The sequence below is a fragment of the Ursus maritimus genome, unplaced genomic scaffold (assembly GCF_017311325.1).
Source record: "Ursus maritimus isolate PB19 unplaced genomic scaffold, ASM1731132v1 scaffold_7, whole genome shotgun sequence".
Lineage (NCBI taxonomy): Eukaryota > Metazoa > Chordata > Mammalia > Carnivora > Ursidae > Ursus > Ursus maritimus.
The window spans coordinates 61,596,819-61,740,997 of NW_024426885.1; the positions used below are offsets into that span (position 1 = coordinate 61,596,819).

Consider the following 144,179-nt stretch of genomic DNA (forward strand, 5'->3'; position numbering starts at 1 on the left):
TGGGGGCTTAGGAATTCAGATTTTCACAGTAATTACAGTAAATGAATGTGAATGGGTCCTTGAAGCCTCAAAGTAAGGCCAAGAGAACTTTAGCTTTAAAAAGAAATAAGTATTGTCAAAACAAAACTACTCAGGAAAGCACCAAATGAACTTTTAATTTTAAAAAACAGCTTTTTTTTTTTTTTTTTTTTTTTTGGTGAACTCCCAGAGAAAAAACAGTTAAATGTATCCCTAGAAAATGGGTTGTTAACTATAAGGCAGTTAATTTTAGGGGAACATTTTCCAAACATGATGACTCTGTTATCTGTTATTCAATATTAAACTGAAGTCTTTTGGGGAATAATTAGAAAACTGGGCCAATTGTCGATTTCATAATGGGTCAAAATTAAAAACTTTGTTTTTAGGCCTTTTTCACATCCTTTTTCACATCCATTGGAGATATTTGTAACAAGATAGAAAAATCAGATTCTACATCTGTAAAGAATCTTGGAAAAGTCCTACCGGGTCCACTCTTTCCTATATCCCAACCCACTTCCTGTTTATTTACGATGAGAAAACAGAGAGGCCAGAAAGCTTGTGGCAGGCCGCCAGTGGAGCTGAAGTAGCTTAGGTTTAAGCACATGCACCAAGAGTTCACCCGCTTCTGATTCTGGCTCAGGAAGTTCTCACCACCTAACTTTCTAAAATGCAGTCATCATCTTACCAACTCTTGGAAAGTTTTATAGAAACTTTCACCCTACCCCATCCTCTGCCATTCCTTTGCAAAACCATGATACACGATGCACATGGCATCTGTCTGCTGTGTCGTAATGGCTGATTTCCCTCTATCTCCTTCATTAGACTGGGAGGGCAGGTATTATGTGTCTGACTTTCTGTATCCTCAGCACCTACATAATACCCAGAATATATTAGGAGCTTAATGATCTATGTATTTAAAAGTTTTAATCAATAGAATTATAGTCTCCTTATTTCTTATTTCTTTTTTTAAATAGTCTCCTTATTTCTAAGACTACATTTTTCTCTATGCGTTCTATACTTAGGCAATGCAAATATTTATTATTTTTTTTAAGATTTTATTTTTTAAGTACTCTTTATACCCAACATGGGGCTTGAACTTATAACCCTGAGGTCAAAGTCACATGCTCCACTGACTGAGCTGGCCAGGTGTCCCATGTAAACATTTATTTTTATTATTACACCGAACATTTGGATTTTTTGTTGCATATTTATTTTGTCTCATAGCATCCATTTCCATTTTCAGTTCACAATACTGAGAAATAGCTCTACTCTACGTGTGGTTGGGTAGGGTGGAACCCACCTTCAGCTCCAGGGGTCTCAGGAGACCTGATCGCTATATTTCATGTCTTTGGCTGGAGAAACTGTTCCATGGAAGAGTACAGAACTCAAGCCAGATGAATCTCACTAAATCCTAGGACACTTTGGGAACTCTTTTGGAGGAAATTCTCCTTAGGCTAAAACTGGTATCAGTAAATTTGATGTTAGTTTATACCTGCCTGGGGCCACTACTTGGAGCCTGATAGTAGTGAAGCCAACAATGAGGGAAAAAGAATTGTGAGAAAAACAGATAAACGTTTGATAATATCCCTCGAGCTTCTGAACCTAACCATGCATGAAATGAGTAATATCAATTACAATGCCCTTGGGTACACATAACAAAACATTGCAGTAGAAGTGATCATTGCATTTCATCTAACAAAGAGTTCAGGGGTAGATTGTTCCGGATTTGCCCCACATCTCTTGTGTAACCACTGCAGCATCACATCCTCACACAATCATGACTAAAGAAAGGAAGGAAAATTCTTTTCCAAGGGTTCCAAGTTGACTTCTCCTTGTGTCTCATTGGCCAGGATTAGGTCACATGCCCACACCCTAGCTGCAAGGGAAGCTGGGAATCTGGGTAGGTGCAGATTTGTTGCTTTCCACCTGCACAGTGAGAGATAGGCTTTTCTGGCAAGGGAAAGAACAGTATGGGGTGGGAGGTGGCAAGTGGGGGTGTGTGTGGGTGGGGGGGAACCACTAGTAGGGTTTACCACACTGATTTTCCATGGATTTTTCAAATACCTGAGGGAAAACAGTTCATTTATTTAAGCTATTTTGAAGCAGCTTCTGTCCTTTGCAACTAATTGTGTATCATAAAATATTTCATTTTAAAAATTTATCTTTTTATTATAAATTTTAAAATATTTAAGAGAAATTGCTTATAAATTAGTGTACTATTACCAAAGAAATAGAAAATTATAAAGGTTATTCAGTTTTAGAAGATGGGTTTGCTGTCCATATTTTCATACAGGTGACCCAAACATAAATTCCTGGGTATTAAGTAGACCACTCATGCACTTACTGAAAAGATAACTGAGCTGTTATCTCACAAATAGGGCACTGGAACAATTTCAACATAAAATCAGTTAATATTTCATAGGGTTCTTCATCTTTATCTTGTTTTCAATCTTTGAGGTAAAAATATTTTCAGAATTTAAGATTACTGTGCTCTTTTATCCACCACACATTCTGTAAATGCATGTCATTCCATTGCTCACTGCTTAAATTTTTTTTTTTTACAGAAAAAGACCAAAGAGCATAAAGACATAAAAGCTGAACTCAGATGACTGGCAGAATTGGGACTCAGAAATTTTCTTCTCTTCACACACACAAAAAAACTAGGCTACTTTCAGTGAAAATTTTATTTCTTTAGTGCGTTTTTTGGTGACTAACTTTTAAAGACTTGAATCATTTGTAAATTAGATATTCTTTCCAATTTTTTCTAAATGATGTTGCTTAATTTTTTTTTCAAAAGCCAGGACAGATGGCTTGTTTATTTTCAAATTTAATTATAGCTGTACATATGAGAAACAAAATTGTTACTGTTTTTTGTATTAATTTTCTCAAAAATTTTCAGACAATTTAGTAAATACTAAATTTCCTCAGCTTTCATAATGGTTCAGAAAATAGATATCAGAAGGGCAGGTGGACTAATTAGGAATGAGTATTGCAAAAAAAATGAGCTTTGTATGTCAACCATAATTGTAGTGAGATATCAAATTCTTCTGAGTGTAACTACAGATTAGTGAATAAAACTATAATTTGATCAGGGAACCAAGATAAAGGCTAATCCTAATGGTAGTTCAGAAGTCTCTCTAAAGTCATTCCAATATTCTTTTAATCTATGGTATATTTCAAATTATATGTTAGAAATAATAACTATTTAATGCAAACAATTAGTATCTAAGATATGAAGATGATAAAAATGAACAAATTGGGAAAAGTTGGGGATGAAATAAAAGTTGAATGTGACCATGCCTCTGGAGTTTCTCAATCTTGGTGCTATTGACAATTTAGCTAGATAATTCTTTGTTGGGGAAAGGGATTATCCCAGGTACTGTAGAATGTTTAGCGTGTCCCTGGCCTCTTCCCACTAGATACCAGTAACACTCCCCTTCATTGTGACAACCAAAACTGTTTCCAGTCATTGACACATGTCCTTTGGGGTCATAATTGCCTGAATTGAGAACTACCACTCTAGATCCTGCTCCAATTTAAAAGAAATTCAAAGGACAGAGGAACAGGACATGCAATCAACAAAACCTACACTGTGGGAATTTATACATATCAAATGACCTGGTTTTTTCCCTAAAACCAAATCATAAGAAAGAGCAAAAAAAGGGATTAAGAGAGACTTAAGAAGCATATCAACCAATTTCAAAGTATGGATCGTATTTTGACCCTGATTCATACAAACGAAGTATAAAAATGTTATGCGATGATAAGAGAACTATGAACACACTGGCTGGTTATTTTATGACAGTAAGGAATTACTTAAATTATGGGACTATGGTCATGTTCCTAAAAAGAGATCTTGTCTTTTAGAGAGCCTACTGAAATACTTGCAGAAGAAGTAATATGCTGTTTGGTATTGCTTCCAATTAATCAGGGCTGGAGCTGGGAGGAAGGGGCAACTTTGATAAAGCAAGACTGATTATGATTTGATAGTGCTGAACCCAGGTGACGGATTTATGAGAACTCATTAAATTATTCTTCTTACTTAGAATAATGTTTAATATATGCCATCATGAAGAATTTAAACATATTTAAACATCTTTTTTAACAGTTTTAGCTTCATATACCATCTTTACACCAGCAGCTTTTAAATTTTTTTACTGCACTCAGTAAAAATCTTTATTAGTTACTAAGTTAATTGCCAAGAGAAAAACACAATGCATTTGCTTTAATCTAAATTTGGCAGCTCTATTGATTAATTTAAGTATTGCTAAGTCACTATCTTATATTAAATAGAGGAAAATCTGACACAATGCCCAGTACATTAGTTTTCAGGTAGTATCCCTCACCAATCCTGGGGTTGCACAGAAGTACTTTCAGAAATAGCTGATTCAAATTTCATGGTTTAGACACTTCCAATTATTTTTTAAAACTGCCATTTAAAAGACTCAATATGGAGATCTACCTATCTGTTACCATGTGTGCATGTTAATTTGATTTGCCTAAAACTAAGAGTGAAGTTACTTCTGCCATCATTGTTTTATTGAGTAAAGAGCACCCTAAGAGTGTAAGGTGACTGGTTGAAAAGTAGTATAATTTCCATTACTAGTTTGTGTGAATCCAAATTTTTTTCAGTGTTTTCTAACCTGTTCCCAAAGTATGTAAGTCTGAAGTACTTTATGACTGCAACTTGCAATCATAATATCCAATATTAATATTTTGTTTATTGTTATTTTTTTAAAAGATTTTATTTATTTATATTGAGAGTGGGGGGAAGGAAGGGGAGGGGCAGAGGGAGAGAGAGTAGCAGACTGCCCACTGAGATCATAACCTGAGCCAAAGGCAGAGACACTTAACCAAGACTGAGCCTCCCAGGTGCCTCTGTTTATTGTTATTTTGAATCAATGTAATACTATAGAAATGTTTGTAAATGTAATAAAATAATTTTATGCTAATCAAGTCCTGAGTTGTATATACATTTGATGGTATTGCTACAGCAAGAAGTTTGAATATCAATGTCCATGTGGGAAAAAAAGCCTGGGCCTCACCTTTGAACAAACAGACCAGGTACAATGGAGGCAGGACCACATCTTGAGAAATGAGGCCTTCTACATTAGAAATTTCATTCCACCTAAAAGACCTATCAGGTCAAGAATTCTATCTGGTTTAGTCACAACCATATGACCAGACTATTACTAAGGTGCGGCTCATGGAAGCTTTAGTTCCCACCTGAATCTCTATTGACTAAGTTCAAGACTTTCTAAATTCAAAATTTTAAAAATACCAGTCAGGAAACCTGGAGGGAAGGGATGTCAACTCAGGAAGATTGAAGAGATTCTAAGGAAGGCCCTCCTCCCTGACACGTGAGCTGAGAGTGGGGAAACGACGAGGCATGGTGAGGTACCTAGGGTCCAGCAACAGGGGAAGCCATTGGTGTCCCTATGCCTAGAAGAGTAAAGAGAGGGAGTGCTACTACTGAAACCCAAAGGCAGTTGGATCCTTGAAGTAGGGGTACAGCCAGGAAGGCACACAGCCACTACTCAAAACAAGAGAGAGTGAGGAAGAAACACGGACCCCTGTCTTCCCCTATCCTTCAACTACGGCCAGTGCCTCCCTCTGGCTGAACCAACCGGAAGCAGCAGCAAAGGAGCCTGGGAGATGCGGGTCCCAGGGGCGGCCTCCACAGCACAGCCCAGGAAACAGATGGATGACGGGCGCGGATGAACAGAGAATAATCAGCAACCTTCTTCCTCTCCACCTCAGAAATATGGCAAAGTGAATACTTAAAATCCTCAGGCTGACGATGTCACGGATTAAATAACAAAAGAATGAAATCAAGTAAATCCTTCAATCAAGGGTGACGCTTGGGTAACTAGTGGGAATTACAAGCAATCCTTGTTTCGGTTTCTATTTAAAGATTCCGTTTATTTGAACAGGGTCTCCATATATCTAATAAGTTTACAATTTTCATTTTGTGGCGATCAGTCAATTCAGCTTTGTTCTGTCCTTGGGGTGGCAGTCTTGGGTAGTGTGACTTGTATAGGGTGTCCCCAGCAACTTCTACTTCCAGTGACATCTGCGGAGATGGCTACTAACTTGCCTGCTTCTTAATTACAGGTCCCCACCAGTTGCCGAGAGTGTCCCTTCACTGCAAGTTCCCTTCTCTGGGGTCCAGTTCTCTCTGCAACGTCAGGCCATTCTCAATGCATGCAGGAATCTGCATGCTTCTCCCGAGCTGCTACACTGGCTCTGGGAGGGCTGTCAAGGACCTTCCCCCTGGGCTCGGAAGGCGGTGTGGAAATCCTTCTCTGCTCCTACAAAGAGGCAAGGGAAACTGCGGAGCCCTTTCCCAGCACATCTACATACCTAGTCAAGTATCCCTTCTCTGGGGCCTCACTGCTTCTCCAATCTCTATCCAGGAGTAAGGCCCACGTCCTCTTGTTCTTGGATCTCCAGCCTGTTTGGGGTTTCCCTTTTCCAGGGACACACAGTCTCTAAGCTCTCTTAGCTTCTCCTCGTACTTTTCACCTCCCCTAACCAGTTGAATTGTATCAAGTTTGAGAGTGGTGTCTGTGGTAGAAACCAGTTTTGGCATTTTTTCTTTATAGCAAAAACCCTTCTGGCTCTAATCCTATCAGAAACAGGCTCTCCTGTTGTAATTCTATTCTATTCTATTCTATTCTATTCTATTCTATTCTATTCTATTCTATTCTACCACTAGTGGAAAGGTAGTGTAGAAGGCTCTAGAGTCAAACAGATCTGGTTTAGGTCCCAGCCAGTGTGACCACTTATTAGTTGTGTGAATGAAGCAAGTTCCTTAATTTGCGAGTCTTCCCCCCTTCCTGTCCTATATTCACCTGCCTCAGATCAGCGAGGATTAAATAAGATAGAATATGTAAAGCGCTAAGTATCATCGCTGTGAAACAAAAATACCAAGTAAATATTAGCTGCTCCTGCTGTTATTACTATATGTAAAGTCTCTACTTCATACTTTATATCCTGGGGCTACTGAAAAGATTCAGTTAGTATCTAAGCAGAGACTTCAATTCCATTTGTAAATGGGGAGAATGTTTAGAAGGCATAGAAAACAGAAAAATGGGGTGCTTTCCTAAGCACATCATTTAGTGAATGTACTAAGGTCCATAGAAATAATTTAAGAGTAGGTATGTAAGCTATGAAATCAAAGCCATTAGGAAAATATATACCACTTTTCCGTAATGCAGGTAAGAAAGGAATTGACCCCAATTAAGTTAAATAATAAACTTAACATTCAGAATAATTGGTTAGTAGAATTTTCATGAATTGTGTTTTCAGAATAATGATTCTGCTTATCTTTATTCTGCAGTTATTTCACATTTTTTCCATTTTAATATTCATCTGTAACTTAGCAATTGCTAAATGAAGTGGTAAATTCTGTAAATGCATAAAGGGAATGACATTTCTCAAATATAGTAACCATAGAAGAGCTTAGCCCTTTGTCAGAAACCCAGCATCTCTTCAACATGCCTACGATTCAAAGATTTAATTCTTACTCAACATTTCAGATCCTAATTCCTCACTATAGCTTGCAGGTAATATGTTTCTTGCTAATATTATATCTTCTGCTAAAAGATAAATCAAAGATTTTGATTCTTAATATCTTGGGTTCTAGCTTAAATTAATAAGAGATTTGTGTAGCAAACATAGAGTCACAAAAATCCAAACCAGGGTACAAAATAATTAAAAAATGAAAGATGTTAATGTACCCTTTTGTACTTTTAGCTAAACATCTTGAAAATAATTTTCCCCTAATCAATAGTGTAATAATGAGAGGAATGTTTATACTATGAAGTCAAATATAATTAATGGTAGAATAAATCTAGTTTTACAAAATGTATTAGAAGTAGAACTAATAAAATTACTGCAGTATTATCACATTAGTATAGAATAATTAAAGAGAAAATAAGCACATCAAATTTAAAGGATAAAAACATGATTTATAATATCCATAAGGATTAACAACTTACAAGAGAATCACTTATTTCTTTAAACAGTTTTGGTTTATTAAAAAATAGAAGTGTGAAATGACTAAGACTTATTGCTAACTGACCTATTTTAGAAAAAAGCAAGTTGATTATTAGGAAAGCAATTGAGAGCCAAGAGAAATAATCTATCCTAATTGATCATTAATTAATTTTGACTGGTTATTCTTGCTAGACATTTGTATGAAATTATTAATATTGAAAGTAATTCAATAATTTAGCCAAGTATTTGACGTAAGTTATTTTAATGATACATGAAAGATATCTTGTTAACATTCTGGAATGAAGAACTTTATTCATACCATCATAAATATGATGATCATAATAACAGATTCACATTTGTAGTCTCATTTTTTAAATTAATTACTATGGCATCAGACTGACATTTTACCTAGTGTTGTATAACCTTTTGATATTAATCTTGTTAATTTGAGGTTTGAAGTGTAGCCACAGAAATAAATAATGATGAGCCTGAGAAATTATTTAATGTTACAAAGTATATGAGAGCATTGAAGCTGAGGGTGGAGGTGGCAAGGCTTTTTGTTGTATTTTTCAACTGAAAAATTAGAGGCTTAATATTCAACAGAAGAAATCCCATGTTTGGTTATACCTCGAACTTTTCTCCAATAAAAACTGCAAACAAATTCCACAGCATTGAGGATGGGTCTTGGCTTTAGACAGAGAAATGTGACTATTGTTTAAGAGCTCTATCTTAGAAGCTAATTTTGCTTTATATAGGAAGAGAAAAATTGCTGCTACTACAGGGAAGAAATAAAATGACTTTCTCAGTGGACGAATGACTATATGTATTCTGCGGCAGAGACAGCTGTAGCACGAGCAATCAAGGAAGCATTTTATTTAAAAGGCATCGCAACTGTCACGACCACTGAGCTCCTGGTTGATTAATGTCTTGTCTTATCTAAACTATGATGATTGGATCTGGGAGGCAGGAAAACAAGAAGCACGGCAGGATCTTCAGGGCTGGGCATCTTTTCTTTCTCATAATCTTTTTTCTCCATTGAACTGTCTACACGTCCAACAGCATTTGTAAATTTAGTCTCACAGCTGGAAAGACAAACCGGAGGAAGAACCTTTCAAAACTGTCCTAGCAAGATGAACATATGGAGATGGCCCTCGGGGAGATCATGCACTGCTACCTGGGGAAACCCTGGCCAAGACTGTAAGCAGTCGTTTTAAAATGATGGAAAAAATATTGTGGTAGCTCACTGTTAACAACCAATTCAGGTCCTTCAATAAATGTTGTCATGGGAAAGGCCACATCAGAAAACCACTTTGTGAATTTTTTTTTTATCATATATTGGAATTTTACCTCATGGCGTATACTATATATCAGCGTTTATATAAATACATAATAAATAACCGCTGGTAATGTATCATATTACTAAAGATCTTTCAGAAGAGATTGCCAATATGCCCCAGTAGTATATTAAAGGTACTTAATAAGTAGTAAATTCTTTAGTTATTTTTATAATGCTTTATAATGATTACATTGTTTCTACCCTCTTCTACAAAACCATAGAATAGAACTGGATAGATACTCTCTAAGGCTTCCTTTAATTTCTAAAATCTTATGATTGAATCTTCTTGGCTCTGAAAGTCCTGTAATACATTTTGCCAATAGCCATAAAAATTCTGACCTGATTAAGCCATAAAGAGTTGACATCAACCCAGATCCTTTTTGCTAACATTGTTACACAATAGATTTTATTCTGTACCTTAGAAAAACATAGCATAGCATCTGCCTTGAATACGTGGTGATAATTACTAAATCACTCTCATATTCAAAATACATACAGTAAAATCTATTATTTAACAAATCTAACCTGTCATTCATTAAAATGAATTTTCTGGGACAATAAAAATTTTTCCAGGAGGAAATACTTTGTTTGAGTAATAAAAGGTGGTTAAATGCTTAATCAATAATTTGATTCCTCTAATAATGAATTAAGATAAAGAAAAAATCAATAAGATACACAAAGGACTTTTCAGTATTTTTTTATTCATTTCTACAGACGTTTTCAACTTATAAAATTCATTTTTGTTAACACTGCATTATGTTAAAAAGTAATTTATGATAATCCAGATTTCCATAGCCATTCTTTTTATTTTATTAATTTTATGAATTTGAAACACAGCTAATAGAGGCAAATTCCGTTTCAGGAAATAAGTAATGTCCCAAAGTGGAAACTAATTACACCTTAGATAATAAAATACATATAATTTTGTATGTAATTTCTATGATTAGCCTGAACATAAGAAACTATCAAGCAAAGAAGCAAAGTAGAATTCAATTAAATAAAAACTATGCAGAAAAACAATATATTAGGGGCACCTGGGTGTCTCAGTCAGTTAAACATCTGCCTTTGGCTCAGGTCATGATTCTGGGGTCCTGGGATTAAGCCTTGAGTTGGTCTCCCTGTTCAGTGGGGAGCCTGCTTCTCCTTCTCCTTCTGCCCCTCCCCACTGCTCCTGTGCTCTCTCTTTCTCTGCTCTTTCTCTCTTACATAAATAAATAAATAAATAAATAAATAAATAAATAAAATCTTAAAAAAAAAAGTGAAACAAGATTTTGGGCACTGGGAAGAAAATTTTTTCAGCCGGAAGATCACCTGTTTTTTTCTATTTATATGAGTATCTTTTTCTGGACACAACATTTTAAAGGAATATTTTGATTTGACACTTTTCAAGTACGAATCTAGTGTATGATTAGTACATAGAATTCTTCAAAGTATTTAGTGTTACACATTAAGGAAGACACATTAAACCCGCAGGTAAAAATCTCAGATTTTACTTATACTATGCTAGGGAGAAAGAGTGACATTGTTATAAAAACATCCACCAAACAAAGAAATGAAACTCCAAATGATGAAGATATTGTTAGGACATAAAAAAATAAAGATGTATAGCTGATAACTATATTCTCAAGCCTACACAAATGTCCCTTCGAGAAGTCAGAGCCACATTTTTGAGTCACAAGTGACAAAAAGTTTTTATTGATATTATATACTATCTTCCACTCTATTTATTTCAAGTAAAGAATTTAGTGCATGCTTTATAAATGAATGATTTCTGTAAGTAATAAAGAAGTGGTTTGAAGAAATGAAATTATATTCATGGCAGAGTTAACAAATGGAAAAAATTAGAGCAGTGGCCATCAAAAAGTGAGCGTTCATTTAGCATTAGCTCTTATTTAACACTTAATTTGAGCATAACTAATCAGTAAAGCTTACACAGCTCAAAACGAATGCTAAATTTTTTAGATTTCCCATTGAAAACTAGAAAGGACAGAGATAAGTAACCCATCCCAGGTGTCTTATATATGAGAAGGAACTCAGATTTTCGTATATAATTATTCATCACACATCATCATCATTATTGTGATAGCACCAGTCAACACAGCACTTTACAGAATTAACACGGAGCCTGCCCTACCTGCCTGGCCATTCATAAGACAGCAAATGGCGAGCCAAAAACAACAATTCTGCAAGACCCAGAGTTCCTTGTCATGGATACCTTAGGTGTTCAGTTTATGGTCTTTGTGAATCAGTGCAGAGCTGCTAAACAGGCTCACACATTCTGGAAAATGGTCACAGGATGTTTTCCTGTCTTTAGTTTTCAGAAAATAATAGGAAGGGCATTTTTATAAGACTTCATGATTTATTCTTTCTAATGTGGTGCTCTCAATGGAAGATAAGTGTCAATTGGCAAGAACTCAGAATTTTGTGGTGAAGAAATTGCTGAAGAAGTTTGAAAACAAGGCAGTTTAATAAGCTTGGCTCTGGAATTCATGATAAGCAAGCCAACTCAATTCCTACCTTGATATCACATTAACAAAAAATATAGTTTTCAAGGCCAAAATAAACTTTTTTTTCTTCCAAAATTATCTTCTGTTTTATTTTTCTTAGGTATAACCCCTTAAATTACAATGAAATTTCAAAAACATTAAAGACTCTTTAAAGACGTTTATGTTTACAAAAGAAAGTGTGCGTAGTTATTTAGATATTTTAGACAGACATGTCACTACTTCGTGCTGAAATCATCAAGTCATTCTTTACACCATTATCTGATTTAAGTCTCGAGTTTTCATAACTTCCTTAATGTTTTCTTCTTAGGATTGACATTATATAGATGGAAATAAACCAATTCAACGTTGTTAATGATACTACTGGAATATATTTGCAGCTCCTTTACATTTTTCAGACACCTTCACAAAAGCTGGATACCAAAACCAAGCCAGTGCAGCAGACTGGGGAAGAATTATTAGTCCTACTTGACAGGTGAAGGAACTTGGGTTTAGAGGCACCAAGTGACTTGGCACATGGATACTAGGTGGCAGGGCTAAGACCATACTTTAAATCCTGTCCCTCAGCTTTGTACTTGCATCAGTCAGTACGGCCCACGTGAGGCGGTAGCAACAATCCCCAGATGCAGAGGTTCACAACAGCAAAGAATGATTTCTAGCTCTTAATACACGTTCATCACAAGACATCTGGGGCTCTCTTTAGTTCTCTCCCTCTGCAACCCAGGATATTGTACCATCCACTATCTGGAAAGTTGCCTGTCACTGGCACAGAGGGAGAGAAAATTGTAGCAAATCACACACTTGCTCTTAAAGTTGCTGCTCAGATACTTCTGTTCATGGTTCATCAGCCAAAGCTTCCTTACAGCCTTGTCTAGGTGCAAATGGGCAACCTATGAGGGAGTGAACCAAACCAGACATATTTTGTGAATGTCACTGATTACAATAGTCCTTCAAGGCACCGAATATTCGATGTATTCTCCTTCCCATAGGCAATATATACTCTCCCCTCCCTGAAGGAGAAAACCCAAAAATTGCCATTTAGTGAGGACCATAAGCACAAAGAGCAGATCTATGGATGAGACTATAGTGTAGTCCCTACATCAGGGAGAAATGTCTGGGTGTGGCCCCTCTTGAACCAAAACACCTATGAACTAAAAAGGCAAGTCATCTGCTTGCCAAACATCCAGTATACACTGGTGAAACATGTTCAGGGTAACTTCAATAACGATTTCTATGAAGAAAAGAGAAGAATGGGAGACACAGCATTTTTGTTTATAGCAGGTGTGAAATCCCAGGGGGCAGATATTTAAGGATCCTCTAACGCAAAGGGAGAGAAAAGGTTTTTTTTTGTTTGTTTGTTTTGTTTTTGTTTTTCTTTTCCAGACCTACAAGGAGCTCTCCAATGCATTTATTCTCCATGACTCTCTGATCCATCCTCTGAAAAATTCCATCTTTGTCCAAAGATGAACAATGGAGACCTTACTGGGACACTGAAAAATTTTTTCAGGTGGCAGGAGAAAAACAAAGATAACATGGCAAGTTTCCCTTAAAACCAAAAGTGTGCAGTGTAAGACTGCTCTTTATTCTGCAGTGCAGAATATTATATACTTGTCACATTTTTGGTGTTAAAAGTACCCTTTCCTGTGGGTTATATCAGCAGTACGGTGGACTTCATGAACAGTGGTTCCTCTCATTATTGAACAAGTTTGCATGAATGATAAATTTTGCAACAAGTATAACTTTTGTAGCATAGCTGAAATCTCAGGAAAGAAGAAATAACTTTTAAGGGACTAAAACTCGAATAACAACCCCACAAAAACCCAAACAAACAAAACAACCGTGAGTGGAAACCTGAGCTGTAAGCTATGCCTGCCCTCATGCTATGCACGTACACAAATGGTCTTGCTCTGCCAGTGCCACATAGAAGGATCTGCACCTGAGATCCTGATATTAAACCTAGGAATCTGGGGGCGCCTGGGTGGCACAGCGGTTAAGCGTCTGCCTTCGGCTCAGGGCGTGATCCCGGCGTTATGGGATCAAGCCCCACATCAGGCTCCTCCGCTATGAGCCTGCTTCTTCCTCTCCCACTCCCCCTGCTTGTGTTCCCTCTCTCGCTGGCTATCTCTATCTCTGTCAAATAAATAAATAAAATCTTAAAAAAAAATAAACCTAGGAATCTGGGCTAACTGGTCTCACGTGTCTAGAGCCACATGGCTCCCAGCAGAAGCATGTGCAAATCCTCCCTGGAAGAAAGTTGAGATTAGCTACATATGAACACTCAATTAAAAGCTACAACACACAAGGAAACAAGTCACCATGAGCAAATGTCAGTGGAAACATGAAATTAATATCCTCAAAAACTACAAATATTAGAATGGCTAGATAGAGAATTTAAGTATGAAAAAGATTGAAAGAAATTAAAAATAGAATCACCTGAACGCACGGGCAACAAACGATTACCCCAAATGACAAGGAAGATACAAAAAAGTAACTAAAGTGGAACTCCTACAAATGAAAAATGTAATCATAGAAATAAAGAAACTCAGTGGTTGGATTTAAGAGAAAATTAGACATAGATAAAGAGACAGCAAGATGGAAAAACACTCAGAATTCAGCCACAAAGATTCAAGAAAATGGAGAATATAAGGTAAAGGTTAGGAGATAAAGACAGAGTAAGAATTCACCTAGGTCTAATTGTAGTCCTTAAATGACAGAACAGAGAGAACAGAGGAGAGGCAATTTTTAAAGGGTTAATGCCTAAAAATGAAGGGCATAAATCCAAAGTAACAAGATATATAATGCAGGGAGGTAAAGAAATGATTAAACATTAGAAACATTTCCTTTCAAATCAGGAAGAAGACATGCGTGCCCACTTTCCCAGCTTCTGTTTAACACTGTATTAGCTGCCTGTCCTCGCCACAGCAGTAGGTCAAGGAAGAAGAATGATAAGAATTAGAAAAGAAAGAAACAAAACTGTTATAATTCACACTTAGTTGTCTACATAGAATACTGCGCCCTGCCCTCTGCAAACCTACCATTTATTAGAGGTAATAAGAGAATTTAAGTTATCAAGGATAAATTGGTATTTGGATGTAATACCAACAAATGGAAATCAGGGGTATTTTTATACACTAGCCACAGACAGGAGACATATTTTTAAAGCCATTATTTATGGCAGCAAGAAGAGATATAAGGAATCCAAAAACACATGGAACAAAAGATATGTAAAGCCTCTATGGAAAAAAGTACAAACCTTTTATTGAAAGACATTAAGGAAGATCTAAATTTGCATCACATGTGATGCACATGGACAGGAACGTACCCTAAATATGTAAATTTCTTCTAAAGTCAATACAATTCCAATAAAAATTCCAACAGGCTTCTTTGTTATTGCTACAGAGCTTGAGAAGAGGATTCAGATTTTTACGTGAGAGAGCAAAGGCCCTGTAATAGCCAAGATGGAGAAAGGGGAAAACAATGGTGAATATCTATAGAGAGAACATCTCCAGAACGTGAGCAAGAGGAGAAGAACATGTCCTTAGCCTAACTGACAGTATTAATGCATCTGAAGAAAAAAAAAAAATTCCTGGAGAAGGAGCTGAGTCTGTCTGGGAAACCAGAAGTGGCCGCAGGGACAGTGAGGGGTGGTGGGAAGTGGAGGAGCAGAATCAGAGAAAAATTGGGGGAAGTGAGTCTGCAAGCATTCCTCTCTGTCAGTCAGACACATCCAGGTCTTGCAGTGTGATATTATTAGATATCTAAATCAGCACTTTTCCAAAATATTTGTGCAAAACTCCTAAAAGAATTTTTAAAAACTTTTTATCCTTTAATTTATTTTTAAGGTGGCATCTGTTATGTCTTACCATATATTTAAATAGTTACAAAGGACATAATTGCTGGTGTATTGAAAATAATTACAATTATACAATTTAAATCATTATATTTACTAAGTGTATCTAATGGAAATCCCAAATGTTAAAGATTTAATACTCAGCCACCATCATCCCTTTAGAAAAGACCTGAACCACTTTATCTCTAAATTGGAAATTTTACGTTGTTCCTTTTTCTACTTGAACTTCTATTTTTATTCCACTTTCTTCACAGACTTTTCTGCTTACATAAAATATTTTTATGCTTGAGGTCTTCATCGCTCATCCTATCATGTTTCTCTTCAGCAAGCATATAAATGTAAATTGGAATTTTATACATTTTTGCATTTCATGTGACTATAAGATTTAATGGTCAAGAGTTTTCTTTTGGATTGCATTATTAAAATTGTTAGCGGTATACAATTGATAACAAAATAAGCATATGACGATTACAACAGATCAGTATTAAACACTGAAAGTAAAACTTTCCTAGAAATGAATCTCCGAAGGAGATAGATGAGCCCTTTTTTCCTCCAATTAGTTTATGTATCCATGAGCAGATATTAATGCTAGGATGAAACAGTTCTCAACATCAAGTCTACGTCTGCTATGTAAGCAATGAGCCCCTGGTTCATTGATTGTAGCAGCATCAACACCAATGAATTTAATTGTCCCTTTGGCCCCCAGATGGTTTTTATACCGAGGAGCAATGCTGTAGTGGGAATGGCTAACAGTGATGCCTTTCTTTGTCCAGTGGGAAAACGTGACTGTGAAAGGGGGATCAATGGGAGGCCTAGACAACAGGCTCTTTAGCTAGATCAATTTTAGGATGGAGAATGTCAACTGAAGATCTTAACAATGATTCCTTTTAACACTGCCCAAACCTATGACACTTTGGTAAGTTGTGGGATGCCACTGTTTGAGGACCACTGATTCAAGACATGTAACGAATTCCTCTGGCTGATTCGCTTGCTCAGTAAGGAGCCCTCTGATTCTAATGTCATTTGAATGTCCTTAGGCCTATGTGTAATATACAGGTCACATTAACAGGAACTACTCAAATTGCACTTCACTTTGTCCCCACCTGCTGACAAACCTCTCATCCTTTGCAAAATCTACCTACCTCAGCTGCCATCCAAGCTTCCAAGCAATGGCTCTTAAGTGTTCATAGATAAACCCACACGGCCAGTTTTCATCTCTCACTGGGCGTAGGCACCAATGTATTACAGCTGTACTTTCACACTTTCACATACTAAAATGCACTGGAAACGAATCAAATGTAAGTCAAATTTTGGAAGCCAAAAAATGTATTGTTATTTTGCCAAGAAAGGATCTTTTAAAAGACCATCCATTATCACCACTGTTTAACTTGTACAAGAATATCTCAAATGTCTTAGAATGATTTCTATTATGATATGTGGGAAGCACACAAAAGAACATATGCAATATATATGTATGTTACTAGATAAACAGTAAAATAAATACCTGGGAACCCATTACCCAGCTTCAGAACTAAAACATTACTAGTAGCTTTGTACTAATGCTCTGTCTCCCTCCCATCCCCCGGCCTTTTTCCCAGAGAGAGTCACTATTCTGAGTTTTGTTCTTAGCACTCTCTTCCTTTTAAAATGTAAGCTTTTTATTGCATGTATGTGTTCCTAAACAAAATATTGTTTAGATTCTCTTATTCAGCTTTGTAAAATTTACATTTTCTAAGTACTTCTCTGCAACTTGATTCCTTCATTCAATAGTTTCAAGATTCAGCCATGATGTTACATATATCTATGATTTACTCATTTTTACCAACATATGTCATTGGGTACACCACCACAATTTTTTTATCCATTGTCTTGAAATGAACATTTGGATTGTTTTGTATTTTTGCTATTACAAACATGCTGCTGGTATACATTTGTAAGAAGTTCCCTAAGGGTGTATGTACCTAAGAGTGGAATGGCTTGGTATATACATTTTTTTTTTTAAAGATTTTATTTATTTATTCGACAGAGATAGAGATAGCCAGCGAGAGAGAACACAAGCAGGGGGAGTGGGAGAGGAAGAAGCAGGCTCATAGCGGAGGAGCCTGATGTGGGGCTCGATCCCAGAACTCCAGGATCACGCCCTGAGCCGAAGGCAGACGCTTAACCACTGTGCCACTCAGGCGCCCCTGGTATATACATTTTTTAACTTTACAAGATAGTTCTGAATTTTTTCCAAAGTAATTGCACGAATTTACATTTCCTCTATCAGTGTATAATATCCTTTTGACCTGTAAAGTTGCCAGTCCTTAGTATTATCAAACTTCTTAATATTTACCAATCTAGTAGCTATAAAATATTATCTCATTGGGGTCTTAATCTGTAAATTGCAAATTTGCAAATCTACAGATTAACACTGATAATAAAGTTGAGCAACTTTTCACATTTTATTTGCTACTTGGGTTTAATCTCCTACAAGATGCCTACCATAACATTTGACCATTTTCCTGTTGGATTTTTATTGATTTGTAGTTCTTTATAATATAATCATGGTATTAATTATTTTTCAGTGGTAGGTGGTATTCACATAAGCTATTCTCATTCAGTTCTCAGTGCTCTGTGGGTCCTGTACCTCGGCCCATAGGTGCTGATGCTTCCTTCCTACAGTAGCAGTGTCTCATGTTCGTGTGGATAACCAGTTAACAAAGCACTCTCGCAAATCTTATCTCTGTTGAGTCTCCCAGTGACTTTTAAAAAACTAGCCGGGTATTATTATACTTGTTTTATAGATAAGGACACTGAGTGGCTTGCCTAAGGTCATAGAGCTAATAAGTCTTCAGATTCTGTATTCCATATCCTCCTTATGATTATATGATGCTTCTGCTGTTTGTAGATTATGGCCTATTCATTTAAGCAAATGCTGAACCTCTGCTTAGCATCTTTGCTTCAGTTTCTTCTTCTTTTTTTCTTTATTTTACTTTTTTTGGTATATAATTCAAAATACAGCTCTAGTCTATGAAGTTCGTTTTAAATGTATTACCTACAAGATAACAGATGAATAGAGGAAGCACTGAGAGAATTTTTTAATAGGAGTTTTCTAAGAAAGTCTAGGAGGATATTAAAAACCACAACAGTTATCCGTTCCAGGGAAGATCACATTTTTAAACATAATGGGTCTATTATGTAAGAGAGCTGATTTCCAGTTCAGTATTTTCCTTTCTTCTGGCCTTTTAGAGATTTAAAAATAGGGATGCAGGGATTAAGAGAAGAAAAATGTGCTTTAACATTTATTAGTATTATCTAAATTGGCTATTCTATGTCAAATACTGATTTTATATTTATTAATTATTAAATATGATCAATTTTTATATTAGAGATAACAAATAATTAGTCTTACATGTTGAACTTATCATGGGAAGTAATATCGGTAGAACAGTAATCCCATCATTCACCTTTCATCTGAAGTTTTTATACTTGGGCAATTGGGTGGGCATCCATTGACTGTGGGAGCCCAAGGAGGGTGGGATGTTAGCTCTCAAATGAGAGATGCCCAAATACTATTTTTCAAACAGTTGAGCTGGTAAAAGATCATACTTCTTATTTTCTGGGAATTGTTAAATTCATTCATTCATTCATCCATTCATTCATTCATTCTCAAGCTAACCAAAGTACTCATGTGAAATCTTTAACCTTTTGGTAGTTTCCTTCTCTTTTTAGGTACATCATATACATCAGAGAAACCTATGTTTGATGAAACTACCAGAAGGACCCGGGGATAAATAAGGAAACAGCATTCCTGCTCGGAGGTATTTTAATCTCCATTTAATAGTTATATCTTAAGCCCTTCCTGGACACGTCCCTTGATGAATAATAAAGAGATAGGACTACATCATATCTTCTCCAAAGAGAATGGTCTTTAATAGCAACTGTCAATTCCACAGATAATTACTAAATATGGCTTTTCCTAGATCTCATTCTTCAAGTATTATAAATAAATGCATCTCCATTAGTATTTACTCATCAAATATTCCTACACCCATGCCCAATTTAAAATTGGTTGGCTTGCCTCTGTTTTCATAAAGTGATGGCTTCTATAAGTATTTTGGTTTGAATCTGAGAGCTGTGTGTGTTATATGAGAAATAATGTATGTCTGATGATGAGCTCCCTTTGTGTATTTCCTTTATGAGTCAGGCACTCTACTAGGCTCATGCAGCTCACTTTGGGTAGGGGCTAATTATACCACAAAGTGGTAAGCATAAGAGAGGGGTGTGCATTGGGGGAAGGGTACCTAATGACTTTGGAATTCAGATCTGTGTTTGGAGAGAACGAGGTAAACTCATTGTGTTGGTAATTTTGAGCTGTACACATTTTATAGTTGTGTGTAAGGATATGGGTCATTACTAATGACCCATACATTCCTAATGTAAGGGAAGGGTCATTCCTAGCTGGGAAGCTTCTAGTATCATCTATTCCACAGGGCCTCAAAGAGGCAAAGTACCTATTTGAGAGGACGGGCACTCTTCGTATTTTCAGAAGTAAATCTTCAAACCAACTGCTTAAAAAAGAGCCTTGTGGATAATGTGACCATACAATTTAATATTCACTTTGTCTGGACAAATGAAAGATTGGTGGGACATTGGGACAACAAACCCAAACAGGGAATGTCTCAGGCAAATAAAAAATATTTTCGTCCGATTTATGGAAGGAAAAGTGCCCAAGGCCTTCTATGAGGTGATGGTGGGAGAGTTCATTTGGTTGATTTTGCACTGAGGAGAAAAAATATCAGAAATCAAAGAGGAGTCCTGTTGCCTTTTCAAGGGTAAGTCTGGATAGGCCAGGACAATGGATTATAAGGATCTTAAAAGGGCCAGAAATCTTTAGCACTTCAATTTTTATTTTTAAAGATTCCATACTTTCCCATTATGATTAATAATAAAACTCTTTAAAGAGTCTTTGTATTGGGGGTACCTGGGTGGCCCAGTCCGTAAAGCCTCTGCCTCCAGCTCAGGCCATGATCCCAGAGTCCCCAGATAGAGCCCCATGTAGGGCTCCCTGCTCAGTGGGGAGTCTGCTTCCCTCTCACCCTCTGCTCGGGCTCTCTCTCTGGCTCTCCCTCTCTAATAAATAAATAAATAAATAAATAAATAAATAAATAAATAAATAAAATCTTTTAGAAAAAAGAGTTTTTGTATTGGTCTTTAGGGACAGCAAAAAATGGGGCTCTGGGAAAATAATATGTCATTCGGCTATCACCTTGGGTATCACCCCCCACCTTGGATGATGGTGGGGGAAGGAGCAATGGAAGAAGTATTTTCCAAGAAGAGAATAAAACTGCTTTCAAGAAAGAAGTCTTTGCGAGAACAGACTACTTGGGTGTGTGTGTGGGGGGGGGGTATCTGGAACTATAAAGAAACACTGGGGACAGAAGAGACGTTGTGAAATACCATGGTACCTCTGCAGCCGGGTTAATAGGACCGTGGTCCCCGAGCGACCCTGTGCTGTGTGAGACCGCTGGGAGCAGTGTCCCTCGGGTCTCTGGGAATGAGACCATAGGCTCCTAGTGACACCGTGTGTCCCTGAGTCGTCCGTGAGAACGCAAGGGCTGCAGCCAGCCTCATGGCTGTGGAGGGAGAACCTGCACTGGGATGCAGGCAAAACGCTCTCAGCGCCAAGGGCGTGCCTCGAACACCACTGGCAGAAACCCTGCGCCGGGCCAGGTGCGCTCCGTGGCCAACGCTCTCCCCACCGCCCTGCCCACTCCCGTCCCAGGCCCGCCCACACCCCAGTCACTGCCTTAAGTCGGCCCTCCGCTCCACTTCTCCGCGGGCACTGAGAGCTAGGGTCTCCGCCCGCTTCCCGCTCCCGAGGCCCGGGCGCGGGGCGCTCCCACTGCGCGTGCGCCCTCCGGCTGGAAGCCCCCCGCGCCCCTCCCCCTGCGGCCGGACTTGGTACGGCCGGGACGGCGGTTGGCGTCCTCCGCGGCTCCAGCGAGCGGCGGGCTTTTCAAATCTTACCTTTGAAGGAGTGGCGGAGGCTCTGGCTGTGGCGCTGGAGATGGAGGGGCACACCGTGAGGGGTCCCGAGCTCCGCCTGGCGGGCCTTCCCGCCCAGCAGGTGAGTGAGGAAGGGCCCCGCTTCAAGTCCTCAAGCCACCGTTGTGCCTGGTCGTCGAGAAACCCCCACCCCGCGTCTCCTATTCAGTGGAGGCCGGAAACAAAGGGAAGGACTAGGAGGCCGCACTTTTGAGGCTCCAGGGGAGCTTAGAAATCTCCTCATCCCCCACGGCCCCCGATTTCTTATGGAGGAGACAAACGCGAATGGGGAAGCGATGCCAGAGTTCCGCCGTGCGCTTCCGGGCGCACCTGCCCGCTGCTTCCCGCCACCCTCCAGGGTTTGGACGCCCCCAGTGTAGGTGTTGCAGGGGGAATGGAAGCTGCGGGATTTCCAAGAAGCCCATCCGAGGCCAAGGGAGGACAGTTCGCTTAATACTCGATTTGACGGCAACACAAGTACTGGAGCGCTGTCTACGCAGGACAGAAACTTGAGGAGGCAGGGTGCAGGAGCAAACTTCAGCCTTGGACCTTTAGAAGAAGTTGGTTTGATAGTGGATTCTTTTTGAATTGGATAAGAAAGAAGTTTGATAGCTTACTATTTCGCCATGTAAAATGTGTGTTAGAAACCTTTTTACTTAATAGAGACCAACATTTTTTCTTGGGAAATCAGTTATTAAAATGTTATATTTTCCTCTTAACCGTAATTTGAGTCTTAAAAGAAAACGGATGTCTTTAAGCTGGATCTTCACTATTTTAATATCCACCTTCTTTTACCTACTTCTGAGATAGATTAAACCATCTGAAAATACCAGTTTCGTAGGTCAAAATTGGTAGTCTATTAGCAATTTTACATGGTCCAACCGATAATCTTTGTTTAGAAACCTGGCAGAGCTTTTCCTTAGAAACTTATTGTTAGAAACCTTAGTAGATACAACGTTGTTAGTAAATCTTCAATAATACTGAGAAAAATAAAGCAAGACATTAAGAATCATTATGCAAAGTCCAACTCTTTTATTAGTAATGCTGTTTTATGCCAGCATTTCAAAAATTTCAAACATTTTAATGTAAAATACTTCTTTTTGTCCTATCCCTTATGCACTTTAGGCGTCCCGATTGCTAACAAAATCTTGATTTCTAGTGAATTGGCAATCTGTTGAGGTTTTTGTATTACATAGGTGTTTGTATAGTGTTCGAGTATATTTGTTAAGCTGTGTGCAGCAGTAATATTTAGGAATTATACAGAAGAGAGAGGAGGATAAGGTCATGAAAGAAGTTTAGCTACATGGAATGAAAATAAATATTTAAATATACACAAGGGCTGGGTTATTTTCATGTGAGAAGGTACAGTATTTAATGATTTCTTAGACAGCAAGAAAAGCAAATACTTGAGTTGTGGAATTCCTTCTGTTTGGATCTTGGATAAAAATTGCAAAATAGTAATAGGTTTCAACCTAATATTGAAGGTAAGAGAATTTTGTACTTGACTAAGTGAATTTTTATTTTCTGTTTTTCCTTTGATACTAATGAAACTGCCATCTAATAGGGATAGGACCAAAAATTCTGGGGTGGTCATAGCACTAGGGAAACACTTTTACTCAAACCTTGGAGTCATCTGTGAGCACACACAACGTAGAGTATTGGCTTTGGAGTCAGATTAAGCTCAAATCCAACTCTGCTTGTTGTATAGTCTTGAATAAATTATCTGTCTTTTCTAAGTCCTTAGTTTCCACAGTTGTAAAATGGGCAAGATGCTTATCCCAGAAAGTTGCTGGGAGTTGAGAACCTCTTTAAAATATTTAGCATAGTGCCTAACACTCAGAATGTGCTTGAGAGAAAACTGTTTCTCTTACCATCTTTTGTCCCATTCATCTGAGATGTTGGGGAAGCCACTTACCTTTTCTTACAAATATTTAAGTTTTTGAAATCTTAATAAAGATGAAATTCAAGAAGTAATGCTATTGATGCCAGTGGGCCGGTTTGGAGGACCCAGAGGGGGTCCCACAGGACCAGCCAAGAGGGTCCTTAGCTTCCTGCACATGCAAATCTCACGTGAGCCCGCAGGAGGTGAAAGAGTTTATTGAAGATAGAGAGAGAGCAGATACAAATGAATGCCCAGGAGACTCAGAAAGAAAAGGAACACGAGTCTTGTCTTAGTTTGGGGTCTGAGGGTTTTTATTAAGGATGATGGTCTGGTGTATGTGTCCTCTCAGGCGTCCAGGAACCGGTTAGAACAAAGATGAGGACCCAGGTGTTATTGCTTGGAGCGTGGGTTGGGGGGTGCCTTGGTGTCTAGGTGTTTAGCACTGGTGGTCTGGAATACACATATGGTAGATCCCTCCAGTCATTCTCATCTGGTTCTTCCTTAGAGGTTATCTGTTCGAAAGAAATTATGAACTCCTTGTCCCTTACAAGGAAGACATACTCTATTTGCATTACAAGGCATGTGTAAAGTGGGGTGTGGGTGCAAGCCCTAGCAAGAATAGAAGCAGGAAAAGGAGCAAAAAGCAGATTTTTATGGAGTTCTTCAGTTTCCCTGTCTCATTATCTCATTTCAGTAAAGTAAATGTATACAGAAACACGAATTGAAGAACTCTTTCTCTAATGACATTCCCCAAAATGACCACTGTTAATGATTTCCAGACTTTTTCTGTACATAAACAATTCTTAAAATAACATGCAATTTCTTTTAGAAGAAGGATGTATGCTGTATATACTCTTTTGCAATCTTTTTCATCACGGGCTCTTAGCTAACATGGTTTAACTATATCCATTAAGTGAGTGATAGTTTCTATCTGGATTACTACAGTTGTCTTACTAGCAGCCCAGCTTCGTTTTTTTTTTTAAGTCTGTGCTTAGTTTCAAAACTAAGGCCATTTTCTTTGCACTTCCTTTGTCCCATTCTAGCTCTTCACACCTAGTATCTTTATGTTTTCTACATAATCTAGATTTTCACTTTTAAGTCCTTTTCCTATTTCATTTTTAGCCTTGCCTTGTCCATTTATTTATATCAGCCTGACTTTAGATACCTACATGATCAGGACAGTGCCATAAGCTTCATTTGACTTGATTACAAGGTAGCTCTCATTTAGAAAACCGAAGAAAAAATGGCAAGAGGAAGGTTTCCCCCCCATTCTTTGCTCTTTCTGGAGACTTGTTTTCAGACACTTCTAAGAGGGATGTATATAAGCTTTTGTCTTGGGTCCTACTCAGTCTTGACTCTGCCATTACGGTTGAGGCAGCAGCAGTAGGGATTTTAGCTCCCTCCTATTCCACTTTGAGGTGAGTTAGCATCATCCTTGAGTGCTCAGTCTATGCCCTCGTTACAGGGTCATTGTTCTCACTGTGGATAGCACATCAGCTCTGACTCCAGGAGAACTTTGCACCCCTTACCAACTAAAACTAAGTTCTTTGACTCCATAAAGACTTTTCTGGCTGTAGTAATATCACTTGACCGGAGAGATTTTCTCTGTGAGTGAAGTATAGATGTGTACTAAAGTTGCATGGAGAACACAAAAGTAGCATTCATTCGAAAGCATATATACACTTAACAATTCATCCTACTCATGTCAGCCCTTCCAGATCCACATCCGCTCACTGTAGAACAGGGGAGGTAAGCTAGTTTACTATGAATGTAAATTTGGCTCGGTTAGGGATCAGCGGACTCTTTCTATAAAAGAACAGATAGGTAAATATTTTCAGGTTTGTGGGCCTCATGGTCTTAGTTGAAATTACTCAACTCTGCCACGTAGTTTGAAAGTAGCCTTAGATAATACAAATGGGCATGACTGTGCCCCAGTACAAGTTTATTTACAAAAAGGCAAGCATTGACTAGGCTATATTTTGCTGATCCCTGCTCTAAAGGATAGAACTCTAATGTTAATATGTTGGATATATCTCATTTCCTTAATGAATATTTAACCTTACAAATAAGGTAATTTAAAAAAGAAGCCCTAACTTTGCATTTCATTTCTGCACTATTTCCCAAGCCTCTATAATTTTATAGTCTTTATTAATAAGTGATGAAGAGCAGACCATCTTCATTTATAAGATGGGAACCTTAGAATCCCAAACCGATTCTTTAATGTGTTTGTGGCCACCTACTGGTTCCTTAAGGTTGTTGCAACTTTCCCTATTGCTACGGAATTTCAAGTCCTACAGCAGTGGATCTCTACCCTGGTGTACATGAATCACCAGAGGAACTTTAAAAAAACAGCAACAACAAAAACTCAGACTCCACCTCCAGAGAGTCTAATTGTTTTGGGGTGAGTCTTAACTTAGGTACTTTTATAAGGCCCTTCCTCTCCCAGAGATGATTCTAATATGCAGCTAGCTTTAAGAACTGCTGCACTGGTTCAACAGGCTGCTTCACAGTAATATTTAAAAAGCAAAATTGAATTTAATGGAAGCAGATGGTATTTGTTTATATTTGAGTTGTGCGGTAAAGCTATTCATCCTGGCTTGACATTGTTCCCTGTGTGCACTCTCCAAAGCTAACCGGCCTGCCAGAGCTTATTTCTATAGACATATGGGTCACATAGATAATTATTATAATTAATTATTAATTACATTAAAGAAGAATTTACTTTGGGACTGACAAAGTCATAAAAAGATGAAATGGAATTGTTGAAATTGAGCTATGTGTAAAGAAGGAAAACCAGTAAATGACTACATTTATATAGTATATCAGTTTTGAGTTCTACTACTAAAGAAGGTTTTTATGTGGTAATTACATGATGTAAGTACAGAAAGTAATTAAACAGATCTGTTTTTCTGCATGTGAACAGTGCATTTGATTGATTTGGATAGTCAAGTTAAATCATCTATTGCAACTTCTCTTTTAGGGTAATTTTCATAGACTTGCTCTCCTAACTTTTAGGTTTTCCTTAGAAAAGATTGTCTTTTTAATATCTGGAACTTCTGTAATTAGATTCCATTTACATTTTTTTGTACAGATTTTGATCCAGTTAAAAGGTAAATTATAAGGATGGTCACCTTACTTTTAGAAATAGATATACTGGAGCATTATTATGTTTGTAATATAGTAAAGAGTATGCAATGATTTATAATTTTTTAAAAAGCCACTGTGAATTAAATCAGAATAGTACGTTGCAGTTTATAGAATTTTAATGTTACATGTGTAACTTGTATATAGAACCAGGCCATTACAAAATCATTGTGTGGAATAAAAGACTTTCAGAACTAAAGTGATTTAGTAGTTTCATGATGACTCTTAAAACTAAAGTAAACATATCTAAAAATGTATTGTAAATCTCTGTTCCATCCAATAGCTAAAGCTTCTGACATTTTCTGGGCACAGTGCTTTCACTCTTGCTTCTGAGATTTTATTTACATTGGCTTATCATGGTCGCTAAATCTTAGTCCCTTTTCCAGCATCTTCTCCTTTAGAAATTTTTTCCTTGGTTAATTCAGTGTAATTAACCACATTTTGCCATTCCACAAAACAACTTATATAATATGTGCATGTGCTATATTGCTTACATTAGTTACTATGTTATTGTATTAGATTCCTGAGGTTGTCCTACAACAAATTACCAAAACTGGGTGGCATTATATATATATATATGGCAGGCCCATATTCCTGCTAAGGGCTGTGGGAAGAATTCTTCCCTTGCCTTTTCCAGCTTCCGGTGGTTGCTTGGTGGTCCTTGGCTTGTAGACTCATTACTCCTATCTCTACTTTAGTCTTTGCATGTAGTTTTCTCTGTGTGTGTCTCTTTCTTCATTTGGCTTTCCTATAAGGACACCAGTCATTGGGTTTGGGCCCATACTACTCCAGTATGACCTCATCTTAACTAATTACATCTGCAAAACCCTATATCTGAATAAGGTCACATTCTGCAGTTCTGGGAGGACAGGAATATTTGGGGGACATTATTCAACCTTGTGAAATTATGCTAAGGATATGTAATGTTTCTCACCCTTGTTTCTGTTCTTTTTCTCCACTAGGTTGTAAAGACTTCCTAAAATAAGAAATTAAGGTTTTGCAAAGAGCATTTTCACACAGCTATATCTTTTGTGCTATTATACATTAAAACTTTGTTACTTTACCAATATGTTATAACATTAAAATGATGTCTAGTACATTTTCCATCTATTGGGGTAAAAAGAAATGTTATAATTTTGAATTTTTGCTATCTTTTAAGAATTCTTTTCTCTCTTTTTTTTTTTAGGATTGCAGCATTCAAGAAAAAATAGATTTAGAAATTCGAATGCGAGAAGGAATATGGAAAATCCTTTCTCTGAGCACTCAGAAAGACCAGATCTTGCACGCAGTTAAGAATCTCATGGTATGCAATGCTCGAATAATGGCTTACACATCGGAGCTACAGAAATTAGAAGAACAGGTTGCAAATCAAACTGGAAGATGGTTAGTAACATAGTTTTCCTATGGCTTTTAATGTACTCAAATATTTGAATAAGAAAGCAATATAATTTAATTTTAATGTCAAATATCAAATCACCAAACTTTAAAAAAAAAATACACCAAAGTAGTCTCTGATATTATAAACATTTTGGCAGTAGAATTCAGAGTAAACATAATATTATAGTAGCAGTTTTCACTAGGAAGTTTTGTTGTGTTCCAGATTATAAAATGAAGTGGTTAAGAAGCAAGAACTGAGGGAATATTTTAAAAAGGACCAAGACTGGGGCCCCTGGGTGGTTTAGTCAGTTAAGCCTCTGACTCTTGATTTTTAGTTCAGGTCAGGATCTCAAGTTTGTGAGAATGAGCATCGCCTAGGGCTCCACACTCAGTGGGAGCCTGCTTGAAATTCTCTCCCTCTCCATCTGCCCCTTTCCCCCCATGCTCTCTCTCTCTCTCAAATGATAAATAAATAAATCTTAAAAAAAAAAAAAACGACCGAGACTGATAGTTGAGTATATAGAATTGTGAATTAAAAAAAAAAAAATTGCTTTAAAAAATGCTAATAAAGAGGTACTAGTTGAGAGTAATGGAAACTTAGGTGTAGACATTGAAATGCACACTCCTTTCATATGGTGAACATAAGTCCTAGAGAGACAAGCAACCTACTCAAGGACATGTCACTGGCTAGCGACAGAAGCTAATGAGGGGTTGCTTACGATTTGCTAAGTATCTTCTGGTCCTTGTTCTCTCTGTTACTCTGTGCCGCCATTTTATATCAGGTCTAGGATTTGTATATGAAATTTACATCCTATCCCATTTACAATGCCAAGTGTTCTTGAACCTAAAAATTGACTCAACTTTATTGGTTTCTTTTCTCATATAAATGGTCCTACATCAGCCATTGTTGATCGGTGCTAAAGCTCTAGCCCTAGTGAAGAATTTCTTGTTATACCTTAGTGGCCATTGTATTGTTCACAGTGCACTTCTATTAAATTCTTGAAACATAAAAACACAGGTTACAGAAGGAGATTTTTGTAAAAATAAAATGTTGATGAGATTGTGATATAATAAAGACTTGTGTACAAAGTAACTATCTTTATTTGCTGTTCTGCTTTCGGATAGCTACTTAATCTTTTTGTGCCTCAGTTCCTTCATTACGGTTGGCAAGATAATATTTACATTTTGAAAATTAAGATTACATTAAAAACCTAATCTAATACTTTTTACATAATTATTATTCAGCAACTATCAAATAATTTTCATTATTATTTATCCCTGACATTATAAAATGAAATTATTCTTGTGTCATAATTTAGGAAAATATTTTTTTAGATGGGCACACCTTGGTTTAAGTCAGTGCCTCTCAAACTGGGTCACATATATCACTGAGAGTACCTGATTATGTGTCAGGAGGTATACAAAGCCATAGGGTAAATATGGCATATCTTCTTTATAACCATGAGATTTTAAGATAAAACATGAGAAATTTGAAACTGTGGTATAATTTGGGTTATTCTACGCACAGAGATATATGTTCTCCCCCCCAGCCTTTTAAGGACATTTTGTCAGAAGGGGGTTGTTTCAGTGGAAGAGTTGGAGAAGCACTGGTTTAAGTACAGGGTGGGACTAAACACTTGCTATTACATCATCTCTCACAGTTACATGAAATACTCCTCTGGGAATCATATCTGTCCTCCACATTTATGTTCTTTACGTATTTTTAGTGAATTGTGAATTAATCATTTTCTTAATTTGGTAGTATGACTTTTCTAAAATTACTGATTTAGAAAAATGTTAAATAAACTTAATCCTCATTGGATTGATAGAAAAAAGATAGGAAAAAATATTTGGGACTCTCAACTGGAAATGTGTGTGATTTTCAGTTTCTTTTTCTTTCTTTTTTTTTTTTTTAAAGATTTTATTTATTTATTTGACAGAGAGAGAGAGACAGCCAGCGAGAGAGGGCACACAAGCAGGGGGAGTGGGAGAGGAAGAAGCAGGCTCCCAGCGAAGGAGCCCGATGGCGGGGCTTAATCCCAGGACTCTGGGATCATGCCCGGAGCCGAAGGCAGATGCTTAACAACTGAGACACCCAGGCTCCCCTGATTTTCAGTTTCTTTAGGGATTATCTTCATTAGATGAAAATAGCTTTGCTGCTATACATACATTTATATTTGTTTATAATTCCTATACAAAATTTTCTCCCTTAATTATAAAATTATTTCTTTAAAGAAATCTGAATATTCTCTATGAATTCTTTTGTTTACAATTCCATTTTATCATGTGTAGATATAACCTGATGTCACTGGTCAAATATAACTAGAAATTATAATACTTCTTATTACATAAAAATGATCTAAATATTAAGGAGAGTCTTATGATAGTTTTTCAGTTTCTGGAAGAAAGTTATGTAAATTATGCCATTTGATTAGTCAGTCAAATATTTACTGAATACTACCTGTAGAACAATTATTAAGTACTGTGTTGGTATATACAAACTCAACAGAATTTGTCAAAATATGAGAATATTTGTATGTTGAGCAGTCAAATATTTTACCTTTAGAGACTCAGTGTTCTATTCCTTAGCTTGGTTTTGATAGTCTTTAAGGTAGAAAAATGCTTTGTTTTTACACTGCTACCAGAGTTAAAATGGCATTTTAATGAGTCTACTGCCTACCTCTAGTCTATCTTCTCTAGAATTTTAATATAAAATATCAAGAAATGAATATATCTAGGCTTTGTCAAAGAAGAACCAAGTCAGTATGAAATGGTAGGCTTGAGGAAGATCTGATGAAAGAATTGTATCCGAATCTTCTAGATTGTGAAGGATGGATAGAGTTTGGTTGGGCGAGTAGGAGGAAAGCAGCATTCCAAGGAAGAAAAATGGCAAAATAAAAGGTCTGGGTGAAAGATGACCATGAATTATTTAAGAGCAGTGATGAGATGTGTATGAGTTGAGGCTCAAGATGAAGCCAAAGTTGAAAAGCAAGGGGGAAGCAAGATTCAGGAACGTTTAGAAGGCTGGTTAACAGTTGTTAACTGACAGATTTCCAGGTGCCGGATATTATCTTAAGGTGTGCACAGATATCATGTTACAAACTGAGAGAGGTATAAACCTCTATTAAAGACTTGGCAACTGGGACTTTGCAGTATTAGATAACTGTTTCAAAGGACATACAGTGACTATGTGGCTAGGACGTGAACCCAGATGACCCAAAAGCCTAAGGATTGCTCACCCCTACAGGAAGTTAATGGGTGTTAACAGACAGCCTTCTAGGTGTCAAATAATTGTGCTAAGGTGTTCACAAATGTCACATTATAATCTGAGAGTTTAAACCTCTTCTGAAACTTTCCAGCATTCTTTTTGTCACCTTCATGCCTATTCTTAAGTTCTGACTTTTGTTGGCTTCTATGCTTTCAAGTATTGTCAAGTAGTATTCCTTACTTTGTTCAGTTTTTTTAGCCAACTTTTTATTAGGAAATTTCATATGTAAAAAAAAGAGTAAGAATAGTATGATAAAAATTGTAAGAATAATATATTCTCTACCTTGATGGACCAGTTAGTAGTTACCATAGAGGTTCATCTATTCTCCCTTCTGTCTTTGTATTATATGTAGACACATACACATGCACACACATTTTTTTTTGTATTGATCCATTTGAAAATAATTTGCAGACAACATGGCATGTACATCTCAATGGTTCTAAAAACAAACATTCTGCTACATAGCCAAAATATGATTATCATATGTAAAATATTAACAGTAATTCCGTAGTAATCATCTAATATTCAGTCTGAATTCATTTTCAGCTAGTTCTTAAAAGAAAATCCTTTAGAGTTGTTTTCCCAAACCAGAACTCAGTCAACGTTCATGTAGTACATTTGGTTATGACTCTTTATTTTCTTTTAATCATTTAACTTTTTTATAAAGACTTCTTGCCATTAATGCTTTGTAGAGTCTACACTTTAAAAAGATATCTTTTAAAAATATCCTGCATTTTCTATTTATTTAATTATCTCTTTATAGTATCATTGACCCTTTTCTCCTAATTTCTGTTTTTGCTGTATCTGGAATTTCGGTCTAAAGGCTTATTCATAAGACTCAGGTTAAATATTTTTTTGGCAAGAATCTTTTGAGGGGAGGTTGGGTAAGATCTGTGCTGCCAATGTGAGTGTGGTGGTACGATAGCTGGTGTTACCACTCTGTGTGCTACAGTTCTATCCCTTGGTTTGGATGGTAGTTGCCTGATTTTTCCTTTGTAATATAATGGTTTTTCCTTTGCAATTCATAAGTAATCTTTGGGACATTATATTGGGACTAGGAGAATATCCTGTTATCTAACTAGCTTTCACTTAGGGGTTATATCCATTTATAATCCTTGCCTACCTTATTATAATGGGGTTTTTAGTGATTATCTAACCCTATTATTTTTTCTACACTTTGTAGCTAATCTTCTGTAAGGAATGGCATTGCTCTCCTTTCTGTCTCCATAGATTCATGGATTGTTATTTATTCAGTGTGTTATCATTTATAGTCATTTATCTTTTGATAGATAGATAGTCTCAAATTTGTTTGATGGAAGTTCCTTCAGACTCACATCTTTATTCTTTTGACTTGCCTCTATTAGTCCTTACGAACTTCTTTACTTTCTAGCACAAAAAGATTACCCAGGCTTATCTTGTATCTTCTGTGCCTCACACCTAGAATCACCCATTTGTCTAATGTGTCTGGTTCCCTTTGATGGTGAATGGTATTTTGAAATGAAGATCTGGGCACTGGGTGTGCCTATTGTTACTGGGGATCACTACTTTTAGACCTTTTTAGAAGACATAGCTATGGGAGTGACTTTTTAAAAAATTACGAGTTTATATTGATATTTGTAGGTTTTTGTTTTCTTGAATTATTTTATATTTATCTTTTTTCTTATTCTGAAAATCTTAATTCCTAATAACAGTAATCTATCCCCTTATTTGTTTAATAATATGGTAATGTAAAGTAGTTTCATAATTTTAGTATCAAAATTATTACTGACAGTAAACCCAGCTAGGCAAGTTCAGGATTTCTTTGCAGTTCTTTTCCAACATACAGAAGTTACGAAATTTTCCAACATACAAAAAAGGTTGAAAGAATTGTACAATGAAGACTCATATACCCACCACCTAGATTCTACAAATAATATTTTAACTACATTTGCTTTATTCTAAATTCATCCTTCTGTTCATCCACTAATTCATCTTTTTTGTGATGTAATTCAAAGAAAGTTCTTGTGCGTGTGTGTCTATGTACATGCAAACATGTATACATTCCTGTGGATAGACAGGAGACCATGATTAAAAGTTATTGAAAATGATCTTTTTCTTTCTGAACGGTTATGTTATCAGTTTCATAAACAGAGTCATCAATTTTTTCAATTTGAATTTGCATTTTTTTTTTAACCCTTGGAATAAATTCTACTTCTTGGATACGTCCTGTTTCTTTTTCTCCAACTCTCAATTAGTAGTAACTACCTCAGCCTCCCACTCTAAGGGGCAAGGATTGTTAACTGATTTTTTTTCCACCATAGGTTTTGCCTGTTCTAGAACTTAATATAAATGGAGTTGTCTAGTATGTACTCCGTTTTCTCCTTCAGCATAATACTTTCAGGAGTCATTATGTAACCAGTGATTTGTTCCTCTTTATTGATAAGTAGTATTCCATTGTATGAATATACTATGGTGCCACTCCCTTATAGTGTTGACTCTTCTCTAATTTCATTTTACTTTTGGTTGCTTGCCAGTCCTTTCATGTAGTTGTTTAAGTAGTTTTTCCGGTTTTTATATTGTTTTCTGTGGGAAATGGAAGAGGAAGAGGTAGAGTTTTTCTAATATGAGGTACTAGGACATTACCAAAAGAGGAATTCGTTTTGTATATTGATCAAACAGATTTTTATTTTTTCTACTTTAAGGAATATTTTGTAATTTTCTTTCTGGCTTAATATAGCCAATTTTCATAACTTTCATGGGCTTTTAAAGTTATGTTTCTTTTTACCATGATGCAAAGTTTAATATACATGTTCAAAAGATCTATGTTGTTGATTGTTCTTGAAGTTTTCTATAGGGCTACCTCGGTGGCTCAGTTGGTTAAGTGTCTGCCTTTGGCCCAGGTGATGATCCCAAGGGTCCTGGGATGGAGTCCTGGATCAGGCTCCCTGCTCTCAGGGAGCCTGCTTCTCTCTCTCCCACTGCCTCTCCCCAGCTGTGTGCATTCTCTCTCTCACTCTCTTTTTTCAAATAAATAAATATAATCTTAAAAAAGAATAAAGTCTTCTATAACCTTGCTTATTTTTTGACCACTTGAACTGTCTTGGACTGAAAGATAGGTTGAGATTTTTTAATTAAGGTTTTTCTGTCTTATCCCTTGTATAGCTGGTACTTTCTGTTTTATGAAACATTTGGTATCTTTGCACTTGTTACATACATATGGTCAACTTTAGTATTGTTTAGTGTTCTTTTGTTGCTGTTGTCTCAGTGCTTTTTTAGACTTGAATTCTGCTGTTGGCTGTTAACAACAAGATCATAAACCCACGCATTCTTAGTGTTTGCATTTGTTTGGTTTATCTTTGCCCATCTCTTTATTTTAGCTTTTATGAATCACTTTGTTGGAGGTGTGTTTCTTGTGTTCATCTCAGAGCTGGGTTTTACATTATGAGCACATCTGAAAATCCTTTCTATTTACATTTATATTACTGATATATTTGATTTTAGCTTTGTCATGTTCTTTTAAGAATATAACATATAATATATATGTTATATATGTTATATATATATTACATATATAATATAACATATAATATAACATAACATAAGTTATGTTAACTTATGTGTATTGTAATTGTTGTTTGTCTTTTAGTATTTGGTCTTATCTTCTCTTTTTTTTTTTTTTCTTATTTAAGAAGTGTTTTATTGGTTATAGTAGTTACTGGAACTTTATATTTAAAAAAAACTTTATACTGGTAACTTTAGAATGACTTTAGCTTTTTTTCCCCCCTGACTTAGGCTTTTACTATTTTGTTTTTCTACTTTAAATGATATCATTTTGTTTTCACTTATCATCTGTGGGGAGATCAACGAACGTATTTTCCCATTTTTCTTCTCTATTTTTCTATTTTATTTTGTTTTATTATTATTTTCTAGGCTGTATTCTCTTTCCGCTGAGTAGATGATATTCACATGCTAATCTTGTACTTGTGTCTCACCTTTGTTTTAGTCTTCGCCCTATTGAATATGTATAATGTTCACTACTTGTCCTTTTGTTTTACTTTCCAAAATCATCTCTTGTTTGGAGAAAGGTTATGACCTAGTAGATTTCTCAGTGTGAGTATAGCTTTCTTCATATTCTCTTATGTTTAAAGTGCTTTTCTTTAGTGTATGAACTTAAAAAACACAGCTTGGCTGTGTACAAAATCCTTGGCCAATGCTTTCTTTCTTGGAGTTTCTTAAAAACCTCACTCCCCTGTTATCAAAAAATCTAATGTCTCATTTTCTTTCCTTTGTAAATGACTTGGTCTTTCTGTCTAGAGGCTGAAAATACTTTTCACTATCTTAAAGTCTGATAATTTTATTGGAGTATGTTTAAGGCTGAGCATTTTGGCTCGATTAGTACTCTTTCAATGTGTAGATTCATTTCTTTCATTTTCAGACAGTTTTCCTGGAGTTACAGCCTCTAGAATAAAGCATTAAGTGTCTCATTATTTTGTTTTTCTTTTTTAAAGGACTCCAATTACACATAAGTTGGATCTTCTTTGGCTGTCTTCTATGTCTATCTCTTTCTCTTTGATGTTTTAAAAAAATCTTCATCTCATTTTTGTCTTTTGGCTCTTTTCAGTCTCATCTACTATGTCCCTTAATGATTATCAGTTTTATGTCTTCATCCTTGGGGCACTTTGTATTTTGCTCTTCATTTCAGAAATGATTTTATTTTCCTTTTCCCAATTTCTTTCTTCTTCTTACCTCTCTCTCTCTCACTCTCTCTCTCTTTTTTTTTTGGCATATTTACCTATTGTTTGTCCTTTACTAGTCTGAGATCTAAAAATTTCAGATTCCTCACATCTTTCTTATTTATAATAGCTTATTTAACTGCACTTAATTCATTTTGGAATATCGTGTTTTTGTTACTTTATGTTTTTTGGAGAGTGGGTGATGGAGTATTTTTATCAGCTGAAGCATTTTGACTCCTCCTACTTTCATTTTATAGTAGCTTTCTATGGATGTTTGGGTCCTTTTTTTTGGTCCCTAGTTAAATATGCAGGATGTAGAGTTTTCCTGAGCCAAGTGATGATGGGTGGGTAGAGAGGCTTACTTGTTTTTTGTTTGTTTATCCAAGAGTGTTTTCAATTATTGGAACAATGAAAAGCAGTTTCTTTAATAAATGATGCCTTTGGGATGTTGGTTAGTTGGAGTCCTCATTTTTTTTTTTTTAAGATTTCCTGAATTTTTGATACTGTTTTGTTTTTAAGGCTTTTAACTTCAATTGCCCTCCCTACCTTCTTCTTCTTCTTCTTCTTCTTCTTCTTCTTCTTCTTCTAGTTCTTCTTCTAGTTCTTCTTCTCCTTCTCCTTCTTCTTCCACAGCCAAACGTTTAAAGCATACCTCTTTCATTGTGTGTCTTTCTTCTCCATAAGATTAATAACTTCTGAACCAGAATTCTTTTGGAATCCCTTTCAACTCTCTAGGAACCAGTGCTATGGTATCCATCAGGTCTTATATCCATTGTCTTTTCTTCTAGGAGAGATCACAAATTGCTATTGTGTTTTGCAGTGGGTACTTGACCTCCAGGAGCTGGCTTTGATGGATTCAGTTGTCAATTTCCCCACTTATATGTAAATTGAAGTTTGTTGTAGTCTTCGTTTTCTAGTTATGCTGTAAAGTATGGGCTATAAGTATTTTTATTTGGTTTCCTTGTTGATCTGAAAGCTTTTGTAAGATACTTGAAGAAATTCAGATTTTGCTACTATTATCTTACAAAAACTGGAAAGTCATACTCTGACCACTTTAACAAATGTTTTAGTGCCTCTTCCACATAAGCTCCAAGTTAAATACTGAGGCCAAAAATATAAATACAAAGTAATCCTTGTACTTCTTTAACATTTCTAAGAATGACATAGAATACATTTAAAATACTATTTCATTCAGTACCTATGAGGTATGTAGATATTTCTCCTATTTTACAGATGATGATGCTGAGGCTAAGAGGTTAACAGCAACTCTTTAGCATAAGTAGTTATTGATAGTAAGAATCAGACCTAAGATTCAGACTGAATCTACTAAATACTCCCTGCTCCATCAAAATGGCCACATATATTTCACTTCATTCAGTATTCACTAAACATTTATTGAGTGTCTTAGAAGGTACTGAGCTGTATACCAGGTGCTGGTGATTCAGCAGTGAACAAAATAGATGACAAAAGTCCCTGTGCTTACAGAGTTTACATTCTAGCAATAATTTTCTCTCCTATCCCAACCTGTGAATGTATCTCTTGTCTTCACTTCTGAAATGCTTTATTTGGTTTTGTAAAAATACTATTAGTCAAAGTCATTTGTAGCACCTAATTATGTATATCATTCAACATAATTGTGATTTTAATAATGCCACATTAACCAGTTTCTTATAATCCAGTTGCTTAATATTTTGCTTAAATACTAATAAACTAAAAAAAGGAAAAGTATAGAGGGCGAGTGAAAATTGTGTACTCCTGGTATTTCTACAATAAAACATGGTGTATTAAAGAGATTGCTGATTTTATTTTTTAACTGTATATTATTTGGTGTCTGTTGAGTTTGTTATGTCAAGGTTTGAAGTAGAGATCTCATCTTCCCAATTTAAGATACTTAGGAAGTTATTAATTTTATACCACATAATTTAAGATGTTTTAAATTCCACATTAAGCACTTCTTAATGTCTTAGTTTTCACGTATTTGCATAAGAGGTGAAGGATTTTATAACCTGCTTCCAAATAATAGAATCCCAATTAGAATTCTCTTAGTACTTCATTAAGAAAATATACAGTACTTTTGTAATTGTTCAATTTCTCATTATACCTTGTTAATTTTGGCAAATAAATGCTATTTTAAATTCCCATATTGAATAATATAAAATAGGATAATCTGTACTTAGTCAATTTTAATACAGATTTTTGAGCAACAAAGTGGTTGATTGGCACCCTCTGTTGGTCATTTTATTTACCTACAGGCAGAAATTAAGTAATAAAGCAAAATTAAAAGTTTGTCTTTAATATTTTTATCTCTGTCTTTTAAATTAGCATTTACAAGTCTCACCAAAATAAGACTCTAAACTGGGTTCATAAGAATAAGGTACACTATTATTTAGCTGTGCCTCTGTTTGGATAATTTTGTGGTTATTTGCTTTTTCCTCAGGCTGGCTCTCTAATTGTAGCATTTAGAATTGGCATTAACATTGCAGATTTTCAAACAAGTATTTATTTAACTGTAGCAAACTATTAGCTACAGTAGCACATTATTAAACAGAGAATGTTTAACAATTTTATTGTCAATTTGGATTAATTAGAAAAACATCACATTTTAGCACCCTAAATAACAGTTCGAAGAGTTATTTGAATTGAAAATAATTCAGGCTTCAGCAAAATGAGGCTGAATTAGTTCAGTGTGTCTCTCATTTTTTAAACAGACTTAATTATTCTGTAAGATTATATGATTAAATGGATTTATATTATAGTTTGATAATATTTGTGTATAATAACTTCATTGGCCGGCCCTGGAAGTGCCTATGCAAGTAAATTATAATTACAGGGAAGAAAGCTGTACTCTGCCATGTGGTTGAATCGTTTGGGGGAATTTTTTTTTTTTTTGTACTAAATTTTCAGCAAGTTTGCTTTTGGTTGTTCTTATATTTCAGAATTTCACTTACCTGCCAAAGCCTCTCGTTTAATCCAATTTAGTAATACCTAATGGATCTCAAATTTAGCATAATCTATGACCTATTCCATAATACTCGAGTTACTCACCATATTAGAGTTTTCTTGTATTTCTTCACTGAAATAAGTGTTTTAGGAATTTATATTATGCATTGATCATATAGGAGGTGTTTTTAGAAATATTACTTACAAATGCCAGCCAACTATATATATATATATATATATACTGTATTTCTTATACCAAATCGAGGAAATTGAGATTTGTGTTTGATTTCTAGTGTGCCTTATAGTAGGCTATTCAATTGAAGTTTTCACTCTGTGATGAACTAATAAGCAAGCTAATATTCTCCAACATGACAAACTAGAGTAAAAAATATTGAACTTGACTCTTTTAAAATTTATGATTCATTGAAACATTAAATAATCAATGAGTACTTTTATTTTTTACTTAGTGAATTCCCTGTTTTAACTTAAATACTAATGTGACCACAAAGTAATTAGATAGGTCCTGAGAAATTTATGGCTTTAAGTCTACTACATTACTTTAGTTATACATCACATGTAGTTCTATAAATACTATATACATGTCTTATGTAAGTTTATCAACTTAAGTACATCAGTATATTATTTCAGCTCATATGGAATATATTTTACATAAAATGTTTATGTGCTTAATCCAGTAAGAGAGTAAGAGAAGTAGACTGATATATTGTCTTCAAATTCTAATATATATTAAAGAATATCTATGCAATCTTTTTAACATGCCTATTGAAATGCAATGAGATGGTGTCATACTCTTCTGAAAATTAGTTACACTTCAGAATCCCACCCAATCTTTCTCCAAAAGCTCTCTTAGAATCAAAGGGTATTCAGATGAAAAGTTTTTATCTTATCACATTATTTGAAGTACCTAATTAAATTAACCAGTAGTTAATTAGCTAACGAAATTAAGTGGAGACCCCCCTCCCCCAAAAAGTACAAAGCAGAATACTCTGGGAAATAGTGTTCCAGAAACGCAATGTTAATTTCTAAATGTGGGATATTAAGAAATAAGATATTGGAAAAATATTCAAGGGTGGTATTGATTTGATTTACCAGGAGCTAACTATTTTGAATTTCTTTTTATGGTAATAGTATATTCCAAAGTCAGATCTGGGAGTGTCTTATATACCAAGAATTTTATTAATCTATCATCATGACAGTTTTACTCCATATTTTATTCTCTCTGCAGAGCCACTCCCTTTCTTTAGTGCCTGAGTTCATTTATTGTTTTAGTATATAGTTTTTTTGAGTTTCAAAGAATGATATATGATATTACTGCATATAAATATATAGCAGAGAATACATTTTTTGATATTTGTCAGGCTTTTCTAAGGATGAAATACTCCTGAGCCGCAAGTTCATGGTTGAGAAGCTCTTTAGCTTTTTCAGGTAACTATAATCTGGTAAGCTAGAAATGTAGTTTATGAAGTGGTGATCCAAGGTATTCCTGGGACCTGGACAAATATGGCACATCTTGCTTATAAATAAGTGTTAATAGAAGGTTTTCATTGTAGGGTAAGCCAGTATATAATCATCAGGGAATGTAAAGCTTATATGAAAAATGGAAGAGAGTACCTCTATATATTTCTCTTAAAGGCAGCTAGCTGTTGACTAAACATTGTGAAGTTTGAATGAAGTAGTTTATGTTAACTGGAGGTCATTATTATGCATGGATATGTGTCTGTTTTTAATATTTAGGCATTTGTGAAAGGTTGTTAAAACATTGCTTATTAGAAGAGATCTTTTTTTCATTAGGTTTTTTTCCTTTTGACAGTGATGTCAATTTTGAAAGTAAAGAACGAGCAGCCTGTAAAGGAAAGATCGCCATGTCAGGTACGCTATAGATGGATTATTTTTTATATTGCTGAATAAATTCTATTAAGTACCTTCTTAGAATTGGTGGCGCTTTAATTCCCTGTGTCCATTCTTTCCCTTCATTTTATTTTGCATATCTCTATATTTGTTCTAAAACACTGTTTTCATCATTATGCTGTACATTAATGTGAGATTTTACAGTTTGAGAAAGCTGTTTCGTATGTATTATATATATTATGTAGCTTTCTCTTCAGTGCAGTTTTGTGAAAAGGTAAGATAGTTCTCTTTTTCTAGACTCAGAGGTTAAATGACTTCTTGTAAGTGGTTGAGCTGGGCTACAAACGCAAATCTTTGACTTTCCATTCGTTTTCTGCTCAGAAGTTTCAATAACATTTCTAATGTTTGTCCAGGCTAGCAGTTCCATGAGGGTTGGAAATATGTTTGTTTTGTTCATCATTGTATACCCTGAAGCCAACACAGTGCTGACACATAGTAATTGCTCATTGGATATTGATTGAATAGATGACTGCTTCTTGTTTTCCATAGGATAAAAACCAAACTTTCCCCCCCAAGAGTTTTCCATTCTGACCTAACTATTTTTCTAGCCATATCTTCTACTCCTGTTCATAAACTGTCTGCTTAGCCAGACATTTCTTTCCCTGTTTTGTCAATACACTGCCTGCTTCTGACACCCAATTAGCTCTTGAAATAACTATATTATCTTCAGGATCTGTTTGCTCATCTATAAAGCCTTCCCTGTTATCATTCCAGCTGGAAAGGATGTTTTCTTTCTTTGAATTCCTAATGCAGATAGGAGACCCTTTACCACTAGATGGCACTTATGCTGTGCTGTCTCAGTTTCTCCAAAGTGTTAAGGAAACTAGACAGTGGCTTGGAGATGCCACAGATTGAAGTGAACACAGGCTGACTCGTGTACACTAGTTAGATAATGTACCTTTTACAAATATTATCTCATCAGTACATTTGGGGAACAACAGCCCTTAAGTCATAACTAGCTTGTTTCATTGGCCTTGTTCTCTCAGCTCCGGGGAACATGCTGCTGCATTTCAGGCTCTCTTGCCCAAGGAACTGTTTTTAGAAATGTCTTTATGGATAAACAAAATCTCATGCAGGAAGGATAGATCTGAATTTTACAGGATATAATTGTCCTAAATCATAGGAATTGCCCTCAGCAAAAAATTCTTCAGAAAAGTAACTGAACTATACAAAATCTGTTGCTTGTTTTATAGTTATTTATATTCATGTTTTCATCTTTCCAATTATAAGACTGGGATAAAACATGTCTTATTCGTCCTTATATGCTTTTGATGCCAAACACAGTACTTTTACGTAGTAGTTGTACACTATGTTCAATACATTTCAATGTGAATAAATAAAATATTTGAAATCTTTAAGGGAGATTTTCTAAAAATACTTAAACATAATCCTCCATTTGTTTCTGATTTAGTGCCACTAAGTACACAAGTGAGATGTGTTAAATTGTTGTTGAAGACTAAAATGACATGATAGAATTAACATCTATTGACATAATAGTTTATTTGCTACAGCAATTCATGATATTAACATTTACTGCACATTTAGAAGAGTACTAAAGTAAAAGCAATTAAAAAAAGAGAAAAAAACTCTTTTCCTGACCACAAATACTCAAGTGTAGAAATTAAACTTGTTTCTGCATGTTTTCCTTCTTTCCAAAAGATAATTTTAAATTAACTTAAGGCGAACCTCAGAAAATGGGATGTATATGTAATTTCTCTTCATCTTTCTTCTACTTAATTATATCTTGTCTGTGTATTTGTAAAAAATAAAAACAAAGAAGATTAAAAACTAATTCACCATTATAAATCCATTTTCTTTTGAAATTGGGAAGGCTTTTGTTTTGATCAAATGAGTATTTGCAACAAATCTTCCTAATGTTCTGAGATTACATTGATTACCAGGTGATACCTGGGTTTTCCATTTCCAGCTTCACCACTCATGGCCAGATCCTTATAAAAATAAAAAGATAATTCAGGTATATCCTGATCATTCTTACTAAATATCAAATAATTGCATTGTGGCAATTGTCTCAGCTTATTCATTGATTACTAATTCAATATCTAAAGCCAAATCAGTTCATAAAGTGCCTCAGTTTTTACTTTTGAAAATGATAGACTTTCAGGAGTTGACAGCATCAAGTTAGCCATTGTATTATGTATGTCCCTTTCTGTTTATCATAAAAGTGTCAGTAAAGACATAAAAAGAGACAAAGGTAAGAGCACTGTCAGCTAAAACTGAGTCAACCATTTGCAAGAATCTGGAAGGAATTTCTACTATTTGATGCTGAATTAAAAATCATAGTTGGTGGGTTACACATCCTTTGTCATCTGAACAGTACCTGACCACCTGGGAAATAGATAAGAAATGTGTGCTTTCTCTTGAGGATTTGACGTAGCTAGGCATGGGAAAAGGCAAGACTGACCCATAGGGTATTGGTGTTTAGCAGAGGAAGTTAGGGTTCATGTGCCTCCCAAGATAGTATAAATAGTTAATACCACCCTAATAGGACAAGAACAGCTGTGAACAAGAACAGTTGTGAAATGAAATGAGTCAGCAACTGTGGTCATGCAAGAAGCAGGCTCTTTGACAGTGTATCAGCCAAGTCATAATTATAAAACAATAAAGGCAATCCCATTAAAATCAAGGACAAAGTAAAAATGTCTCTTATATCGATATAATTTTGACACAATTTAAGCAATTGTAAGTAAAATAGCAAGAATGAAAGATGAAACTACTGAAAAGAAATAGAGAAACTGAATACTATTTTAAAATAATAGATTGCAGACCTAGAAATTCTAAGAAAATTTACCGAAACACTATTTGAACTAATAAAAGAAGTCAGTAGAAGTGGCTAGATTCAAGGTAAATATACAAAAAGTCGTAAGCTGCTCTCAAAACCAACAATATCTAGGTAGAAAATATGGCAAAAAGATCTCTTTTAGAAAACAAAAAACAAAAAACAAAAATATTAAATAGCCCAAGAATAACCTTAATAACAATGTGAGGGTAACTGTATTGTGCTACTGTATATATTGACAGAATATTATAAGGTTATCAGTTCTCAAATTAATTTGGATAATAGAATTCTAATAAAAACATTTTAGAGGGGGACTTTGGACAATATATTTCTAAAATTCACATAAATTAGCAATTGAGAATTAGACATTTTGGAAGGATATATTTCTAGCAAATGGTAACATATACTGTAAAGATTCAGTAGTTATAATAGTATGGTATTGCTATTAGGATAGACAGTAACTGTTAAATGATTCAATTAGTTCTGTAAAGCATATAGCCAAAGGACAAATACTTGCTCAGAATGGCATATATAATAAAGATCCGTTGAATCATTAAATCAGTGAGGAAGGGAAGGCCTATTAGATAAATAAATGGAACTGAAACAGTTATTTTTATAAGAAGAAGATTTATGTTTTTACCTCATATACATAGATTAAATAATTCTCACATAGATTAAATAATTAACTTTCAAAAGTACAAAGCATAAACAGTATGTTAAAAAAAAGAAAAGTGGGTCATGAACCGGCTGATAAATGTATTAACATTTTTCTTGTTAATTAAGAAAATGCAAATCTAAACAAATCTTGTCAATTGGCTATTAAATTAGTAAATATTTTTTTAAATTATGGTTAGATGAGATGTATATAAAGTGTTTAGCTGGGCACATGGAGAGAGCCCAATAAGTAATTTTTTTTTTTATCAAAACTGCTAAGGCAGCTGTGGCAAGAGCACTCATACAGACATACCTGGTTGGATAGGGTAAGGATGAAGGAGTATTATAAAGCTTTTCTAGAAAGGAAATTGGAAATAGGCATTAAGAACCTTAAAAAGGATTCTAAACAAATGAAACTGTAGACAAAGGATCATAGGACTTAAAGTGAAACACAACATATATGTAGCCAAGCAGTTTATGTTTATAAAGATTTGTAAAACATACATCTTTTTTTTTAAAGATTTTATTTATTTATTTGACAGAGAGAGAGACAGCCAGCGAGAGAGGGAACACAAGCAGGGGGAGTGGGAGAGGAAGAAGCAGGCTCCCAGCAGAGGAACCTGATGTGGGGCCCGATCCCAGAACGCTGGGATCACGCCCTGAGCCGAAGGCAGACGCTTAACGACTGAGCCACCCAGGCGCCCCTAATTCATACATCTTAATCTACTTGGTAGAACTTTGATTCTCTTTGAAAATATATAGATACCATTAGAATGTCAGAGGAAAATTGTTAATCTAGTATTAAAAGTAAAGGGAAGAATGGAGGAAACTAGGCAGGAAATATTTTGACTGTGTCAAAGGTCTAGATTAACATCTGGAATAAGGATCATTAACACAAATTTAAGGTTTGAAGAATGTGTGAATGAGAGAAAATACATTTTGATCACTTTTAGAACATATGTCCTTTTCTTGGTCTTGAAGAAGGAATGCATAACTCTTTTTAGTTTTATTTAAGGAACATGCCATAGTTTGTAACATGAATATACAAAGATCTGCAAATTCTTTCATAGACAAGTTAAATCTCCTTAATGGAAAGAGTTTGGATCTGTTTGTCACGAACGATGATCTTTCGCTTAATTTTTTTCATCTTTAAAGTTTGCATAGTGGAAGTCCTGACATCCTTTCTACCTACTATTTTATGATTTTGAAATGTATTTAACTACGTTTGTTGCTACTGCTTACCCAAAATAGAAATTCAACTATTTCATCTATTTCAAAAACATAAATCACAAAATGAAAATGTTATGGCATAAGCTTATTACAGACCTTACTTAATAATTTCTTGAGTAATAGTTGGTAGGCTTTTTAGTAAATTATTTAAATAACTATAACAGATTTTATATTCCTAGTCTAAGCTATTTTTGAGAAAATATTGCCTGTGTTAAAATATTTAAATAATAAATTTTATGTTGGCTTTAATGGTCAGACTCCATTATGGAATTCAGAGGTTCATTTCACTCTAAGAAATTAAATTTATTAAGATTATTACTTGTCATGTCTTTTTCCCCTCCTTCATAGATATTCGAATACCACTTATGTGGAAAGACTCCGATCACTTCAGCAATAAGGAACGTATGTACAATTTTCATTTATATTTGAAATGTTTTCTTTAGGGTATAGTAATTTGTGATTATTGGGAGAAAAAGCTGCTTCCACACTGAAATAAATTGATGTCATTTGGCAGAATAAGTAGTATCTTGCTGAACTGTGTTTTTCCTATTTTTAGTACAAATATGTTGTAATTGATTGATACTAATTAAGATAATGCCTATCTAATGTACTTTTAGTTGTTGATTGGAAACTATGAAAAGACTGTAACAGGTTGTGGGGAAGGGAAGTGTACAACAAAAGAAAATGTTTAAGGAATAAAGGTAAAGGCAGGATTTTTTTTTTTTTTTAAGATTTTATTTATTTATTGGACAGAGAGAGACACAGCGAAAGAGGGAACACCAGCAGGGGGAGTGGAAGAGGGAGAAGCAGGCTTCCCGCTGAGCAGGGAGCCCAATGCGATGCGGGGCTCGATCCCAGCACCCTGGGATCATGACCTGAGCCAAAGGTAGATGCTTAACAACTGAGCCACCCAGGCGCCCAAGGCAGGATTTCTTTTTGACCAGAATCTGGGAGATCTTTTCTCTCTTGTTTTGTTACTTCAGATTATTTAACAGGATGTAAGAGGGAAAATTTTTTTAGCTTGATCTGATTTTTTTTCCCCTTCAGCATTTTATGGCTTTATATAGTGTTCACAAATCCATGTATTGCTAGGTCATAGAAATTAACCTCAAATGATTTCTAGCTGTTAGAGGCAAAGCGGAAAAGATATGATAATCCTTTATCTTTCTTGTCTATTGTGATAGCTTTGTTCCTCTTAGTTTAAAAACTGAATCATATTGAGCATAATTAGTTTTATATGAAGAATCCAAAATCAAGTTAGTATATTTGTTATTCAATTAGGAAATATAATTTACTTTACAAAGGAATGCATGTGAGGATTAAGCATATCTTTCTGATTACTATAGAGAATAAGTTTTTCTGAAGAGGTACATTTTCTCAATAATGAGGTTTTAGCCCTTTAATCACCCAATACTTTTAAAAGACATCACCAAATTAAAAGGCTCAGCAGCTATGTTTTTTGTGTTTGCATGTCTACTGTTTATTGTTTTTGTGATTTCCTTGCTTGCTGTCAGTTTGGTGGAAAATGTTTTTCTGTTGTTAACATGCCTGTCCCTAACCTCTTACAATAGAAAACTTCTTATATAGACTTCGAAACCAAAATGACAGAGGTAATAGTATATATACAGTAATAAATTGGCTATTAATGAAAGACTAAAGAGTTTTCTAGGAATAAAATTTATGAATGTGGTGCTTACTTTAGGGTGCTGAGAGGCCTGTATTTTCAGCTTTATTTTTTGATAATCCTTGGTTTAATTACTTTGTTCTGGTTGGGAAAGGTGTTAACATATGCTGACAGAGCAGTCCCTATAAAAAGCTAACAATTACAGTGTAACATATATGAAAGTAAGAATCTGTTAACAAATATTTGAACTAATTTGTCATTTTCAAGTAGATTTTAACATGATACAGGCATGATTCATCTCATGGAGCACTTTTTTCCCCTAGGATCACAACAGTATGCCATTTTCTGTTTATTCAAAATGGGAGCTGAAGTTTTTGATACTGACATGGTGATTGTGGATAAAACAATCACAGATCTATGTTTTGAAAATGTAACTATATTGTAAGTATGTTTAAATCTTCAAAGACTGAGAACAATTTAAAATTCTACCTTTAAAGGAAGGCAAAATTATTGGGTTTTGGATTATTTTTGAAGCATTAAGATTTTTAAATGTTTAAATTGATTTTCAAAATTACTTTATTCAGAAGAAGCCCATTTTTGCATTTGAAATTTTTCTATGTAAAATAAAGTGGAGATCATGTAATGTTAGTAGTAAATATTTGATTCATTTGATATGATAAATTTTTATTAATTTTTATAAACATGTATAATTTCATTATTAACCAAACTATGAATACAATGGAATCTCATTATAACATTATTTTATATAGAGTGAGTTTGGGCATAAAACAGGTTGTTACATCTCATATAGGATATTTAGTTACAGAAATGCTATAATAGTTACAACAACTTTATTTATAAGATAGTCCTGAAATATGTACCATAGGGAAAGCTCTTTGGTAAAATTTCGAGATATTCTTTTTCTTATAGTGTACTTCTTTCATGTACTCCAAAACAATAAAAAATTGGGTGATCCTTAGGGCTGTTTTTATTGCCCCTGCTCTTTTATAGGCTCATTTTATTGTAGTCATAATACAGAACCAGAAGGAACTCCTCAGGTAGCCATAGAAATCATTTTTAACTAACATAAGTTTTTCCTGGCCTCTTTCAGAGGTTCTATTGGCCTATATCAGTGTGTGATTTGTATTTCTTTCAGGGTTTCAAAAACACTGTCTTTGTATCTAAATATTAATAGCTACTTAACTATTAAAATAAAATTGAGTGTACATGGTTTTTGCCATCTTCAGCTATGGAACTAAAGAGTTGAGATTGGAGAGTAGTTTTGCCACTCACATAACATTAGAAAAACTATTGCAAACCATGTTTTGTGGCTTCTGTCCAGTATCCCATAAATAATTGTGTAGCACGGAAAAATAAAATGCATTGTTCTGAGTTATTAGCTGTTGTGCAGGCCTTCTTACAAACTACTGAACCAAAGGAATTTATTTAGGGTCCTCAAAATATCACCAAATGCTTACAAAATTAAGACTACAAGAATAATTTTCCTGGGTTATCTAACTACCTTTATTTCAGTAATCAACTTTTGCTAGTGCATTTTTTTCTACCAAAACTGTCCTGTTAATGGGCTCTTTTCTTCCATCACTTTGCTATTGTTTGTTTTTACCACAAAGACAAAATAGTAATTTTTTTCATTGAGAGAACAATGCAAGCTACTTGGGAAGACACCACATGATTTATAATTTTTTAAAAATTCTGTAAATATTTTAAATTGTTCCCCAAGTAACTGCTGACAAATGTTCTAAATGTTGTTTAAAAATGTGCTTTTGTTATGATTGTTTTTAATAAGTATCCAATATTTATGAATCTCTGGTTTTTCTCTAAATATTGACATTTGTTAGTCATTACCAAGAATACTGTATGTTTAAAGGTTGCCAAGTAAACTATAAAAATATCTGGGAGTTATTCGTTGGATGTATCCAAAGTATAGATTGCCCATTTAAAATCTCTGAGACTGATGGATCTTCCATCTAAGGCAACATCTGCTGATGGACCTATCTTGTGGTTTTAAGTAAATTTTATTGTTAGTAACACCACCACAATCTTTTACGGTGAAGGTAGTTTGTTGTGTCCGAAAAGGGGCAAAGCCAAACTTAGCATTTGCTAAAAGTGCAGAACTTTTGCATATGGGTGGTATCGAGTACCTTTTAGAAGATCGAAGATTGGTAGGATATGGAAGGGAAGAATGAAGGGGGGGGTAAACAGAAGGGGGAATGAACCATGAGAGACTGTGGACTCTGGGAAACAAACTGAGGGCTTCAGAGGGGAGAAGGGTGGGGGATTGGGATAGGCTGGTGATGGGTATTAAGGAGGGCACATATGGCATGGTGCACTGGGTGTTACATGCAAATAATGAATCATGGAACATTGCATCAAAAACTGGGATGTACTGTATGGTGACTAATATAACAAAATAAAAATTATTAAAAAAAAAAAAAAGAATATAGAGGTTACCAAGCCATCACTCTCCCTCAAGGAGTTCCTGCCTTGCAGTATATAGCTCTTTTGTATTGTTTCTTGCTTGTGGGTTTGTTTTCCCCTAGATAACCAAACAGTGCAATGTTATTTTAGAGCTATTAGGTACAAAGATGGGGTGGGGAGGATATAGTGGTGATTGGACTGTGACTCTTTATGAAAAAGAAATGAACACTAAAGTTTTCAGCAGAAGAAAACTGCTGTTTTCTTTCCTTCTTTGGTTTTTAAGTCTTTTCCTTTTGGAGGAATAGTTATTTCAGGAAATCACACATATTATGTAAATACCTTACAAATAAGTATAACTGAAGACGTGACAACAGGAAAATGGCATTGGCAACAAGATGACCAGGGCATATTATCCGAGTTCTTTAGGACTGTGCCTACGTGTATTGATCGCATTGTGTTCACACGGCTCTACTTTAGAAGCTGGTAGCCCTGGAAGTTGCAGTGACTGTCTCAGGTCATTTAGATACTAAAACACAGGGAGATTCTGTCTCATTAACATATATTAACATAACATATATTAACATAAACCTGTTTCAAATTGAAACATCAAAGGATGTTCCAGTTTTATTTTCTACTGAGTTAAGTTTCTAACATTATGAATGCTCTCGATTTTAGTAATGAAGCCGGGCCAGACTTTCAGATAAAGGTGGAGGTATATAGCTGCTGTACAGAAGAATCTTCTATAACCAACACACCAAAAAAACTAGCTAAGAAACTGAAGACATCTATAAGTAAAGCTACAGGGAAGAAAATAAATTTGGTGCTCCAAGAAGATCATGAAACATGCTCGTCCTACAGTTCTGCTATTTTGTAAGTTTTTTAATACAACATTTATAGTGACATAGTATTACTATATATTTGTGACATTTTAAAGTATTGTATTTGGAGTATAAGTTTACATTTTAAATGGGAAAAACATCCTGAAGCAGAAACAAAACTGACATTTACCCAGTCGAGGTATCCTTAATACCTTCCTTTGAAAGTAGGAAGTTGGAGGACAGTGCGTTTTAGTGATTTGGAATTCCAGGACCTACCACAAAGCTGCAATATTTTTCTTGAAAAGGGGCTATCTGTCAAAGTGTTTGCTGCCTGTCAGTGTACTAACTGGATTTCTATATATGTCATGCACTATTCTTACAGATTTTAAAAAATATTTTATCTCTATAACCAAACCTCACTATTGTTATCATGTCTAACAAAATAAAAAATAAGTCCCTAATATCATCTGATATCCAGTCGGTATTCAAATTGCCCCAATTATGAAAATGTCCTCTTGTAATTTGTGCAAATCAGGATCCAAATAAGGTCTACAATGTTGCATTTAAGTGAGTCTTTTAAGTTTCTTTTAATCTTTAATGATTTCCTGTCTACCTTTTTCTTGCCATTGTTGAAGAAATCAGATCTTGTAGAATTTCCCATATTTTAAATTCAGCTAATTGCATCTTTGTCTTTTCAAACATCTTTTTCTATTCCTTGTGTTTCCTACGGTAGTTAGATCTAGAAGACTGATTTGATTCAGGTTCTTTTTTAGGCAGTAATACTTCACATTGATTATGGGTACTTCCTACTGTCTCCCATTAGACGGCCTTGTCCCACTTACAGTTAGGTTAAAATTGATCAGTGGGTTCAGGTGTTGCCAGCCTAATTCATCCATTATAAAGTTCCCTGTCAATGTTTTATCTCATGGTTTTAGCAGCTATTGCTGAAAATTATTTCATTTGGAATTATAATTTGGCAACTTTCTAAATTTGTCATGCATTTTTTTTTAAACTTTCTCAGAGAAGAACTTTCCTTCATGAACTGTGGAGAGAAATAGGAAAAAAAAATTGATGGAGGAAAGGGAGAAAAAAATGTTAGATTCTTTTATTTACCCAATTGTAGACTAATGAGTTGATATCCTAGCAACCATGGAGGTAATCAATGTTTTCTTTTATTGGAACTCTTGAATCTTTGTATATGTTTGTGTTTCATTCTATTACAGTTACTATTCTCTTTGAAGCCAAGGTGTCCCATCTTTGATCAGGGGGAAACTTTTCAGCTGATTCCTGCAGTTTTTGACATAACCTAATCTCTTGATAGCGTCTTTGCTCTTGACACAAGATGTTCCACGTTCATCTTGTATTTTTCTGCCCAGACTTGGAGTCACTATTTCTTCAAGGAGCCCTGGTTTCTTTCAGACACTTTCTTTAAACATTGTATTTGTTACTTCACAAATAGTTTTATGTTTATGTTTCTTGGGAAAACTGTTGATCAGTCTACATTCTCAGAATTTCTTTGCATGTCCTGGTAGAGTTGGCTCTTCAGCATGTCGATAACTTTACTATGATGACCAAAAGCAAAATATTTCAGGTATATAGACCCTGGAAATGTCAATCATCAAAACATAATTATATAACTCTTTTCATGTCAGATACATTACATATGGACAATATCTTGGCATTGCAGCTTTCAGTCTCTTTTGATTGAGGCCTATGCTAAGAAGTACATTTTACATCATGGCTAAATGTACAACAGCATAAACAGATAGATTTCATGAAGCAATACTTAGCCCTAGCTATTTATAATACAGTGATCAGACTTTTTTATTCTATTTTTAGTTTTTAAAAATGCAGTTTATGAGTCATAAGTTGATGTCATGATCCATTGGATAGGGTTTTTCCCCCCCATTTTCCACTGAAAAAAAATCACAGAAGATGTTAAGTATTTCCTCATATAAATATCATTGAAAAATAGGTAAGGGACCATTTTAATTTATTCTTTAGAATTAAGGCCTTCTTAAAACTTTTCTAGATTAAGATATGTCAAGAATTTTCCATTGAGTTCAGTAGTTTTTAAAACTTTTTTAAGCAGCAAAATTTATTTTGCTGTATTCAAACAATGATAGGACCAGTAATGTCCTGGAGAAGTTACATTATTTCCTGGGTTTCAGTTTTCTCATATGAGAGGTAAGGATGCTTAGACACAATCATTTATTTGAAGTCTCCTTAGAGACATTTCTAGGGTTTCATACACCTTAAAGCTCGTAAAAAAAGGGGGAGTGGAGTGGGTCTCAAGCCTCATTTTAAACCTCATTGTTTGGCAGTGAATACTTAATTTTTTATTCTGTCATGTATTATTTGTGTGACCCAGGGCAGGTTAATTTGCATATAACATATTAGCTTCAGGTGTACAACATAATGATTCAATTTTGTTTACACTGAGAAATGATCACTACAATAAGTCTAGTAACTAGTTCATCGTACTAAGTTAAAGATTTTTTTTCTTGTAATGAGAACTTTTAAGACTTACATTCTTAGCAGCTTTCAAATATTTAATACAGTATGATTGGCTATAGTCACCATGTTATAAATTACATCCTCATGACTTATTTTATAACTGGAAGTTTGTACCTCTTGGTTCCCTTCACCTATTTTGCCAGCCCCCCAATATACCTCCCCTCTGACAGGCACCGATCTGTTCTCTATATTTATTAATTTTATTTGTTTGTTTTGTTTTTTAATTCCACTTATAAGGGTAATCATATGGTATTTATCTTTTTCTGTCTGACCTATTTCACTTAGCATAATCTCCTCAAGGTCCATCCATGTTGTTGCAAAAGGCAAAATTTCATTCTTTTTTACGGCTGGCTGGCCATCCATTATATAAATATACCACATCTTCTTTATTCATCCACTGGTGGGTACTTAGATTGTTTCCATATCTTATTATAAATAATGCTACAGTGAACATAGGGATGCATACACCTTTTTGAATTAGTGTTTTCATTTTCTTTGGATAAATTCCAGTAGTGGAATTGTTATATCAAACTAAAAAGCTTTTGCACAGTGAAGGAAATCATCAACAAAATGAACAGGCAGCCTACTGAATGAGACGAGATAGTTTCAAATCATTTATCTGTTAAGGGGTTAATATCCATATACATAAAGAACTCTTAGAACTTAATAGCAAAAAAAAAGAAATCCAATTAGAATATAGGTAGAGGATCTGAATAGACATTATTCCAAAGAAGACATACAGATGGCCAACAGAAACATGAAAAGATGGTCAGCATCAAAAATCATCAGGGAAATGCAAATCAAAACCACAGTAAGATATCACCTCCTACCTGTTAAAATGACTGTTATCAAAAAAATAAGAAATGTTGGTGAGCATGTGGAGAAAGGAGGAACCCTTGTGCACTCTTGGTGGAAATGTAAATTGGTTCAACCACTATGGAAAACAGTATGGAGTTTCCTCAAAAATTAATAATTGAAAAATAATTAAAATATAGTGGGTATTTAATAATTGTAGCTCTTTCCATTATTGTTACTATTTTTACTGTTTGAGACTAGTGCTTTTCCTTAACTTTTTTTCAAACTTATGTAAAGCATTGCAATTTAAAAACAACAAAGGATTATAAAATATAGACAGTTATTTTAAAATTTAAAACCATTGTTTATAATTTCCTAAAAGATAATCTAAGCAATGTTAGAACTTACATTTAACCAATATTCCTCTTTTGAAGCCTGGAGGAATTTTTGAGCATAATATTATTGGTATTAAGTTCTTTTTTTTTAGATTTTATTTATTTATTTGAGAGTGAGAGAGAGCACACAAGCAGGGGGTGAGGGAGAGGGCCAGAGGGAGAAGCAGACTCTCCTTTGAGCAGGGAGGCAGACGCAGGGCTCCATCCTAGGACCCTGGGATCATGGCTTGAGCCAAAGGCAGATGCTTCATCGACTGAGCCACCCAGACTCGCTGGTATTAAGTTCTTTTCAATAATGACTAACATATTTGTCTTCAGGTGTTCACTCTATTTAGATTTGTTATTCTTCTTGGTTTACACCTGAATCCAAACACTAATTTTCTTTACGAACATTCCCCATGCAATTTGCATGCCATTTGCTTATTATATACCAATTAAAGTTGGTCAAAGGAAGAGTAAAATCTCTTACATTTTCACTGAATCATGTTCTGCTAATACCTGTATTCTGCTGAGCTTCAGGTATGAATCCAGCATATACTAGGTTAAATTAATAGCCCAGGACGACTCTATTGACCGCTTTAGTACCATGATAGGGGTTTGAGAATAGCACTAGTGATCAGAATGCATAAGGGGACCAGTTTTGTTTCTTTAATAGTGATCTAGTTCAGTGAGAAGATTCCCAATACAGCTTTTAATTTTTAACCAAAATGGGCATAAAAGATCAAATTTGGGCTGTATATATCTTCTCTAGTAATATGGCATGTGACCAAATATAGCTATTCTTTCTGACAAAAGTTCTTTAGACTACCATTTAAAGTAGTCATTTATTTTTTCATAACATTTTTGGACCAGTCTCCCCCCCCCAAAGTTATAACAATTGGTCTATTTGATAAAAAAAAAAATGTAGCTGATTAAACTGTTGGGAACTCAATATTAGGGTTGGCTAAAAGGAATGAGGGTAATGTTTTAGTAAGAAAATGTTATCCTGACAAGAATGTTTTAAAAGTGAGATCATTGTTGGTTTTGGAACCATTGGCATTGTAATTAGTCATGGTTTAAAAATGAAATAACTTGAAATATCATCATAAAGTATTGTTTGATCCAAAAGAAGACAGTGAACATTTTTGGTAATTTTTAGCATGCTCCCTGATGTGATTCATTTATTCATTTTATTTGTGGAATTTCACTTACTGAAATTCCTTTAGCCAGATTTTCCCAGTGTCTCTAATAGCTGAATTCACTATTTTATGCTTCTTGAGAACTATTTATTTAGTACATTATTCATCACTGTGTAAATATACATCATTTTAGACAATCATTTCAAGAAAACTGGTAAAATTGAAAGTGATTATTTGACAAAAAGGTATACTATTTTTAAAAAAATAAGCCACTATACTACATTTTAAATTAGATTGAAGTTTTAAAACAAGTATCTTAACACTTCTCCAGAATAAATGGATTATTTATGTTTTGAGGAACAGTGAAGTTACGGTTTTGGTTGTGTGAAAGATGATGCAGAGTTCAAACGGAACTAAGGAGTTCCTCAGCCATTGGGTGTAATTTCTTTATTCATTTAATCATCTTAGAAAGGATTATTCAGTTATATCATATGGCACACTGGATTCCAAGGTTAATAAGTCATGCTCCCTGAACTCAAAATTCTTGCAGTGGTAAAATACGGTCACTTGTATCTGTTTTAACAGAAAAAGTACCATAATTTTAAACTATTTCTTAATGAAGTATAAAGGTAGTAAATAGAATGGGTTCTCTTTCCAGTACACTACTTGCCTAGTAGAGGCAAGTCAATTATATTCGCTGAACTTCAGTTTCTTCATCTGAAAACAGGGACCAAACTACGTGCCCTGCCTACCTCACATAGTTATTGTGAATCTTTAAAAAGGTATTGCTTGTCAAAATGCCTTAAACTGTATGTATGTGGTATTATAATGCTTTGCCTGTCTCTGATTTTTATGGGAGATTTCCACCGTACTACCGCTTCACCACATTTATTATTTGATTACAAAAATAATCAAATAGAATCTAGAAGAGAAAAAAAACCAGTTATTCGTACTTCATTCTAAGTCAAATACTTTTTATATATTGAACTGATATTTTTTTCAGGTTTTTAAATACCTAGCTTTGGGGGATAGTTTGGTATTTGTAATTATCTACACATTCAGCTTTTTTCTGGAGTTATTACAGAGTCTTCACATAATCATTTTAATGACCATATTATCTCTCAGTTGGCTCTGTCATAGTTTATTTAGCCATTCTTAGGAGTTATCAGTAACTTTCTTCAGGTGTTATTTTCAGATGTGTCATTTATTGGAAATAAAGGCAAATATGCTCTGTGTTTATCTGAAAGTAGCTGAGGAAAAGATGTCTTAGTCACAATTATTTCTTAAGGCCAGAGAAACAATTTGAACATATACCTCGCTCGTCACATAATTTTAGCCTGCCACACAAGTTGCTTTCGGAACATGCCACCTGCCCAGTGCACTTGGTGCGAACACACAGCCTATAACCAGCTGCCTCTTGTGCACACTAATAGCAGTATTTTATATCATACTATGTATTGAAATGATGCTATTCCTGAAGTAGAGAATACTCAAATGTTTTTAGTGGTTAGTAAGAATAAATTACAATGCCACTCTGAAAAATGAAAAGTATCTTCATTCTCTTTCTCTCCCTCTCCTAGCCTCCCACCATTTCAGATGTTTGTTGTTGGTTTTTTTTTTTTTTTTTGATGGGCTTAAAAAACACATGAATTCTATCCATCTAATACCTGACCTCTCAGTTTTGTGACACCGTCTCCTGTGATCTTGTTCTTTTGCCTATTTCAGTCCTGCACCTTATTATTGTGCCCTAGACCTTATTGTTATGAATAATTGCACACCCTCTACCATCTTTTTTTTTATAATAATATTTTTTATTATATTATGTTAGTCACCATACAGTACATCCCTGGTTTTTGATGTAAAGTTCCATGATTCATTACTTGCGTATAACACCCAGTGCACTATGCAATACATGCCCTCCTTAATACCCATCACTAGCCTATCCCATTCCCCCACCCCCCTCCCCTCTGAAGCCCTCAGTTTGTTTCCCAGAGTCCATAGTCTGTCATGGTTCATTCCCCCTTCTCTTTACCCCCCTCTTTCTTCTTCCCTTTCTTCTCCTACCGATCTTCCTACTTCTTATGTTCCATAAATGAGTGAAACCATATGATAATTGTCTTTCTCTGCTTGACTTATTTCACTTAGCATTATCTCCTCCAGTCCCATCCATGTTGCAGCAAATGTTGAGAAATCATTCTTTTTGATGGCTGAGTAATGTTCCATTGTATATATGGACCACATCTTCTTAAGCCAATCACCCTCTACCATCTTTATAGCGGATATCTCACTCTATCCATCACCTCCCACATTTCCAGCTTGCTCCCTTCAGTACTCTGACTCGAACTTAGCTTAGACTTCATGATTTACCACTTTATTCTTTCCTAACCTTTTTCTCCTTATGTCCTACTTCCCTTGGAAAAACTCCAACCTTGGTTAAATCCTCCTTTGAGCTCCTCTGCATCTGCGCTCATGATGAGGAAGATAGATGGGGAAGCTGGAGAAAAACAGTCATAGTGACTGGTCTCCCTTTAGACACATGATCACTAACCTTAAATGAGTTCTCAGCATGACAGCATTCCAACTAAGTTTCCACAGCCTTCCACTTTACTTCTCTTCAGGGAAAGTATTTCACATCATATTGCTGTCTCTTCTGAAGACTCTGATTCCGCCTCCTCTCTCCTCCTTAGTCAAAGCTGAGGACTTTGTTTCACCTATCACTGATATTACTGAAGCAATCAGGAGAGAACTTGCGTATCTTCCATCTGCCAAATCTATCAGCCTGTCTGCATATGTAGCTGTATTTGCTGCTTTCCTTCCTTGGGAACTCTGCCCATCTAAGGCCACCTTCCTGTATGCTGGATCCCATCTTCTCAACTACTCAGAAGTAAGCTCCTGCGCATGTCCCCCGCTCCCCCACATCATCAGTTTTTCTTTTTACTGCATCATTGCTACAAACACAGAAGCATACTGAAATATCTCCCATTTCTACTGCCCCATTTGATAGCTATGCTTTACAGAAAAATTTTCTATATTTCTTACCACCACTTCCTCTCCTCTTACTCTCTCTTGGACCATTTCTGTTAACTTGCCCCATAGGATCCACTTCCCTGGTTTTTCTTCTACCTCTGACAGTTCCTCACCTGCCTCCTTTGTCCGTTGCTCTTCAGCTTGATCTGAAATGATGAACTGTGTCTCATTTTCTCAGTCCTTGGACTTCACTGGACTTTCTAACTTTAATTAAATTTCATGTATATACTGGTAACTCCCAAATTTAATTCTTCCATACTTTTTTTTCCTCCTAACTCCAGATTGATACATCCAGCTGCCTACCCTACAACCCATCTGGATATCTAAAACAATTTTAAACTTGACTCGTCCACAACTAAATTCATACTTCTCATATCTATTCTTCTCTCAGTCAGCCCCACAGCAGTTGAATAACAATCCCATTTTTCTGGTTGCTCAGGCCAAAAGCCTTGGAGTTGTTTTCAGTTTTTTGTTTTTTTTTTCACCATCCATGTCCACATTGGGTCAACTTTAACAGCATATCAAGAATCTTGCCACTTCTCACCAGCTCACCAGCTACCACCCTATTCCAGGCTTGCATCAGCTCTTTTGACCAGCAGTCAAGTCAACTGCAGAAGCTTTCTAGTTGGTGTCATTTTCACTCTTGGCCCCTGTGGTCTGTTCTGTACATGGAAGCCAGAGGGATCATTTAAAAATACAAGTCATAAACTAGCACATGCCTCTGCTCAAAACCTACCATTTGTTCCCATCTTACAAGAAAATCCAGTGTCCTTAGTATGACCCACAATGCACTGCCATGTACAGTGTCTGCCCCCTACTAACCTTTGGACGTCTGTCCTTCTCCTTCATCATACTCCAGCCACACTGGGCTTGTTTGTCACACACACCTAGCATTTCTCCTCTCTCTCTCTCGCATCACTTCCCTGCTTATTGATAATCAGTGGTTCCTGAAGCTAACACACTGCACTAAAATGCCAGTAGGAAGTCTGATACCCTTTATTCTGAGTGGTAGAAGTTATAATGTGTTTTGTAAAACTGATATGTGAGGGACAAAAGATCATGTTGAGATAATGCTTAACATATTGGCCCTGATCACCAGACAGTTAGTGACTGTTAGTAGGTGCTTTGTATGTAATCATGTTTTCTCTTCCATTGTAACTGCTGTTCTCAATTGCTTTGACTTTTTTCTCCACAGTTTTCTTTAATACTTTCTCAGCTTTTGGGGGGGACTCATTGTGTAACACTAGGGAAAAGTAAGAGCTTACTATGGAAGGTACTATAGAAACCCAGGATAAGTAAGTAATAGCAGAGAATGGCCCACACTGAGTACGAGGCTTTTAGCTCTTGCAACAGTGGAGATTTGTTGGTGCTTATTGAACTTTTCCAGAAGTCGGTATATGAGTCTGACATTATACCAATTGTATTCAGAATGTAGCTTGAAATTTTAGTCATGCATCACTTTGTTAAAAAAAATTTTGTTGAGTTTTAGAGAAACATAAATTTTCCTATATAAATACTGACAAAAGACATTCGGTATTGAGAGATGTCTCTAGTCTATGGTGGTTGCATATTAAAAACCAAGATAGATCAGACCATCATGCTGTATTTATACAGTAAAGTACTATTTCTTAATAAAACTGGAGAAGAAAACAAACCAACAGGTATTCTCCAAGGGAGTAACGTTCCGTGGAGTAGGCACTGCACACCTACTGCATGTATATATACCTTTTCTTTGTAGTAGAGATTCTTCTACAGATTTAGTACAAGACAAAGAAGGCTTATGAAACATAACACTTGGCACAATTAATAAAAATTCCCATCAGACTTCTCTCTTCTTCTCCAAAGTTTGTCTATATTACTGTCTGTCTGTCTCATTTTAACATGCTTTCTGATGTTTTGAACGTTGAGGTTTTACTAATTTGGAAAATAAATAATAAAATCAAGAAAAAGTCTTGAAATAAAGATTACTAGCACAGAAAATAGAATTATTATTGAATGAAAATTCACTTTTTATCACCACAAAGTACCAGGGTATGAAATTTAGCATCAGAATTTTTAGACATTTTGTCAAGAGTGCTATTTTAACACAAGTAGCCTAAAGGGGATTATGATGAAAAAAATGGAATTAGTAATAAAGAACTTCATTTTCCCATATGATGGGTGAAAACCCCAGATATTTGAAGTTGGTAAACCAGAAGAAGATTCATTCTTACTCCCAGGAAGTAAATATGAATAGGATCCCATCATTACCGTCTTAATAACTTTCTCCAGTGACTTCCTATTACACTTGGAATCAAATCTACTCTTCTTCCAAGGCTCCCAGCAAAGTCCGAGGGATCTAATCCCTGTCTTTTTCTCTGACCTTGTGTCCTAAGGTGGTGTTTCCCGTTTGCCCCCTATACTGCAGCCACACTGCTCTTCTTTCAGCCGGCTCTGCTTGGAATGTTTTCTTGCGTTCTTTTCTTGGTTCCATCCTTTTACGAGATCATCACTGTTACCCCTTAGAGAGTCATTTCCTGTTTCTCCTGCTTAACAGGTCCTCAGTTTTCTTATCCCTTTGTTTGATAGAAAAGGTTGCAGTATAACTTACAAATGCCATTTTTTAATTTATCCCTCCGTCTACTTTAATTCCCTTCTCCCTTGCATCAGAATATAATACCAAGTCTTGTTTACCATTAGTGCCCATCACCTTGCATAGGACTTGGTACATTTTAGGTATTCAGTTAATATTTTTGAATATATGGAGATCTTTCAGAGAAACATTTGTGAGTTAAACCGAATAACTTGCAGATATTCTTAAGATAAAATAGCATAAAGACATAAACATTCTAAGTTGATAATTCATTTATGTTTATCATCAGTCATCTATAACCTCTAAATGTGTTTTTTTTTCATTTTTTATTATGGTTAAATATATATAATATAAAATTAACATTTTAACCATTTTTAAGTGCATAGTTCAGTGGCATTAGTACATTCACAGTTTCACAGTGTTGTGCAGCCATCTCCATTATCCATCCCCAGAACTTTTTTATCTTTCCAAACTGAAATTGTATACCCAGTGAACAAAAACACCCTGTTCTCCCCTCCACCCAACCACTGAACCTCCAATTCTACTTTTTGTTTCTATGAATTAGACCACTCCAGGGACTTTACATGTGGAACCAAGCAGTATTGTCCTTTTGTGATTGGCTTATTTCACTTAGTGTAATGTCTTTAAGATTAATCCATATTGTAGCCTGTGTCAGAATTTCCTTCCCTTTTAAGGCTGAGTAATATTCCATTGTATGTATGTACCACATTTTATTTATCCTTTCATCCTTTGAATAGACAGTTGACCTTCTTCTACTGTTTGGCTGTTGGAGAGTAATGCTGCTATTTATACAGGTGTAGGCATATTCATTTGAGTCACTACTTTACATTCTTTTGGATATATACCCAGAAATGGAATTGCTGAATCATATGGTGATTCTATTTCTAATTTTTTTGAGGAACCACCTTACCATTTTCCATAGTGGCTGCAGCATTTTACTTTCTCATCAGCAATGCACAAAGGTTCCAATTTGTCCACATCTTAGCCAACACTTATTTCCTGTTGTTGTTGTTTTTTTTAAATAAAGGCCATCCTAATGGATATGAAGTGGTGTCTTGTTGTGGATTTTTTTTAATTTTTTTTTTTTAAAGATTTTATTTATTTATTTAACACAGATAGAGACAGCCAGCGAGAGAGGAGACACAAGCAGGGGCAGTGGGAGAGGAAGAAGCAGGCTCACAGCGGAGGAGCCTGATGTGGGGCTCAATCCCACAACGCTGGGATCACGCCCTGAGCCGAAGGCAGACGCTTAACCGCTGTGCCACGCAGGCGCCCCTTTTTTATTTTAATTTTAAAATATTTATTTATTTTAGAGAGAGAGAGTGTGTGTCCACACGTACACGAAGTGGGGAGGGGCAGAGGGAGAGCCAGAGAGTGAATCCCAAGCAGACTTTATGCTGAACACAGAGCTGGATGCAGGCCTGAATCTGACAACCCCGAAATAGAGACCTGAACTGAAATCAAGAGTCAGATGTTCAACCGACTGAGCCACCCAGGCGCCCCACTCGTGGTTTTGATTTGCATTTTCCTAGTTATTTGTGATCTTGGGCATTCTTCATGTTTTTATTGGCCATTTGTGTATCTTCTTTGGAGAAATGTCTATTCAAGACCTTAGCCTATTTTTTAATCAGGTTGTTTATTTTCTGTTGTTGAACATCTAAATATTTTATGTAGTAGAAAATATACTAAAATACTTAAAGTATGTCTTATTTCTCCCTATTGCTAGTGGTGCAAAGTATAATTTGTTAGCTCATACGACACTGACCTTGGAAAGTGCTGAGGATAGCTTCAAGACCCATAATCTGTCTATTAATGGAAATGGTGAGTACAGTCTATGTTTTACTTATTACATATGTTATGTTGATAGATAACGTGGTGACAGTAATAATTTCTAATTTTAATATGCTCCTCTGAAGCGGATGTTGGCTTAAATAATGGAGGCATGCATGAATCTGTGGGTTCTTTCTAATATGTCCATCCTTTCTCCCTAAAAGAGAAAAAAAAATGTTTTCCTTTTTCCATGTCATTTGCCAGAGATTTGTTTGTGAGGCTTAATGAGGTCAGAGAGGTTTTGTATGTTCTGCGTCTTTGTCTTTGACTTGAAATTGATTACTTTACCACCCCTCTAGTTGGCAATCTAAGACCAGTCTTATTTTTAAAGTTGAACCTCCTGTTGGTAGAAACAGAGGATATAGGAGAAAGTGGGCTGAATTAATCTCTCTGGATGATACTGGTAGTTGTAGTTTAGCCAAAAAATAATATAACAAGGTAAAGAAGGGAGCTAAGTGATAAGAAAAGTTTGTAAAATTTAACATGAGCATTCTCCATTCTCCCAGATTATTTTACCTATGAGGAAAAATACAGAGTGGTGGTGGCAAAGAAATTTAGAAAAATAATTTGGGTTATTTATTCTTGTCCATTTTCTGAGGCAGAATATATAAAATGATGTACGACCTTACTTATACTTGTTGTTTTAAAGACGGGTGGCTCCATACTGATGAAACATGATTTTACAACAATATTTTTCAAGTTTTGCACTAAAAATTATATTAAAAGTACAGAGAAGTTCTTAAAATGTAAATGTACGGTGTAACAAGTAATTATGAGATGAATGTATGCCTAACATGTCAAAAAGGAGCATTGCCAACATTACTTCTTAATTATTCTTGGTGTAAATGTGTCCCAGTTTTTACTGTATTCACTTCCTTGCATTTATTTTTGGTTTTACCACCTATGTGTACTTCTCTAAATAATGCAATTTAGTTTTCTCTGGTTTGAACTTCATATGGATAAAATCACATTATGTCTTTCTGGCAACTTGGTTTTTGTTTATTTTGTGTGTGTGTGTGTGTGTGTGTGTGTGTGTGTGTGTACTGTATTGCTTATAGCATTTCATTGCGTGGTTATTTCACTATTATTTATCTTTTATTCAATTATTTTTAATAGTTATAGAGTTCGTTAGGTTTACTGTTTCTTGAGTCATTTTTTGGAAGTTATATTTTTATACATATGTGTCTGTCTATTTTATCTAAAATTTGCGGTTCATTGGGGCACCTGGTTGGCTCAGTTGGTTAAGCGTCCAACTCTTGATTTTGGCTCAGGCTGTGATCTCAGAGTTATGAGATCCAGCCCCGTGTTGGACTCCATGCTGAGTGTGGAGCCTACTTAAGATTTTCTCTCTCCTTCTCCTCGTCCTCCCCCCACCCACTGCTTGCACACACGCACAAGTGCATGTTCTCTCTCTCTAAAAATAAAATTAAAGCATAAAATAAAATAAAACTTAAGGTTCATAAGCATTAACTTCTTCATGAAAGCTTTGTTGAATTTCCCCAGGCTCTGTAGTGATGTTCCTCCTTTCTACCTGATACTGGCTTTTTGTACATTGTCTTGTCTTTTTATTATCATTCTTGAAGTAGGCTTGTCAGTGTTTTTATTCAGTTGTCTGTTCTATATATTCTAATTATTTATTAGAAATAATTATTGTAGGGGCGCCTGGGTGGCTCAGCCATTAAGCATCTGCCTTCGGCTCAGGTCATGATCCCAGGGTTCTGGGATCGAGCCCCGCATCAGGCTCCCTGCTCAGCGGGAAGCCTGCTTCTCCCTCTCACACTCCCCTTGGTTGTGTTCCCTCTCTCGCTGTCTCTCTCTGTCAAATAAATAATAAATAAAATCTTTTAAAAAAAAGAGAAATGATTATCGTAGTCTGTATACTCTATATTACTATGAGATGTGTGATAAAATCTGCTGTGATTGTAGATTTTTCTAGTTCTCACAATTACATCTGTTTTTGCTTTATATTATTTGAGCCTTTGCTATTTGATGCACACAATAGTTTTTTAAGGGGGCGCCACACTGGAGCTCAAGCGGGGCTTGAACTCACAACTCTGAGATCAAGACCTGAGCTGAGATCAAGAGTTGGACACTTAACCGACTGAGCCACCTATGTTTTAAATTGTGCATTTCCTTCCACTCTTTTATCTTAAACTGTACTTATCTTTATATTGTAGATACGCTTCTTCCAACAGGATTATATACTGGATTTTAATTTCTATCCAGTTTGACCGTTTTTGTGCTTTTTAATGGAGCATTTAGTCATTTTGTATTTAATAGCAAATAGTTTTTAAGCCATATTATATGATATTAAATATTTGGGCTTAAATCTACCATCATATACTATGTTTGCTATTCATCTTACACATTTCATGGTGGTTTTTCTGTTCTTTCTTGCCTTTTTAAGGATTGATAGTTTTATCGTTTCACTTTTTACTTGTTCAAAATAAAGTTAAAATTCTTTTTCTCATCTTTCAGAAATTACCTCTAGAAATGTCATTAATCATGCTTATTGAAGTCGAAAATTAAAAGATAGTTTTACCGTTCTGTTAGACAATGCAAGGAATTTTGAACAGTTAAACTCCATTTCTCTGACCTGTGTGCTATTGTTAGATATTATAATTCTATTTGATTTTTAAACTTCATGAGGTGTTTTATACATTTTATATTTGTTTAGATTTACCTATAGTTTCTGTGTACTACTTGGACCTTATGCCTTACATCTGGAATCACTTCCCTTATGTTCGAAGTATAATCCTTAGAATTTCTTTTAGTGTGTTCCACCAGTATCATAATTCTTTGTTCTTGTGTTTGTCTGAAGATGACTCTATTTTGCTTCATTCTTGAAAGGTATCTTTTATAGGATATCGCAGTTTCAATTTTTTTAAATTTTTGAATATTTAAGATATAATTCCACTCTTCTGACTTCTTTTACTAGCTATTGAAAATCATTTGTCAGTATGTCACTTCTGGGAAGGTAACTTTATTTTCTCTTTGTCTTTGGTTTTTGAAGTTTCATTATGATGTAGATGTAGAATTTTATTTCATTTGTGCTGCTTTTGGAACTCCTTTAACTTTTTAAAATTACTGATTGGTGTCTTTCATTAGTTCTGGACAAAAATCTCACTTTTCTCTTCAGAGAGCCTCCATTCCATTCTCTTGCTTTTCTCCTAGCATTCCTGTTAAAACTGTGTCCATCTTTCTGGCTTTATCCTCTATGTTTCTTACCCTTTATGATGTATTTTTCATCTTTTTGTCTGTCTTTAATGCTTTTCTGGATTGTTTTATGAGCTATCTTCTATTTCCTTTATTCTCTCTGCAGCTCCATCTGATCTGCTGTTAAACCTATATACCAAGAGTTCTTCATTTCTCTTCTTGTATTTCTCACCTCTAGAAGTTCTATTTGACTTTTTCAGATTTGCTCTGGAACTTTGTATTTCCTGCATGTATTGTCAATGTTATCTTTTAGGTTTTTAGTAAAAGAGCATGCATGGCTGTTTTGTAGTCTATGACTAATAATTCAGACATACAATGTCTTTCTAGATCTATTTCTTTTTTTTTTTTTTTAGTTTTATTTATTCATTTGAGAGAGAGAGACAGAGAGAGCACAAGCAAGGGGAGAGGCAGAGGGAGAAGTAGACTCCCTGCTGAGCTGGGAGCTAGACATGGGGCTCAGTCTCAGGACCTGGAGATCATGACCTGAGCTGAAGGCAGATGCTTAACTATCTGAGCCACCCAGGCACCCCTCTAGATCTATTTCTGTTGTCTTTTTCTAGTGGTTCTCATGATGTCTCAATTCTTTGAATGTCTTCATATACTTGTCATTATAATCGAAAGTTTACATACAGGAATAAATTGATGCTTAATGTTTCAGATTGCTTCTGGCAGGCACCTGGGGTGACTATCAGTCTAGGCCCACTTTACCCAAAGATCATGCCTGAGTTTCTCTGAACCCCTCCTATCCCCCACCTCTAGGCATCGAGAATCCTGGGCTTGGGTTATTTCTGGCTCACTACTGCCGTGTTGGCGATTCCTTTGGGATATCAGCCTAGCATGAGGAGAATCTCCCATTAAACTAGTTACATCGTTCAGGCCCTAGACTTTGATTTCTGCTCTGCTTCCTCATCTTGCAGGATCATTAAATCATAAATTCAGACTTGCTGGGATTCGCAAATGCTCTCAGGACAAACACAGCTTCTGTGCTCACTTAACTCACTCGTTCTCATTTATCAAATTTGTACTGGTAATTTCTTATGGTCTTCTTGACCTCTTTGTTGCTCTGGGAAATTTTTAAAAATATATTTGATTCAGCATTTTCAGTAGTTTTCAGTGGGAAGATTGATCTGAACAGTCTAGCTTTCCATCACCCAAAACTTGAAGTCTGTAATAGTATTAGCATTACCAATTTTATCAGAAAATCTGGCAGATAGAGTTTATTGTCATTTCATTTGTGTCAATTTTCTAGAATTATCAATATTGCCATCATATATTGAGTGTCTATTATGCATCAGACACTGTTCTGTGAAATATTATTCAGCTTTAAAAAGGAAGAAAATTCTGGAGTATGTGGCAACATGAATGCACCTTGAGGACATCATGCTAACTGAAATAGCCAGGCACAGAAGGACAAATACTACCCGATTCCACTTATATGAGGTATCTAAAATAGTCAGATTCAAAGAAGCAGGAGTAGAATGGCAGTTACCAGGGGAAAGAAGGAGCTGCTAATTAATAGGTATAAAATTTCAGATATGCAAGATAGATACAATGCACTGCCTATTGTTCACAGTACTGTATTGTGCACTTAAAAATCTGGTAAGGGGATAGATCTCCTGTTAGGTGTTCTTACCACAATAAAATGTAAGTAAACAAACATTTGCAGCAGTTTTCATTCCTGGTATCTGTGAGATGTATCTATAAAGAAACATTACAATGAAGTGATTAATGGTCTAGACTGTGGAGCCATCAGCCTTGGACTCCTATTCTAGTTCTACCACTGGCTAGCTCTGTGACCTTCACAAGTTCCTCATTTTATTACCATTTACATTTTACAGATGGGTGAATTGCAGCCTAGAGAACATAACATGCTAGCTCATGTAGCTAGCAAGTAGGTGAGCCAGACTTTAAATAATCCAGGACAGGCTGTGCTCTTTCTGCTATGCTTTCTGGTCAGGGATGATGACTGCGAAAGCACCTAAAGACTCAAAATACTATCGATGTGTGAATAATGGAATTGATGATGAAAGGCTCCATTCTTTCAACCAAATCATCTGAAAAGTTGTAGAAAGGAATACAATTCATAAAGGAGGCATTAATTTAGCAGTGATTCCTCAGTTGTCTTCAGTGTTCTGTAAGATATTACTTGATTCTTATTTAATAAAAATGTTCATGGGCAGATCAGCATGGGAACTATGTGGTATGGCTCTGTTTTAGAGAAACACAATCCAGACTAACATATTAAAGACTGTGAGAAGACCTATGCCTAAAATAATAGCACCCTTAAACTGTTGGCTTTGGAACTTGAAGACCCCACAGAAAAAATTTTAAGAAATAGTAGCCTATGTGCCTAACTCTTTATGTAATATGTATGTATATTCCTAGGAGTGTGTGTAAATTAAAATCTTGGAAATCAGTCATATTTTGAAAAAGAAGAAATGTTGTAGTTTAAAGAAAATAATTTTATACAAAAAAATGCCATCCTCAAATTTATTCATTAATATAAATCTATGTTAATACAGTGAGTTTTCCTAAATAAAATTATATCAATGTTTATAAAATCAAGAGGAAATACTAGATTTTTAAAAATTTATAACTCAGTATTATTCTTGATAATTGAAAGGAAAAACTAAAATGATATCTTTATCATCAAGAAATTTTTATGCTTTTTATAAAACAATGAAACCACATTGTGAAGATTGACTCACACGGAACTGAGATGTTATCTGGATTCTTTCCCTTGCCTGTGTTTTGTTTTTGTTGTTGCTGTCATTTTTAAACACCATTTTGTTCCCCATTTGAAACTACAAATGAATTAGATAAAATCTTTAAGTAGTGAAAAGTCAAATTGCTTTTTCACTTCCTGTTTCATTTCATCTTGTACCAATGCTGCCCTTGGTTAGAAAAGAAGAATTAAGTATTTTGATTAGATATGTTGCACAAAGATGGAGACAGCTCTGCAAATGGAAAGGGTGTGGTTTTGAGAGTGAGACTGCCCTGGATGTGAAATTATGAGAAGCAGCTACTATGTGACAGACACAATGATAGATGCCATTTACACTTTATCTTACTTGATTTTCACAACAACTCTCCTACTAAGAAGGTAGTTTTTTTAAAAATGAAGACTTGATACTCAAATAGGTGAAGTGACCAGCCTAGAGGCCATATTTCTTGTCAGAAGTCAAGAGAAGCAGCTGTGACTTTATGCTTCATTCCACAGGGGTCCTGAGCTAAAGAAACCTGGGTTAGAAGGGACAGGTGATTGCAGAGTATGTGGCGAGGGGTCTGTAGAAAAAGGACTTCTACATCCAGTATCCCTTCTTAAGGACTACAATCAGGAAGAAATTATTTTTCTCTGCATGCTATGAAATCTAAACTTATTTTACAAGAGAAGCACATTGTTACATGTGGTATTTAGGTTCCAGGTACATCATTGATTGGATAAACTTTATGAACTCATCTGAAAAACTAATCATCATTTATGATACTATTTTTTTAGAAAGTGCATCCTAACTTAAATACAACTAGCTTACAGATATTTAGAACATAAGCCATTCATAAATCTGGGATTGCTATATAAAGAAATTTGCTTTCAAACTTTAAATTCATAAATCACAAAGTTGATTTCAGATGTATTACTCAGATGCCTGCTTTTATACAATTTTTATTTCATTTCCTGCCTATTTTAGGAAAGGAGATTTTCATATATTTATTTATTTATGCCTGTGTTTTAGAATCATTGCCTGTATTGTATTTATGCTTTTATTTCTCCCTGGTCAAACCCTTTATTTCTGAAAGATAGCAGCTTTACCAAGATATTAATAAAAACGATTTGAATACTCCCAGGCAGTTTGTTGTGCTCTATTCTATTGTAGAATGATGAGCAAGCAGGCTGTTAAAAACTTTTTGTTTTACTTTCTACTTCATTTTGGCTGGTCTTTTTCATATAACTGATGTACCAAACCTTGGCATGGCATCTATTTATTATGTAATTGTATTTTTACCTAAAAATGTTTTGTTTTCCAGAGTTATTAAGACTTTTGGGTCAATAATAATAAGAGCCAATGGCTAGTCATTTTATAGTCATTACCAACAGGGATGCACTAAAAACTTTGAAAATCATTTTTGTGTGGGCAAGTGTGGGCAAAGGGCCATATATTGGGTTTTTATTCACACCCTAATACACAGAATTATGCAAATATGAAGGCTCTGTGCCTACCTACACACTACATTAAAGGAATGTTTTAATGGCTTTTGAAAGAACTTTTTAAAACAATTTCAAACTTACAGAAAAGTTACAAGTTTAATGTCAAGATCTTCCCCCCCCCCCCGGAATACATGAGAGCAAGTTGTTTACATGATTCTCCATTACCACCAAATATGTTAATATGTATTTCCTACTAATAGGACATCGGCTACTTCACTACCAATATCCAAGTCAGGAAATGAATATTAATACATTACCACCTTTTTATCATCAGACTCTAATAACATGTTGCTTATTGTCTCAATAATGTCTTTCATGACCAAAGGATCCAGTGCAGAATCACGCATTGCATTTAATTATCATGCTTCTTTCGGTTTCTTTCAAACTGGACCAGTTCTTCTTTTTCTTTTCTTTTTTGTTTTTTTCTTTTCTTCTTCTTCTTCTTTTTTTTTTTTGGCATTTATAACCTTGACATTTTTAAACATCATAGTCAGTTATTTTGTAGAAGGTCCCTAAATATGGGTTTGCTGATGTTTTCTTGGGTTAAGATTTAGGATATGCATCTTTGGCAGAAATATCACAGAAGTGATGCTAGTGTCATTGCATTCTGTCAAATGGCATATAATTTCAATTCATCCCAATACTGATGATTTTCACTTTGACCACTTGATTAGTGTGGTGTCTGCTCACCTTCTATACTGTAAATTTACTCTTGTTTCCCCTTTGCAATTAATATATATTTTGTGTCTTGAAACTATGGAAGTGTATTTCTTATTGGTTTCCAATTTACTCATTTATATCAATATGGACTCATGTTTTCCTATTTTATTTAGTGCATCAAAATCTGTTAATACTGTTTAAGGTTTGGGTTGTCTCCAATATGGCCAATGGGAGCACATTCAAGACGGGTTCTGTTGTCTTTTTGACAGTGTTCTCATTATTCCTTGAGTAGTTCCTTGCTTTGTGGCATAACAAGATATTTCAAGCTCGTCAGGTACTTTCTGTGCCCCAGCCTTGGAACCAGTCATTTCTCCAAGGAATGCCAGTTCTTTTTAATGGAAATAATATTTAGAAGACATGTTCTGGGCTCTAGGTACATTCACTGCTATCAGAACACTACTATTAGGGTGTTGCTTTCCTCAGGCCCTCTGAGTGAACACAGCTGCACATACGCACAATGTTGCCTTATATTTCTTAATCTCTATATGTTGGAAATCATGAGTCCACGCCAGTGCATCCAGTTCTAATCCCAACAGTGCAGAATTCATTCTACACGTTTATAACTCCTTTTTCTGACACAGAGGAAACTGTCTTCTATTACCTTTAACATATTTACTTTGATCAGTCTTCCTGAAAGCAACCATTCTTCTATCTTCCCATACGGATGCTCTCTTCTCCTTGCTAGAGCTCTGACTCCTCATTCTAGGTTATCCCTTCCTCCAAGTGGACACTCCTTACTTTCCTGAGGCTCACACAGCCCAGATAGCCCTACTCTCCTCAGGCTTGAAGTTCCCAGGCCTGGCTGCCTTTTCCCTTACCTCATGTGGACACCCCCTTCAGCCTGCCTGTGCTCTGAACCCCATGCCCAGTGACTGTTCTCAGATGTCCTTCTCACCGGGCTCTGACACACTGTTCTGGGTCACTGAATGTATGGATTGTGTCCTCACTGCTCTCAGATTCTGACTTCCATGGCTGAATCACCTGCCAAATGTGTACACTCTCCTTACTCTTTGGGTTCTGATACCTCACGGTGAGCAGCCACACCATGGAGGCACTCTCTTCACTCTGCTTGGACCTTGACCCCCACACCAGGCCTCTCCCTGAGGAGAGATTCCCCCGTGGGCTATGCCCCATGTCCTCCATTTTCCTCAGCCCATTCAGGCTCTGACACCTCCTGCCTGGCAGCTCTCCTACTCACCCTCCCCATCCTGCCTGGCTCTAGCACCTTGCTCGGCACACCACAGCTCCTCCCACAACTCCCGGTGCAGGTGCCCAGGTTGATGGGCTCCACCTACCTATGTTCAGTAAGAGAAGGGGAAGAAGAAGAGCCAAAGGGCTTATTAAAGTATTATCATGAAATTGTGCTCTGAAATGTTTTATTTAGAGGATCACTTTGCTATTATTATAGTGAAAATTAGAACAAAAAGTAGAATTTGATGTACAAAAATCATTTTATTAGATTTTTTTTATATTAGATGAGTTTACTTTAATGCCCTGAACTATCTCCGTTGATTAAATACTTTAAGATCAAGTAAGAGATCAAGAAACTAAAAGTTCTGTGTCTATTCTAGGTGAAGGCATTTGATGAGCTATCAGTTTAATAACATCTTATCCTGTCTACTTTCTCATAATTTGATTTTGTCATTAACTATGGCACTCATATTTGAGTAGGATGAACCTTTACATATGTTCTTACATAAAGAAAAAAAGTTGCAAAAAGAAAAAAAAAACATAAAAATGTTTAATGACCTTAAACATGTTTGTAACTTGATTTTTTTTTTTTTCTATCTTGTTTAAATAGAGGAGTCTTCATTTTGGCTTCCCTTATATGGCAACATGTGCTGCCGCCTCGTCGCCCAGCCAGCCTGTATGGCTGAGGATGCATTTGCAGGATTTCTTAATCAGCAGGTTGGAGGACTTTAAATATCCTACAGTTATAGCTGTAATCTAGATCTTAATATACTGGCAGTTGTTTTGCCTTCTGATAATAAGAAGTATTTTTTAAAGCCGCCTTTTAAATGATAGTGTTCCCACGTTAGACATAGAATGGGGGTGAGGGGGTTGGGGGTGAGAAGGAGGGAAGGGGAGGGGTCTAATGCAGTTTTGATGGCCAAGGAGCTGCCTCTGCTGGTTCCCCTGCTTCATAATAGCAGGCACAGGATAATCAGCAGCAGAGGGCTCCTTGTGGAAGCAGATGAGGACTGTTCCACACCTTTCGTAGAAAGTCCATTCTGGCAGACAGCTTTTGGCACAGTTTAGGCCTCTGGGCTTCCAAAGCTGCCTCTGTGCCACCTACTCCTGATTTATTTATAACCAGAGTTATTTATATTCAGTAAATAATTAATTATGGGCTTCAATGAATCAATAACTTTTTTTTTAAAGATTCTATTAAGAGGAAAGAAAATTTGCATTCTTACAGGGTAGTCAACATTTTCCAGTGTTCTGAGAAAAGTAAGGGAAAATTATATTTTGAGTATTGAGTTATTTTTATAATTTTTTGAGTCATTAGATGGATTGCTATGGAATTTTAAGAACTAATTTTGGTTAAACTAGCTTTTCTAAAACTGCATTGATTTATGATTTTATGTGTGTAAAAGTTTTGTGGTAATCGTTACCTCCATTTTGCTTAATGCTTTTGAGAATTTAAAACCTTTCTTCTGTGATATTAACTTACTCCAATTTTGGACTATTGACTTATTGCACACTAAGTTAATGGGTAACTCTATCACATTTAAAATTTTTTTAAACTAATATAACTTTGATAATTGAAGTATTTTGTTGAATTTAACAATGATAAATAATAATTAAGGTTGATGGTTTCTTGAATTTTTTTTCAGCAAATGGCAGAAAGCCTGATTAGTTGGAGAAGGTTGTATTGTGTTTTAAGAGGGGGTAAACTCTATTGTTTTTACACTCCAGAAGAAATTGAAGCTAAAGTGGAACCAGCTTTGGTAGTGTCCATTAACAAGGTAAATAAAATGCTATTTTGAAAATAAAGATATAACATTTTATAAGGTTTGTTCTTTTCTATACAATTCACATTGTTACCATTTTATGGACAAAAGGGAAGGACTGCTAAAAATAGGTTAGTTCAGGGGCACCTGGGTGGCTCAGTCAGTTAAGCATCTACCTTTAGCTCAGGTCATGATCTCCTGGGGTCCTGGGATGGAGCCGGGCTCCCTGCTCAGTGGGGAAACTGCTTCTCTCTCTCCTCCCTGCTCGTGCTCTCTCTCTCGCTATCCCTGTCTCTCTCTTCCAAATAAATAAGTAAAATCTTTAAAAAAATAAAAATAAAAAGTTAAAAAAATAGGTTAGTTCATAAAGATAAATTAATCTTATTTTTCCTCCATTACAGAGCTTATCTGGTAAAGGAAATACTGTATATTTCCTGAGAAAAACATAGTAACTGGAAATCTATACCAGTAAATCGGTTTTAAAGCAGAGAATGTAACTCCATATTAACATGATATTTAAATTTTTCATGAATTTATTAAGAGATTATATAAACATAAATCATTAGCTCATGTTACAGTGATGCTTTCTGTAGTTAATATTCAAATGAACCCATAAAAAGACAGTTGTGAGCCTGAGAATACCTCCTGATTTCTTGTGGGATTGATCGGCAGTTGTCCAGCCTTGTGTCAGAACAGGAGGGCCTGATCCCTTCCAATCCCGCCACGCACACATGTGCGCTCACAAGCACACATATACCTGCATACATGCATGCACACGCACACACTTACCCGTCATCTTAAATTTATCTTCATCTGTCATCCAAGCCTATTACTCTCCCTCTTTTTGGCATTCCTACTCTGGAGCACTTTAATGGCATTTCTAGAGCAGAATATCATGTTTTCTGTTCATAGACTGTACTTAATTGTTTCTAGTTATTTTACTTTGCTTGCTTTTGGAGTGGTTTAATTGACGGCTATGTATAAAGTATGAGCCATCACATCTGTTAACTGTACATGTTCTACTTGACTTTAAGTTATCTTTTGAAAAAATATAAATTTGTATGTCCTGAGAAACATATGGATATGAGTTTGCTAGTCTATAAGGATTTGAGTTAATTTCTCTGATCTTTTCCAATAACATTTGGTCTGTTTCTATCCTGCTTTTAGAAATTATACTCCTTTTTCTTAAAGGAAATTCTTCAGTGAGACCTTTTAAATTAAGTCCACTTAATTTATCTGTTTTGTGTATCAGAAAGATTAGTGTTACTCTTAAATAATAAACCTCAGTGTTATAACATGGTGAATTTATTTTGATTTAGATAATTAGGTTTATGAAACCATGTTAAATTGAATAAATTGATATAATTTATTCATTACTTGCCTGTGTTTTGTATGTAGTGCCCGCTTTTCCCCACCTTAGCCCTTTGAAAATTTCAGATGTGCAGAAAAGTTGAAAGAATAGAATAATGAACAGTTGTATACTCTTCATCTGGATTTTTCAGCTGTTGTTAATATTTTCCCATATTTGCTTTCTGTTTATGTAGTTTGAGATTTTTTTCAGAACCGTTTGAAAGTAAGTAACAAGCAGCATAACGTTTCTTCCCTAAAACATTTCAGCATGTTTCTCCTAAAAACAAGGACATTTCCTTCATAACCATAATATTATTACCACACTCAAGAAATTTATTGTTGAAAAAATAATAATATCTAATATAGAGCAAATTATCCCAATTGTCCCCACGGTTCTTTCTAATGTTTGTTTAATGTTAGATCCAAGACCCCCATCAGGGATCACAAATTGCAGCTGGCCACCATGTCTTTTGATTGTTTCCTTTTTATCTAAATTGGACCTATCATACACTGCCTCTTTTTCTTGTTTTGTCTTTTATTATATTGACATTTTGGAAAAGTCCATGCCAGTCCCCACATCTGTTTTTGACTAATTGTTCACTAGATTTAGGTAGATGTTTTTGACAAGAGCTCTGCATAGATGATTTTGTCTAAACTGTTTTTCACTAGGTACCTAGGTAGTAAAAATAGAATTCTACCAATTTTTCTCTTACATGTTGTACAATAGAATATGGATAGTCCTAAAGCAAATTAAAATGTAATCTAGATAAAGGATATTTTAAAATTCATTTATTTTATTTGAAAACAGTTTTCAAGGTGTTCATTTTACCATATCAGTCCTTTATGGCAGACAGAGCAGGTAAGTCAGCCCTGTTTATAGGTATGTTATTTCTGTTTTATAAGTGAAGAAACAGACTCACAGATCAGATAGAACTTGTCTAGCTAGTAAGTAAAATTATGTGGCTCACTGTTTTTCTATTTCCTCACAGACATACTGCTAGACTAGATTTGGAAGACAAAATTAGACTTTTTCCTATCTCCATACCCACTCTGAATAAGTTTTGAAAGTAAGAAGTATCTCTGAAATGAGGTTGTGAGCCTGAAGCCACAGTTTCTACCTCTAGGCAATGGTGTAGACATGTGTTGAATCTTTAGCATTTAAATGTCAGAGGGCAGTTATAGTGGAACCCCTCTGTTACTGTAACCAGGGTATCTGTATTTTCTTGTCTGATGACAAGGGTGTAATTCCAGAAAAGCAGTTAACAGTGTTTACGTGGCCCAGCTGAATTGACCTTTTTTCAATTGACTCATTTTTCCTTGTGGTAATAAAAGCTGATGGCCTGGTGACTGATGGGATTCTGTAGTCAATCAGCTCCATTATTAAGATGACTGAAATCACCATACTTAGAAATCCCAGTGGTGGTTTCATAATTGACCATTACAAATTCACAGGAAAATGATTAATCTAGTATTTTGTATAGATTCGTCCTTAGACGTGGAGACAACGTGGGCTATATTTGACCCTGAGAACTGATGACATAAATTGTCATTGTGCATGACTTTTGTCTCAAGTACAAAAGGGGATTTTAAGATTAAACCATGAGGTAAGGGTTAGGTTGAGAAGATTAATAGAATTCAGTTGTTGATCTCAGAGATTGAACTGATACCAAGGTGTTCCGTTCTCTAGCTTTGTGATGTTGCTATCTTCCTTTTCTCCAGGGCTGATTCCTGCCCTCTCTCTGCAGCAGCTCTCCTGTTGGCAGTTCCTACTCCTGCCTTGGGTTTCCCTTGAACCCTTCCATTCACCTGAAAACTGCTCTTTAGCAGTAAACACCCTGGTTTCCTTATTTAAATATGACTATCTCAGTCAAGAAGTCTATTTGTTACTTCTGTAAGCCTGGCTGTTGTGCAGTTATATCTTCTATTAAAGTCATTTTTACTTATTTTTTCTCAACTTAGACACTGATTGAGATTTATGGAGATGCTGAAGCAATGCTGGAGTGACACTCATGCCACCGAGATTCGGCAGTTACTATTGCCGTCCAGTTTGCTTTCTCTCTAGGTGTTCTTCTTAGGGGGAGTTGAAGCTCTTTGTATTTCATTTTTAATTTATTTTATGACAGTATAGCTTACATAAAATAAAATTCACCAATTGTAAGTGTACGGTATGATAATTTTAACAGATAATATACAGTTGTGTAATCATTACTACAATCATTATTGGATTATAGGTTTTTTAAGCTTTTCTGTGAGAATGTTTATGTTCTGCTCTCTTCACAAATTTCAGTTATACAGTAGTGTCATCAACTATAGTCACCTTCAGACCATATTTGTCTTATAGCTGTGAGTCTGTAAAGCCTCTTATCTATATTTTTGGCTGACCCATTTGAACATAAGTCTCCAACACCCCGGAATACTTCAACATGCAACTCTTAAAAATAGGAAACTCTAAAACAGTGTGTGTGTGTGTGTGTGTGTGTGTGTGTGTGTGTATGTAAATGAAATTACAATACCATTATCACAGCCAACCAAATGAACAATAATACTCTTATATCATCTAATAATCCGGTCCATATTCACATTTCCCCATTTTCCCTAAGACATCCTTTCAGCTTTTGCTTTCAATCTAGGAATGTTCAAGGATTATGCATTCTTCTAAACTGTAAATTAGGTCTAGAGGCTTGATTGGATTCATTTTAAACATTATTTACAAGCATGTTTTATGACATAATGACAAATACTTTATAGGGCATTCTGTTCAGAGACACATGCAGTCAGGTGGTCTCATTATTGGCAATGTCACGTTTAATGACTTGGTTAAGGTGGTGACCACTAGCTCTCTCCAGCATAAAGGTAAGTTTTCCTCCTTACTATTAGCAAGTAGTCAGTGAGGTGATAGTTTGGCACTGTGTGAATATCTTTGTCATCCAGTAGTCTCTCACGTAATGGTTTTAGTGACCTGATTGCCCTTGTCTGAATTGGTTGTTACACTGGAGATTGCATATGTTATTCTCATAATATCCCTCATTCTACGTGTATTAGCTGGCATTCTTTATAAAGAAGGACTTTTCTCATCAAGTAAGAATGAATCCCAGGCCCTCCTGAAAAGGCAGGATGAAAGTTTTAATTACCAGTTTTCAGAGTAAGGAGTTGGTATTACCTGCTGGTCTTGTACAGATATTGGCAGTATGTATTAGAGCAATATTCCTCCCTCCAGAAGAAGCAAATGAGTGTCGTGTCTGTTGTGTTCTCCCTGTATTAATGATAAACTCATAGATTCTTACTTATTCAGTGTTTTAAATTACTTGATTTTTGAATATAAGGTAGATGGTTTCATTGTTTGGTTTACTTTGGAAATTTCTAAGGGTTACATGCTATTAGTATATTCTCAAATAAACAAGATCTTTGATAAATGCCAACTTGGTATTTTCTGATCTGTAGAGCAGGTGAGCTCCAAATAAAACTTTTAAAGAATAGTGCTTTTGTTTCAGTTTTTAGTATATTTTCAATGCAGGGTCTCTAAGATCTTTTTATGTTTAATAATGTTAAATATCAAATACAAATCAGAGTTCTTTTCTTTTGGTTGTCTTCTCTCATAATTTAGAAAACAATGATTTTGTTTAATGCCTCTTTAAAAATTATGTAAAAACATAAATTTTGCAGTTGCTAAGGTATATAAATAATAGTTCTGTTATTTTGATCACAGGATCTGTTCTCTAACTATAATTTTTGTTCTTCTAAATGGCATTTCCTATAAAGCTAAGTCAGTTTATTAATTTTCATAGGGAGCCATGTGTGGAAAGTGTCACATTAAAGAAAGAAAAGCCTAAGCTATTCCCCTCCTCTTTTCAATTCAAATTTGAAAGGGTGGTTTACTTCAAAGTGATTGCTTCAACTTCAAAAAACTTCCCTATTAATGTTGTTGAGCAAGACATTCCCAATCAGGGGTACTTAACTGAGCCACTGAATCCTCTATACATTGTAGAAAACATTTTATTAGCCAAAGTTTTATCCATTGCCAGTGGGGTAGGGAGTGGGATGGAAAAGTGGTGTGTCTTTGTGATCGAAAGTCTTTTCTTGATTTAAATACTATATATCGCTTCAATTTAATGAATAAAAGTTGTACTAAACAAATCAATATCACTACTTGGTGTGATAGACCTTTGTTAAATTGTCTTGAAATTGCTTTTAACCATTATGTTTGTCATGGACCCTAGCAAGCAAGATTGTTATACAGCACATGGGATTTTTTTTCTGATTATGTTAGCCCTTTAATGTCTCTATCCTACCAACGATTTAGATTGTCCTTCATTAAATATAGCAAAAATAATTATTTAAACAAGCCTTTTCCTTTAGGAGTTTACATCTGATTTAATTGACATAAATTGAAAATAATTATATCGCACTAATACTAATCTTTCCTAATGTTTCATGTAATTTATGGTTGTGGTTTCAAACATTCCTTGCCATGTATTGTGAAGGTATACTTTCTTTGTCATTAGAGCATATATAAGATCTAAAGCTTGTTTTTGGCCAGCAACATTTTGTTTTCATTCCTGATTAACAAGACTTTACACCAAACACCTTTCAAAGAAGTCATTTATTCTTACAACATGTTTATGAGGAAGCTGTGAGTGAAATAATATTATCTCTGCGTTATAGGTAGGAAAGCAGGCACTTAGTTTTTGTACTTGTATTTTGTTTCCAATTTTAAGGGGAAAAATTTAAAGAGAATCTATAAAGAGAAGGGTAGAAATAAACCTATCTCTGCCCTCACACGTTGCCCCCACCGTAGAATTATTTTGAAGCAAATCATGGAGACTATATGATTTTACTTGTAAATATTAACAATTATCATACTTTAGAAAAATATATAGTCATATATATAGTCAATATATCATCAAAAATTCAGTGTTCAAATTTCCCAGTCCTGTAATTTTTAAATTAGTTTTTGAATCAGGATTTTGAAATAAAGGTTATATATTGCAGTTAATTGATTTGGTCTCTTAAACTCTAAATCTGTTGGAGGGCTCTAGCACTCTCGTGTGCTTTCTCTCTCTCACACACACACACACACTCTCTCTCACACACACAATTTACTGAAGAAATTGGGTCATTTATCCTACAGAGTTTTCCATAGTCTGGTTTTGTTGCTTGCATGTTTGAGTTGTCTTTTTCCTTTTCCCTTCTATTTTTGGCTCCGATTTAGGTTGGTTGGTTGGTTAGTAACAATATATCTTAGGAGATATTGTGTACTTTTATTGGGAGGTATTTAAAGATTTTTTTTTTTTAAAGAGAGAGAGAGGGCTTGAGTTGGAGGAGAGAGCGAGCAAGGGAGAGAAAGTCTGAAGTAGACTCGCGCTGAGTGTGGAGGCTGATGTGGGGTTTGATCTCACGACCACGAGATGAGCTGACACCAAGTGAACCACCCAGGCACCCCATATTGCGAGCCATTTAATATGTCTGAGTCTTCTATTCATATTAACATCCACAGTTGAGCATCATTCAGATCCTTTATTTCGTTAGGGATTGCAAACTGGTGATATTTTAATAGTCTTCATTTATTAGCTGGGAAACTTCTACTTTATCAGCTATTTGGTTGAGGTACAATTCTTGTAGGAAAGACTTTAACTAGTTACCAAAATAGTGAGGTGGTTCCCTTAGCATCCTCCAAAAGTGACAAAGGAGTTCATTTTTAAATATCATTATGAATTTATAGATTCAAAGACATTTCATGCATCAATCCATTACCATTGTTATTGACATTCAGGTGGTCCCATCTTTGGCTACTGAAAGCCTCTTCAGTTTGGTTCTTGAGTCCTTTTGATACAACCCTAGTAATCTTTGATTTCTGGAGGAGAACATGTTCTGGGATTATCCTGTACATTTCCTGGCCCAGGCTGAGAATCAGCCATCTCTGTAAAGAGCTCTGATTCCTTTTCACAGGAAAGAGTATTTAGAGACCATAATCTGGGTACATAGTAGACTTTTTAAAGGTCATATAGTCAAAAAGTAAGGTAAGAAACAGTTCATAAATCTAGTCCTGACTTAGTAATTTTCCATTATCACAGAAATCGAGTGGTTGAAGCACAGTTTTAATTCAAAATAATGAACAACCTAAAAAGAAACTTTCCTTTGATTACAGTTAACAGAGTTAACTGTATTTTGTTACAGCATTGACTTCTCAGATTATATTTTTATTGACTTCCCTTGGCCGCCTCTGAGTACCCGCCGTCTCATGCAGTGGACAAGGTTGCAGTTCACTGTGTGCTGACTGACGAAGCAGATGCAGCCAAGGATTAAAATTTCACAGTGAATAGTCTCAAACCTGTCCACAAAGCAATAAAAGTTGGCTGTAAAGCCTCCCAAATCAACTAAATGGTTTGGGCAGAAAACTCTGACTTTGGATAGAAAACTGATTTCAGAACATCGGTGTCCTCATCTATAAAGAGTGGGATTAGGATCATCTCTGGGGTCTGAGTCTGTCAACCTAAAATCCTCATTATCTGAGTTGTACTTCTCTCTCGTTCGTTTATTCTTCAAATATATTTCAAATACAGTGAGTGACAGACAATATTTTAGGCGGTAGAAATAGTGGGAGCAAAAAGCTTCTTGCTTTCATACCCTAAAACACACCTTGTGTTTTCTAATCCATTCCTCGTTTGAGAAGTGCAGTTTTAAGCACTCTTCTTGATACTTTGTCCACAATGAAAAACAACTTGCATAGACTTTCTGACATTATCAGAAACTTTATTTGTTGAATGACTTTTTCTTTGACATGCAGTTTTTTAGTTGAAAAAATTCCCATTGGTTGAATTATTTTGGGTGATAAAATATAGTAAGTTAATTCAAATGATCTATTTTGTGTTTCATTTGCACCTTTTAAAAGCTGCTCATGTTTTAAAAATTTAGTGGTATTTATGGTTCTCAGAGTTAATGGAGTGTATAATGTATAGTATTTTTATATTATTGCATTATATTCTCTTAGAAAGATATAAATGATCCAGTTCATCAGAGTATCTACATAGCTATTTTCATTTGAAATGATATCTTGGTGTTATTAAAAATGTACATATTCATCTGTAAAAATCACACTTTATTTAAAAGCTGAATCCATTTTAATCCTACATACAAAAGGTAGTCAGAAATTTGTATTAAGATAGATTTGGATGGAGGGAAGCACAATTTCAACAAGAATAGTTCATATTTCATTTTTGTTTTTTTTTTAAATACTAATAGCAATAGAGGGTTCTCTTGCCCTCCTCTCCCACTGAGTCAGCCTTCAATAAATCTTATTGAGAGCATATTAAAGATTCTTCCTAGAGCTTAAGTCATTCTCTGCTGGTGATAATAAGCTTTCTATTTAAAGAGATGGATTATATGCATTTTCAGCCTCCAAGGATGCCATTTAGGACACCATTTTGTTTTTATATTGTATAAATAATTACTTAAAAGAGTTAATTCACAAAGTTTATTACCACGGCATAGGAATGTAAAAAGACCCTGTTCTTTTAAATTACAATGCTGACCGTAAGTCCATTATAACCCTCTGAACCCTCACGTTCTTACATTTTAAAATTGACAGGATAGACTGTCTCTAAGATGGTTACCAAATCCTTCCCTTTTGTGAGGCTCCACACCTTCAAAGTTACGTTGCTACTTCATGCAGCATACATTTTTTTTCCTCATGTTATTCTTGAATAAAAATTCCTTCCTTCAGGAAAGAACTTCTGTAGTACACAGTAGTCCCTTCCTATCTGCAGGGGATACGTTCCAAGACTCCTAGTGGATGCCCGATACTCTGAATAGTACTGAACCCTGTCTAGACTTTTTTTTCCTAAACATACATAGCTCTGATAAATTTTAACTTATAAATTAGGCACAGTAAGAGATTAACTACAGTAACTAATAGAATAGAATGATTCTAACAATATATATAATAAAGGTTATGTGAATGTGGTCTTTCTGTCTCTCAGAATACGTCCTCGTACTGTATGCACCCTTCTTGTGATGATGTGAGATGATAAAATGCCTGTGTGATGAAATGAAGTGGGGTGAATGACGTAGGCACTGAGACATGGCATTAGGCTACTACTGACCTTGGGACCATATGTCAGGAGGATGGTCATCTGCTTCTGGACTGCGGTTGACTGGGGGCAAATGAAACCGCAGAGAGCTACAAACTGAGGATGAGGGGGAGCTGGTGTGTAAGGTGTTCACCTGCCCGTTCTTCAGGGAATGTATAGCATTTCTTTGTAACTCTTTGCTACTTCTGTGATGTCCGCATAGACATCATTATACGCGTATGTTGGTTTTGAGGTGTGACTATACATACAATCTTTCTTCACTCAATACTGAAAGAAGTGAGGAATTTCTTCTCACTCCTAATTAGCTTTTGTAACTGCCAGCTAAATATTCTTCTACACACACTACAGTAGGTTTAAACATATTAGTCTAGAACTGTTCTACCCATACAGGAGCTACTATGCACCAGTGGCTGTTAAGCACTTAAAATGTGACACGTCCAAATGGAGATGTGCTGAAAGCATAAAATAGAGACTGGATTTTGGAGACTTAGTATGAAAAAGAATGTAAAAGATCTCAAAAAATGTTTTTTGCTCACGTTAAAATGATATTTTGGATGTGTTGGGTTACATAAAAACATGATTTTAAAATACTGTGATAATTAATTAATACATAATGATTTTCACCAGTTTCATTTTACCTTCTTAATGTGGTTACTAGAAATTCTTAATTTACATATGTGGCTCACATATTTCTAATGGACAGCACCGCTCTAGAATAATATCAGTCATTATCTGGGGCGCCTGGGTGGCACAGCGGTTAAGCGTCTGCCTTCGGCTCAGGGCGTGATCCCGGCGTTATGGGATCGAGCCCCACATCAGGCTCCTCCGCTATGAGCCTGCTTCTTCCTCTCCCACTCCCCTGCTTGTGTTCCCTCTCTTGCTGGCTGTCTCTATCTCTGTCAAATAAATAAATAAAATCTTAAAAAAATATATCAGTCATTATCCAAGCAGCCAAATCCCTATTGTTGCATAAATAGATTGTTGTATTCCAGACTTCTTTTCCCAAAACTCCTTGGAAACTGCATGTAGACGCTAGCTTGTCATGTGCCATGGTGGTGCCTGAATGACTTGGGAAAAAGACTTTTCTACATGTAGACACAATAAGCACCACAGTGTCATACCTAGTACCACGCAGAAAAAGTTTAAACTACCAACATGAATGAAACCATTGCCTTTGTTGTAGATCGTTGCATTCAGTGTTTTAAAAAAATAATTGTTATCACAAAGGTTATAATACTTCACGGATCTTTAACTAGAGCTTTGTGAATGAATGTTACATATGAAATAAATGTTAATGGAGAAAACCTCACTGCTTTGCTGCAGTAAACACTAAGTTATGGTTTTACTGCTTTAAGTGATAACACTGTATATAATGCCTGAATATTAGAATAACAAACATACTTTACTGATTCTTTTATTTCATTACTGTTGGAAATGTAGTTAACATAATTCACATTACAGTTATGACATGCTGTACTTGTTTTATTGCAAATTTTAAGATGTATATAAAAGATAGCAAACTCCTACTTAAACAGATCAAAGCAGGTTATGTTTTAATCTCATGTAATTTAAAGTAAGTTCTCTATGTAGCATACTTTGAAACATCATTTGGTACTTTTCATACAAAGCATTTTTTTTTATTGATTTGAGTCTGAATATTGAAAATTCTCAAAATTACATATTTTAAATGACCAGCCATAAGATTTATAATTGCATCTGGTATAAGTATGGTAACTAAGCATAAAACATATATATGATCGTTACAAAAGTATTCTCTCGTAAAACACCAATTTTGTCTTAATTTTTAGGAAACCAGAATTCGGGCAATGGATAAGGATGCCAAGAAAAAAATTCATAATTTCTCTGTCATCAACCCTGTTGCTGGACAGGCTGTAACTCATGTTTTTGCAGTGGACAGTAGAGAAGATCTTCAGAAATGGATGGAAGCCTTCTGGCAGCATTTCTTTGATCTTAGTAAGTTGATGTTTGGATTTGCTAATAATGTATTCATGAAGCATGAAAAGATGCACAAAGCAATCTAAATATTAAAATTATAATCTTATGCTTTGTACCAAGGTTTTTTTTTTATGCTCTTGAATAAAATGATAGTATACCATCAATGCATTGATACCTTTTTCTCTCAAACTTTCCCCAGTGCCTGACTTCCTGTAGTTTATTATACCTTTGAATTCCTCATATCCCTACTTGTTATTTTGAAGTTTCTCTGGTCCTTAAAACAATTGGACAACATTTTTTCAAAATGTTGGGTTTTAACTGGTTAAGGAAGTGTGTTTGATCAAAGGGATAAGAAGCCATTTGAGTAGTAAAAAACTTCTCTAGGTTAGTGATTTGAAATGTTCAGGAGGCTCATGTAACCTTCTGTTAACTCCAGATTCATTATATCATCTTGGACATCATCCAAAGATTTTTTTTTAAGCCATACATATGATTTTTCAGTTTCAATAATATAGCCCATGATTATAAAAACAATGTGATAGTAATATAATTGAGTTCTACTATGTAAAATATGGGAAGTTCTAATATTCTCAATTTAAGGAGGAATTTTATCAACAAGAAAATACTGAAGTCATATACTGAAAATGTAGACTATTGATAACGGCTATTTCTAGTCAAACTAAGCCTACCATTAGATTCAACTAGTATTTTATGCCTTTAGAATGCTTTTTTATAGAATTACAAAAGATAGCCATTTCCAAATGATAGAAAGTTGTTTCTGCAACTCCTAGAAATAATCCTACAGAAATTTTAGGACTTCTTAAGATCTGTTTTTGGGAACTTTATAAAAGAGTTAATACCTGCTGTCCCCTTCAGATTAATTTTTATAAGCCTACTGTGATGCATGACCTGGTCAAGTGTTTATAGTGATGGTTGGGGTGGGGGCAAAGAAGGGAACTAAATGTATTGATTACCTTCCACATACCATATGGCTTCATTTATTTCTCACAATAGCCCGGCAAGGCAGAAATGATTTCCCTCTGCTCTAAAGTTGAGAAAATTGAGGCCTGAAGAGATTACTGGTTTACTGCAGGAAGCCAGAGAACTCCCTCTATAGCCTTCTGGAATTCTTTAGGACTTGTTTTACTTAAGTACTATCTCTAGGCACTGAATAGATGTTTAAATATTTGTTCCATGCTTATCAGCATGTACTACATTTTTTTTTTAATTTCAGCTGATCTTAGATGTGTAACTTAAAAGACAACAACTTCCTTTCGTTTGCTGATCACATCTGAAATTTTAACTGCTTTCCTAAATGCTCTGCTCTAGAGAGTTTGTCTTACAAAGACTGTATTATTTTTAGAAGTGATTCTGCTATTTTACATTTTTTTATGTGTATAAAAACAGGAACAAGGGGTGAAAGGAGGTAAAAATGCAGAATATTATGGTCTGGATATCAACTACTACTAGATGGTCTCATGTTTTTATTCGCCAGATTAGATAAAATAATTTATCATGCAAAAATGGGGGAGTTGAAGGATACGAATCTCATGATATTACTGTCAAAATAAGAAAGCAATGACAGCTAGGTTCTCACGTCTGGCTACTTCTTTAGTATTTAATGACTTGTGGATAAAATCTGCCAAACTATGTAATCTTTTCAGTATAAATTCTATTAGATTTGTACTTTAGAATTCATTGTGTATGAAGATATGAAGCAAAGATGGAAATGTTTATACTATCCTAAAGATTGACTCGTAAATGGTAAGCGTAAGTGTACCTCTTGCGATCTTAGGTCAAATCTGATGTGTAGAACAAAGTTGAGGATAGATATTTAGGGCAGAACAAACTAAGAGTAATTTAATATTTAGAGCAAATTTCAGTTACTTGACTCTGATTAAGAGGAGAAAATCAGGATAATGAGAAAATTAAAAACCATGAGAAAACATTAATGGCACTAGGTCTGTTTAGCTTGCCGAGAACAACCTGAAGAGTGGAGTTTGGAGGCAAGGGGGATGTCATAGCTAATTTTTAATATTTGAGAGTTAACAAACATGTAAAAGAGGAATGACACTTGTTTTGGATGATCAAAAGGGGTAGTGCTAGGAGTGGGGGGTCAAAGATAAAAATTTTTTCAAGTGTTTAACAATGTAAATATTGAATTACATAAGCAGCTTAGAATAACAGATCATTTTGACTGGGAACATTACAGCAAATATTATTGTGGTAAACATCTTCAATATACAGATTTTATGTGAACACAACATAACTTTAATATTTCATACTGAGCCTTTATTTTTGTGTTAACATGTTGGTATCAGGTTTAACTGTGCATACTAATTTATTCACTGATAAAATAAATGTTTCCATTGTAAAATTGGCCAGTGAACATATCACACTTGTACCTCTGACTTCAGTAACACATGGGATAATATGGCTTTATGTTCCAGTCTTCAACATGATTAGTATTCTGCTACCAGTTTAACAATGAAAAGCTTTCATCTATCAATGTAGAGAAAATACTACACTTTATAATTTGCCTAACATTTGATGGAGAAATGTTTGCTAGTTCAAAGTATTTCATTATTTTTCTATTAGATAAGACCTTTTTTTTTCTGCCCCCAAGAAGAAAAAGCTGGCTTTTATATATTTATCTAAAAAAGGAAGTGGAGGGGAGGAATAAGTTATCAGATCTCAGATCCTTCTAGATTTAAATTCTGCAGAGCAACCTTTGAAGCCTCAAACTCAAGATTTCATTCCTTTTATGAGATGCTATGTGGGCTATTTTGAAATTTTTACCATATTCTATACTTAGCATTGTAGTAAAACATACTAAAAGGTTTTTTATGTTTCTTAGCTATTTAAGGTGATGGATTTAAAATTTATGCATATTACCATATAACCATGGCTGTATATTAGATTTAAAACAACAAAAATGAATAGATAATTTGACCAAACATGAAATGTCTTTTATTTTTAAGCTATGGAAAATAACTAAATTGGATATTGAGTATGGAGACTGAGAATATAATAAAAGGAAGAGAAATATACATCATAAATCATTCCAAAAAGGCACATGTGTACTACATTTACTTTTCTACAGATGTAAGATAGAGTATAAGAATAGTGGAGCTCAATAACCTATTTTAATAACACGAATATAGAGACACACAGTCTCTAGCACAGTTGTTTTCCAGCATGCAGGCACACAATAAACACAAAAAGGTTACAGTTTTTATATACACTCAGAAGAAATAAGCCTGAGCATTTTAAGATGAAAGTAGTAAAACATAATTAAAAGAAAAATTAATGTTGTCCACACTCTTGAATTTTAACTTAAAAATCAAAACAACTGATTGGAGGGTTTTTTTTATTCCAAATGACTAATGGCTTTATTTAAAAAGTGTCTTTCCTAAAATAAATTAGATTCAGTTAGAATTTTGACTGATGTGTCTTTATTGTAATAAGCTCTTATACACTTTTTACTTGAATGAAAATGCAGCGTTTTTCTAGAGTTATACAAATTTTGAAAAGCATAATCCTTTGAAGAAATAAATGTTAAATAAGCAATTCTTATTTCTTAATTAGAATTCTCAAAGTTAACACCATTTTTGAAAAGCACTCTTTCCTTCTAGATAACTCTATTTCAATTGATTTTTACCTTTCAACTGTCTTAAGTACTGGATATTTTTATTTAATATTTAAAAGAGGTGAACTTGTACAAATTTTGCCGTGAATAGACATTTCAGACCATTTAGTGAAATGCATAGTATTTAATAGCCTAGAGATCTTAGCTTCTTATATCTGTGCACAGAACTTTATTTTTCAAATAGATTACTCTTACGCTTAGACTTGGACTTTAAAATTATGGGTAGTACTAGGTTTTCGTGGCTTCCTTAAGGCAATGCTTTATAAATTCACTCTTATTTTTCATAGCAAAAAATATGTTGATATCTATTGAAAATGAAGTATACATCTTCACATTTATGTTTTAAACTAGCCTGCCTTTTTCCGTCTTTCTTAGGCCAATGGAAGCATTGTTGTGAAGAACTTATGAAAATTGAGATTATGTCACCACGGAAACCACCTTTGTTCTTGACAAAAGAGGCGACCTCAGTCTACCATGATATGAGTAAGTGGGGTTTGTCTTTTCTAAGCTGCAGGGTAACAAAAACAACATTGTCCATACTCAAGCAGCTTATTCTATTGACATTAAAATGCTCAAATTTTCAGGGCACAGTTAAAATGAATGAAAAAAGACTATGATTATAGACTAAGGAACTCATGTTTAATAGATGAATTAATACAAAATTAATGAATACACATTTTTCATAGTTTGAATGCTTAAGATCAAACAAAAATGTTAAGGCTTCAAAATGAATAAGGGTGCACTGAAAATAAATATTAGCTGAGTAGCTGATGAAAATTCTGAAAATGTAAACTTGCAGATTCTAAAATATAATCATGTTCTGTAATTTTTTCTGTATTTTATTGAATTTGTTTTAAAGTGATGTTGATATATGAATATTAATAAATGGAAGCTTTCATCTCAGGTCAAAAAATTGGTTAAGTTTAATACTTTGGAAAATTTTGGATTTCTAGACTCATTAATATTCCATTTTCCCACACTTTGAAAGGGTATTTATTTCTCTGTGGGACTGCCTGAGTGAACATGCTGTGAACAAACACAGGTCAACATTAAATTCTATTTTGCCACCAATATATACTTTACACACACTTTAAAATGTTAGATTAAAAATGATACAACCAGTGATTCATTTAATACCAGTGATTCATTTAATAGACATTTGTCTCTGTTCTCTTATTTTTTCCCAAGGAAAAATTCATCCAGTATCCTTATCACCAAACTGGTATCAGGGCTTCACTCTGTTTCCTTGGGTTTCTGGTTTTGGAATTTTTCCCTATTAACAGAGACTTTGCTAGTCTACAGGAAAGGATGCTAATCCAGTTACACTTGTCCAAGTTTACATATCAGGCTTTTATGAAAAGGGAATCCACTCTTACCTAGAAGTCAGAATAGATTTTAAATCCAAGAAAAGTTATTTAATAAATATTTAATCTATAGAATTGAAAAAAAAATCCTGATGTAACGCCACTCCTTTGAAAACTGGCTTTTACTCATTTATTTAGGAATATATATATTTGTGTGCGTGCATGCGTGTGTGTGTGTGTGTGTGTGTGTGTGTGTGGTGCACAGTGAATGATCTCATTTTTTGGTTCTGTCCGTAGGGTTATATTTAAACCAAAACCACTTGCTTATCCAATGTGTTTTTGATTAACATTATAGATACTGGTTTAGAAAACAGTAACTCACTCAAAGTGTACACAGCTTTTGAATTTTTCCCCCATGTATTTTTCCTCAAAATTATTACAGGCATTGATTCTCCTGTAAAACTTGAAAGTTTAACTGATACAATACAAAAAAAACTTGAAGAGACAAATGGACAGTTTCTTATTAGTCAGCATGAAGAATCCTCACAACATCTTTGGGCCAGCCTCTTTGATGGTAATCATCAAGTGGTTATCCAGAAAAAGGTATTGTCTCCTGCAAGCAAGCAGTTACATGATGGGAAAGGGAAAAAAAGACGTGCTCCCCTTCCTCCTCCTGATAAAGCTCCATTCAGCTTAAAAACACAGAGCAGCACTGATCAATTGGTGAAGGACAACTGGGAAAAAACAAGTGTATCTTGGACCTTGCCTTTGGATACCAAATTATCAACCCTAATGCATCACTTAGAGAAACCAATGGCTGCTCCTCGAAAACTTCCTGCCGGGAAAAATAATTTAAGTGATGGTGAACACATAGACACTAAAACCAATTCTGAAGCCAAGCCAGTGCCAGCTCCAAGGCAGAAATCTATCAAAGACATTTTGGACCCTAGATCATGGTTGCAGGCACAAGTATAGAAAATCCTTAATGTATAAAACATTTAACAAAATCTGTAACTGTTAGGCTTAATTCAGAAGCACTAGAGATATAGTAATATGTAATTATGTTGGTAAATATGATAGTGATTCACATCAATAATTAATAAGTTATTAGTTATAAAAAATGCTTTATAATGAAGAAATGGATTTCTCTTTTACTTCTGATCTTCTGACTATGAGTGATTTCCCCCGTAGAGTGCAAGAAGCAGTTTCTAGACAATATCCTAATTGTTGGCAGGGTTAATTTATTCCTAAATTAGAGCCAGCAGTGAGCAAGCACTAGGCAGAAGAAGGCATTAAAATTTCTTTGGGGAGAGACTGTCTAGTAATTTAAAATGTGTTAAATATGAGCCATATTCTCATTGTGAGAATTTTAATACTAATGGAATGTTTCAAAAGTTTTATTCAAACCACAAATTATAGAATCCACCCAAGAAAATTTCTTCTTAACATTCTGGAATTCTCATCTAATGGTTCACTGGCTCTCATCTATTGTTTAACTCACTAGTTAACTCACTGACCTTTCAAATTCCTGGGATAAATTTTGGAATATTAAATTCTTCATCTTTAAAGGGAATTTATAATGTGCTATTCAAAGTTGTTTCCTTGATGAGCCCTGAAATCCTGTTGACATTAACTCTCATAAGTGAAGCATAACATTTATTAGTTTAGAGAAAAGGTAAATGAAATGTTCTTTATTTCCACTTTTCTATGCATAGGGCTAATTTCCATTGTGACATTGGAATTTGGGGAAGTGAGTAGCTGATTAACACCTTAAAATTCATTTAATACTTATTTAAAAAGCAGATGGCCGATTCAAAAATATCAGAAAAGTTGGCCATGATAATAATTTTCAGAATTAATCCTTTTAAAACATTTTAATTAAATTTCCTTTTTCTAGTAAGGGTTGATGTCTGCTATTGATATTATTCATTAAAAGTCATATTCTTACAACAATGACTTCGGAATCATTTCCATAGGAGGTAATTTCCATAGCAACTAATCATAGTGACCCAAACAGGATTATGAAATCAAGTGAGGGATAAATAGCAAGAGATGAATACCTTAAAGGAACAAAAAATCCATTTTTAAAATAATAATGCTTCTTGTAAATAAGAGCTGAACAGTTTTAAAAATCAAATCAGAATTTCCAAATAAACCAGTTTCCATAAGGTGTCAGCAACAGCACAAAAAAATCTGAAATCACACTGAACCCTAAATGTCATTGCAAGAAATAAAAATATAAGAATTAAATTACTCCTCTCTGTATAATCTCTAGAGATCTTTCTAAAGCTCATGAGAACTCTATTTGGATCAGAACTACATTATTACAAAGTAAAATGAACACTTGACAAAAAAGTAACATTAATTTAAATGGAGCTTTTCATTATTTTTAGATAGCAGTCTTTCTTCATCTATATAGAATGATGTAACTGCCAGGTTACTTTTGTGTTTGCTGGGGACTCCTAGTAAGAATTGAGACTCGGGGGAGTAATGATACAAAAGGTCTCTTGTGACCCATGACACCAGGATAGACATAGTATTTGATGAGAAGGAAGCCTCATGTGCCTGCCTTAGAGGATTGTAGAGACAATCACATGCATGAAAACCTGCAAAGGTAGGATTAATTTGTTTTTTCTAACGAGAAGGCTCTCATAAATTCTGTTGTGATTGCCAATTCAGTAAATGACATATTAAAAATCTACAGGATATTATTGTTTGAATTTTTGTTTATTTTTTAAACCTTGCTTCTGTTTTTGACAGCATTTGTGACTGTCATTGCCACTAAATTATTGAGCTAGAAGATGCTGCAGGCAAAATTGTTTCTGAAACTGGCATCTAAGCATCTTTTTTTTTTTTTTAGCCAAAGCCTTCCTTATAACAACCAGTGTTAAAACTTCCAAATTATATTCTTGTCATTTCCTCATGCATATTATATCAAGAAGGATTTAAGGTGTACTGGAAAGAGAATTTATTCATAGAGAAACTACCTAGCAGTTGTGCCCTCAGTGGGACACTTTGAAACCAGGCTGAGGCCCTTCCTCCTAGAAATATTTATGTGAAGCCTGACCAAGGACCACAGTTATTGAGGCTGTTTCTGGGGACGTATCTCACTGTATGCTACAGAGCCTTTGGGATCGGGCTGAAGGCTTCAGCTTCACTTCCTTTAGCGTGGTGATCATTAAATGTTAGTTCACTTCCCCCAAAAGGTGTAATACACAGTGGGGGCTCCCTCCCTTCCCCCTTCCTTCCTTCCTTCCTTCCTTCCTTCCTTCCACAGTTAAAAAAATCTAAAAATACTTAGTTAAACACTTTGTCAAGGAGTTCGTCAAAAGAAGTATTTGTTTTCTCATTTCCTAAACCGGAAGTTTATGACAGATAAAAATATGTCATGTAATAAAAGACGTTTCAGCTTTTTATGAGCTGCCTTTTCACATTCCTTGTTTCTCCTTTTAATTTGTTTCTTGATATATGAAGACTATAAACTTGAAAACAAAGAGTTAGCTGTCAGATCTTGATAATAATATTATAATTAGAGAAACAAAGAATAGATATTTTATGATATTATGATAATTCTGATGATCTGAAGATAATGTCTTAGAAAATTACATTTACATTTCAAGCTCTGGGACATAAATTACTCACCACAGCATTAAGATAGGATTATTTTTACTTGCTACAAAGTGGTGAGCTTTTTATTTAAACATCTTGCCAAGGACAAAGAAGGCATTTTACTATTATAAACACACACGTCTTAAGGTAAACAGCCTTTCAGAATATCAGGCGTGCCCATTCTTGGTGAGTTTGGCTAAATCCTCCTTAATGTCTGCGGTGCCCCCTGACTTCTTTTAAATAGATGTGCATGTATATGGAAAACTAATTTCATTTATTATAAATGCCTTATCTTTACCCTTTAAGATCCTACTAAGTAAATTTTTCTGGTCCTGTTTATTAAAAATGGAAGCTGCCTTGCATTAGAGACGATTCATATAAGGTAGGTTAAGCAGTCAAGTATTTCCTTAGGCTTGTGTTCAGCACCTCGGTCACCTACTGAGGAGTTAATTAATTCAGTCCAAAATGAAATTATAGGGCAGTTTGGCACAATTTATGTTAAATGCCATTTGAATGTAATCACCTGTGTTACCATGAATGAGGAACAACTGTACTAGATACAGACAGAACGCTGTACCAGGAACAAGAAGAGCAGTGCTTTGGCAGGGAAAATATCTGTCCTATGGTCAGAGTCTATCAAAAACCTTGTCTTTTTAAAGAGTGAATTATTGAACAGTAATTAAATTTTAACTGATGACTATACAGTGCTCTGTTAGTCTTAACTACTGTGAAGTAGACAGTTGACTTTGTGCCCTTACATTTCAAAGACATCACTATTTTTTAATGTTTACATGTTTAATGTAACTGCTTCACTGCTAATAATAGTTCTATGAAAAAACGGTTTATTTTGGATCATGCATATTTTTAGTTAACACTAGAAATGTGGTTACCTTTGAATTTTTAAAAGACAAAATTTCATTTGAAAATACTCTAGGCGGTATTATTTTTTATAACATGCTTGTATAAGTGGCATTGTTTATAATTTTTATTTTTTAATTAAATGTAGGTTAAGCATCTGGATTAAAACATATTCAGGGGCCGCCTGGATAGCTCAGATGGTTAAGCATCCAACTCCTGATTTCGGCTCAGGTCATGATTGCAAAGGACCTGAGATAGAGCCCCCTGTTGGCCTCCGAGCTGGGCATGGCACCTGCTTGGGATTCTCCCTCTCCCTCTGCCCCATCCCCCAACACCACTGGTGCTCTCTCTAAAAAAAAAAAAAGAAAGAAAAAAAGATTCTATTATGGGTATGTATTTTTTAAAGTGCCAAAGATTGGTAAGGAAGCCAATATCATGTGAGTAAAATTTCTATACGTTAAAGGAACTGATTCATGAAGACATTTGCTAGCTTTTTCTTTAGGTACCCTCTTCTGTGCTAGACTGATAGACGTAAACTGTAGTGAAATCAGCTTAATCAGAGAAAGACATACCCAAAGCTGGTGCTAATTATTGTAAGACTAATATTTGATAACCTTGCTTTAACTAATAATCATTAAGATGTTTACATATAATCCTTCTTACCGTATATTCTTTTAAAAATTCACTGATATAACCTTAGTTTGAGATTATTGATGCAGAATTTGCCCAGAGCTTAAGTCACTCTGATAATAAATTAGGGACCTAGGATACTCAGCTGCTGTTAGCCACAAGGAGACTTCTTATTCTAATGTACCTCCCTCGGTGCTTGATTTATTCCCATGGAGCTCCTCAGGGGAGGGGGAGAGGAATGAACAATCCCGGCTCAATTATATTGTTTCAACATTTTACTTCTGAATCTGAAACATGACCAGAAATATTTAACATTTCTTTTTCTAAAAAGCTTCCCTTTCTCTAAGGAGATTTATTACATAAGTATTTTTGTTTATCTGAATATAGGAAAAATACCGATCCTGGCATGTTTGATAATTGGAAAACTAGGCAAAATCATTCCAAATCTTACTGAAAATTGTGTTTTAAATGGCAGCAGTTTGCTTTCAGAGATATGGTAATCTCTTAATGTGCTACTGAAGGAGAGAGAGATTGAAAAGATCTTGTATATACATAATTATGCCACGTCATAAACAGGTTTCAAGATATTAAAATAGAATGTTTCAAACAGAAAGCAGAATCAGACCTATAAAGACAGAAGACAAACTGATGGTTGCCAGTGGGGAGAGAGGGCGGGGGTGAAGGACGAAATGGGTGAAGGGGGGAGTGGGAGGTACCGACTTGCAGTTGTGGAATGAGTAAGGCATGGGAATGAAGGGCACAGCACAGGGAATCTAGTAATGGTACTGTCACAGGAGTATATGGGGACAGATGGTGGCTACACTTGCAGTGAGCACAGCACAACCTATAGACTTGTCAAATCACTATGTCGTACACCCGAAACTAATTAACATTGTGTGTCAACTGTACTCCAAAAAAATGTTTTTAGATGGTTTTGTTGAAAATGGGTACTTTTCCGAGTGTTGTATTTTTATGTTTGTTCACTCAAAAAGCATTTTCTTTCTGTTTTTGTGAGTAGATACGTTTTTGTTGAATTTAGCCATCTTAATAAACATATCTTAATTTACTTAGTTGTGGCAATTTTCGTTTTATATTAAAGAGGAGAGAAAGTGTTAAGAAGAGCTATCTATCCACTTACCTCAAGTACTAAAACATGTGTTTATGTATATAAAATATAAATTATAGATACATATACTCCGTCAAGTCTTCGATCCAGATATTTTCAATTAGTTTTAAAAGATTCTTTTGTAAGTGCTGCCAGTGCTGGCAGAATAAAAGCGCAAACCTCCACAGCTGACAGAAAGCCTCACAGCCCCCTTCCAACCTGCCACACCCTGCTGGGCGCGTTCCTCTTGCTGCTCTCAGCATTTGGACATTGCCTCAGCAGGTTTCTGCTTGCTCATCATTTTCCTATGCTGCCCTCCCTGCCTAGAATCTCTCTCCTCCCTCTCTTCTTCATGCACTCTTCCCTCAGCCCGCAGCCAGCAAATTTTATTCATTCTTCAAAATGGTAGCACCTCTAACTTCCTCAAGACTCCATGCCCTCTTCAACCTCTCCACCAGGGTACTCACACTCCTTTCTTTGTGCTTTATTTATACCTCTACAGCCCAAGCCCTTGTTCAGTTTTGTGTTCCCTTACATATTAGTTTTGTGAATTTGTCCCCTGCATAACAAATTACCGTAAACTTATCAACTTAAAACAACATACATTCATTATCTCACATTTCTTTAGATCAGAATTCTGGGTGGGCTCCAGTGGGTTCTCTGCTTGGGATCCCACAAGACCGACATGAAGGTGTCTGCCAGCCTGGGCTCTCTAATCCGGAGACTCTGGAGGAAAATCCAATTCTAGGCTTATCTGTTATTCGGGTGTTGGCAGAATTCAGTTCCTAGTGCTTGTGGATTGACCAGGGGTCACTCTGCAGTTTTTGCACATGGCCCCCTTTTCAAAGATAGCAACAACTCATTAGGTCTGGTGAATTAAATCCTCCTCATGGAGGAGTTGAATCTGTCTGATTCAAATCTGTCTGACTTTTCCATCCACATCCAAGGAGTTATGTGAGTAGATGAAGCCCACCAGGATAATTTCCCTTTTCATTAATTCAAGATCCACTGATTAGTAACCTTAATTACATCTGAAAAAAATCTCTTTTGCATATAATATAATCATGGACATGATATATTCATAGGGCAGGACATCTTGGGGTGCCATTTTAGGATTCTCCCTATCACAAATTAGGTTTTTCAGGGACAGGGAGCATGTCTTATTTGACCTTTTAATCCTGTCACAGTGAAATGCTGATGGAGGAATAGCATTGGGTAAATATGTGTAGGGCATTGTGCTAAGCACACGATTTAACTCAGTGGCCCACTAAACAAATGTGGAAGACTTGCCCGGGGTCACATTGCATGTTAGTTAGGAGTGGGGATTCTACAATTAGACCTGGATTAACTTCTAGCTCTGCATGACCTCGATGTATGATTTAGGATTTTCTTTTTAACATAAAAAAAATGTTTTTTTGGGGGGGTTTTGGTTTTTTCTAATCTTTAAGGTAAAAATAGTATTTACCCCATAGGATACCCATGATTATTAAATAAGATAACACAGGTAACAAACATAAAGCTCAGGGCCTGGCATATAAATTCTTACCTGGTTTCTATAGTGTGACATACAACATTGTAGCAAATGTATATAAAGAAAGGAATGAGAAGATCCAGCTAATATATACACACGCATACATATACTCTTAAAAGAATTTTAACCCAGCCCTGTTTTTCTTTTTAACTTGTGAAAATATTGGATTTTAAGAGATATCTAAAAATGTGTCCTATGTTAGGCACTATTGGGGTTTGCAAAATCAAAAAGAATACTTATTCTTCAAAAGTTCCCGTAAGAGTTTGTAGAATCAACCATATTAGAGAATATTGAGGTGAGTTACTGCTTGAATTTGCATTCTGCATATCTAACAGTAATGTATCTGTACACAGACATTTAAAACAATCCCTATCTACCTGAGAAATTAGTTGAAAAGATAATACATAAAACAATATGCGATATAGACTAGTATTCAGTATAACACAAATATCTAATTTTAAGTGTTATGAGAGATCAGAGAAGGGTATGAGAACTTTTACAAAACAATTTTTCAACAAGTGCAAAATGCCTTGTATCTTTTTACTACTAAAATGAGTTAAGCAATGCAAAATTATATGACTATCTTGGGACAATGTGATAGCAAGTTGTAACAGAAGATTTTTCAAATCTAGGAGAAATAAGTAAAGTAGAAGTCAGTTTATCCAGTAGGTTCCCGGAGGAGTTTAATTTTACAGCATTCAAATTTAAAGGGGAATGTAGTCATGAATGTTGTGGAAAAGAATGGATTAGATGAGACAGTGAGCCTATTTTTAGGGTAAGATTCCATGGAACATGGTAAAGATTGGCATGGCTAAAGTAAAATTGGCAATAGGGGAAAGGTAAGATATGTTGGACCACGTGTAGGACCTTGAACCAGTTCAAGAAAATAAGACAAACTGAAGTAGGAAATGACATCAGCAGTAGAGCTGGCAGAGTTAGTGGAAAGAGTGTTCAGTTTATGAGTTGGTTGAAGGAGTTGGATTCTAGTCCTTGGTTTACCATTAACTAGCCATGTTGCCTGGGCAAGCAGTTTACTCCTCTGTCCAACTTTCCTATCAGTAAAACCGCTGAAATGGCTGTTGGTATTTGTCTCAAACTAATCTAGAGAGCCCGAGGCTCCTGAGTTGATACCCTTTGAGGTAGCAACCGGAGAGAGGGATGCCAAGAGAGTGAGCCTCTGATTCTCCCTCTCCCAGTTCAGCTGGAGCAGCTCCAAGTTGATCCGCCTTGTTTTATGCCCTCAGGGTAGTATCATAACAATCACCATTTTACAAATGAGTGATTTAAGGCACAGAACAATTAAGTAACTTGTCTAAGGTCTCACAGTGAGTGAGACAGGATTTAAACGTCATCATTCATGATCCAACGTGAGTGCTCAACTTCCTCATTGTACTCCCAGCCTCTAATAAATGTGAAATAGCAAAAAAGCATTAAGGACAATTTTTGCCAGACTAGCTTTCAAACTTTTCCCCTAGTGATGTGGTCCCTTGGTATATCCCTTTGTATTAGAGCCCCGCATGAAAACCCATTTCATTCTCAATAAGATCCAACGTATACTATTCTGGGCATGATGCTTGGCCCTAGGGAGGCATTCAGGAGGGATCTGCTTTGGGTATATGTAAACTTGAATCTACCACTAAGCTGTGGAAAACATTATAATAGACATATGATGGGGAAGAAAAGATAAATTCCATCTAAGGAAATCAGGGAGAACTGGAAGAAGTGGTATTTGAGCCAAACCTTGGAAAAAAAAAAAAGGGTGGGTGCATGGGGGAATTTATTGAAAGGCTACTGAGTCAGGAGTGAAGGAAGCCTGGGAAAGTTCGGACAGGACAAGTCAAGGTCCTCAGCAGCATAAAGTTGAAGGAATAAAGTCACTTTCTAGATCGTTAGAATAGTCTTTTAGAGGAGTGACTACATCGGCGTATTAAAACTGTTTAGTATTGGGGTTACAAAAATAAATCACAGAACTTTTGACATCTAGGCTGTGGTTCTAAGCCAAGGGTGATTCGTGTTCACCATGGAACATTTGACAATATCTGGAGACCATTCTGATCGCCATGCCTGGGTGTTTGGGGTGCCGCTCAGATCTGTTGGGTCAGAGACCAGGGAGGCAGCTAACTATGAAGTCCTGTAGTTTGGGGCCATGCCTGGAGAGGAAAGGGCATTCTGAGCAGAGGGAACAGAACAAACAGTAGGGCAGAAGCATTATGGTGGTTTACCGTGCGTCTACAAATTCTTTGACACTTCTCTCCAAGGTGGAGCCTGGCTGCCCTCCCCTTGCGTTTAGACTGAGTGATTCGCTCCCAGCGAACGGACCACGGCCGAGCTGACGCTGGGCAGCAGCTTGTGACGCCAGGTCGTTATAAGGACAACTTGCCCCTAAGCGCTCTCTCTTGGATCGCTCACTTTGACGGAAGCCCGCAGCTACCCTCAGACGGTCCTGGAAGAGACCCAGCTGAAGGGCAACTGAGCCCTCCTCCCGGCGACGAGCACCACCTTGTGAATGAGCCACCTCGGGAGCAGAGCCCAGGCGTGACCAGCCTCCGGAGAAATTCCAAGCCAGAGCTCTCCAGCTAAGTGCTTGCTGAATTCTCGACCCACAAAAACTTACAGTAAGATAATCAATGCTGATGGTTTAACCAGTAGCTTTTGGGGGGTCATTTGTTTCCGCAGCAATAGGTGGCCTCAAAAAGCATGAAAACAGGGTATGCCGAGGGCCTGAAATGGTTTCGTTGCATGTGGCTGGGGATTAGTGAGAAATATGGTGGAGGAGGCAGTGGCGTCAGATGAACTGCCTTGAATGTCGGGTGGCAGTGTTTGCCTTTTGTTGAGGTTCTCCTGAAATGGGCCCTTGAGCTTAGCGCACCCAGATCACCTGTGACCCACTCCGTTAGAGCAGGGAGGGCCAGAGTGGTGACCGTCCGCACTGGGGGAGCACGCTCGCCGTGTCTCTCCAAGAAGTAAACCAGTGGCCTGTACTTGCCAGCGCTCCCTGTGAAGTCCCCACCGATGGCAGGGGCTGGTTCTGAGTCAGGCTTTGTCACTACAAGGGTGCTGAGAGGACCAAGCCTCCCCTGGCTTGATTTAAAAAAAAAAAAATTAAGAGAAATAACTTCTCCTATGTATCCAGGTCACTAACATGACACCATTGACTTGATTCTTCTTACCTCCCAGCCTCTTTGCAAGGAGAAGGTAACTCATTAAATTGCTTCCACCTGCGACATCTGAGCATGACTGAGTTTATCAAATTCTCTTTCCAGTAGGCAAGAGGGAAGGAGAGGCCTGAAGGGTTGTGAAGAGTGACCCAGAGCCGCGAACAGATTGAAGGGAGGAAACATGCACAGGCCCAGGGCAAACCTCATGCGTCCACACCAAGCCCTTTGAACGGAGTTCATGATTCCTGCTCCCCTCTGTGGGGAAATTCAACTGTAGGGGGTTTTTTTTGTTTTTTGTTTTTTGGGTTTTTTTTGGTGACTTGTGATTCTTGTGCTTTTTAAATAGTCAATTATGAGAGCAATGCTGACATCATCCCCAAATGAGTCATTCAAAGTTTCTTCAGGAAATTAGAATAGTGTGCCCAGGATACTTCCACACCTTTGCTATTTCGTGCAGCAAAGCATCCCAAGAAATGAAACTCAATAAAAATGCAGAGATAGGATTCCACTTTAGATTGATTTCAACCCAAATCAATTACTAAAATAAAATGCTTAGAATGGAGAGCCCGGAATATGTTGGACTAAATGTACCACAAGCCTGATCAACACCAGTGAAAATACTCTGTTGTTTAACTTTCTGCCGTGAACTTCCTGGGACGTAGTGGACGACTTGTATTATTGATGTAATTGGGAAAACACGACAGGCATGCAGCCAATACTTTACTAGTCCCCATCATACATGGGGCTCTGCTGGCTGCCCGGGCAGGGGAAGATGAGGATGAAGGCTAGTCTCTGTCTTCATGGAGACTAGAGATTAGTTGGATTGATTCATGGGATTTAGTTCCAGTGCCAGAAAAAAAACCACAAGTACTCTTCTGATCAGTAACCAGCATTAAAATGACAAGCGTACAATACCATGCTTTTGTTTCAGCCGCAGGACCCCATTTCCAAGCAAAATCTTAGGTAGGCCTTTTAATAATAAAACAGATCACCGTGCAATTACTCTGGAGTGGGAAGGGAGTAAGGAGCGCATGGCCTCCGCATCCTGCTCCCTACCTATCCCACTCGCACAGCCCCAGAAGCTGCTCTGTAGGACCTTGGGGTTTCCCACAGCAATTTGAAAACTGTTAGTCTAATGCATTCCTTGAGTCTTAGTGATGTGCTGCTAGACATTCAATTTAGAAGCTGATGAGCTTTAGACTAACTCCTCTTTTTCCTTTTTGCAATTAGTTGGGACCTTCTAGAAACTTACATTTGGACTGCTCAGCGCTGGGTTGCTCAGTTTACAAAACTAAGCAAATCTGAATCCAACAACACACACACACACGAGGGGGGGCAGATTTTTCAATGAGAAAGAAAGAAGCTATACTAATTCCAGCACATATAAGATTTAAATTTGATGGGTTGTGTTGTACTCCTGTTTTTGAATTCTGTGGTGGAGGGAAGAGGGCACCCAAATCTCTCTGTCTCCCAAGGGCTTAAATGAGCCCTCAATGGATTCCTGGGACTATGAATTAAGGAGAGAAACTGTCTCATTAAACGACACGTCCTTTCCTCACAGGCTGATAGCCACATTCCCTGTTGTGTCAATTCGCATTCCAGTGAAGAGACCGAAGGATGCCAACAGGTTTACTCCATGACCACAAAGTCTCCGTATTTGTCCCCTTCAAATCAAGAGAATGTTCCTTCGTCAATCCTGTTTCTAAAAATCGCTCACTTAACTTGTCCTTCTTTAGCAAAACTTTATTGAGATACGAAGAGGGGAACTCTTTTTGGAACTTCACAATATCTAAATACATTAAGTAGAAGCTTCAGCTGAATTATAGACGGTTTACCAAGTGAAACAAAACAAGGACAAGATACACACGTACATGTCAAGAAGAGGCAAGCATGGGCTCCCCTAGAAGGGGAGGCAGGCACAGAGAAGAGAAAGCGAAGACGTGATGGCCCAGCTCCCTCCCACAGGGGGTCCCACGTCACAGTCTCTGGCCAGCGCAGTGCTGAAGGCATCCAGCAAAGGGCTGAGTCCTGGGGGTGGGGGTGCTGCCTTCACCCACTGACCTTAGGCCGGTCGGCGTAAGTCCGCTAAGCCCCAGACCCTGTAAAAGGGTAATGATAGGACCTTCTTCAGAGGGTCATTGCAAGGATTCAATGAGAAACTACAAATAAAGCTATCTGCAAAGTTCCAAGGAAATAGTGTGGGTCCAATCAATGTTAGCTGCTAAGGCTATTCTCACCGTCCCAATGCCTGAAGTTGTTCAAAGCACAGAAAACGTCTGATACAGCACTTAGGAGACAACCCAACTCGGGGTGGCTGCAAGGTGAGGAGCCAGGGGTCACGTGTAACGGTATTAACATGGATTGTGAAGTTCTGTTAACCCGGGCTCTTCCTAAAGGAACTCCTGCTTGGATGTCCCAACACCATTTGAAAGCGAGACAATGGTTTTGCCAGGAGCCTTTTTAAAATCAGAGCCAGAGGAACTGTTGCAATCAACTGCTCATCAGCTCCGGATGTGCGCCTCAGTGCCAGTCAACTTGGAGAAGCTGCCAATCAAAAACGTGAGTTTTTATTTTTACTATGGAGGTCTTTTTTTAAGAATAATTATAGAAGCGAGGAATGGCAAGGTAAATTATAAGATGAAGCAAGAGTCATCTGAAGTTGGCACTGAAATCAGAAATGTGGGTAGAAAACTAATGAGAACAGGGAGGCAAAAGCAAGGGGAAAGACGTTAGCAAGATTTCTGGGGAGTTGGGGATGCTGGTGGTGGCGGGGGACTCTTGACTGACCGCTGACCAGTTAATGGTTTACCAGTTAAATTTGACAGACGTTTGGACTGCGAATGGTAAGATTTCTAATGAACTTAAGGCAAAAGAATATGTGGTAAAAATCTATACTTTTGTTTAACTCTCTTCAGTAAACTAACAACGCCTGTTTTCTTTAACTCTATCTCTGGTTTGAGATCATTGTTAAATAATTATGAAATATAAATAGAACCTTAGCATCTTGGGTGTATTGGTTGTTGAGAAATCTTTCTCTAGAGAAAATATAACTTCACAATTGTACTTATTTAGGTCCCTTCAGGCTGGGAAGGAATCTCGAAGGCAATCTACTTCAACCACCTTCCAGAGGCAGAAGCCACTCCCAGGAGTCCATCGTATCTGTGAATCTCTAGCCTGTATTTGACAGTTTTGTTTGGGTGTTTTTTTAAAAAAAATCTTACATTGTTTTTAGAACATTCAGCCTAATTTCTTGTAAGTTCTAGTTCTAAGAAAGGTCGAACATACAAAGACGGCTCATCTTTCCTGAGACTTGCAACTTTTTCCACTGACTACTTTGTGATTCTGCTTGGGGTGATTTTCTGGGTTTCTCCTTACCTTTGTGGGACTAAAGGTGTTTTTTTTTTTCAACATAATAGTAATCAAGTAATTTCCAGAAACGGATACAGCCAGCAACCTCCAAATTCCTCTTCACGTAGCATCTCAAATACTTCATTAAAATGATGACGCCAAACTTAAAACACAATGTGGCGTTTCTCTGGCAGAATATAAGCTTCATGAGGGAAAAGACGCGTGTTTTCTTCTTGTATTCCTAGCACCTAATACAGTACCTGACACATAAGAGGCATTGAATGAACACATGTCAGAGCTGGCACTGTTTATTATTTTTCATTCACCGTGTACCAGTAACTTCTTTTAACAATGTCTACTATTTAGACAGTCACTTCATTGTTCATTAGTACATGACTTTGGTAAGTATGTCTCCTGTGAAGAGAAATAATTTAACAAACTCTTATGGCATTCAATACTGATATTTCAGTTACTCAACTAATCCACCCACTGATAGAGTGAACTTTGAATTAAATGCTTTGAAGAATAAAGTCAAGTAAATCTTGATAAAAATCAAAGGCTGCGGAAATCTTGTTTGACAGAAGGCATGAACAAAAATGCTAAAATGAATACTGTTTGAGGAGAAACACTCATTCTACGGCAGACTATGAAGAGTAATAGTTCAAGAGTATGAAAACGCCTGTGTGATCAAAAGGCAGAAACAGCTTCTTTTTACTATGCTTAATATTCCAGGACTCATGATATCCTGCCTACACGAGCACCTGTCTTTGTGGTAACTCAAAGTATTTGAACACCTTATCTCATCCAACCTCAAATTTCCTGTGAGGTAGGTAAGTGCTGAGAGCTCTTGGTGCTGTTTTCAAGATGAGGCAAGTGAATTTGAGAGGCTGTTTACACACTCCAAATTTCACAGAGCTCTGAGGAGGAAGTGAAGGTAAGAATTAGCAGTTAATTCCCAGTCATAGAAATCAGTGTCAGAGCTTGAAAGGACATTGCCAAGACCCTGGTCCAATGTGGGCTTTTCTGATAAGATTTATTTGTGATAACTTGATTCACTTCACCAGCCACACAAATTTTATGTGATTTTCTAGTTATAAAAGTAATACAGGACATAGTAACACGTACATACATCTATGTAATACATGGTACCGATGGGTATGAAATTTAAAAACAAACAAAAGACATGTATTAGTCTCTCCTTTTATATCCCAGCGCCATTTTTGAAGAATCCCATTACCCAGAGGTAACCCTGTTAACTGCTTTTAATGTATATTTCCAAAAATGTCCTATGTATCTAAAAGTGTGTGCATCTATCAATTACATCTTCCACCTCTTATTAAATAGCTACACTTGGAAGTTCAATAATCATTCCAAACTTAACATGACCTTCTACTCTTCTCTCCCCATCCTGATCTTGTCAGTTCATCTGGAGAATACCAACCCCATCCCCCTAGTTTCAAGGGTCAAGAATCTTAAGATCATCCTTGGCTTCTCTAGTCCCTCCCTACTCCTTGTCCAATTCATCAGTAAATCTTGTTGGATGTACGTCCAAAATACGCCCAGAATCCAACCACTTATCACGTCTCCGTTACTTCCACCCTCACTCAAGCCACAATCATCTCTCATCTGAATTATTACAATTGTCTTCCAACTGGTCTCCCTACTACTATTTAGCTTCCTATTGTGTATGCTTAGTCTAGCAGACAGAGTGATCCTGTGAAAAGACAATTTAACATACAATTGTGTATTTCTTCCCTACTCAGAAACCACCCAAAGGCTCTCAATTTAATTCAGAGTAAATGACAAACTTCTTACAATGACCTACAAGACTCTACATGATCTGCTGACCCCTTACCTCTCTGATTTTATCTCCTCCCACTCTTGAGACCCCTCACTCCCTCTGTTTTAGACAAATGGGCCTTTTTGCTCTCTTGAACATGCAAAGCATAGTCCTGCCTTGGGGCCTTTGCACTTGCTGTTTCCTCTGCCTGGAATGTTCTTGCCCCCGTTTTCTCTATTTCCTTCAAATTTTAATGTAAAGGTAACTTTCTCAAAGAGTCCTGATCGCAACTCATATAACACCCTTCCCTGCTTTAGCTCTCTCCTACAATTCATTTTCATTGATTTATCTTAGTTATCACTCTCTCAGAGGTAGATTGTTTCCAAAGATGACTACAACATTAGCTGCCATCCCACATGCTCTTTTCTGAGGTGACATTGCCACTCCCCCATCGAGAAATGGAGTCTGTTTCCCCACACTCAGGTCTGGTCTTCTGCCTTTGAAGTCTGGAGTGCTTCCTCTTGGAAGCCTACAGACAAATAAGAAGATCAACTACCCTCAGACCAGCAAGCCCGAAGGAAGCTCAAGCTAGCCAAGTGATGAGAGGCCACATATGGGTAAGTACGAGGGCTCTAGACATGTAAATAAAGCCTTCTTGACCTTCCTAGCCTATCATAGCCATCAGCTGAATGGAGTCAAGTGAATGACCTGGCCAACACTATATGGAACAGAGCTGCCAAGCTGGGCCCGTGAATTCCTGACTCAGCATTCCTGACTCAGAAAATAAAAAGTTGTATTTGAAGACATCATGTTTTGGGATAGTTTATTAAACAGTGGTAGGTATACAAAACATTTCCAAAGTGGAATGTTAAGTTCTGTAAGAATGAGGATTTTTATTCGTTTTTGTTGACCATTGTATCCCTGCTCCCTACAATAATGCTTGGAACAAGGTAGCAAGTCTCAGTTTCATCCCTCTCCTAACAGTTCCCTAGATAGTTGGTCTAGAAAATAATGCTTAGGCACAAGTGAGCCCTTAAGATACCCCCTATTTTGTTCCTTGCTTTCCTACACAGTATATTAAAGAGGGTTCCCAGAATGTCTAAAACAACATTTAGCTTCCATGTACTGGAAGTCTAGCCACTTCCCCTTAATTATGTGTAACCTCCCACACAAATAGTGACAAACCTATTATAGCCATGGCCCATTTAATCCTCACAACAACCCGATGAGGGAGGTATCATCATTATTCACATTTTATACATGAGGAGACTGAGGCTTGAATAGGCAGCATAACTGGTCCAAAGTCAACACTTTGGACATGACAAATTTGAATCCTTCCTCTACTGCCTCTGTCACTGATACCAAACTCATTACCTTTAAGGGCTACATTCTTATATTCCACTGCAATATGGGGCCAGCAATCTTGAAACTATCTTCTATGCATTCTAGGCTTGAACAAATGATACCTATGCTGAGGATAATGGGATCCAGGTTTCTACAGTTGGGTTGCAAGTCTGAGAAGGGGAAGAGTAGAATATACCCTGTATTGTTGGATTGAAATTGGAAGTGGCACGATTAACTCCTTTTTCTTACATATGGATATCTATATCCTAGCTCTATCCACTGTGAAGGCCTGGGTATAATGACCTCCCAGTATCAGTGAGTGTACCTGGTGCCCAGATCTTGGTTCTAATTACTCTCCTCCACTGAAAGAAACCGGAGTTCCTTGTAGAAATGGCTGACACTGTCGCTAGGATAGGGACAGCACAAGATGAGTCCGGAATACCTTGTTGCACCAGAAAATGTGGAAGTGTCCCAACAGCCACAGCTGGAACCATGTGAGCAACAAAATCAAGTAGTATTAGATTATAACACAAAGTATAAAACAAATATTCATGAATCCATACTGTCATAAATCAATGAATAAATAAATAACAAGAGAAGAATTCCAATGTATCTTCATTTATGTGATACACACGCACACACACACACACACATATATATACACAATTTATGTAGACACTCCGTTCTCCAGGAGATGGAGTATAACTCTCCACTCCTTAGGCGGAGGCTACACGGAGTGACTTTCTTCCAGAGAGAACAGTATGGAGAGGAGAAAGAGCAACTTCACCATGCTGAGACTTGACAAACTCTACCTCAGCCATGTGAGCTCTTTTCCTTGGCCCCTGTTTCTTTGACATACCCCAATGACTGTGTTTTTTTGTATGAGTGCTTTCTTACTTTCTGGTACCACAGAATTCTGCAGGCTATCTGTGTATTTCCTGCCCTAGTCCTAGAATCAGCATTTCTTCAAAGAACTCTAGTTTCTTTTACTCATTGTTACTGAGTATTCTTGCTTGCTTCTAGATCTCTCTGCTGACAGAGCAAGAAAATGGGAACACATGAATGTATCCATATCTATAAATATTTCTATCTATAATCATGTATTTATAGTAAGCTCAACAGGAGTTTACACTTACGTATCCAGCTCGAAACCATTACCACAGAGATCAGTCTAGCCACTTCCCCTTAATTATTTGTAACGTCCCACTCAAATAGTGACAAACCTGGCTCCCACGTCCACCACCAATTTACCTAATTGTTCAATTCCAGTGTGCATGTATCGTGGCAGCCAGTCTTTTCAATTTTAATCATTGTAATGAGTAGGTACTAGTATCTTCCTGAGGTTTCCATTTCCATCTTCCTAATGATTAAAGATGTTGAGCATCTTTTCATGTGCTCATTTGCCATTAGTGTGTCTTTTTTGGTGATGTATCTGCTCAAGTTTCTTGCTCCTTCAAAAAACTGAATTGTTTGTTTTCTTCTTCTTATGTTTTGAAAGTTCTTCATGTACTCTGGATACAGCCCTTTCCTAGATATTTGGCTTGCAAGTATTTTCTCCCAGTGTGTGCAAATACCTCCCAGTGCGTGCTTTGTCTCTTCGTTCTCTGAACAGTGTTGATGCAGTTGATTTATGTTTTTTTTTTTTAATTTTAAGAATCATATTTTTGGTGTCGTATTTACAAACTCTGCCTAACTCAAGATCGCTGAGGCTTTCTCCTATGTTTTCTTCTAAAAGCTTAATAGTTTTTATGTTTCACATTTGGTCTCCGATCCATTTTTAGTTTATTTTGTATATGGTGTGACGTATCAGGCAAAGTTCATTATTTCTTTTTTTTTGAACTAATATGAATACTTTTATTTTATTATTTTATTTTATTTTAATTATGTCCAATTAGCCAACGTATAGTACATCATTAGTTGTTGTTGTTTTTTTTAAGGTTTTTTAAATTTACTTGAGAAGGAGAAAGAGAGAACACGAGCGGGGGGCGGGGCAGAGAGAGAAGCAGGCTCCTCCCTGAGCAGGGAGCTGGACGGACATGTGGCTCAATCCCAGGACCCCGGGATCATGATCTGAGCCAAAAGCAGACGCTTAACCGACGAGCCACCCAGGCGCTCCAACATCATTAGTTTTTGATGTAGTGTTCAACGATTCATTAGTTGCATATAACACCCAGTGCTCGTCACCACCCATGCCCTCCTTAATACCCATCACCCGGTTCCCCACCCCCCACCTCCTCCCTTCTGTAACCCATGGTTTGGTTCCCAGTGTCCAGAGTCTATCATGGTTTGTCTCCATTTCTACATGTATATCCCGTTATTCCAGTCCATTTATTGAAATGACTACTCTCTCTCCACGGAACTGCCTTTGCACATTTGTAGAGAATCAGTAGCATTTGTAATCATTCATAAATCATTTTGACTTGGACACTCTCTATTTTGTTCCACTGATCTGTTGTTCTGTCTTTACAACAACACCATACTCCAGCTTTGTAATAAGTCTTGAAATCAGATTGTTAGTCCTACAGCTTTATTCTTTTTCCAAGTTGTTTTGACTGTGTAAGTTCCTTTTCATTTCCATATGAATTTTAGAATCAGGTTGCTAGTTTCTACAAAATTTCCTGCTGGCATTTTGATTGAGAGTCCATTTAATCTATAGATTAATTTGAGGCCTTAAACAATGTGTTGGGAAGTATTACATCCTCTTCAGTTTTCTGGAAGAACTTGTATAAAATTTGCATTATTTCTTCCTTACATGTTTCATAAAATTCACTAATAAAACCATCTGGGCCTGGATATTTTTCCTTTGAAAGTTTCTTTGAAAAATTTAATTCCTTTAATAGATGCAGGGCTACTCAGGTTATCTATTTCTTCTTGAGAGAGCTTTCACAGTTTGCGTCCTTCAAAAAAATTATGCATGTAATCTCTGTTGTTAAATCTATTGATACGACATTGTTTGTAATATTCTTTAATTCTCTTTTTAATATCTGCAGACACTATTGGTGTGACTTTCCTCAATCCTGATATTGATTATTTGTTTCATCTTTTATTTTTTCCTGATCAGTCTGGCTAGAGATTTATTAATTTCATTGATCTCAAAAAACCAGCTTTTATTTTACCGATTTTCTTTATTGATTTTTGTTTTCAAGACCATTGATTTCCATTTAATTCTCTATTATTTCCCTTCTGCTTGCTTTGAGTTTCATTTGTCCTTGATTTTCTAGTCTCCTGGTGTGGGAGCCAAGTTCACTAATTTGAGACTACTTTTCTTTTCTATTATAGGCATTTAGTGCATGAATTTCCCTCTAAGCCTGGCTTTAGCAGCATCTTACAAATTTTGACATGCTGTGTTTTCATTTCATTCAGTTCAAAATACTTTTAAATTTCCTGTTTCATTCCTTCATTGATCATAAGGTATTTAGAAAAGTGTTATTTAATTTCCTAAACATTTGGAGATTTTTCTATAGATCTTTCTGATATTGATTTCTAATTAATACCACTGTGTCAAGAAACATACATTGTATAGTTTGAATACTTTTAAATGTATTGAGATTTACTTTGTGGCCCAGAATTGTCACTCTTGTTAAGTGTTTCATGTGTGTGCACTTGAAAAGAACATCTGTCTTCTGTCATTGGATGGAATATTCTATACATGTCAGTTAAGTCCAGTTGATTGTGTTGTCCGAGTCTTCCATATACTTGTTATCTACCTTTTATTTACCTGTTTAGTCAATTAGGGAGAGATAGATATTGAAATCCCTAACTGTAGTTCAGATTTATTTATTTCTCCTTGTAGTTTTATCAATTTTACTCATAATATTTTGAAATTCTGTTAATAGATTCATAAGAGTTTAGTATTTTCATATCCTTCTGATGAACTGATCCCTTTATCTTTGTGAAATGAACTCCTTTCTCCCTGTCACTGTTTTTGCTCTGAAATCTACTTCATTTGATATTAACATAGCCACTCTGGCTTTTTTTCAATTAATGTTATCATGATACATCTCTTTTTAGCCTTTTACATCCTTGTACATTTAACCCCATTTGTTCTTTATATTTAAAATGTGCTTTCTGTAGACATTATATAGTTAAGGTTTTGCTTTTTAATCCAGTCTGACAATCTCTGCTTTTTAATTGGGCTGTTTACTTAGACAACTTATGTTTAATGTGGTTTTGATATGATAAAGTTTAAGTCTGTCATCTTGCTGTTTGTTTTCTCTTTGTTCCATCAGTTCATTGTTCCCCTCTTCCTTCTTTCTTGCCCTGTTTTAGATTAACTGAGTATTATAATAACAATTATTATTACATTTTATTATGCTTTTTGATTTATGAGCTGTAACTCTTGTTTTAGCGGTTCTTTTAGACTGTGTAGTAAAGACCATCTTTTTAGATAAGCAATGGGATTTCTCTGATATATAATGCCTGTCTCTTAAAACTTGTACGGAAATAGCATTTTTGGGTATCTACTATGTGCTACATAGCATTCAGCACTTCAAATACATATACTCATATAATACAACAAAACCGTGAAAACAGTCCCAAGAGTTTCACAGACATTTGCTTAAGGTTACACAGCTAGTAAATTAAACTACTCTTTCCTTAGCCCTGGATCTCTGAGTCTTAGTAAATTCAAAGTAGTGATCTCAAATCAATACTATATATGGTAACTTTTATCTGAAATTTATTTTGTGTTGTTTTTATTGTTATTATTTTAACTCACAAACCTGTTTATGGTAGCTTCAGCATTAAAGATTTCCTTGGATTTTTTTAACGTTTATTATAATTAAATTGTTATAATGCTTTTTCATTATTTATAGTTATTTTTATTATTTCTATTTTTATTTTATTTTAATTCCAGTGTAGTTAACATACAGTGTTATATTTGTTTCAGGCGTATAATATGCCGATTCAACAACTCCATATATTATCCAGTGCTTATCAAGATAAGTGTACCCTTAATCCCCTTTACTTATTTCACCACCACCCCCAACCACCTCCCCTTTGGTAACTATCTGTTTGTTCTCTATAGTTAAAAGTGTGTTTTTTGGTTTGTCTCTTTTTTTCCCTTTGTTCATTTCCTTTGTTTCTTAAATTCCACGTATAAGTGAAATCATATGGTATTTGTCTTTCTCTGACTAACTTATTTTGCTTAGCGTTATACTGTCTAGAGCTATCCATGTGGTTGCAAATGGCAAGATTTCATTCTTTTTTATGGCTGAGTAATATTCCATTTTATATATGTCACATCTTCTTTACCCATTCATCTATCGGCGGACACTTGGGCTGCTTCCATAATTTAGCTATTGCAAATAATGCTGCGATAAACACAGGGGTGCATATATCCTTTTGAATTAGTGTTTTTGTATTCTTTGGGTAAATACTCAGTAGTGTGATTGCTGGATCATAGAGTAGTCCTATTTTTAATTTTTTGAGGAATCTCCGTACTGTGGTTGCAGCAGTTTGCACTCCCACCAACAGTGCATGAGGGTTCCTTTTTCTCTATATCCTCACCAACACTTGTTTCTTGCGTTTTTTATTTTAGCCTTTCTGACAGATGTGAAGTTATAGCTCATTGTGGTTTTGATTTGCATTTCCCTGATGATGAGTGATGTTAAGCATCTTTTCCTGTGTCTGTTAGCCATCTGTATGTCTTCTTTGGAGAAATGTCTGTTCATGTCTTCTGCCCATTTTTTAACTGAATTATTTGGGTTTTTTTGGGTAGTGAGTTGAGAAGTTCTTTATATATTTTGGATACTAGCCTTTATCTGATATGTCATTTCCGAATATCTGCTCCATTTTGCTGATTGTTTCCTTCCCTGTGCAGAGGCTTTTTATTTTGACGAAATCCTAATAGTTTATTTTTGCTTTTGTTTCCCCTGCCTCGGGAGACAGAGCTAGAAAAATGTTTGTATGGCTGACGTTAGAGAAATTATTGCCTGTGCTCTATTCTAGGTGTTACAGTTAGGTCCTTAATCCATTTTGAGTTTACTTTTGTGTATGGCGTAAGGAAGTGGTTCTTTGCATGTAGCTGTCTAGTTTTCCCAACACCATTTGTTGAAGAGACTTTTTCTCATTGGATATTCTTGCTTTCTTTGTCAAAGATTAATTGACCATATAATCATGGGTATATTTCTGGGTTCTCTATTATGTTCCCTTGATCTGTGTGTCTGTTTTTGTGCCAGTACCATACTGTTTTGGCTACTACAGTTTTGTAGTATAACTTGAAATCAGGAACTGTGATATCTCCAGCTTTGTTTTTCTTTTTCAAGTTTGCTTTGGCTATTTGGGGTCTTTTGTGGTTCCATACAAATTTTAGGATTGTTTGTTCTAGTTCTGTGAAAAATGCTGTTGGGATTTTGATAGGGATTGCATTAAATCTATAGATTGCAGGGCACCTGGGTGGCTTAGTCGATTAAGTGTCCAACTCTTGATTTTGGCTCAGGTCATGATCTCAGGGTCATGGGATTGAGGCCTGCATCAGGCTCCATGTGCACATGGAGTCTGCTAGATTCTCTGCTTCTCCCTCTCTCTCTATCCAACCCTCCCACCACTTGTGCATATGTGCGTGCTCTCTCTCTCTAAAATAAATAAATAAAAATCTTTAAAAAATCTATAGATTGCTTTGGGTGGTATGGACATTTTAACAATATTTGTTCTTCCAATCTGTGAGCATAGAATATTTTTCCCTTTGTTTGTGTTGTCTGCAATTTCTTTCATCAATGTTTTGTAGTTTTCAGAGTACAGTTTTTTTGCTTCCTTGATTAAATTTATTTCTAGGCATTTTATTATTTTTGGTGCAATTATAAGTGGGAAGGCTTCTTAATTTCTCTTTCTGCTGCTCATTATCAGTGTATGGAAGTACAATGGATCCCTCTGCATTGATTTTATATCATGTGACCTTACTGAGTCCATTTACTAGTTCTAGTAGTTTTTTGGTGAAGTCTTTAGGGTTTTGTTTATATAGTATCATGTCATCTGTAAATAGTGGAAGTTTGACTTCTTCCTTACCAATTTGGATGCCTTTTATTCCTTTGTCTTGTCTGATTGCTGTGGCTAGGACTTCCAGCACTTCCTTGAATTTTTAATTTTATATGATTTGTCATATCACATGGCTCCATGCATGAACTTCTCAGTTCCTGGAAAGTAATCCTTCAAACCAAAATCATGGTATTTATTGTTTTAAATATTCTTCCACTGGGTGTTATGTTGAACTCCATCATTTCTGCGGTTTTTATCAACCAACTTTATCAGTCTTTTAAAATTCTCCCCAAAATTGATTACTGAAAAGTTATAATTTGCTTATAATTTTTAAATGTGGTGTTGTCCCATGTAATACGGATGTACATTTTCTTGTTGCCAAGAAAATACCATACTAGAAGAGTAAGATTCCCTTGCTCAATGATTTCAGCTAATATGAATGTATGTTTAGCAGGTTGGTGTATAACACTGATTATCTGCCTGTGATCCACAGATCCCTGGCTATGAAGGTAGTGGGGGTATCTCTGAGACCCTTTCAGCAATATGAGAAAGCACAACAATTTTCACAATAACACTAAAAAGATAATATGCCTTCTTCACTATATTGACATTTGCACTGATGGTAAAAAAAATAAGTAAATAATAATGGATAAAAATGGCATCTTAGCAGAAACACCAGCTATTGGTCATTATGGTTTTAACCACCATGTGGAGGGAGAAAGAAGACAGTTTTGTTTAATACCTTTGATGGATCTGTTAAAAATTATTACTTTTATTAAATATTGACCCTTGATTACATGTATTCTTTAATATTCTATCTGATGAAATAGAAAGTATGTATAAAGCACTTTACCGGAGCTTGATGGCTGCCTTCAGGAGTGTGGCTGCTTGAGTTGTGAGCCCAACTAGCCCCTCTCTCTCTCTCTCTCTGTCTTTTTTAAATGGAACATTTTTACTTAAAAGAATAACTGACAGACAAATTATGGTTATTTAGACTTGGTTATTTGGCAGACATTTTCTCAAAAATGAATGAAGTCAGCTTGTCACCACAGTCGTGCAATTGACAGTACTTTTTGCCAATGCTAAAATTTAAGCTTTCAAGGGAAAATTAGAATTTTAGAAAACTTGTATCTGTCACCATGAATGTGACAGTTTCTCGACACTTAAAAGTCTTCCATTGAGATTGGTAGTGATATCTCCTAGCTCACACTGAGCCTGCCCCTCTGACAACTGCCCCTTCCTCTGTCCACGGGGTTTGATCATTTACCTAGGCTGTGAGCCTTCCCCTTCTCCCCATCCGTGTACTGGGGGAGAGAAGGGTTGGGAAGTGGAGTACTGAGTGGATACCCATCTTATTCTCTTACGATTCAACTGCTGGTGTCTCTCCAATGCCTGATCCCATAATACTTGATGTCTGTTACCATATAGGGCCCAATTTCCCATCGAGTGTAGGAAATAGAGCAGGTATTGGTTTGCAGACTAAGAAGAGAATGAAACAGATAAATAAAGAGAATAGAGATGGGAGGCCGAGAGAAAATACAAATCCCCAGGGTTTCCCACAGACCTCCAGCCCTGGTTCGTTTGTGCCTGAGCACAGGCCTGGGTTCCATGGAAGAGCCCAGTATCAAAGTAATAAAGGATATCTTTTCCTTTAGCTAGCTTGAGTGAGTGGGTGTCTCTTACCTTGAAGTCATGTGAATCATTTATAGCTAATAAAGTAGGACATATGTGATCTGTTATCAAACTTTGTAAAGTTTATGATGTGCTCTATATCTTAGAGCATCATTAGACTAGAAATACAAAGCCAAGGTTTCCTGGAAAGGCAAAGATACTATTTCTATATTGAAGTTAAGAAGAAGAATTACCATAGGCTACACGTGGATTAATTACTATCTTCAAAGAATTAGAACTCGATCAAACATCTTACCACAAAATTATGCTGAACAAAATTTAATCTTTCTATGGCTGTTCAGAAGAATTTAGAACCCTTTAATGCTCCAGGGACATTACCATTTTATAAATTGCACAAAAAAATTCTCATTATTTCAGCTTTCTGGTAGTTTGGATTCAGAATAAATGGGAATTTACTGTAATACTTTGAATTATTAAGTTCTGGGGAGCTCAAAGTACTTCAAATATACATGAATTATATCACTTATCTTTCTCAACGGTAGAATGAAATTTACAAATGGAAACAGCAATGGGTGGATTCAGGATACAAAGTCATGTTTCTCGATGTTCTAGTGAATAATCCTTCTATTTGGCTATTCTGAACTGATACTGGCTTCCTTTTCTACTTAAAAATATGATTTTTTTTTCAGCTAAAGATCAAATAGGACTAAGGCCAACAGCAAAGAATGTGGGCTATAATTTTATTTTATTATTAAGTACATAGTGATTTGATTATAGGTTTCAGCTCATAAATTTTCAGATGAACCCGGGTCCTGCAGTTTATTTTCACAAAAGAGAAAAACTCAAACATAGTGGGAAAAAAATCAAATACATTTTCATTTAATCCAGGCATTTGTCAGAACTAAAATAACGCTTTAAAATGTATGGGAAATAAATAAAATATTTAATTAAATTTTTTTTTACTCTCATATTTAGACTTGAGCTCAGTATCCTTTCGTTTGGCTTTCTATTTATGGATTTTTCTGTGACCAAATATATTTAAAACAAAAACCACCCTCTTGCCATCAAACTCCCTTCTGAACATCTCTCTCCCTTAAAATGTAATTAGTTTTTTCTGCTACTAAAAAATTTACTGCTCTCTGAAGCCAAAGCTTATTTCTGTATCACCTGCTGTTTTGAAGTATCTGTACCTTTCCTCCTGCCAGTTAGCATGGATAATCAAAAGTGAACTGTAAGGAGAAATCTTCCATTTAGGAAACATCAATTTGTACTAAGTCTAATCTAAAAGATTAATATGGAGCATGTGGTACGTTCAATAGGAAGATGGCATTTAAATATTAATACTAGATAAATACACTCTTGCTGCTATCTTTGATAATTTATAAGTCATACACTTCTAGAAGGAAGTAAATCACTTTTTTCTTTTATGCTGTTGCTCGGTAACATTATACAGCAACATGTCAAACAAGGCACCATTTGCCTAGTCAGATCTGACAAGGGGAAGTGAAATATTGGGGTCCAATTTCAACCTCATTTCCTTACAGCCTAGATTTGTGTCACGTGCCTGATCCTAACTGGTGCTTTCCAAATTAAATGTATATTTCTCAAACCAATATCTTAAGTGGTAATGTTCCAACAGTCCAAATGTCGATTACCAAAACAAACATTTGTTTCTCTAGCAAGTGTTTTCACACAAAAGCATTTGATTCACGTACTGCAGCAAACAAACATTTGCTTTAGGCAGCTAAGGCAGCCAAAAGTTCCTGCAGAAATATTTCACAGGCTGGCTGGCATCCCTCCCTGGAGCAGGGCTCGCTGAGGTCCGAGAACTGCTTGCGAAGCCAGTTGCTGACCAAGAGACTCCTTCGCGAGACATTGAGGCCATGAGGAGGCGCAAGCATCTTCCAAACACGTCTATTGAGAAAATGTGCTTCTAATTATGATGTTTCCATTAGAAAATGTCTTCATGTCTTCACAAAGCTTCATTTGTTAATATGAATTCAGCCTTTGATGTAATCACAGACCAAATTTTTATGAAAGTTCACAAAGGCACTTTTCACATAAAAACATTCATGTAGTTCAGGAATCATTATTTATGCAACAGCCCATGAGAGTTCATTACATAAAAAGTCCTATTACTACATTAAAGCCTATTTTCTCTCTGAACGACATGTAGATTATATGTGTAAATATGTTTTTCTTAAGCGCATGTCTACATTGCTGTCAAGATGCAGCTTTCACATAAAAATCTTCTTGTTTTGTATATTATTTAAATGCTTTTGGAATGAATCAATATTTCTGAGAAAGTCATTTACTTAAATATAAGTTCTTTAAAGCATGGGAAAATTGATTCTTAACTTCTGCTCCAAAGACAGAGTTTCCTAGCAACCAGGTCAAGATTGATTCTTGGCTAGCTCTAAACTGAGAATAGTTACTAGCTCACATACAAGCAAACTAAGAGGAGTTCTTCTTAGATAATGGAAGGAAGGAAGGAAGGAAGGAAGGAAGGAAGGAAGGAAGGAAGGAAAGAAAGAAGGAAAGAAGGAAGGCAGGCAAGCACATATACACACACACACAAAGTGTCACTTACAATGTGTTTGATCGAACACACGACAATTTGCACCTCTAGCTAAACAACTTGCAAGAAGAGTTTGCTGACCACTTTCCATGGCTTTGATTCTATTTTGACATTGATGGGATGGGGCAAGTACGATGCAGAGAGAAGGTAAGCAACCATAATCCTTATAGTAACAATTGATTTAGCATGTATTATGGGCTGGTGCGTACAGGTGAAATAACTTGACACATGGGCAGAAAATGGCAGATCAAGGTCGAACCCAGGGCTGTCTTATATTAAAACACTGTAAACTATACTGCCTTTACATGGGAAGCCCAAAGCATTTCTGGTCTTCCAGAAAATTCCAACCTCACTGTAAAGAAAACATACCCCAAAGGATGAGAGTGTCACCTGAGAGAGTAGATGTTTAAGGATTAATCATACGAAAGTAACAAAAGCTCGCCTTCATTGAGCCCTTAGCTGGTGAAGGAGAGGGAGCTCCGGCTTGGCCTTGAAATGGGTCAGGAGAGGGGGAAGCAAAGAAGGAGGGGCCTTCGAGATGGAGTAGCATAAGCAAAGGCATAGGGGAGGTGGTGTTATTTGGTCAGGCTTGGGGTGGCAGGTTGGTGTGCGGGAGTGGCACTGAGTGAGTAGGTGGGCCCGGATTATGGAGGGCCTCACAAACCAGGCTGAGATGCAGACACTTGACCCAGGACGGAAACGTGGATTCGTTCTATGTTCTTGAACACTGGAGACCTGATAATTATTCCCTAGAATTACTAGAACAAAAGGGATATGCATTTTCTGTTGAAATAGCTACTGCCAATATTCTCTCCAGAAAGTTGCCATTTACACTGCTGCCAAAATGCCAACAGGATCTTAGAGTTTTCCATCTGCCAGATTTTCAAACGTTTTAATATTTGCTAATATTTTTCTTTAAAAATGATATCCCTTTTAAAAAATTTTGTACATCTTTGGCTTTTCATATGATTGTACATCTATTTATAGCTTTACTGGCTATTTGCATTTACTTTTCTGTGAATTCATGTTCGAATTTTTCTCTTTTCTCATCTTTATGTGTAGTTTGGGGTTTTTTCCTTGTTGATTTATAGAAGCTCTTTATATATTATGGTTTCCATCTCTTTGTTTATCATATAGTTGCAATATTTTCTCAGAGTATTGTTTTTCTTTCAACTTAGATTATAGTGTGTTGTTTTCCATATAGAAGTTTTTACCATATACTTAGCTAAAAGTGCAAATCTTTTTAAAAATAGATACTGTGTTTCATATGCCTAGAAGAAAATGCCAACATTATAAAACTATTCCAATATTTTCTCCTAGAACTTAAATTTTTTGATATATTTACATTTCTATACATTTGATACATTTGCTCCATCTGGAATATAATTTGATTTAGGTGTGAATTGGAAATTTATTTTTATTTTTGCTACTGATTTGAAATACCTAATTATCGTATGCTAATTTTCTATACATGGGTCTGTTTCTGATCTTTATTCTATTTCCTTATTCTATGATGAAATGGTACCCTATTGGCTTAATCACTATTGTTTTATTTTAAAAATGTCCTGATATAGCATAGTACAGTGGTTAAGAGCATAAATACAGTATAGTAGATAAAAGCATAAACTCTAGACCAGTTGACACTATTGCTAACTAGTATTGAGACAAGTTGCTTAATCTCGCTTCCTCAGTTTCCCCATTTTAGAAATGAGGATAATAACAGGATGATGATGAGGATTTCATGATTTTTTTTTTTTTTGAGAAAGAGAGTTAACATGTGCACCCATGTGCAAGGGTGCTGGTGGAGGGGCACAGGGAGGGGAAGAGAGAGAATTTTAAGCAGGATCCATGCTCAGCCCAGAGCCCCGGGGCTCGATCTCATGACCCTGAAATCATGACCTGAGCCAAGATGTAGAGTCAGGCGTTTAACTGACTGAGCCACCCAGGTGCCTTGGATTTCATGAATTTCTATACATAAAATATGTTGAGCAGTATCTTGCCTATGGTTAGCATTTATAAAGGTGCTATTATTATTTGTCCTAACTTTTTCCCCCAAATTTTCTTGCTTTCCTATGCATCCTCTGGATGGCTTTTATAATCAGTTCCTAAGAGGGCTGATGAAGAGATTCTCACATGCAGTGAGTGTGACGTCAGCTGTCCAGATAAACCATTTTCCCACCTGACGCATAGTAAGCACTCAATAAATGGCAGTCATTATTACAGTTGTGGTTATTATTTGGGGAGGAATAGCCATGGTGCAAAGTGAATCCCTTTCCCTCTGATGTCTCATTCTCCTCTGCCTGCAATCTATGTAGAGAAGGGAAAGAAAGGAAGCTCAGGGTGAGGAGCTTGGGGAGAGAGATGGAAGGAGCAGCTTGTCTTACATTTCTTTGGGGGAAATTTAAATCAGTCTCTGTTGCCCATCAGAGCATTTTCCTTGGTAGCCCCCGCCTTTAAAGAGTTTTTGAGAGAATTAGGAAAAGCTAGCCCTCCTCTGTATCTCAGCCCCTTCCTCCCTGGAGGATCTGTCGGTTCACCCAAGATCTGGGCAGGGGAGGGGAGATAATGCTCCCAGAAACTGCACCTGGGGATTAACACAGGCCTTAGTATACAGTTGTTCTGCTCTTCAGCGAAGGCCGGAGTCACAGACCAAAATGCCTACAGGTGCCGGCAGGCAGAGCAAATCAGGGGTAGTCATGAACATCCCCTCAGTTTTTGGAAAACCACTTATCTGATTGTTAGGTTAACATATTCTTAATAGTTCTTTCTTAAAAGGTAACTAGTAGTGTACTGTAAAGGGTAACACTTTAAAATAAATAATTTACATCACTCCAATAGAATCTAGACCCCATACCAATTTGAAAACCACCATCAACCATAAGAAGAATACAGAAACAAGTTCTCATTTGACAAACAGAAATTTTACTTCCTTTTTCTCCCTGAACTCTTATGTTAATTACTCTTCCTCCACAACATTTTATTCAACTATAATGTTTGACTTAAAGTGTTTTATTCATCACACTTCCATACTTCTCTGCAACATAAATAAAAACACAAATTAAAAGTTAATTTCCTGTGACCACAAGGCCATAGGTGTTCAAATATTTTTCTTCTGGAAAAATTGATTAAAATTACCTAAATATACTTGTAAATTTTTTTGAATCATTATTAAACATAAAATTCAAATTTTATATATATGAGATTTTAGAGATTAATTAATTTAATTAATTTAAACAAATTTTATCTATATGAGATAGATGGGGTTTTATTTCTTCCAATTAGTTCATGTATGCGTGGATGGGTATTACCTAGGATGAGACAGGGTTCCGCACCAAACCTGTTCCTATGTTTGAAGTTTATAGATATAAATGCTGAGAAAACTGGTTTGTATGAATAAGTGGAAATAGAAACTTCTTTGGTACAGCAACAGCAACATCAATACTCCGCATTGTCTGACTGTCATCCAGAGAGTTGTAACACCCTGAGGCAATGCACGGTGGGAAGACCTGAGACAGGACAAAGGGGTGCATTTCTTTCGCACAGCAGGCTGAGTTCTCTGGAAGCAGATGCTGAGACAGAATGTGGGGAGCGGGATGTTTTCTCGGAATCGATACACGTGCAAAGAAGGAAGAGGAAGCAAGTCTGGATGAGAGGAAATTGGTGCGGGCGCCCCTGCAGGCAGCTCTGACGTGAACACTGCCTGTCAGAGTTGTCTAGGCGACAGGTACCGCACATGCTCCGTCGCCAGATGTGGGGCTGTCCTGGGAAGGCTGTGACTGCAGTCAGGGTGGCCCCCTGCAGCTGAGGCCAGCCCTGAAGGAGCTCCCCACAGAGAGAGGTAGATGAGTTTTCTAGGTCCGCCATAACCCAATACTGTAAACTTGGTGGCTTAAAGTCACAGAAATTCATTCTCTCACAGTTCTGCAGGCCAGAATCCGAAATCCAGCTGTTGGCAGGGGCAGGGGTGGGTCCTTCTGGAGGCTCTGGGGGAGAATTTGTTCCACACCTGTCTGGTAGCTCCTGCTGGGACCCCGCACACCTTGGTGTCCCTTGGCTTGTAGACGCATCACTCCACGCTCTGCCTCTGTCTTGACATGGCCTCCTGCTCTGTGTCTCCGTGGCTGTTTTCTGCCTTTCAGCTTCTTATAAGGACATTTACCATTGGATTGAGGTTCTACTGTAATCCAGGAAGATCTTACCTCAAGATCCCTACCTTAGTTATATCTACAAAAACCTTTATTCCATATAAGGTAACATTCTGAGGTTCCGGATGGACATATCTTTTGGGGGTCATCTTTCAACCGCTATGAGCTGCAAGTCCTTTGTGGAAGGTATAGCTCGTCAGCATTATTTCCATGTCTACTGCGATTGGTGAGGTGGGACAAGGGTGAGCATAAAAGGGACCTGAGAGGGAGAGAGAGGACAAATGTGAGGGCTCGGAAGGCAAGCAGGGGGCCAAGCAGATCAGCCTTGGAAATGAGACCATACGGGCGTCGAGTGTCTGGAAATGATACTCCTTGGAAAATCTTTGTGTGTCCCTAGAGTGACAAGTAATCCAGTTTGAGGATTTAGTTCAAGCTGATTATTCCCTCACAGGAATACCGGCCTCAAGTTGCCCGATCTCCAATTATTGAAGAGAAAGAAAAAGTCACACTTGAGGTGGTATCTCCTTCTGTTGAAACGTTGTCAATTAATTCAAAAGAAAGAAACTGTGTAGGCCCATGAAAAAATGTTTGTGGGCTGAATAGAGCCACTGAGGAAACCTGTGCTCTGTGTTTCTGTCCCTCCTCCTACCACAGCAAGGAGAAGAGATATCAGAGCATCTTCCTTTGATGGCCCCACATTTATCTTCTCACCCGGAGAGCTGTATCAGTCAGGGTTCCCCAGAGAAACAGAACCAATTAAATAAACCTGTATTTATATGTGTGCATACTAAGAAATTTATTTTTAAGAAATTGGCTCATACAATTATGGCGGCTGGCAAGTCCAAAATCCATAGGGCAATCTGGAAAGATCAAAACTCAGGCAGGAGTTCAAGCTGCAGTCTTGAGGCAGAACTCTTTCTGCTCCAGGAAACCTCTGTTTTTGCTTTTAAGAACTTCCAGTGGACTGGACAAGGCCTGCCCACATGACTGAGCATAATGTCCTTTACTTCAAGTCACCTGAGTTGGATGTCAAGCACATTCACAGTGACACCCGGATTCGTGTTTAATTAAATAACTGGGTACTAGAGGCTCGCCAAGTCTGCACATAGAAGTAACCATAGCAGGAGCCACTGTTTACCATGTTGAACTGAAGAACGTGAAAAGGGGAAGGGATCGTTCAGGCCACTGCTCCGTAGCGCCTCATGGTTTAGAGGAGGAAAGTGGGACCAGGAAGGTGAAGTGACTTCTCCAAGAGCACACAGCTGCCTGGGGAAATGACAACTCAAAGCAATGTTCTGGCCTTCCAGTGCAATACTCTTTGCGTTATCTTACCTTCACACAACTCACTGTCTCAAGACCAAAATTGTAGCATTTAAGAGCACAGAGAGCCCCTCAGGGGTTATACGGGCCTAACCTCTCATTTTATAATGAAGTCCAGAGGCATGAAGCCGTAAGAATTCTGATTGCTAGTGTGAAGGGCATTTTCCACTGTACTCCATAGCCTTCCATACAAGGCAAAGATGATTGCACTCAAAGTAAACTCATCTCTGTTAATTTTTCTCTTTCAAAACATCCTCTCTAATAGGAGTTGGTGTTCTTATCACTGACTTCTCATCAGTGTGTAATGGTCAACAAAACAAAACAAAAACAGCACCTGTCCAATTAATTGAAAGTTGAATTTGTTGGATGCCAATCAATATTTTTCCTGAAATTTCTGTGGGTATTCACTAGTTATAATTCTAGAACAGTCACGACAAGAACTCAGCAGCTCCTTTATGGACAAACCTTTTTGCTGCCCTACTTATTCTCCCAGAAAACTATAGGAATGTCTGCATTAATTAGCTCATAGCAAAGTAAATTCCAACTCTAATCAATTTATGTCACATTAAACCATTGCTCCGGCTCAGTCAAATATCAGAAGTCACATTTCTGAATCACCTTTGGAAGGAATCAGGATTTCCCTCTACCACGTCCTCCCCCCCACCCCCGCCCCGATATGCCACTTTGGAATAAGGATTATTTTGAGCTGAAGGCAATTGAGAGTTGGCAGACACAAGGGGAGGTCTCTGCATTCCACTGCTTTGCCTAAGAACAGAGCATAAATTTTCCTTCGTGATGACACAGAGATGGGTCTGCATAAATTACCCTTGTCTGCCATTAGTGTCCCTCATCAATTTACCTTCCCTCCATTTACCTCCCCTAGAAACTCAAACTCCTCTTTCCTAAACCCACAAAATCTCTTCTACCTCGCTGCCTCTTCCCCACTCCTAATTTTTAAAAAAAGAAAAAAAGGGAGAAACAAGAGTGAATATAATTTCATATGGAGTTCACTGTTTCTCTAGGCAGCAAGGGGTAGAATAAAGTCTATGGGTACCACATTCTCTGAAACAACAGCGAAGGAAAAATAATGTACCAAATTCTATTTATTTTCACAGCCAATTCTCTTCCCACAGAATCGAGGTCTAGAATCCTGATATCAAATTTAACAATACCAAATTCTTTATTTTCCAGGATAAAGAGGTTTGGGAAATGGCCAGTGGAATTTTCCAGTTCAGTTAGCCACAGTGGGGAGTGTACATCGTTACACAATTGCAATGAAGTTTAGTAATGAGCATCACCATGGAAAATTAATAAAAGCTCAGTATAGCCCAGCCCATTCAAGTAATTGTCAATTAAAGCTACAATCAATACCGAGGTAATAGCTCACGAACAAGGATGGTTGGGTACTTACTTCATTAATGTCGCAAATCGATGTCGACCATTTGGGAGTAAGTGCAGAGAAATGAGCTCATATACTGGAGGTAATCATATTTGGAGAATTTGCTAGCTAGAAGTTGACTCGGGGATCAGAGTCTGCAAACAGACAAATGTCAAGGAATGGCCCAATCTGGTTAGTAAAGTGTTCTGGTTCCTAGAAGGCGAAAACTTCTTTGTTCCAACCCTTGAGGCTGAAATCTTGTGAAAGGACCTTAGTCTCTTTTCTGATACTTGGAGCCCTGATCAATTTCCTGTTCACCTTGAGACCACTGCAGGTTATCCGTGTCCTTCTTCTGCTGTTAAAAAATGACTATAAAAATATTTCTTCCATAGTCCTTTGTAGCACCAGGCAACCCTCCCTGAGCTAGGTCGGTTTATTCAACAGGTAGACCTTTAAGAGTCATATGCCTGGAGAATAATCTCTTTAGGGTCTGCATTTGTCGGCACTGTGTCTTTGCCCTACCCGAACCCTCCAGCCCCTCCTTCCCCTGCACAACAATAGCGCTTAAAACAAATATGTACATAATATGAAGTTAGAATGTATTCCAAGCCTGAAACAATTATTAAATTATATGCCTAACAGAAGCAGCCTGATGACATACAGAGTATCCCAAACGGTGCATGGTTGTTGACTTTCCAATCTAAGCTGAACACAGTACAGATCTAGCATAATAATCATGCTGATAAATTCCACCATCCCCTTATTGTCATCCAAAGAATTTATTTTCTTGACCTTCTTGTCTGAGAATTTGCGGGTATCTGTCTTGACTCGTATTTGTCACCAGAATGTGCAGTCCATGGCATCGAGAGTTCAGATGTGAGCATTTCAAAAAACTCTTGTAATGTTGTATGAAAAAAAGAGAGACACAGTGACAGGGCTGGGAGCACAGAGTTAGCGACAGGGCTGCGCCAGGGGGCTCGGAGGGGATTTTCATGCCAACCTTGTAGCTTGGAGGCTCCACACCCTTCCACAGTCCCCATGGGCTTCTGGAGCATTTCATGAAGCTCATGTGTTTTGACCACCTCCACTTGGGACTCACAGAAAAGCAAATAGACGGGCCAAGTGGCAATCCTATGGAAGACTATGGAAGCAGCTGCACTCTTAGCCCTCAATCTAAGAACATCTCTTTAATAGAAGAGCAGAGAAGAGGGCAGTAAGAGGCAGGGAAATGAGTGTTTATGGGGCTCCTACTACTAGCCTCAGGCACAGAGTCTGGTGCCCCAGGAACTTCATCTCACGGAAAGGGCTCTCAGCTAGGAGGTGCGAGACAGGATGTCGGAGCCACCTTGGGTGGCCTTGGAGAAGTCCCTTAACCTTCACTGAGCCTCCATTTTCCCGTCTGCCAGCGATGTCAGGACAAGACAATAAACACTTACAAAAAGATAAAGCCCTCTCTCCTTAAGCGCTGGGTATCATCCGAGCATAGCCTCGGTTTTGTCTGCACGCACAGATCTGTGTAGAAAATCCAGTGAATTTCAACTGTGTTTACAATCATTCCAAATGACACCATTTAAAAAAGAGATGTTAATTTCTGTTTTGATTTCACCATGATTTTTCCCTTTCCGAGCCAAGCGTTCTCCCCCACGAAGACGCGATGGGGAGTGTGCACGCGGCGCCGCGGCCGGGGAGCGCCCGCCTTGCTAATTCCAGGGGAGCTGTCCACGCGGTTCCCACGCGCAGCCGGAGCAAGCCGTTTCCTGGCCTGGCACCTCGTATGTCAGCCGTCAGTCAGGAGCACATTTTTATGGCCCAGGAAATGGGGGGACCCCGCTGGAGCCGCCAGCGGGCCCTGGACGACCCCACCGCACACGGCACACATTTTTGTGAGCGTGTCTGCCAGGAGATACTTTCTTCGCGGAGTTGAAATATGAGGTGTTTACTATCACACTTCATGAAGATTCGCCCCTCATTACAAATCCCTCCTCTCTGGAGGCTTCCCTCCCCGTCGTTTCGGTCTAGGAGGGCGGAAACTGGCGGCACGAAGGGTGAGAAGGGAGGTGTCCCCTGCATTCTGAGCGACTCTTCTCCTGAGGTGTGCGGGATGTGCGCACGCGCCTGGCTCCCCCAAACTCAAACACTATGGGGGCCCGGCCAGCGCGATCTTCCATTGCTCCCCAGCCTCCCCCAGGCCCCCTACTGTTCTACCCTGTCGTCACCAGCAACTGGCAGGTCAGAATTCCTCCCTGGCCGGGTTTCCTTGATGGCATTTTGTTCAGCTGGGCCTCGCTAATGCTCCCGGGGGCGTTTCAAGAAACAGCTCTTTGAAACTCACAACCGTGTTGTCTTAGGGGCCTTGTTACCTACTATCTCACAGAGAATCTCTTTATGAAGACTCGTAAAAAAGATTTCTTTGACTCAGTGCTAGAAAGAGCTGGGCCTTTCCTAAGCCCCCAGCTTCTTGTTATTGTCCTTGATTTTTCGGTGAATCTAGCAGCCGAACTTCGTGCTCTTTTCACTGGCTGCTAGAAGTAGTTCTATTCAAAACCACTCATTACGGGTTTTAACCATTCACTTTTACCCTAATTTCATCTCGCTTCTCTTACCTTTGCATTTTCTTCCTCCGAGTCCTCATTTTTTTTCATGTTTTAATAATATATGTAGTTCTGTGCGAATTTTTTTAAGATTTTTTATTATTATTATTCGACAGAGATAGAGACAGCCAGCGAGAGAGGGAACACAAGCAGGGGGAGTGGGAGAGGAAGAAGCAGGCTCACAGCGGAGGAGCCTGATGTGGGGCTCGACCCCATGACGCCGGGATCACGCCCTGAGCCGAAGGCAGACGCTTAACTGCTGTGCCACCCAGGTGCCCCCTGTGCGAATTTCAAAACAGTTTTTGAGTTGGATGGAATAGAAATACCTAAAAAGCAGACCATCAGTTCTGACATTTATGCACCTACTGGGTGCCAGGTACCGTGCTTGGTCCTGAGGCGCCTAGATGAAAACCCCCGGGGAGTCCCAGGTCTGGGTTCGGTGCAGTGCCCCATGCACCCTGGGACCTGGAAGCCACCACCAGGCACACCGTGCCTCTGTGCAACCCTAGGGATTTGGGAGCCAGAACAGAGCCAAGGAAGGGCCACCTCCTCTGGTTCCGTGCTCATGGGTCCTGGTTTCCTTCCCCCACTTCCTCCAATGGGCGGGAACTGGTTTTCTGAGTCCTGGCTATTTGTACGTCTCTTTTCTCTAGAACGCTGAATCTCTAGCTCCGTTGGTACCCAAGAATGCCAGGCAAGAGAAGGATCTGAAGTCGTGTTCATTGACCAGATGGATGGATGCAGGAATGCAGCTTTCCTGCTCCGTTCCTGCAGTTTTTAAAGTCACCCTTAGCATAAGAGCAACTAATTGGATCTGTAATAAGCTTCCTTACCTGGCATCCATCTACCCCCCAACTTCTGACCTCCTTCACTCTGCTGTCAACCTTCCTCCTTTTACTATTCCCAGTGCTTGGAGGGTTTGTCTCCAGAATAGGGCAAGGCCAGATCCTTGTCTTCTTTCAAGTCTCAGCTCAAATGTTACCATTTGAGAGGCTTGCCTCCCTGTGAAAGTACTACCACTGTCGGCCCCACCTCCATCACTATGGATTGAATGGCCCTGCTTTCTTTCCTTCCTACCACTCACATTGGCTGCTGGTTCCCACACAGACTACTGAAATAGCCTGCTGATTGCACAAAGCCAAATTTATTGCTTAGTGCAGTAAGTGATACTATCACTTTGATGGAATCATAGAAGCTTCTCAGAAGGAAGAGGTCAAGGGTGGAATATTGATAGGATTTGGAGAGTCTAGTGTAAGATGGGTCTTTCAATGGGGAGCCCCGATTGGAGCTGTGCAAAGTGTGTAATATAATAGTCGAGGACCGATTAACACAGCGAGCTATGGGCTTTGGAGGGGAACTTGAAGAATATTCAGCCCAGTTGGGTTGTTCAGAGAAGGGGACGACTACCCTGACAAGGACAAGTGAAGAGTCCGCTGTTCAGATAAATGGGTTTTCAGCAAGTTCCTAACACAAACAGTAACACTCTTTGCAGCTTCATCTTTGGGGGCTGGAATTTTCCAGAGTACTGCAGTCATGTTAATGCTGAGTGCCAAATAGTTTAATTGTGTTAGCATGAACAGTGAGCTGTGTGGCTATAATCGTTTTCATTCTCATTCATCACTATATGAAATTACTGTGTTTATCTATTTACTCTTTTATTGTCTGTCTCCCCACCACCACCATACACACTAACACAATTTCACATGAATGTAATTCTCTATCCTGTTCATTTCTGCATCTGCAGAACCTGCAATGGGGCCACTAAATGGCTACCGACTGTAAAATTTAAAGAAAATCAGGACTTCACCAGGGTTCAACACCGGAGGCCACCATGCTGAGCTCTGGCTTGTCCGTTGTGGGCTGAAGTCCACGGCCCTCCCTTTCTGTAAGGCAGAAGCATATACGTGGCAATGTGGGGATTGTGTTAGGGCTAAGGGTGTTCCCAGGGCCGAAAGAGCTTCATTCATTTATTTATTCACTTGATCAATAAGCATTTCTGGAATCCCTCCTATGGGGCTGGCATGGTTCGGGGTGTTGGCGCATTCAGCATCCGACGGCTAACTGCTGTCTGCAAAACGGAGGGGTTTAAGGAGCTCTGTTCCTCTCACTCCCCCGTATGCTGGGAATTAGAGTGAGCATTTTTCAGCCATTAAAAGACTTGCTAATGGATGATATTTCAAGACAGGAAAATACAGAGTAGTAAATATATATATATAATGATATTTAAAATAAAGTGCTTTATATGCACACACATACACACATACATGTAATGTTATAGGGGAAAAGCATAATTAAAAACCGAATATTTGCATGTTTGGTATAATCCCAATTTTATAAATACACGACTGACAATAAATCACACACACAGAGTACACATGGGGTAGACCAAAATGTTAACATGTTAGCATTGGTTAACAAGTCTGGGTGGTACAATTATGACTGGTTTTAATTTTATTTGTCATATTTCTCCACTTTTTTAACAGTGAATGTATGCTTTTTAAAAATGGTATTTGAAAATGTCACTTTGCTGTTTGAGGGCGGAAAGGGTGGGAGAGTTGCCAAACACATGATGCCCAGTTCGATCTGAATTTCAGACAAACGCATTTTTCTGGTAGAAGGACTAACTCAATATCACATGGGACAGAGACGTTCACGGTGCTTGTCTGAGAGTCCCGTTTCACTGGGCGCCCTGTGTTTCTGTTTCATTCATTTGGCAACCCTTGGGGGGGGGTGGGGGCAGTTCTTCACTATCATCTTGGGAGCTTGACAAATCTGTTCTCTGCACCCTCCCGCTCCCCCTGCACACCCCACCCCCATGCAGCCAGATTCTGATGAGTCTGCTTACCTGCCTGTCAACACTCAGAATTTGAGGTCTTCTCCTGAGATTGTCCCAGAGGTGGGGGGATGAAAGCGGTGTTGTGGGGGGGCACTATGGTCTGACAAATCTCGGAGGGTGTTTCAGTCACGTCTGTTCTGTTCCCTTTGGTAGAACTTACTGCATTCCACACAGTGAGGGCAACACTTTTGGAAGCTGCTGGGTCCTCCTGACTGTACTGATTGGGCTGTTTTCATAACTCTCCCGCTCACAAAGGCAGTCGAGGTGACTCTTCGGGAAGGGGCGAGCTGGCTGGTGATGACGTTCTGGAGGCTGCGTGAGGCCTCTGGCCCTACAGATACTCCTGGATCCATGAATCCCTGGGTCTCCGACAGACCCTGGGGTTGGGACAGAGGGAGGGTTGCCCTCTCCCGCCCAGAGCACGGCTGTCTTGGCAAAACCACCCATGGAAGGCCAGGACGCCGACTGAACTGTTCCACCCTCTGGGAGACCCCCCTCAGCTTCGGCACTGAGGTCATGGAAGAACGCCTTTCTACCAGCGGACAACTGTGTCCAGAGAGAAGAGCCCTCTCTCAGGAATGAAGTATCTGGATTCCCGGGCTAGTGGCCGTGCACCAGCCTGGTGCCTCTGGGGCGCTGTGAGGAATCCACCGCATTGCCCTTTTGGGAGACCAGTGCCAAAGACCTAAAATAACCCCATGTGGCAACACCCCACAAAATAGTACTGGAGATGCAAACAACTAAACATTAGCCGGGATTTGTAAACATAGACTTCAAAAGGGTGATAATTAACGAGGTGCAGGGCAAAGAGTAACACAGAGGAAAAGGGCCCCAGACCCTGCAGGCCTCAGTTTCATCCCCTGCAAAATGGGTGGGTTGAACAAGGTGGCAGAAAAGTACCTTCTAATTTTGATGTTCTGGAACATTAATTTGGAGAATTAATTAAGGGGTTAGTTTCTGAACCAGGCAAGCAGAATAATGACTCAAAAAAACCCAACATCATTTACCAAAGCTTGCATCACGGAGGGAGTGGAGGGATTGATACTCCTCAGGGGTTTACCTGGTGGCCATTGTACATGATGGTCTCTGCTTTATGACAACTCGTGGGGGTCAGTACTATTATCTTCATTTTACATCCAGGGAAATGGAGCCACAAGGAGGTTAATAGTGACTTTCTTAAGGTCACACAGCTGGCAAGCACCAAGCCAGGATTTGAACCAAGTCTGTCTTCTCCTGAAATTGCTGCTTGTCTCCGTATCACGTAGACTGTCCTTGGCCGCCAGTGTGGCTGGGCTGGAGCCGAGGTGATCTGCTCCTGAGCTCTTCCCAGCACCAGGTGAGGTACAGAAATGGGGAAAGAGAGGGGCTCCTGGGTGGCTCAGTCATTAAGTGTCTGCCTTCGGCTCAGGTCATGATCCCAGAGTCCCGGGATCGAGTCCCGCATTGGGCTCCCTGCTCAGCGGGAAGCCTGCTTCTCCCTCCCCCACTCCCCCTCCTGGTGTTCCCTCTCTCACTGTGTCTATCTCTGTCCAACACATAAATAAAATCTTTACCAAAAAAAGGAAAGAAAAGAAAGAAAAGAAAAAGGAAAAAAAAAAGAAATGGGGACAGGACCCTGATCCCTAGGAGGAAACTTGGAGTATTAATTTCATTTCACCTCCAACCTGAGGCAAGGGGCCTGGGGAAGGGCACGGCAGGATCTTAGTGAAGGGCAGGTGGAGGGGGGGGGCTAGATATGAATTCCCAGACACTTCTAGCTCCAAGCAAATGCAAGCCACACAGTTCCACCCTCAGGATAGTTCTCTGAAGACCCTCAGGTGCCTTAACCATACCCCTCTCTCTGGACTGGTCTCTGGATTGTGAGTGGGTGAATCAGATGCACCAAGACCTGAACACTTCCTTTGTGAAGACCAGAGAAACTGAGATGGGGTCTCAGTTCATTGGATCTGAGTGAAGCCTACTTATAGGAAAGGAAGTCCAAGTGGAGGAAATTCCTCATGAAGACAAGCTAGTGTAGGTTTGTAGATGCCACTATTAAATTATCTACGCTGGCATCGTGGGTTCACTTTGGGACGTGGGCTGAATGTGCGAGTGGGGCAGTGATAACCTTAGGAATCCGAAAACAGCATACGCATATACACGCACAACACTGAGATCCTAAGGTCACCTTCAAACCTCTCCTATAGTCTCAGCTGCAAGGTAACATTATGAGAGTAGCAGGCAGCATTGGGCTGGGAGAGCCACATCTCTTCAAAGATGACAGCCTAACATAATCATTGCAGTGACATGGGATAAAAAGGGAGATTTGTTAGCGGACTGGTCAGAATTTACAGTTCCTCTCTCTGGAATATCTCAAAGCTCAACTAATTAGACTAAACGCTGATATTCTTGGACAACACTGCCAGAAGTTTCCAACATAAAGACATACTACTTCCTGCAGATATGGACATACGGTGCTTCAGTAGTTCATTTAAGTTTCAAAAACAGACCTGGTGACCTTCTGGTTTCTAGTCCAACAGGTAAAGAGCTTGAAGTCTTCACCCATGTCTTCGTGACAAGAAAAACAAGCTGAACCCACCGAAAATCTACATCTCTTCTTAGATCCAGCAGAGAATTGGAATCGCAGGGGAAACTGCTGCTCTGAGAACCGGACAGACAGATGGGTGAGCGAAGAGAAGCACAGTTACGTGGAGCAGAACGCTTCACTGCAGCCGGTATTGGTAGGAATATTCTAAACTATAACTGGCAAGTTGCTGAAGATTCGGTGTGGATAAGCATGAGAGTCTGAAACTCTGAGAGGATCCAGTTTTAGGGAGGACTCCCCACATTTGTGCGTTTTGTCTCCATGAGTTCTCCCAGGTTCTCAAAGTGAAGATTGAAGGAAAATCCCCTCAAGCTTCCAGCAGGGGGAGGAGAAAAGAACCATTCTGAAATACACCCAGAGCTCACTCTTCCCCTTAACAAGACCTGCCCTCAAGGGAAACTAACTTACAGTGTCTAATCTACTGTGGTTTTACTGAAGCCTAACCACCCTGGGGAAAGGGAAAATACCCAACTCAGGTTTACTAAAAACCTAAAATCTAATTATAGGATGACAGAAAAATTCCCCTCCCCCCACATCTTATTACCACATCAATCCAGGAGTACCATAACGGAGGATTCCAGCTACAAGAACTGCAGGCCTCAGACCCTATTTAAAGTGTCTAGGAAAACCCAAAACAACAAGGGAGACAAAAACAAGGACACTAGAAGGCATTTTAGTTTCTGACACTACAGCTAGAGAGAACAATGAACACCACCTAGCTCCTAGCCAGATAGACACAGAACTTCACACTGAAGGCCTATCTAATTGAGCTCTTTTAACGCAATACATCATGTCTGGCTTCCAACAAAAAATGACAAGGTGAGCTAAAAGGCAAAAGAAAAACACCCCTCACAGTCAGAAGAAATAAAATAAGCATCAGAACCAGACACAGACATGGCAGAGATGTTGGTATTAAAATAACTATGATTAATATGTTACGGGCTTTAGTGGAAACGTGGGCAAAGTGCAAGGACAGACGGGGAATGCAAACAAAGATATCGACGCTCTAAGAAGCAAAAGGAAATGCTGGGAATCAAAAACTCTGTAAAATAAAGAAGGAATGCGTTTGGCGGGCTTATCAGCGGATTGGACACAGCCAGGGAAAGAATCAGGGAGTTTGAAGATATATCGATAAAAACTTCAAAAATTGAAATGCAAGGAGAAAACAAAATTTGGAACCAAATGTGAGAACTATGGAGCTTCTGCAAAAGGTATAACATGCATGTAATGGGAATATTAGAAGGAGAAAAAAGGGAGAAAAGGACAGAACGATTTGAATGATAATAATGACTGAGAACTTTGCAAATTAATGACAGACACCAAACCACAGATTCAGAAAGCTCAGAGAACACCAAGCAGGATAAATACCAGAAAAAGCTGCACCAAGGACATCACATTTAAACTGCAGAAAATCAAAGATCAAGAGAAAATCTTGAAAGAAACCGGAGAAGAAAAAGCAACTTAGCAACAGAGGAATAAGGATAAGAATTACATCAAACTTCTCTTCAGAAACCATGCAAGTAAGAAGAGATTGGAGTGAAATAATTTAAGCATTGGGAAAAAAAAAAAAAAGAACTACCAACGTAGAAATTATCAACCAGTGAAATTATTCTTCAAAGGTGAGGACAAATTAAGACTTTCTCAGACAAAAATTGAGAACATTTGTTGCCTTGCAAGAAATATTAAAGTTCTTCAGAGGGAAGGAAAATAATATATATCAAAAAATCAGACTTACATAAAGAAAGGAGCATGAAAAAAAGGAGTAAATGAAGGTAAAATATTTCTTCTTCTTTTTTTTGAAGATTTTATTTGTTTATTTTAGAGATCGAGAGCACAGCAAGAGTGGGAAAGGGAGAGAGAATCTCTAGCAGACTCCATACTGAGTGTGGAGCCCGACTTGGGGCTCAATCTCATGATCCTGAGATCACGACCTGAGCCAAAACCAAGAGTGGGATACTCAACCAACTGTGGCACCCTGGTGCCCTATTTTTTCTTGTTCTTAATTGATCTAACAGATAACAGTGTCTTCAAAATGATAGCAACAGTGTATTGGGCAACTATAGCTTATGGATAGCTGAAATAAATGACTGTGATATTAAAAGGGACAGGAGAACAGAATTGGGAATATACTGTTTCAGGGTACTTAGACTACCCATGAAGCAGTATGGTGTTATTTGAAAGTGGACTTGTTTTCCCTGAAAATGTATATTGCTAACTGTAGGGCAACCACTAAAAAAAATAATTATAAGGGAGTATAATTGATAGGAGAGAAAATGGAATCACACAAAATGCTCAACTAAAACCAGAGAAGATGAAAAAAGAGTGAAAGATAAATAAATAAAGAGGAGAAGGACAATGAATAGAAAAGAGTTACAAATACAGTAGTTATTAATCTGACTATATTGATAATCAGCTTAAATGTTAGTGGTCTAAATACAGCAATTAAAAGACAGAGATTCTCAGAGAGGATTTAACAACACCCAAGGAAAACAATACCCAACTAAATGCTGTCAGCAGGTAACCCACAGGCACAGGTAGATTAAAAGTTAAGCAATAGAGAAAGAGTATGCTACATGAATCGAAAGAAACCTATAGTAGCTGTATTAATTTCAGACAAAGCCAACTTCAGAACAAGGAAACTTACCAGTATAAGAGGAGACGTGCATAATGGTAAAGGGGCCAATTCTCTAAAAAGATACAGCAATCCTTAATGTGCCTGTGCATGCCACGCAGTTGTGATGTTGACTGCCCAGGGTTAGCGCAGACCTCACAGATGAAGGCCTCAGTTCTCCAAAAAGCTCCCCTCACTGTGGGCTCTAGTGGCAACGTACAGGGTTCCCAGACTACGCACACTTCTAATCAACTGGCAAATTCGAGTTTTCCCACTTGCCCCCTAGGTTTGATAACTTGCTAGAATGACACAACACTCAGCTAAGTGCTTTACTCTTTATGACACTTTTATTATAAAGGATACAAGTTAGGACGAGCCAAATGAATAGGTGTACAGGGTGAGGTGAGGTCTGGAGGGTCCCAGACGTGAAGTTTCTTTGTCCTTCGGACACATCACCCACCCAGCATATCAATGTATGATTACCAATCGGGGAAGCTCACCCAAACCTCAGTTTTTATTGGGTTTGATTATGTAGGCATGAAAGAGCCAATCATTGGTCAGGAATGAACTCAAATTTCTAGGTCCCCTCACTTCCTGGAATATCACTATGAGTTATAGTAATTAAGATAATAGGGATCGTGGCATGAATATAGACAAATGAATTATTAGAACACAGTAGAGAGGCCATAAAAAGACCTACTCCATATATAGTCATTTGATTTACAGAAAACATCCTTTTTTAATTCTGTGGAGAATAAAAAACAAAAAAAAATAAAAAAAAAAACCAAAACAAAAGAACCCCCCAAAACAACAACAAAACAAAACAAAAAAAACCCCCAAATCCTTAATCATTATTCACACCATGTGTAAAAACTAATGCAAAGTGGATATAGATCTAAAGCTGTAATTTTCTAGAAGAAAAAATATGTGAGATGTATGTTCATGTCAATGATCCTAGGATAGAGATTTTTAAAACAGGACCAAGGAGCACTAATTATAAAAAAGTTAATAAGTTGAAATTGATTAAAATTAAGAACTTCTGTTTACAAAGAGACTTCGTCATAGGCAAGGATTTGAGTCCAGAATATATTAAAAGCTCCTGCAAATAAATATTTGAAAGACAAAAAAATTTACAATTAAAACTTAGCAAAAGACTTCAACAAGCGATTCACAGAAGAGGGTATCTAAATGACTAATAAGTATATGAAAAAGTACTGAGCAGTATTATTCATCAGGGAAATGAAAACTAAAACCACAGTAAAAGAGTAGAACGTACCCATTAGTGTGACTAAAATTGTACAAACTGGAAATACCCAGTGTTGTTACAACTGTGACTTGTATACATTGCTTATGAGAATATAAATTAATTTAAATATTTTATAAAACAGTTTAGTAGTAATTACTCAATATACACCTGCTCTATGACCCAGAAATTCCACTCTTAGATACACACCTGAAAGAACTGTGCAAATATATCCACAGTCATATACAAGAATGTAGCACTTTTACTCATCATAGCCCAAACCTAGAAACCGCCATCTCCTGTCCATCCCCAGGGGAATGAATACACCCCATGTGGTATATTCACACAAGGAAATATCTCAGCAGTAAGAAAAGAACAACTGTGGATACATGCAACAACATGGATGAATATAACAGAATATGTGAATGAAAGAAGTAAGACACAAATTAGTATATACCCTTTGATTTGTTGTCTGCAACTTGACAACAGGCAAAACTAATCAATGACAATAAAAGTCAGAATAGTGATTACTCTGGGAGGGGGGAGATGACTGGCAAAGGACTTCAAGGGAAATTTTAGGTGATAGATACGTTCAATACCTTGATTTGCATTATGTTTCAAGCGCACAGACATGTAAAAATTCATCAGTCTGTACACTTCTGATTTGTTAAGTGTGCTGTCAATTACACCTCAATTTTAACAAAGAAGAAGAAAATCAGACCTGAGTATTGTAGCTCTAACTAGAGCTGTTCATGCCAGTTATAGAGTCAAAAGCAGACAACGAATGAAATGTTTAGTAAACTAAGAAACACGCTTGGGCTAAAGAACATTATATACTTTTTAAAAAGATCTTCAAAGAATTTTTGATGACACAGAGAAGAACTCAAGGTATTACATTAGAAGTCAAAAAGAGGGGCGCCTGAGTGGCTCAGTTAGTTAAGTGTTCGCCTCTTGGTTTCGGCACAGGTCATGATCTCGAGGTGGTGGGACTGAGCCCCACGTCACTGAGTTCAGCATGGAGTCTGCTTTGGATTCTCTCTCCCTCTCCCTCCTGCTCTCTCTCTCAAATAAATAAATAAAATCTTTAAAAAAAGAAAAGTCAAAAAGATTGGGGCACAAAATCATACCAAAAGTTTTCTCCCAATTTTATTTTACTTCACTCTATTTTTATTGTGGTATAATCGACATATAACATTATATATATTCAGGTGTACAACATAATAATTTGATGTATATATATATATTGCAAAATGATCACCACAATAAGTTTAGTTAATATTCATCACCATAGGCAATTACACAACTTTTTTCTTGTGATGAGAACTTTTAAGATCTACTCTCCTAGCAACTTCCAATATGCAATGCAGTATTATTAACTATATTCACCATTCTATATATTACATCCCCATGACTTATTTATTTTATATCTTTGGATCGCCTACATCCATTTTGCCCACCTCCTACTCCCTACCTCTGGCAACCACCAATCTGTTCTTTGTCTATATGACCTTGGGTTTTGTTTTTAGACTCCACATATAAGTGAGATCAATCAGTATTTGTCTTTCTCTGTCTGACTTATTTCATTTAGCGTAATGCCCTCAAGCTCCATGCACGTTGTTGCAAATGGCAAGATTTCGTTCTTTATTTATGGCCGAGTGATATTCCATTGCATGTATACACCGCATCTTGTTTATCCCTTCATCCACCAGTGGACACAGGTGGTTTCCATAACTTGGCTATTGTAAATAATGCTGCAATGAAGAGGGAGGTAAGTGTATCTGTTTGAGTTAGTGTTTCTATTTTCTTCAGATAAATACCCAGAAGTGGAATCGCTGGATCATAGGGTAGTTCTATTTTTAACTTTTTGAGGAAGTTTCATATTGTTTTCTGTAGTGACTGCACAAATTCCCACCAACAGTGCATGAGGCTTCCCTTTTCTCCACATCTTCACTAGCATTTGTTATTTCTTTTTTTTTATAATAACCATTTTAAAGGTGGAAGGAGATATCTCACTGTGATTTTGATGTGTATTTCCCTGATGATGAGTGATGTTGAGCATCTTGTCATGTGTCTGTTGGCCATCTGGGTGTCTTCTTTGGAAAAATATCTACTCAGATCTTTTGTCCATTTTTTAACTAGATTGTTTTTTGTTATTGAGTTGTATGATTTCTTTATATATTTTGGGTATTAACCTCTTATCTGATATATGATTCACAAACATCTTCTCCCTTTCAGTAGGTTATAATTTCCCTTTTTATTTTGTTGATGTTTTCCTTTGCTGTGTAGAAGTTTTTTAGTTTAGTTGTCACCCTTATTTATTTTTGCTTTTGGATTCAGATCCAAAAAACCATCATCAAGACTGATGTCAAAGATATGTTTTTCTACATATGTTTTCTTCTAGGATTTTTATGGTTTCAGGTCTTTCATTTAAATCTTTAATTCATTTTGAGTTAATTTTGTATAGTGTAAAATAATGGTCCAGTTTCATTCTTTTGCATATGGCTGTCCAGTTTTTCCAAAACCATGTATTAAAGACACTTGTCTTTTCCCTTTACCTCCATTGCCATACATTAATTGACCATGTGTGAGTGGGTTTATTTCTGGGCGTTCTATTCTGTTCCATTGATCTGTGTGTCTATTTTTATACCAAATACCATACTCCTTTTTTATTATTATAGCTTTGTAACATAGTTTGAAATCAGAGAGTGTGATGCCCCCAGCTCTGTTCCTTCTCAAGATTGCTTTGGCTATTTGGGGTCTTTCATGATTCTGTGCAAATTTTAGTATCGTTTGTTCTATTTCTATGAAAATACCACCGGCATTTGACAAGGATTACATGGAATCTTTAGATTACTTTGGGTAGTAAGGACATTTTAACAGTACTGATTCTTCTCTCCCATTTTATTTTGTATGTTTGGGGATTTTTAAAAATTGGTAACAAATAAACCAAAATATTAGCAGCACTTCTATTTGGATGGTAGGATTAGAGATAGTGGCAGGTTTAAAATACAGTTGCAAATTTTTTTTTTTTTTTAAGATTTTATTTATTTATTTAACAGAGAGACAGCCAGTGAGAGAGGGAACACAGCAGGGGGAGTGGGAGAGGAAGAAGCAGGCTCATAGCGGAGGAGCCCGATGTGGGACTCGATCCCGGTACGCCGGGATCACGCCCTGAGCCGAAGGCAGACGCTTTAACGACTGCGCTACCCAGGCGCCCCTAAAATACAGTTGCAAATTCTTTGACATTCCTCATACCGAGAGGCGGTATCTGTGCCTCCTTCTTCTTGAATCTGGGTGGGCTTAGGACTACTTTGGCCAAAGAATATATTGGAAATGACCGTATGTGACTTCTAATGCTGATTCATAAAAGGACTTCCACCATCCGCCTGGATCTCTGGAACACTCACTCTTGGAGCCCCAAGCTGTCAGTTATGAAATCCAGCTACCCCGAGACTGCCATGTTGTGAGAAAGACAAAGCCACATGAAGAGGCCATGTGCAGGCTCTCCAGTCAACAGCCCCGCTGAGCCCAACCACTGACTCACCTCAGCCCAAGCACCATGCATGTGAATGAAGAAGCCACCGCCTGGAGAGAATTCCAACTCCCAGACATTCGGTCTTTCTTACCTGAGGTCCCAAACACCTTGGGGCAGAAACAGCCATTCCCACTGCCCTGTCTGAATCCTAGAGAGTTTGCGAGCATAAGAAAATGGCTGTTGATGACATTAATTTAGGGGTACTTTGTTATTTGGCAATAAATAACTGGAACAGAGATGATGTTAATTGTCTTTTGGAAGTAATTAATAAACAAAAAGTTAAAAACTAAAACAAAACAAAAAAAGTACAGAGTCTAAGCTGCTTCCCTCAGTAGATCTTTCATGAGATCAGGAAGGAAGAAGAAATTGCTTGTCTTACTCCAAATGGTCTTTCATAAAAGATGTATCTGATACCCCTTACCTGCTTTTATCGAAGAGATACCACAGATGAAGATTCTCAGGCAGAAAGCATTTGCTGTGATGGGGGCATGAGTCCCTGCTCTCTCTTCCTGGGGCTAGCCAAGGATATGGTGAATTTCCCAGTTGGAGGGCTGCTTTAGAAAGCCTATCGGTTGGGAGTTAACTTCACAACACACTGATTACATTCCACACTGCCCTGTGTGGTCGTAGCTTCCTCCAACACAACCACAGTTAATCAGAGTATTTGAAAAAGTTGGCTATAGTTAATGAAAACTTATTAATCCAGAGTTAAGCCAAAACTCCCTTGGTGGAAACCTTTCTAATATATAATGGGCTTAATTGTTAGGGTAATGGTAGCTGCTACAACAGGTAAATCCAAAAATCTATAGTGGTTTGAATTTAATAGAAGTATCAAGCATTCTTGCTCATGGAACAGTGACAGAAGGGTGATTAGGTTGGTGGGATATCCGAAGACCCAGGCGAACTGAGGCTGTGCTGTCTTTCATGTGTGGCTTCCAAAGTCACCCTGGCAATTTCCTCCATTTCTGCCAATCAATCAGAAGGGGGATAGAACACAAAAATGGAGCCTTGCGGCAGGTTTTATGGACCAAGACTAACAATGGAACCCATTTCATTCCACTGACTAGCACTCAGTCACATGACCACTCCCAAGTGCAAGGAGGCTTGGTAAAGTCATCTGTGAGCCCAGGAAGAAGAGGCAACAAATTTGGGTCAATATTTAGGAGTCTCTGCCATAACAATCTCTCTGTTCAAAGGCAGGTGAACAAAACGGAGTCTTCTTTAAAGAAAATCCAGCAGGGCCCCTGCCTGGGTTCATTCTGAGCTTGGATGGTCATTGTCCAAGATCTAGGTGAACAAAGATTCACATGACCCCATTCCAACTCTACCAGTATTATCTTTGTTCACTGTATTATTGTCAGCCACATATTTTTAAATAAAAGAAAAATAAAAGGCCGATTAACTATGTTGCATATAGCAAGAAACATTCACATATATCATTTTATTTCATCCTCACAACAGTCCTGTGAGATGTGTGTTTTATTGTCGCCCCTCCCACATTTTGCATACGAAGAAATGAGCCTTGGAAAACAGAGGGGCTCATCCCAAGTGGTAAAGCTGACTCAAGTTCTTTTATTTCAGAACCCATGATCCATCAGCACCTGTAGTGAGTTCTGATTAATAGATCCAAACTGTTGGGCCCTATCTGTATCTCCTTGGGTCCTTCCATTTCCATGCAGGGCTACCCATCTTCCAACTACCAGCATCTGCCTCCTTTTGCTTGAGGGCTTTCTCTTGTTGCTGGGGGAGCTAACTTTTGCCAAGCTTTTCCTTTACCAGACTTGCTGTAACCAAACGTGAGTTGGGCTCCTCTGACGCCTCTTTCTGATGAAGCTTCATTCTTGGACTCTGTCCTTGTCCCATTTAGTCCAGGTTTAGCAAAATTCTGCTGGGTGACTTTAGTAAATACCCCCACCCTTGCCACCTGATCGAAAAAGACAAAAACACTAATTCAAAGAGATACATGTGTCCCTGTGTTTATCGAAGCATTATTTACAATAGCCAAACTGTGGAAGTAGTCCAAGTGTCTATCCAAAGATGAACCGGTAAAGAAGAGGTGATACACACACAGAGAGAGGAATATTACTCAGCCATGAAAACGAATGGAATCTTGCCATTTACAACAACATGGATGGATCTAGAGAGTATAATGCTAAGTGAAGTCGGTCAGTCAGAGAAAGACAAATAGCACATGATCTCACTCATATGTGGAATTTAAGAAACAAAATGGGGCACCTGGGTGGCTCAGTCAGTTACGCATCCAACTTTTGATTTTGGCTCAGATCATGATCTCAGGGCTTTGGGATTGAGCCCAACACTGTTGCTAAGTGTGCAGTCTGCTGGAAATTCTCTCTCGCGCTCTTTTTTTTTGCCCCTCCCCTTGCTTATGCGCATGCTGTCTCTCATAAATAAATAAATAAATAAATAAATAAATAAATCTTTTAAAAAAAGAAACAAAGCAGCAAAGAAAATAGAGAGGAACAAAGAAACAAAGACATAGACTCTTAACTATAGAGAACGAACTGAGGATTACTAGAGGGGAGGTGGGTGGGTGATGGGGGAGCTAGAGGATGGGGACTAAAGAGTACATATCATGATGAAACCATAGTAAAATGGAAAAGCAAAGCAAAACCAAACCAAACCAAAAACCACAAAATTTTCATCCCCTACTCTGGCCTGCTTTAGTAAAAATCCTATTGAAGTTGGTTCAACCCCATTCTCCTTACCCCAGTCCCCTCTTAGGAATTCTCCATCCGGTAGCCCCCACTCTGCTTGCTGACTATAAATCTCCACTTGTCTGTATTGTATTCGGAGGGGAGCCTCATCTCCCTACCGCTAAGCCTCATGGTAGCAGCGCCTTGAGTAACATCTGCCCTATCATCTGTAACAAGTGTCAAGAATCATATTTTTCATTAGCAGAGATTTAAACCCAGTTCTCCTTGACTTCATGGCTAATGTTATGGTCTCTAAACTTTTGACAGAAGATTTCTAAAAAACTCAAACTTGACCCTCCAGTGAAACGATAAATAAATATGCTTAAAAGCAAATATACAAATTATATATATTTTGTGTGCCCAATGTAGTGGTTACAAGAACTGACTATGGAACCAGCCCGTA

At 37.0% G+C, this 144,179-nt stretch overlaps 1 protein-coding gene across 1 annotated transcript; it reads left to right on the forward strand.

Annotated features, from left to right (window-relative positions):
• The first annotated feature begins 21,761 nt into the window (after positions 1 to 21,761).
• On the forward strand, positions 21,762 to 91,246 carry RTKN2 (rhotekin 2). Its single transcript, XM_008695925.1, has 12 exons — positions 21,762 to 21,821; positions 27,952 to 28,148; positions 40,894 to 40,952; positions 46,021 to 46,074; positions 47,620 to 47,737; positions 50,411 to 50,605; positions 62,725 to 62,819; positions 72,773 to 72,879; positions 73,809 to 73,940; positions 85,171 to 85,336; positions 89,343 to 89,450; positions 90,714 to 91,246. Exons 1-12 carry the CDS (start codon positions 21,762 to 21,764, stop codon positions 91,244 to 91,246), a joined length of 1,824 nt encoding a protein of 607 aa, XP_008694147.1.
• Positions 91,247 to 144,179: the final 52,933 nt, after the last annotated feature.

What these genes read in the sequence shown, in the direction of transcription:
- RTKN2 (XM_008695925.1), top strand. Translation starts at nt 21,762, where the DNA reads ATGGAGGGGCACACCGTGAGGGGTCCCGAGCTCCGCCTGGCGGGCCTT. An exon ending in CGGGCCTTCCCGCCCAGCAG is followed by an intron (nt 21,822 to 27,951) that starts GTGAGTGAGGAA and finishes TTTTTTTTTTAG; the next exon opens with GATTGCAGCATTCAAGAAAA. An exon ending in GCAAATCAAACTGGAAGATG is followed by an intron (nt 28,149 to 40,893) that starts GTTAGTAACATA and finishes TCCTTTTGACAG; the next exon opens with TGATGTCAATTTTGAAAGTA.